At 43.1% G+C, this 121896-nt stretch overlaps 7 long non-coding RNA genes across 7 annotated transcripts; 5 read left to right on the top strand and 2 right to left on the bottom strand.

Moving 5' to 3' along the window:
• The first annotated feature begins 1056 nt into the window (after positions 1–1056).
• Positions 1057–6014, top strand: LOC147651376 (uncharacterized). The gene is made up of 3 exons (XR_015274405.1): positions 1057–1509; positions 1586–5407; positions 5497–6014. It is a non-coding gene; the product is annotated as an uncharacterized LOC147651376 (long non-coding RNA).
• Positions 6015–7354: 1340 nt separating this feature from the next.
• LOC111933202 (uncharacterized) lies at positions 7355–17404 on the top strand. Its single transcript, XR_002866561.2, has 2 exons — positions 7355–7480; positions 16758–17404. It is a non-coding gene; the product is annotated as an uncharacterized LOC111933202 (long non-coding RNA).
• Positions 17405–17564: 160 nt separating this feature from the next.
• Positions 17565–18651, top strand: LOC147651375 (uncharacterized). The gene is made up of 2 exons (XR_015274404.1): positions 17565–17771; positions 18038–18651. It is a non-coding gene; the product is annotated as an uncharacterized LOC147651375 (long non-coding RNA).
• Positions 18652–28071: 9420 nt separating this feature from the next.
• LOC147651374 (uncharacterized) lies at positions 28072–45142 on the top strand. The gene is made up of 2 exons (XR_015274403.1): positions 28072–28306; positions 41761–45142. It is a non-coding gene; the product is annotated as an uncharacterized LOC147651374 (long non-coding RNA).
• A 6080-nt stretch (positions 45143–51222) lies between these two features.
• On the top strand, positions 51223–61739 carry LOC147651372 (uncharacterized). The gene is made up of 2 exons (XR_015274442.1): positions 51223–51573; positions 60979–61739. It is a non-coding gene; the product is annotated as an uncharacterized LOC147651372 (long non-coding RNA).
• Positions 53322–58425, bottom strand: LOC147651373 (uncharacterized). Its single transcript, XR_015274443.1, has 2 exons — positions 58091–58425; positions 53322–57944 (listed from the first exon to the last, which is right to left on the bottom strand). It is a non-coding gene; the product is annotated as an uncharacterized LOC147651373 (long non-coding RNA).
• A 35973-nt stretch (positions 61740–97712) lies between the features above and the next one.
• On the bottom strand, positions 97713–98903 carry LOC147651371 (uncharacterized). The gene is made up of 3 exons (XR_015274569.1): positions 98859–98903; positions 98613–98659; positions 97713–98359 (listed from the first exon to the last, which is right to left on the bottom strand). It is a non-coding gene; the product is annotated as an uncharacterized LOC147651371 (long non-coding RNA).
• Between the last annotated feature and the right edge of the window lie 22993 nt (positions 98904–121896).

Below are 121896 nucleotides of genomic sequence, written 5' to 3'. Positions count from 1 at the left end.
GCACTCAGCTCCCAAGTGCTCCCTGCTATTGCTGAGATTACACAATCCTTCAAGGAATTTTAAAGACAGCTGTTTTGTGCATGCTCCAAAGGAACAGGGAGGGGGAGAAGCTGTTTTTTGCACTGATAGGCAGCATTGCTGTACAGAACTAAAGTGTAGGTGATGGAGAAAAGACCTACAAGGTCTCCAGTGTATAGCAGGAGAAGGGAGGTGCAGCTCTTCCCAGAAAACCTGTCCTGCAGGACACGGCTGCGACTTTGAGGGAGCTGGAATGAGTTTTCCTTCAGCTCAGTGTCCAGGGTGGAGAGTCCAGAGCCACAGGAACGTGGACAGAAAGGTCTCAAAAGGCCAAGTGGTCCACGGTGGCCCCATCTCACCACAGCCACACATAAAACTTCAGAGAACAAGAGAATCATTAAGGGTGGAAAAGAACAAGATCATCAAATCCAACCATTCCTTGATGAATCATGGCTGGAGGCTGGAAAGGGGATGGAATAGAAAGTGGTGGAGGAAAGGAATTATCTGAGAAATTGTTTTAGCTACAGGATTTGGAGAAGAAGGAATGAAGGACTTTTATATTTGCAAAGCTCCTTTGCATTTTAGAAGTGTGCTGTAACCTGAATTGTGCAACAGGATAGAGCATTGATAGTACTGATAACAGGTTTTAATTGATTTTTATTCCTAGGGATAGGGAGTTTATGACATCTGAATGTTCCCTGTCTGTCTCAAGCAGTATTTCCCTAATTTCTTCCAGTTTTCCTTGAGGTCGAGTCTGGGCTTGGACAGGCTGGGATACTTTCCCTGTATTTTCTTTTGGAAGAAATTTAAAAGAGCAACACCCAAAATTCATGAAGTCTGAAGGTTCAGAGTGATTTTCACAGCTGAGATATTCCAAGAAGAGTTGATGTGAGCAGCAAACAAAGCCCATAATAGAAACAGTCACCTAATGCAATATTGAAATAATTCTGTGAAATATTGAAGAGCTCACTTCACTTTCCCTAATTGGGTGGTTAATTTGCACATGGGGCTAATTACCACAGTACGAGGGGAGTGCCAGGAACTCATTGTGAGTTCAGGTGGGGCTTTCATCAGCCCAGGGTGTGGGGTGGCCCTCAAAGCATCCCTCAAAGCTCCACCTGAAGGGTGGTGGAGGTGGATGAGAAACCTGAGCAGGGAAAATCTGTCTAAATCAAGTTGTGTCTGCTTGGATTTTGGGAATGTGCTCCGGGAGGGGAAGGGAGCTGGGCAGGGGGGGCTGGATGCAGGGAATGAGGGAGGCAGAACGAGCCCAGCCACTCGGGTATGGCCCTTCCAGGGGAGGAAAGCTCCCAGAGCTTTCAGCAGGAAAATCCATCACCAAAAAATGCCAGGCTGAGCACAGGGAAAGGCCCTGGCCGGGAGTGCTGCTCTGGCTGAAACTCCAGTGAGGAGCTGCTCCTGTCCTGTTTTCTGGGAATTCTGAGGGGCTGCTCCTGTCCTGTTTTCTGGGAATTCTGAGGGGCTGCTCCTGTCCTGTTTTCTGGGAATTCTGAGGGGCTGCTGTTGGTGCCATTCCACTGAAGGGATTCCCTTGTCCCATTCTCAGGGAATTCTGAGTGAGTGCTCTTGTCCCATTCTCAGGGAATTCTGAGTGGGTGCTGCTCCTTCCAGCCAGGACAGAGGCTCTGGGTGGGAGAGGGAACTGTGCTCAGGAACCCCGGGATCCCCAAGAGCCTCTGGCTGAGGCATTTCAGGGGAGGATGTTACCAACCACTTGGAATTATCCTTGTTTTTTGCATCCAGCTTTCCCAGAGACTTCAGGGAAAAGCCAGGTGATGTGAATTATTATGGAGAATTAGGGATTTCCCCCAATCCCAAACTTACCTGAGTGTTGCTGCTTTCCTCTTGACCAACCTGATCTTTGGAATTTAGGCCTGAGCACCATTATTTTATATAAAGTTCTGAGCCCACCAGGCTGCAGGGAAGTCCCAGAACCTCGTGGAATTGTGGTGAGGGTGGAGAAAGGATGGACCCAGTGCTGTGACAAGAGGTGACAGCCAGAGGTAAAACACAAAATTGTGACTCACTGTGACAAGAGGTGACAGCCAGCGGTAGAACACAGGAATTTAAATCAGAATAATTCTAAGGATAGTATTTTTAATCATGAGTGTGGTCAGATATGAGATGATGTTGTGGGCTCACTCCATTAGAAAGGGGTTAAGGATATCCAGAGGGGCTGGAACACGTCCTGGTGGAATAAGTTAAATTGTTTTATTGGGCCTGAGGTCTGAAGGCAATCAGAGAGAGAAAGGAACCAAACCCATCGCTCTGGCTGGCTGCCAAACAACCTGAATGCTGCCAGAGCGGGATAATAACACCAATTGGCTCATTGTCTTTCTTCAAAAGCCATTTCCATTCATTCTGTTCCCTAATTGTTCCCCGAGCCAGCTTCCCATGGCTGTGTTTGGGCTGCACAGCTGAGTTCTCTGCTGCTCCTGCTCTCAGCTCCTGGCTGGAATCTCAGCCTGGAGCACCTGGGAGTCAGAGCAGCCCTGGAAAAGCACAGCAGCAGGGGGATGGTTTTGTGAGCAGGGCTTTGCTAAGGAGGGAACCCGCAGCAAATTACGAAAGGGAGGACACAAAGCCATGATTGGAGGTGAGGCTCAAACAGGGATGATCCAAGGAGTGTCCTGGAGCACAGGATGGGGATGAGGAACTGGACAAAACTCCTCCTTCCCCTCCTAAAAGTTGCCTTGGAGCTGCTGCTGTTTCAGAGGATGCTCAGACCCTCAGATCATCACCTTTTGCGGGAATCACAACCAACAGGATCAGCAAAATGTGTGATGAAGGGATTCTGATTAGACCCCTCTCACTTTTGAAGAGAGAGTATTAATTTTTACAGCCTTTCCAGCCTGAGATTCGATTTCACTTCTTGTGCTTTGCAGGAATCGATAGTTATTCTTTAGATGTGGAGCAGAAAATAACTGTCTGGGTGTTGTTTGAAATTGCTGGGTATGAAATGATCAGGAGTGAGCCCTGGAGAGTCGTTCAGGAAGGTTTGAATCACCCACGTTGAATCACCACCCTCTGTGCCACCTACAGAGATGAACAAGGCCAATCTTAAATATTTACAGTAAAGACCAAACCATCTCTAATGTCTTAACCTAACAGGTTTTGACACAGCGAAATTAAACCTGGCTGTGAAATCAGGGTTATGTGGTTGCTTAAACTCCACCAAACCCACTATTAAATGTTACTGGACCCAGAATGGATGTTTGGGTTCCAGAATGGATGTTTTGCTCAAATTTGGCTTCAGGAGTGGTAAATGCTACTAATAACTTATGGATAAATTAATCTGGATCTGCTGCTCTTCACAGAATTTTGTGGTGTTTGATTATTCCTGCATTGCTCTGATGCCTGTGCTCCCCTCCAGTCTGCAAATAGCCATTTATAAATTTGGGATATGGAATGACTCAGTTCATTATTAAAGGATACTGAACCTCAGAGACTGCAGATAATTACTTTTGCATACTATTAAAAGTGTTCGTAAAAATTGACATTATTTTAAGGCTCAACGAGAGGTACACGACTAAAATAGCATTAAAATTTTATTTTTTCCCCCCTCTCTGCAAACCCAATGACATTTAAAATATGACATTTGGAAGGCAGTACCTCTAATATCCAATAATGCCAGCGTGTGTGGCCGTATTTCTTTGCTGGCTGCAGACAAATGGTTGTCAATGTCACCTTCAGCACCTGCCATCACTTATTAGCAGCTCTGAAATCCTGCTTGGGGAAGTTTTGGAGCATTTTATAGCCACCAGCAAAGTCAATTAATTAGGCTGCGCCGCCACACGGGCGCTGCAATTATTTCGCCATTCCCTTTGATTTTTCTGTTGACCAGAAATTTTCAGGCAAATCTTGGAGGCCAATTAAGAAGTTGTAGGATTGCACACGAGCGCAGATCCCATTCCCTGTGTGTAACTTTGATTTGTTTGTCTGCTTTGTTTTGCTCTCATTGCTGCCATCTGCATCGCTCTTCAAGGAAATCCCTTCTTTTGAGAGCTCTTCCTTTCAAATTTAGCACACAAAGTTGGAGATGCAAAGAGTAATTTGGGAAGTGAGTGGGTTCAGACTCAAACCTTGCCGAGTTCTTAGTTTAAAATGACTTCTCCTAAATATCTAGCTGTAAAAATTTAGATTTTACCGTGTCTAGCCTTTTTTACCTCCCTTCATCAGATATCTGCAATCATGGAATGAGTGGATGTGGCACTTTCTGATGTGGCCTAGTGGGCAGGGTCACGTTTGTTCAAAGGTTGGACTTGATGATCTTGGAGTTTTTTTCCCACCTTAACAATTCCAAGATTCTCTAATCACACCCCAGACCAAACTCTGAAATTCTAGTTAGCATTTAGTCAGCATTCAACAAAAATGTGTCCCACGACACAGATCATTCAAACAACATTCATTTTAACCTGTTCCAGAAATGGGACTCCTAAAGGAGACCTAAATAATAATGAATATTTTTTAATACCCACAGCAAAGGCTGTGCAGATATTGCTGTATGGCAGGAAAGCATTCCAACCTCTTGGAGCTTTTGTCTTCACCAATCTGTCTGACAGAGTTAAGTGCATATGGTTCAGAGAGGGAATTCTTGAGAGACAAGTGAAAGATAAAAATTTCTGGGCTTGGATTTCCACTGAATAGCAAATGAATTTGGGGACTGGATTAGAAGGGGCAGGGAACTTTTCTCCATCTGCACTGTCTGACCCAAATTAGATCAGAAATCAGTGGGCTGTCAGGAGTGAATCACACTGGATATACCTAATAATAAACTGAGTCCTGACAGGCAGAGAGGGAGAGGGTTTTGATGCCTTTTTCCGGGGTTACCTAAAACAGAGGTCAGACAAAGTTAAGGGAGTAAAAATCAGTTCTATTTCTATTTATTGAGGGCCCTCCAGGCACATTTAGGGCAGGTGAAGCCCCCCAGGGGCTGCACCCAAAATGTCCCACGGCTCCCGGGTTTCACACTTTGACAAGTTTGGTCCATTTGCACATTGGGGTCAATCCTGCAATTCCAGCTGCAGCTGATGAAGGCATTTAGCCCAAGTTTGCTGCCCCAGCTCCCTTTTGTTGCCATTGCTGGGGCCTGGGGCACTGAGGTGTCCTTGATTGCCAGGCCTGGGGAGGAATTGTTGTGTCTGCCCAGAATGGGAAAGCAGCAGCTGATGCTGGGTGTGGAGTTTGGAGTTCTGGAAAGAACTGCAGGCTTACAAATGTATGGAAAAGATAAAAACTGAATCCCAAGGCATCAGTGGTTTCAGATCTGAAATGCTAAAAGGACATGGGCAGGAAGGGAGATCATGACAGGGAGACTGTTCTGAGGAGCTGGGCTGAAATCATCCTAACGACAGGACTGGCACTCCTGGTAAAGGATTACCCAGATTTTACACCTTGTGTGGCTGAATGCTGATTATTTTTGATTTGATTTGCAGTTGTGTTCATTCTCCAGTCCAGGTTTTAAGGACATTCCAGTGTCTGAGCCGTCTCCAGCTGAGCGCTGCCCCGAGCAGGAGCCACGGACGGCAGTGGGATCCATCCAGCAGCCCCAGGGACAAATCCCATGGAAGAAACACCACTGCTCCTGTGGGATGGCAGCCACTCCTTGGATCTACCACATTCCCCCTCCTCTGTGCCTGCTCCACCCCTCTGGATCCAGCAGCACCACACGCTCTGGCCTGGTTTGCCAAGTGTTCAATTACTGTTAAATCACCTCTCTAAAGGCTTGGATTATTTAAAAATTCCCCTCAGATGGGGTCCTATCCCTCAAATCCTCTGCTATTCCCAGTCCCTCTATCCTCTACCACACAAATCCGGTAGGAACAGCCTGCTGCAAAGCTCCCAGGGAGGAATTCCTACTCACCAGGAGCAAACAGGCTGGATTATTTTAGTGCTGTTGTCAATAGGTGGCAATAATCTCCTTCCCTGCAGCTCCTTAATAAATGTTTACGCTCTTCCACCTCCCCGCTTGGAAATTTTCTCTCAGAGTCTCCAGTTATTTATATCTGCAAAGTTCTGCATTTCCCCCATTATAATTTTTCATGTCACCACAGGCCAGCGACGGGGGAGGCATGGCATGACATTACTTTATTAAAGGCGACACTTCGCCTTGGATCGAGTGAGTTTTCATCTGCTGCATTTGCAGCCAAAAGTCATCAGCATTCCACTTCTGTCCCGCCATCAACTACCACGCTCCCAAATATTTGCGGAAAATCAGATTTATAAAGTGGTCAGAGAGCTCCAAGGAAGGGAATGTGACGCTCCAGGTTCGTTGAGGTATTCAGAGCATGGAGGAGTCGCCACAGACACCCAGGATTTGCTTTCCTGCCACTGCTCCCTTCTCTGCTCCTGATTTATCCAGGATGAATCTCAAGCCCTTAAAAACACATGTTTTTCTCTTGCTTTATCAGCAAGGGGTGATGGCATTCCAGCTCCTTTCAAACTTGTCACCTTGGAAGTTCATGGCGTAGAAAGGCATTTTTTGATTTGTTGAATGTGCTGAAACCCCCTCACACTGAACACGAGTCTGGAAGTCATTCAGGCAAATCTCAGAATGAACCAGGCTGGCCACTGCCAAGTGCTTTTTGCACTGGTTAACCTGCTTTTCCTCAGGCTGGGTATTTTAATCTCTTTAAAGATGAGAACACGATTTTCCTGCCATTTTTGTCCTGTTTCATCTTGACAGCTGTGGCTGTGCAATATTAGCAGTTACTCATGAAACACTTCCCTACGCAGGGTTTGGGAGCATTTTAATGTCACACTGACATCACACTCACAAAGGTTCAGCTGCTAAAGTTGGTGCTCAACACTCACTAATATTTCCCTGAAGTTTTTTTGATGTGAAAAACCAGAATGTTGCTCACACTCCGCAGGAATATATATTTATATTAGAGAATTATGGAGCTATTAAGATTGGAAAGACTCTCTGAGATCATCAGGAGCTGAGACAATATAAATATAAATAGAATAAAGTTACCTTGAGATTTGGGATCCTGAAATTTGGGAAAGGGGACCAAGGCCAAGGTACCATTAAAAAATGCACATCACACTGGCTTTAGTTCTCATGTTTTTATTAATTTACCTTTAATTCCATCCCAGCCCCTCCCCACCCTCACAGGGAGGAATTCCTTCCTCACATCCAACCTAATTACTTCCATTTCAGCTCATTCATCATTATCAGTCATTTTTCTAACATCCAATCTAAACAATTTTAAGAAAGTAAATCCAGGGGCTCCATCCCTGAGCAGCTGGAAATGGTTGGAGGAGGGAAATCACTCAGGGGAAACAGCTGCTGGGGTTTATAAAAGCAGGAAGAGCAGCAGGGCTGGAGGTTTCCTTGTCCCAGAAAGTGATTCCTGTGAGGAATCTGTTTATCTTCTCTTCTTCAGCCCATCCAACTGCTGGAACCAGGGCAAGAAATCTTCTGTCCACTATCCAAGAGGTAAGACTTGTCCCAAGGATGCTCTTTGGTTCTGTATAGCTTCCACTGATTAGAGAATATAAGAAAAGTTTACTTCTTTTCCCTTTCATCTAAAGGGGGTATAAACAACTCACTGAAGTTGGGGGTTTTGTTTTTTGGCTGGGTTTTTTTTCTTTAGCTGTTGCAAATCTTTGACTTCTTAAAACTCTTGCTTTTATGATGCATGTCTGTTGGAGAACTGATGTTAGAAATCTGATTTAACACATAAACTGTCTTCCAAGTGGTTTTTTTCAGGCTTTGAAAAATCTAATCCACCCTCCTTTTTTTTCTATTTTTTTTTGTTGACGTATTTAATCCATCCTCTTCTCTTGTCAGGCCTGCCAATATTTAATTCTCAGAGTCTTAAATAATTTCAGGGTGTAACTTTTGCCTCTAAGTAAACAGGAGCATAACAAGCTCCCAGAATGAGGCAGGCCCAGGTGATGAGTAATTTGCTCCTGAAGAATTTTCTCCAGCAGTAAAATGCTCATTTCTTTCTTGCCAAGGCCCCAAAATGCTGCTGCTTTGAGCTTGCACAGCTCTCAAGGCTCTGGGTTCATCCTTTTCTCTCCTCCTCTTGACTCTGGCTGCAGGAGCAGCAGAAGGATGCTCCAATTATCTCACTCAAATCACTCCTCCTTGGAAAGAGGCTCTAAAAGCTGCTGGGGATGGGGAGAGCTGGGCAGGATAAAGCCCCAAAAGCAGGGAATTCAGAATTCAGAAGCTGGAGCACTCTAAGCAATCCCAAGGATGTTGTTTATCCCAGTGCTTGTTTGGGAAGTGCCTTGTTCTGAGGATAAAATCATGATTATTCAAGTGGGCTGGTTTGTGTTATTGATAACCAAATATTTTCCTAAATTGGTCAGACCTGTTTGCGTGCTGTAGCCAAAAAACCACTTCTGTGGGACAGACATCCCTTGGATAACTTCACTTAAGCCAACCAGATGCTTCATTAATTTATTTACCTTCCTCAGGAGGCATTAATGTAACTTTATCTTTTTTTCTGCTCTTTTTGGTGAAAGACAATTTTAAAACCACACGATTTCACCAACTAATCCAAAATGTTGGGTTTTTCTTTGCTTTGAACTGTTAAAGAAAAATATTGACTAGACAAAACTCTGCCTCTTACCACCTTGTTTGTTAGGGATCTGTGGCCTTCAGCAGAGCAGTGCTGGGTTAAATTAATTCTCCTCAAAACTTCGAGTTGCTCTGTGTGAGGGGGCAGGAACCAGGAGAGAAGGAACTCCCAAGAATTCCTGGGAGTGCAGGGAATGAGCTGCCAGCCCTGGAATCCAAACAAGGAGCAGGAATTCCCCCTTTGCTGGGCACTGCCTTTCCCAGTCTCTGCTCTTCATTCCAAAGTGGCTGGTGATGGACGCTTCAAACTGAAATCTTGGAAGGTTTAATTATTTAAATGCTTCATTTAGGAAGGTTTTTTTTTTTATTTCCCCACCCACTATTACCTGTGTTTTAAAGGCAATGTGTGTTTTGATCAATGGTTACTGCAGGCCTTATACCAACAGATCAAATGTATGAATTTCATGAGCATTAGTAGCTCATTGTTCCATGTAACTTGAATTTAAATATTGATCATGAAGCTGTTGGAGCACCAAAACCCATAGAACCTGGATATAAGGTGAGTGCATCCACCACTGAAGAGTAAGGGGATTGGAAAGCAGAGCTTCTAAAAACCCTATTAAAAAAATCAATTATTACACAAATGTGTAATCCTCATATTTAGCAAAACATTCTGCATCAGGGAGTTTCTGTGCTGAAGTGTTCTGATAAAACAAGTGTGATGCTACCAAGGATGATTTTGGTGCCTAGCTGAGTTTATTTCCCATTTAAAAATGCTTTTCCCTGGATGTGCTGGAGGGCTGGGGCTCGGTGGAGCTGAAACCATGCACACCACGAGTTGCTGCAGTGAGAGAACTGGGGGGAAAAACATCCCACCTTCCCTGGGGCTTTGGGATGTAATTTCTGACTCCTGTGTTTTGGGAAGAAAACCCTGCTGTGTGAAATCAGGAAGGGTCAGCTCTTTCCTTCCAGGCCAGCAGCTCCCAGTGCCTGAACCATCTCTTGGGCAGTGCAAGTTCCCTTGGAGTACCAGTTCCCATTTTGGAGTTTTTTAGTTGTGGATCATGATTGTGATCACAATAACCTTCACAAGTCTAGCTAAACATTTTTACATATATTAAAATCAAGAATAAATGAAAGCAGAGTGTAATCTTAGGGAAAAAAAAAAGGAATTTTTAGCTTGTGAGTTGTGTTTATCCCTTTGGGATTTTCCCCTTCAGGACACTGAAGCAGGCTATAACTCTGTTAATTTGCCTTAATTGGCTTGTTAAATTTAGAGTGGATCCCAGGTCTGAGGCTGTCATCACAGACAGGTCTTGGTGTCTCCATCCTTTAATTATATTTTCCTACCCGGATGAATCCATGAAGATGATCCCCGTGTCTTTACAAGCCTGGATTTTGGAGTCTGCCAAGGCCAGCTGCAATCTTTAGGTCTTTATTATTCCACAGACACATCTGGGTGGACAGAACAGACTCTCTGTACATGTTTCACTTCGTGTTTTACAAGGTGCAGCCAATTATTCACTGCAGGAACCACCGAGACTCGACGGAGAGCAGAAAATGAAATATAGACTTTGCAACCGGCCTGGCATTGCTCGTTCCCTGTGCCTTGGACACGTTTTTGTTGGGAATAGACAGCCCCAATCCCACTGTTTGGATATTTTAAAGCAGGAGTTAAGGTTTTAAATAAATAAATAGGAATGCCTTTGTGCAGGGGTAATCCCCAAGACTTGTCCAGCTTTCCCCTGAATATTTTCAGGGATGGGGCAGCTTCTCTGGAAGCCTCTCCCTGCTCCCAGGGGAGAGGAATGTCTGGGAAGAGAGCAGCTTGGACAATCAAGAGAAGGAGTAGCAGATCCTACAGAGCAATTAATGGTGCAGGGAAGCTTTATCAGCTGCTCCTGCTGATGCCTTGGGATGGGAACATGGAATTTCATGGGAAGGTAGCATGGGATGAGCTGCAAGAGTGACCCCCCACCATGTGCAATTAACACCTGGGAGCTTTGCACCGCCAGAGAACCCTAAAACCAAGGGCTCAGAAGGATAAAAAATGGGATTATATGATATTCATGGTGATAATGATAAGATCAGGATTTGTTACTGAAAGTCACAATGCAGAGGAGAAATCACGCTGGATTTAAACTGCCAGGATCACCAAACACGGACTGACAGCAGCAAAAACTCTCCTGAGGGCAGGGGTTGCACCAGTAATTTAAAAAAGTTTTTTTTACACCCTTTTTAAAAATTCTTAGTGTTACCTCTGCCCCAGGAAGGGTTTGAGATTGAGACACACCAAAATTTTTAAATCCCTGGCAGCTTTTAAGAGCCAAGAGTTGTTCTGGGCACAGGTTTGGAAGTGTTTGCTACACTGGCAAGGTGTTTGAAGTCTTTGAAATGTGCCGTAAAATTGAGGGGCAACCTTTTAAGGGTGGAAAATGCATCTTTTGGGGAAGGTTTGGGGTTTTCTACAAAAGTTATTGGGCTCACTCTTGGCATGGAAATGTGGTAACCTGTCTGAGCACTTTGGCTCCTAAACACCTAAATACAGTTTCACAGCATTTTGGAGGTTTTTAGTTGTGGATCATGATTATTCATCACAATAACCTTCATAATTCTATCTAAATGTTATTACATATATTAAGTGAAAACACAGTGTAATCTTAGGAAAAGAATAAAAGGGGGAATTTTTAGCTTGTGAATCACTTCCAAGACTGGGAAAAGGTGAGAAATATCCCAGAAACCAACAATTTTACAAGGAACTGATAAAAGCAGGACCCTTCAAGTCCAGTTATTTTTTTATACCTCTAATTCTAGGATTCTGAGGTAGAGCAATAACAAAATGCCAGCTTAGATGCAGAGTTAATTAGTGAGCCAAAGCAGTGAATATTTGCTTTTAGTCTTATTTTTGCCAATTGAAACACACAGTCTTAAGTAATGAACAAATAATCATCTCTTCAGTGATTTAGCTCTGTTTATTTCTTTCGATATTACATTGTCTTGGGAGGCAATTGATGAAGTTGGGGAGAAACTGTGCAGCATGGTATGAAATGATATTTGTACCCCAATCACAGCTGATAGATTTCTGCTGGGCACATCATAAATTCCCTGCTCCCTTTAATCCACTCCTTTCATTATTCCTTGCATATATTGCTTCTTGCAAGAAAAACTAATTTCTAAATATCTCAGGAATTTTGCTGCTAGAATGGCAAGATCAGGGTTTGAAGCAGTAAACACTGAATTATGGTTGTCATTCACTTGTTAAGCTTTCTCTGGCCTGATTTAGCTGGCAGCAGATTCCAACAGAGTTAAGAAGGACAATTGGTAGAAAAATAAAATGATAAACCGTGAGAGGCTAAACTGAACACCAGTTTAGCTCAATAAAGCTCTTTATGGATAAATAACAGCAAAGAGCTGCTGATTCCTGCTCTGGGCTATTATTGACTTGGAGAGAAGTCTCCCCTCCATCAATCAATAGGGAGGTTTGGCTGGGAGATCTTACTACAAAGGGAAATGGCCTGAAAAAGTGACCTGAAAAAAAGAGGAGCTGAAGTTAAGTGTCTCAACAAGGAATGTTTGGTAAAGTTGTGTTTCAGTGAGAGAGCACGGATGCAATAAAAATGGAAGTTTTCTTCAGACTTGAGACAAAAATGGGCAGGCAAATATTTGGGTGTTATTTGGATAGTGCAGCTCAGCTGTGCAGGTTGTGCTGCTGCTGTTGCTCCTGGCGTGGGCAGAGAAAATTAAAAGAATCTCATTTAGAGCAAAAATATTTCCCTGGCAGTGCCCAAGGCAGGGTTGGACGGGGCTTGGAGCAGCCTGGGACTGGAGTCCCTACCATGGCAGGGTGGCACTGGGTGGGTTTTAAGATCTCTTCCAAGCCAAACCCTTCTACTGGGGATAAAAAAAGACTTATTGAAATTTCCAGGATGAGAATGAGAACTTCAAGCAGGTAAATTTCAGGATAAATCCAGAGCTGGAGGTGGCCAGGGAGGCAGGAATGATGCTGGATGATTTCCAGCCCTGACTGAGCAGTGTTTGCTGCTCACCCTTTGCTACAGAACATAAACATGGCTTTGTTTCACACCAGGCCTTGCTGAGAATGCCTGAAAATCCATGCAGTGATTCCCACACCTTCCTGGTCCCTCAGTCTCCTGGCCCAGCTGGAATCTGATTGTTTCCAGAGCCTCTGGATTAAACAAATCCCTTGTGCCTCTCACTACGAGCTGGTGGCTCTGCCAAGGTTGGCTTTGTGCTCCTCAGAGCTGCTCATTCCCCAAGGAACAAAAATCCCCCTCTTCCCCTTCCATCAGCGAGGAGCTGGCTCCAATTAAGTCAGTTCTGGTTCTTCTTGAACAAAAGGTTAATTCTGAGCACCTCAGTTTCTAACAGGAGTTCTGGGGTTTGTTTATTTTCACTGTAGCACAGCAAACTCTCCTCTGTGAGAGAGCTCCAAAGGGCCTGGTCAGAAAACACTGCTGGTGTTCAACACCTCAGAGTAAACAGAGCTGAAACAATTAGAAATGTCAGCTGTAAAGTTTCCTACTCAATAGAGGGAGTAAATCAGCCCAGCAGAGGAGAATGTTCCAGAAAAACACCAAAATCCAGGTGCTGCAGAGGGTCAGGGCAGCTGCCACCTTCTGGAAAAGGTATTTGGAGTTCCTGGCATTCTTGGAAATTTTAGGTCATCCAGAAATGCTGAAAAGGAGTTTTTTAAAGCTAAACCAGCAGCATGCAACTGTGTAAAAAATGAGCCTTGAGTGTATTTTAAAAGGTTGATGAGCAATTAAAAGGGAGATGTTAAATTCTGTTTGTTTTCGTGTCATGCAGCGGCTCACACATTGACAATAACATTCAATACAGAAAAAAAATCTGATTTTTTCCTTTCCAAGTGTTCCCTCTGCAAGGGCTTTGTCTCCTCTGTCATCTCTGCTGGTTTTGGGAGCTCAGGTGGAGAAGGCTCAACCTGAGGCGTGAGCTGCTGTGCAAACCAAACCTTTGCAGTGCCCAAAGAATACACCATGAGGGAGAAAACTCTGCTTGAGGGCTCGTGTCAGATCTCTGAGGGTGCTGATAGATGTGGAAATGCTGGAAATGTCTGCTCCTGTCCGTGCATGAGGAGGGCAAGGGCCAGCCAGGAAGGTTTTTCTTCTTGCATTGATCCCACAGCTGGGAGTCAGCAGGAAAATAATAAACATCTCCTCTCCCAGTCTCTCCTGAGCTCTGCTATAGGTCAGGCCATGCTTCAGTCCCAAACAGAGCAGCAGAATATTTATGGACACTCGTGGAAAGAATGGATAATTATTTCTCAGTCCTGCTGTAGTATTTATAAGCCCTTCTCCAGGAAATGTAGTGAAAATGGAGAAAAATGTTACTGCAAAGCAGCTGTGAGATGCCAGTTGCTGTTGGAGCTGCTCAGAATTTTTGCTTGATGATTATGTTCCAGGAGTAGCCTCGTGTGTACCCTGCACAGTGACCTTTCTCTTCAGCATCAACTTTACAGAGCTCATTTCCCTGCCAGGCTGACAGGGAAAGAGGTACCAAAAACCCCTGCTTGTAATTCCTCCTGTATTCCTGTTTTATCCTCTCTCCTCAGAAATGACAGTTTCCACGTTAGGGGAAATATCTTAATTTTGTAACACATTGGAGGATGGAATTGTGCTTTTCTCCAGATGTGTTACAGACATGCTCAAGGCCAGAAAAAAGAAAATAAAAATCTGGTGTTGATTTGTGTTTGTGCCTGGTCTGCTAAGAAGAGTTTTCCATCTAATGGGCACCAGGGTGTTCTATTGACCCCTGGAATTTGCTGCCAAAGCACCATTGAACCATCTGAGAGGGTGGAAATTCCCCACTCAGGGTTTGGGTGCCTGAAGGGTATCTCAGCTTTGGGGGATTCATCTCTGAGCGTGTCCAGATTTCCACACAGAGCCAGGCATTTATTTCCTCCAAGCTCCAAATTCCAATTTGGAACACCAGACTCTTGGGAATCCTCTCCAAGGAGTTCCATCATTATTCCAGTGTGGTGCCTCAGGTTGCCACAGGAGGTTGGTGGTGGCAGCTCTGCTCCCAAATTGAGATTATCAATCCCAATTTATTTATTTTGGGTTTGCAGGAAGATCCTTGGCCTGCAAATATTTGCTGCTTTTCCTGCAAAACACTGAAGATCTCCAGCACTTCAGAGTTGGGAAACATTGAGGTTTTTTTTGAGGATTGCAGGAATGTTTGGATTATTTGCCTCTCCAGGGATTTTTTTAATAGGAGTGTTTCCTTGCTGAGGTCATATAAACTCACAGGACAATATCCTTAATTTTCCAAAGTCTTTTGGAATCAGAGGATTCCAACTGAGGCAGAAGGTGACTTTAAATGGAGACAGGGAATGTTTTAGCAAACTGGAAGCTATTTTCATTGCAAATTGCTGGTTGCTCCCACAGGAAACAGGGACATAACCTGGTCATGTATTAGAGACCTCTGCTGACAGGGAACAATCCCAGGGGCAGGGTGACAGCTCCACGCCCAGGATGGAAAATCCCTGCTTTATTCCTGGGCTGAGTTGGGAATTTGCATCTTGGAGCATTGAGAAAGACAAGAAAATCATCACTGAGCTCAGAGCAACCTCCAGCCCCAAACCCTTCTGTCTCCACCCCAAGGGAGCGGGAGGTGGAAGGAAACAAAGTCTGGATGCTTGGCATCCAAGGGGATCCAGCAGCACTGGTTTTACTGGGATTTTCTCACAGGAATGTCTGAGGATTGTCTTCACATCTGGCCTTCTGCAGCCCTCTGGTTCCACAGGTTTGGAGCCTGCAGAGCTCAGCAAATCCCACTTGAAATGGTGAATTTCCAGTTGGAAATCCCTGGGGACACAGGCTGGTTGCAGTAGGGACTTCACTAATGGCTAATTAATTGTGGAAACACATTAACAGTTGATAGGCAGAGGGTGGCAGGAATAACAATTAAAGGTAAATTATCAGCCACAGCTCTGAGCAAGCCCAAATTGAGAAACACTGATTTAATCTCTGCTGAGAGGCACCTGGGCACAGCCTGCCCTGCAAAACTGCTGGGGAAACTTCTGTGCTGCCAAATTAAGGAACAATTCCACGTTGGGTTTTGTCCTGTTTTTCTTATTTTGCTCTAATCCCTGTTTTAAAACTAAAGCAAACCCCCCAGCACTATCGGTTATCTTGCCACAGGAAGATGCTTTGTGATTATCACACATCCCTCATGTTTATTTAGCTCAATAAACAACACAAAGGCAGCTTGTAGGAAATGAATCCTCCCTGCGTTATCTTGTTATCTGTATTTCCTCTGGAAGAAAGAGTGCTGGAATTATTGTGTTTGCATTTTGAATTATAATATAAATCAGCTTGCAAGAGGAAAATAATTGGCTTCCCCACACACCTTTCCAGGTTCTGTGTTTAGGCTGCAGCACTCAGGACACGGACTGCGTTTCCTTTGGTGTTGAAAGCTGACTTTATGGGCAGATGGGATATTCAGTTAGCTGGGAATTTATCAGCTCTTTCAAGAATAAAATCAGATCATGAAGAATAGAGTAGTAAAGAGGTCCATGTGGAGTTTCCCCTGCTGAAACAAGGTGTTTCATTCATTTCATTCACTTTTGTTTCATTTGGCTCCTTCCTAAGCAAAACACCAAAGCCACCAAGGGTGGAGAGAAAGCTTCACCCCACAGCAGGACGAGCACTTTGTCCCTTTGAAAGTGCCTCTATTTTCTCAAAACTTGAAACTCTTTAGAGAAGAAAGTGATGGGCAAAAATTGGAGTGATCCCATCCCTGGCTGGGGGCTGTGCTGCTTGTCAGGAGTGGAGAGGAGATGGGGGCTGGAGCTTGGATGTTTCCAGCGTTGGTTTGGGAGGATTTGTTTGTTTCTCAGGGAGGTGGGCTATGACAAACATTTTCTGTGGGAAAAATGCTCTGGGAAGTCATTTAAGGTTTTATTTTTGAAGCAGAAGTACTTACTGTGGCTGAGATTTTTTCACTGGAACACCAGCTCTCTTTTTTGTTATTGAACCTGAGGGGATGAAGAATTTTGGGCTCTCTCAAGCCTTTGCCTTGGTAGGGAAGCTGAAAACACATTCCAGGCCCTTTTCCAATGTCCCTCTCCAGCTCTCTTGGAGCCCTTTTAGGCACTGGAAGGGGCTCTAAAGTCTCCTTGGAACCTTCTCTTCTCCAGGTGAACATTCCCAGCTCTCCCATAGCAGAGACTGCACCAGTTCCTCAAGGCTCAGCACTTACTAATTAGAAGATGAAGTAAATAATTGCTGCAGAGTGAAGGTTTGGATGCAGATAAACGTGTAAAGGTGCCAAGAACAAACTAATTGAAACAGAATTACATCAAACATTTGCCTCATCAGTGTTTGCTTTGTGAGCCCTGGCAGAGAGGGGATGTCGAGTATCTTGCAGGGAAACACTGGGACCAAGAAACGATCCGAGCCTCCAAGTGCCTTAGCACTTCAAAATGTCATTAAAAGTCACTCCAGGAGATAAGGATTAAATAAATATATATCCTGGCTCGCTGTGGGATGTGCATGGAGCTGTGCATTTATCATCTCCTACACCTCAATTCAGGGGGACAGTACCATTTTCAACCTGGGGAATTTGGGAATATCCCGAGCTGGAGGGACCCACAAAATTCATGGAGCCTTGCACAAACATCCCAACATCCCCACCCTGTGCCTGAGAGCTTTATCCAAATGTTCCTTCAGCTGTGACATCCTTGGTGCCTGCTTCATTCCTGATTTTTAGGAAAATGTGTGTTTCTTTCAGGCATTTTCCCAAGCTGTGCCAGCTGTTTCCAATAACATTTAATAAAATTATAAGTATTATATTAATATAATATCAAATAATAATATATAAATGATATATTGTTATTTATGTTTTTAATTTATATTATTATTAATAATAAATATTTGTCCATGTTCTAATAAACATATAGTATTTGTTATGTTATAATAAACATATATAATATGTTTCCAAGTGCAGGGAGGTTTCTCGCTGCTGTACCCACTCCAAAATAACCCTGCAGGAGCTGAGCAGCACCTTGGGATTGCCCTTCCTGGCTGAGAAGACTAAAGTTCAACTTTGATCCTTGTCTGAAAGTTGGATTTAATCCTTTCAGCTCTGCCTGGGAAGCGAGGCAGCAGAGGGCTGAAGCTCCAGATGTTTGTGGCAGCAGCTCTAACACTTTGTATGTAAATTCCTGTTTTTGCAGAGCTGATCCTGCTGGATTTGTGCTGATCTGATTTCTCTGAGCACACAGAGGTGGAGTCTGGGGGTAAATTGGGCAGGGTGAAGCAGCCCTGGGTGAGCTCTGTCCTTGGGGCTCTCTCCTGAGTGCCAGGATTGAATTGGCCAAAGATTGGGCAGTGCAAGGGAGAATCCTCCATCCCTCCATCCCTTCCTTTCCCTTCCAATCTCCCAGGGATGATCTCACTGCTTTGTTTCCTCCTTCAGAGCCCACTGAGGATCTCATTGTGAGCAGTGAGAAATGATTCTGGAGCAGATACTTCTATTCAGATACGTGAAAGCATTTTAATATGTAGAAATACAATTAGCTTCATTAAGGACACCAAGAAATCAGAGCATGGAGGAGCTTTGTAAATGGAATGAGATTTTTAAGCAGGGTGCACCCCAGCAAGGCCCAAAGCAGGGATCAGCTCTGGGAAATGTTCAAATGGAATATTTCCTATGGAATCCATCTCTCCTCCAGGCTGTTTTCAGAGCCTGTCTGGAAGTTAACACACCCTGGATGCAATTATCACCTCCCCAAGATCATTTAGTGTGAGCACCAATAACTAATTAGCCACACTTCGCTCTGCCAGGGCCACAGAAACGATTCCAATCACTCCGAGCCAGACCACAAAGAAAATATTCCCAGTACCAGGAAAACCAGGTTCAGGCTGGGTTTGCATTTTTGGGGGATTTCACCAGGAGCTGCTCAGCAGAAAGAGAGGAAAAACTGCTGTTGGAATGTGAAATTGCATTAAGCTGTGATTAAAAATTAATCCGGCTTCTCATTGGAAATATTTGGAAATGAAGGGTGAAATCCTTCCAGGAATACTTTAAAAGGTTTCCACTGTCGATTTTTAATAGATTAAGTTTCATTATCACATAAGGCCACAAAACCAACTGGATTTTAAGAGGTAAATTTCCACCTTCCAGGATTTGTCCCACCTTGTTTCTTCCTCCAGCTTTAAAGTTGCTGGCTTCACCAATATCTGTATTTGCATAAATCCTGGAAACCACATTTTCCCTCTGTCTTTTTTACAATCTTTTTCCTGGATTTTTTTCCCTCATTTCCCTTATTTTGCTCATTTACCTCCCTAAATTTTCAGTTCTGCAGATTCCATTTTTTAGACACTGGTTCTGATTTTTCCAGGCCTTTATTTAAACTGCTTTTAGTCCCTCATTCCCTTTACTGACCCCAAATATTTTGATTTTATATTTTATCTGACTGAACACTAAACCTAAGTAATACTAAAATTGATTTAAATCTCTTCTTTTATCTTTGTCTACTCTTGATGTTTGGAAGATTAGGTAACAGATCTTCCAATTTGATAAAAAAATATACTTTTAAGTATGAATTTTTAATATATATGAAACATTTAATCAGAGGCAGATTTTTATTGCATTATTCTCTTAATCCCTGCTGTTTTATATATATATATAATATATATAGTGTTATGTTATATTATGTTATATTAATTATAGTCTATTTTATATTTTAAGAATACAACATATATAACATAATTTTATATATATATAACATATTGTATTCCTCTATATATTGAAAAATATTCATTTTTACAACTGTTCCTCAATGTCCTTGTGACTCTTTAGGTTCTGTGTTCATGCAGAAACCAAGCCATTGTTCTCTTCTCTTTTTAGTTTTTTTTAAATTTATTTTTTAGCATATTTATAAAACATTTCAGAAGTGTAAGGAGAGCCCTTGAAATAAATAGCTGAGCCTCACCAAAATATTTTTTATTTTTAATGAGGTACACAAAATGCAGAGATTTGCTGTGCTATGAATCTTAAAAAGTGCTTATAATCATAATATTTATCTCTAGATTTCTCCTGAATCAGTGTTTTGTGGTAATTAACAGTGAGGAATGTGATTTGCTGAGTTACCTTTCGAATTTGGAATCACCTAAATTTTATTTATTAATAATCTTTTCTCATGAGCTGTTTCCCAGTGCAATCCCAGTGTTATCCCAAATTCCTGCAGGTGCTTTGAAAAGGGTGTGGCCCCCTCAGCTGGGAGCAGTGCTGTCAAAAATGAAATTAAAGTGGAATTTTTTGACTTTTAAGGTATTTAATGATTTGAATTGAGGGGCTTCCCCCTTGGGCAGTTTGAAAATCTTTCCTTTTTTTTATATATTATAAATTAGTTCTATTAGAATATATTTTAAATATTATATATCATATATAAAATTTTTCTTTAAATTAGTAAATATTTATATTAATAATATTAACATAATTCTAATAACAATAAATATTAATAAATAATTAAATTATTAATTAATTAAATTATTACAAAATATGTTGTAATATATAGTAAATTATTTATAGATTATATACAAATTACATATAAATGATATATAAATATATATATAAAATTATATGTAAGTTATATACAATGCATTATATTATAATATTATATAAGTATATAGCAATATAATAATATAATATTTATAATATAATATTTATAATGTAATATTTTTAATTTAATAATTTTGAAAGTAATTTTAAATTTATTTAAATTCTTTAGTGTGATTGTGTCAGAGCACAGGGACTGCACATCCCAATGAGCTCCCAGCCCTCCCCATCCCCAATCCCAGCCTGGCCCAGGGAAGGATTTCACTGTTTGCTGAGGCTCCTGCCCAGTTTTTGGCCACCTCCAAGGTCCAATCCATTTCCAGTTAAACTCTGCTCTTTGAAGTTGTCATTTTAATGAGTGCTGTGAGTCTCATGTTGTCGCAGTTGGGATCTGTTTATTAAGAAAAAATCCCCACAAAATGTCTGAAATTCAGTCTTGCTCACTGAACCGTGGCTAAAATCATCATCACGCAGCGTTCGGGGTCATGCTGAAGGTTCTTCTGAGCTCTGAGGGAAATTTCTGACCCATAAACCAGAACACATCTGATTTTTCTTCCTTACATTTGCAATAAATGCAATAAAATTGAGTGACAAACGAGGAGAGGACAGATGTGTAAATGAGTAAATGTGGGAGCTCAGAGAGCGCTGGGGCAGAATTTGTCTCGTTTCAGATTTCCATTTCTCCCTTTTGCAATTCCACAGCCCTTCTGGCAGATCCTGATGATTGTCCAGGAGATTTAAAATTTGATTTTCACTCAAATCTAACGAATTTTTATGTTTCTTTAACCCTCTCCCAAAATCTTGATCTTGCTGTTAGTGAAGCAACGACTGACGCTGCCCTTAATTAAAATATTCAATCTCCAACCCTCAGACTGAAAAAATATCGTTCTGTTAGATGACTTTTCTAATGAACATATCTAGTTCTGTGTCAGCAAATATCTATTTTCACTGCTGTGTTGAATAATCACTGCTGCCAGCTTGTTTGGAGAGGAACCCAAGTGATGTCCCTCCAAATAACACAAATCACCGCTGCCTCAAACCCACAACGAGCTGAATTTCAACCAACAAGTTGCTTCTTGTGTCTCCTGAAATATTTCCCATCCCATAAATCAAATATGAGCACAACACCGAGTTGTGGCAGCCCCAGCAACTCCTTGGGATGAAACAAAAAGCGATTTTTTTGCAGAGGCTTCAAAGGGTGTGAGACAAATCTCATGGCTGAGATGGCTCAGAGGAGGCTGAGAGAAACAAGCACTGAGGTGGGAGCAAATTCTAAACGTTAGAGTGCTTTAATATTATTTAATATTAATAATTCTGTTTTATGGAGCTGACTAACAATGTGTAGACACACAAAAAAAAAGTGATTTTCTGTAATTATTTCTACATCTTGCAAATTTGGCTACTCTGTGGTCAGCTGATTTTTATCAAGGAGCAGTCTGCACCCTGAGCAGTGCTTATCTCAAAAGATGCAGTGCACAAATCCCCCCTCCATGCCATCCTTTATTACTCTGTGCTTGTGAAAGGAATCCTGAATTGCTCCGCGTTGCTCTTCGTGTTTTCAAGTCAAATGATGTTTATGTTCATTTTTTACTGCTGCCACAAACTGCAGAACAGATAACAGAGCCCTCGGAATGGCTGGAGATGTGAAAACTTCATTTCTGTGGCCCAAAATTTTGGGTTTTGGCTCATTTAGCTGAGCCCTGGTGCCCTTTTGCTGGCAGAGCCTCGTGTTTGCTGCCCCAGCTCAGGAAAATTCCACTGCTCCAGCACATCCACATTCACATTCCCTTCCTCCCATTAAAGTGCTCCAAATCATTTTTTTTTTCCCAAAGCTGTGTTATTTTGAAGCATTTGAATTCATTCTCATTCACACCTCTAATGTCTCTACTTGCTGTGTTTGATTTCCTAATTTCATTTGGACAAAATTCTCTGATTTTTCCCCCTTTTTTTTCATTTTTGTTTTTTGCCGTATCATTAGTGAAGATAAGAAATAATTTATCTCTCTGGGGGAATATATTACAGTTCTTGTGTGGCTGTGATATTATAGAAGTGATTTTTTTATTTTATTCTCCCTTTTGGGAAGGTAAAACTTTCAGAACAAAAACCCTGGAGATTAATTTGTAATTTGTGGGCTGAAGAATGAGGATTTTAGTCACAGCTGACCACATGTCTTTAGAATCAGAGAATCATTAAGGCTGGAAAAGACTTTCAAGATCATTAAGTCCAACCTTTGTATTTGCAGTTAACAAGGTGAATTCTGGCTAAAATACCCAAGGTGTTAGAGATCCATTAAAAAAATCCAATTTTTGCCATTGTTAGATGTAATTACACTCCTTCTTTACTGTATATAATTGTCTTCTGGGTACATATTTTTATTAGCAATAAAATAGAGAGAAACACCAGTAGCAGCCTAAAATATGAAATATTTCATATAAAATATGAAAACCTCATAGCCTTAGCAGAAGAAACTTAAATGTAGGTGGATATAACACAGAACTTTGGGATTACAATGATAAATATCAATTTTTGTTCTAGAACTCTGTGTTTGGCATAGAAAAGCTAAAAAAGAGGATAAGTGCTGCAAGAGAAATCTGAATTTTGCATAGAAAGGATAAAAAAAAGGTGGAAAATGGTTCCTGTAGTGGAGATTCAGATTGTACAAGCAATGCATTTAAGGAGTTGCTGAATCCAGACTTAAATTGTTAATTTATTCCATGTTATCTTTTAAAACTCGTGAATAGCAAAGATATTTCTCTCTAGTTTACTACAGAGCAGGCACCTGAGTTCATGAATCTCCTCTGCTTTACTTATAAGGCAGGGGAATTCTTGATCAAAACCTACAAAGATGATTTTTTTTACTTTCTCCTTCTCTCTTTCCTTTTTCTCCTGCTAACAGAATTGCTGTTTTCTCAGTATTCTCTCGTCCTCAAATGTCATTGTAAATCAGCTGTCTCCATTCCTCTTTCCCCTGGCTCCTTCCACGATGCACTTATTAAATATAACAATAACAATAAATTATCTCCACTCCTCTAAATCACAAACACTTCTTCTGGTTAGGGTTTGTCAGCAAACCCTGCAGCCTCTTCTGTCCTGCTCTCCAAAATTTCCCTGCTGGCTCCCATCTCCTTCTCCACCATTCCATCCCTGCTCCAGCCTCTCCCTTCCACTCCTTTTCCTTCTTCACAATATTCACCCCTGAGTATTTCACTTTGCCATCTACAGGAAAAAAAAATCCTCCTAAAATTCAGATCTTCCAGCTTAAAATTGCTCTGCTCTCGAAAAATCTTCTGGTGACATCAAGGAAGAATACTTGTGCAGGGAAAAGTTTCTCCCTCGTTAGTTGCTGTTGTTGTAAGTTCTGAGTAACTGTGATTAAATTTTAAGAGCGATAAATTGGATCAGCTCAAGGATTTTTTTGTTATTTCAACAAAGCCAAAAACCTGGAGAAGTGACAGCAACCCAGGCTAACAAATAAAAACAATGGCTTTAATTAGAATAATTCATTAGAAGCAGAAATCCAATGTGCATTTGGTATGGAGACAGGAACAAAGTCCAAAGAGCTGCTGTTTGCATTCCGAGATAAATGCAAAAAAAACCCAACCTCCAAGTAAGGTATAAAATTTAAATCACAACATTCTTACAGAGCTCCATAAACACAAGTTCCTGCCGGGCTCTGTGTGTGTTACAAAGGATGCCTCATTACATCTCCCAGTTTGAGGCAGGTATTTATTTGTTAGCCTGTTTTTGATGCTGATGTTTGGGCTTTCATTTGAATCCAGGCTGCAGCTCTGGAAGCACCACCCTGAGTCTCCCTGTGGCTTCTGCAGAAGGAGCTGGGGCTCCAGCACCAGTGAGCATTGGCTGAGAAAAATCTGCTTTTTCACTTCTTTTACCAGGCCTATTTTTACTTATTTTTGGCTTTTGGATTGAGAACTCCCCACAAACTCTCAGCCCACCCCCAATTCTTGTTTTGTTTGCCTCTTGTCCTTCACATCTGGGCCCATCCATTCTTCCCAGCCAGCATTTGGGAGGATGGAGAGGCAGCATGGGGCGACAGCCCAAGGCTGTGTCCTGTCCATCCTTCCTCTCATTTCATCAGAAATTCCCACCACAGAGAGGTGGAATGCCATGGATAAATCTGCTCCATCACACCCATGGGAATCTTGTCCCAATTTTTATCGGGGCCCAGCTGGTGGCTGTGGTTTCCTTGTGAGGGTTGGAGACATCTGGGGCTCTTCTTCACCTCGTCCTGGGCACTGCCCAGAGGAGTTTCACCTGCTGATGGCCAAAAGATGGGCACTGCTTTTTGGGCTTCCCCAGAGGGGCTGGAGCATGGCCAGGGAAGGGAATGGGGCTGGGAAAGGGGCTCAGCCTGGAGAAAAGGGGGATCAGGGGGAATTTCTGGCTCTGCACAACTCCCTGCCAGGAGGGATTTGGGATCTTATCCCAGGGAATGTGACAGGAGGGGAGGGAACGGCCTCAGGCTGGGCCAGGGGAAGGTCAGACTGGATATCAGGGAAAATTTCTTCCCTTAAAACAATGCTCAGGTGCTGTCACAGCTGCCAGGGCAGAGATGGAGTCACCACCCCTGGAAGGGCCCCAAAGGCTGGATGTGGCACTTGGAAGCGCTTCTGTGGCAGTGCTGGGTTAATGCTTGCACTCAGCCACTTCAGAGATGTTTTCCAACCTTAACAATTCCAGCTGTGACCTCGAGCCAGCAGCCAGGTGTGTACATTCCCCTCGGTTTTCCCTATTTCTGTGCAGGGCAGACTCACCCATCACACCCCTGCCTCTAATTAATGCACTCTTTATTCAGCTGGATCAGCTGATGAACAGACCAAGGAACTGCTGGCTTATCAGGGAAGATGAAGCACCCCAAAAGCCAGGCATGGAGGATTTCCAGCGTGGTCTGCAAGTTAAAAACTCCCTCAGAAAACCCCGAGCTCCCCTGAATGACCCCAGCAGTGAACACAGCCCAGCAATGCTATTGCTATTTACTTTGCGTGTTTTACCAGGTTTTAAAGCTAAAAACAGTGGATTTAAGAAGAAAATGGGCTTTAGAAGTGCTAGGAATTAAGCATTTCTATTGAATTAGTTAAAAGCAAAGGATCTTCCTCCCTGTTGCTCTGCATTTTTGTGGCTTTTTAGACCAACAGCATCTCGAAGCAAGCCGGGTATAAAATGCTTCAGAATGAAGGTACTGATGCTTAATTCCTCCTTGTGCTGATGTGAAATATCCTTCAGAGCTAAAGGTGATGAAGTAGCCAGCTGTGAATTAGAAAGAGAGGGGAATGCAAAGCTGGTTTCAGCTGCTGTGCCTGACACCTTCCTCAGGTTTCTTCCGTGTCTCTGGGGCAGGTTGTGTTTTTCCCACAACACAGATGGGACCTGAGGTACCAGGAGGTTAAATGACTTCCCTGATGTGACACGAGCAAAACCAGGAGCTGAGCTGAGCTAATCTTCCCCTCAGTTTGGTGCCTCAATCCCAAAGTCATCCTGTAAAATATGAGCCAGGAAAATTGGAAGAAGTATTACATCCTTTTTTTTTGTTGTTGTTGTTGTTGAAATGATGCAATTTTTGGGAGCTGGAAGGAGAAACTGGCCAGAGCAATGTGTGAATGTGTGTTTGCATCCTTCCCAGGGCTCCCTGAGGTCCTGGGTGCATAAAATCCCACGCTCACATTCTCAGTCAGATAATTGAAAGTACAAGCAGGTAATTAAGTTCCAACTGATCCCATTAGCAAGTGCATATCCAGGATCAGATCTATATTCCTGCCGGCCCAAGGCTCAAAGGTTGCCCTGTAGGAACATCTGACTGCATCACACACTAAATAAAGCTGCTGCCACAGCTTTTGCCAATATTTAACTTCCCACTCTCTGTTTGAACCACAACTCTATAGGGCAGCAGAAATATTGTACATTAATGCCACGGAAAGCCATTCCAAAGTATTATCTCTATTATATATGTAAATACATGCATTTAAGTGACCCTTTAGAGCAATAGCACTTAAAGGAAATCATGTTTAAAATGCTCCCAAATGGAGACATTAATATTTCTATCCTCCTTGTGCTGCTGATTTCCCCTTCAGCACTGATGCTAATGAAGAATTAACCCATGAAGAGTGAGTAGGATGGAAGCAAGAAACCTCTTTTTGCTGCTTGTATTTTTGCTATTTTAAAGTTAAATTTCTGACTAAAAATAGAAATCACAGATCTATAATTTTTTTTTTGTGCTGAGGGAAGGAGCTGTAGCCAGAAGTAAAAAGCTTGAAGTTCACTGGAACAGGCTCAGTCCATGATGTTATTCTAATGGATGAGCCAACAGGACATTTAAAGTGTCTTAAAGTCATTTTAAGAACTTCTGTTGTATATTTTACAGCAGATACTTATTTCCAAGCCGTTCTTTCCGCTTGCTCCACCTTTCCAGCTGCTGTCCCCAGCCAGGCTGCCTGTCCCATTCCCACAGGATTCCTTCCCCATCCTCCATGGGATGATCCATGGCTGGAGCTCCTTCCAGGCTCAGGGAGCTGGGGATGCTCAGCCTGGAGAAGAGGAGGTTGTGTGGAAACCTCAGAGGAGCATTGGGAGGGACCTCCAGGGAAGCTGCAGAGGGACTGTGGTGATAAAACAGGGAGAGGTGGCTTCAAAATGAGAGGAAATGGGTTTAGATGGGATTTTGGGAAGGAATTGTTCCCTGGGAGGGGCTGGTACAGATTCCCAGAGAAGCTGTGGCTGCCCCTGGATCCCTGGAAGTGTCCAAGGCCAGGCTGGACAGGGCTTGGAGCAGCCTGGGATGGTGGAAGGTGTCCCCTCTGCTATTTAAATTACATGTCTCATTTAATTATTTTTTATTAAAAGAAATATTTATATTTTTTTAGAAGGCGGGCTTGGAATAATGACAAGAAAATTGTCTGTTCTCTTGGGGGTTTATGGAACTATTCTAAAGCCATATTAAGTTTAAAAATGCTGCTCCAGTAGATCACACAGTTCAAATCTGAAAACTCAGCTTTCATTGTAGAAACAAAATGAGGACCAGGAAGAGAAGAAAAGCTCATTCCTGAGACACTGAAAAAGGGATTTGATCTTTCAATGATCTCCTCTGACCTGAGCCAAGCAAAGATGATTTAGAGCCCAATTTTTTACCACTTCTCTGAAAAAAAAAAAAAAAAAAAAAAATAAATTTATATATTTATTCTATTTATGTAGAAAGTGTTACCTGCCCTTGGTCCAGGCTGGTATTTTTATTTAATTTATAAATACCTCTCTCTCTCTTTGGACTTTGTAAAATGAGGTTCTTACCCCAGTTAAACTTTTATTGCTGTAACACTGAGCAAGTAGTACCTGTTGGGAATGAAGGATACTTTGGAATGAGGCAGAATCAGACTTAAAATGGAGACTTACTATGGAGCTTCCAAAAACATGGAAATTAAGAGTAAAAAACAGTTCTGTGCTGGCTCAAAGTCATTTTTTAATGTTGTTTTTGTCAGGTCACAGCTTAAAACATTGAGATGATAATGAGTAATCTTCATTAATAACACAAATCTGTGTGTGGCTTTCCGAAATGTTATTAATTCACAGTTTATGCAACTGTGAGCTAACATGCCATGTTTCTTCCTGTGACATTTGGAAAAAGCAGGAATTGAATCCCAATAACAGCTGTCTCCTGGAAAACAAACAGCTGCTTGGCATGAACTGAGGCTCCAGACCCACAGATTATGGATAATAAATATCCCCATTTGTGCACAACTGGCTGACTCCTGCAATTAGCACTCAGGTGGATAATTGCATTGTCCTCCTTGGGATTGCAACAGGGCTACCAGATGAAAATCCAGCTGCTTCCAATCTTTTTAAGGAGAGAAACACAAACCTTCAGTCTTCCTCCCACTTCTGCGCTTGTGGCCAGGTTTCCAGGAGGGCTTTAACATCCAGAGGGGTAAAAAACTCTTCATTCACTCATTTAACCCAGGGCAGCAAGGCATGCTGAGCAGTTCTTCTGACACTGAACCCAAACCCACAACTCCTGGAAAATCCTTTAGAGCTTCCCAAGGTGCTCCCTGAGGGATTTGGCTTTTCTCACTGAGGAGCTGAACCCAGTTTGAGGTTAAGCCTGGGCACTGAAAAGTGGTAAGAGATTATTTGTTGTTTGTTGGTTGGATATTAGGGAAAAATTCTTTGCTGGAAGGGGTGTAAAACATTGGAAGTGGCTTCCAGAGCAGGGGTGGAATCACCATCCCTGGAAGTGTCCAGAAAATGTGTGGAGGTGGTGCTTGGGGACGTGGTTTGGTGGTGGACTGAGTGATCTTGGAAGGCTTTCCCACCTTTAATAATTCCATGATTCCATGGGACAGGGCAGCTTTAGGTGTGGATGCTGACCCTTCTCCCATATTATCCAGGATCTAACAAGAAGCAGGGATCATTTGATCACACTATTGCATGGAGCTCGCAAGAAAAAAGGGAAATATTCTGTATTTCCTTCCATCTATCCAGCCCTGCTTTTTACAGAATATTCCTGAAGTGTTTCCCAAACAAAATCCAGTGTTCAGTTGCACTTTATTTGAAGCTGGAAGGGAATGAGACAGAGGAAGGTGTCTTGGAACCAGTCCTAAGCCAGCCTAGAGACAAAACAATTTAGGATTTGGGCACCATGAGTTTTCCCTGGGATACCCTCACCCCAACCTGGGCACTGGAAGAAAGATCCCAGGGTGAGTGGTGAGGTCTACAGCTGGCACAGCTGGAGCTGGGAAAGGGCTTTGAACCAGCCTTGAGCAACTGAAAAAAAATGTCAGGAGAACTCCCAGGGGAGAATTTCTTCCCAATATCCCACCTAACCCTGCCTCTGGCAGTGGGAAGCCATTCCCTGTGTCCTGTCACTCCATCCCTTTCCCAAAGTGTCTTTCCAGCTTTTGGGAACTGGAAAGGGCTGTGAGGTCTCCCTGGAGCCTTTTCTTCCTCAGGATGAATAACCCAGATATTCTCAGCCTATTTTCAGCCTCCTGATCATCCTCACAGCCTCTTCTGGCATTGGTCCAGCAGCTCCTTGTCCTTCTGATCTTTGGGCTCCCAGAGCTGGGCACAAGTGGCCTCTCTCTCCTTGGCCATGATGCTGCTGATGGCTGTGTGAAGGGTGGTGCTGGTAGGAGCTGCATTAGCAGAAAGGGTTTAAATCCCTTGGCTAGCCCAGCTAGGCTGGACTAAAACATCTTGGAGAGCTCTGGAAGCATCAGGAGATGCTGGGCTGTTCTGCTGGGGAGGGAGGAGGTGACAGCAGCCCAGCACTGCTGGGGCAGAGCTCGGAGAAGAAGCAAAACAAGCACAAAAGGTCAGAGAGATCATCCCTCCTTCCCTTTAAAACACATCCCAGGCTGAGCCTGATGCCCAGAGCTTCTCTCTCACAGCTCCTGGGAGGTTGGGGCAGGGCTTGGTGTCACTTCACCTCTCCACGAGATTGCCTGGGATTAAAAACCCCTTCCAGAGCCACAGCAGGAGTGTGAGGAGACAGAAACACCACCTCCAAACTGCTTCTGGAACAGGCAGATGATGAAAACCGGAGCAGCAGGCATCTAAATAATGGCCAAGGTCATGGTGCTTGGGAAAAGTCACAGAGCTGATGTGAAGTGCTCCGGGCAGATTACACATCCCAAGGGTTTGGCTTTATGGAATCTGTTTGTGCCCACGGGATCTCTTCTGCTGGCACATTTTATGGATGATGGTATAAAACGGGCCCATGACATTATTTACACAGGCTGGAGCCCATAGCAAGCTACAAATGGGAAAAACATCACGGATGGATTTGCTAATTTTCCGCTAGGAAGAAAATCAGGGAAAATTGGAATTTCAATGGAAATGCATGATATTTTGCTAGAGGAGCTATGATGTAAAATAGATCATGAAGGGATTTGGGGAAATATTAAACTTTTGGTTGCTCCAAGCCCCATCCAACCTGGCCTTGGACACCTTCCAGGGCTGAGACAGCTTCGCTGGGCAACCTCCCCACCCTCCCAGGGAACAATTCCTTCCCAAAATCCCATCTAAACCTAATCTCTGTCACTGTGGGGCCATTCCCCCTTGTCCTGGAACTGCATTCCCGTGGTGAAGACCCCTCAGGACCACAGAAAAGGCGTGGTTAACCTTGGCTCCCGATGGATTTCAAGTGAAACATTGGCAGGAGGAAAGGCTGGCAAGGAGCAGGATGGGCTGGGGGAGAAAGGACAAACGGAATGGGCCGGTCCAGAGCCCAGAGGGGGCTGAGGGAGCCTTTGATGAGCTCCTTGGGGGCCGTTCCCTCCTCAGGTGCTCCATGGGGAGCTGCAGAGTGCTGAGGGACAGAAGGACAACGAGCACATTCCAAGGGAAGCTACGGTGGGAGCTGTGCCCAGGAACCCGGGAAGGCTGAGCCGGGGGTCAGCGGTGGGAAAGGGAAAAGGTGGAAAACTCTCAGAAGCTGTGTGAAAACGGAGCTCAGAACAGAAAAAAAGCAAGAATACAGATATGCAAGGACAGGAAACAAGGCTGTGTTTTGAGCTGTGTAGAGACAGACCTCCGAAAATATAATAAGAAAATAAATGTAAGTTTAATAACGAAGCTTTATCCATTGTTTTTAAGCTGTGACAAGCAGGCATTGTTAGAGGCAAAAGGTGCACGCATCCTTTCAATGATTGGCTTAAACAAACACTTATAAGCTTCTAACATTATGCTACTGGCTAGAAAGTTTTTAAAAAGCATTATAACCAGGAAAGTTTGGCTGTTGCTGTTATGACACAAGCTTTCAGCATCTTTCACGTCTCGCCCTGTGTTAATGAGGCTGATGCTGAATGAAAAGCTCAAGGAGTGTCCCGTTGTGGATTAAAAAAAAATAGATCTGGCAGTCAGGCCTTCTGTTTCGGGGATTGCTGAGGAGCCTGATGGTTTTCAGGGCAGGATTAGTACAAAAAAAAATGCAAAATGCTGAGGATGGGAGAAGGGGGAGCAGCGCCGTGTTCCCATCGCAGCCCTGGCCTCTGCAGGGGTCTCGCTGGCAGAGCGGCGGATAAAAAGAACATTTACTGGTGTGAGAAGGACAGAGGGAGGAAAAGCAGTCTGGGTTCCATGTTCCAGGCATTCTCTGGCTGGCTGGGCTCTCTCCCCCAGGCACACAAAGCACCGAACCCCCCTGGCCGGGAGGGGCTGGCAGTGCCTCGCTGCTCCCGGGCTGGAACTGAGCAGCAGCTTTCGGAAATCCCAATAATCCATTTATTATTTATCCAAATAAATCACTGCAGCGTGCAAATGAACAATCATCATTCACCTGGATTGTTCCTCAAGGATATGCTCATCCCCATGAGTCCTGCTCACTAAACGAGCTGGGAAGAACGAGCCGGTGTTAATGTGGAGCTGCCCAAGAGAGGATAAAGTTATCATTAGTGCTCTGCTTAATTAATTTAGCTACATCATGCGTGAGGGTGTGAGGAGGTGGATTTGGGCTGAGGCTTCTCCTTTCCCTAGAAACTCACAAAAATTGGTATTTCACCTTTTTCGCGGTGTGAGGTTGTTTATTTATGTGTGTGGTTGGGTTTGTGGAGGGTTTTTTTGGGGCAGTTTCCTGCGTTCGAGTGAAAATAATGCCTGGAAGGCCGGTTGGGAAAGTGAATGGGGAAAAAGGCTGGAATTCCTTGGATTTCCTGAGTTCTTGGAGAAATCCGCAGTCTGACATGGTGCTGTGTCCATCTGGTGAGGTGGCAGATGTAGCTGCAGAGGACACCTTCTACTTTTGTGTTTTGCTTGCATCTCCTCCCTCTCAACTTCTGCTTCTTTTCTGCCGTTTTACGGAAAGGGTGGAAATCATGGAACACTTCAAGTTAGACGAGACCTTTCAGAATTTCTCCTGTCCTTGGAAAAACGCTTTGAATTCATTTCTCTCTTATTCTACTCTTCTGAAAAGCAACTTTCCAGACTTTTGAGCGTCGCCCCTCTGACTGACTGAAAAAAAATATCCTGCTTAGACTTTGTTTTTTAGCAATTCCCTGAGGATTTGCAGCGTTTCAAAGGTGGAATCTCTGCTGTTGAGAGCGGTTTAAGCCCCGCTTTAGCAGCTCAGTGACTGGGACTCAGGTGCTAAATGCGCCTGACCCATCACCTCGGCTTTTGCACTGAACGGAGCAGAAAAGCTGGGAAGAAATCCCCTGCACTTGGAGCGGGTTTAGCTGCCTAATGCGGATGTGCAGAGTATTTCTGATGTCCCCCAAATCCTCTTAAGTTCCGCCGAGCTGTCCTTTGCAATGCTGATTTGAACAACAGCAAAGCACGGGAAATAGGATGAAAGCACACCTTAGAATAAAAGTGTGTATTTTAGAGGCTGGGAGGGTCTGGAGGTTACCTTTAATCTTAACCACTGCTGTTAAAACGCTGTCACAGGGGCTGGATTTTGCTGGTTTTTATTTTTTTCTTTATTTCTCCTGTGTGGAGTCAGACTAATGAGCAAGCTGATGACTTCTCCACTGACAACTTGGCTGCTGGCTCCATAAATCTGCTGTGCTTCTACAGCTCCTTTCCTGGGCTTAGGATTTTTTTCCCTGTTCTCCTGCAAGGGACAACCTGTGAATTTGAGTACAATGTTGGAAGAGAAGCTGGAGGCAATCTCACTGATTTATGGCTGTCCCAACATATGCGAGTGTTGGTATTTCTGTCCTGAGCTGTTGAGATTTGTCCTTTTAGGCTGCTTGAGGCACAAGTCTCCATTTATTCCTGAAACCTTCGGTAGATCTGCGTGACAAAGCAGCCAGGTGGGTTTTACAGGAGAGGTTTAGCCCATCTTGAATGGTCCCTAAAATCATTCGGATTTTTGAGCTGAGAGGGTTTCAGGAAGGTTGGGAGGTGGTGATAAAACTCATGTGTATCTGCTGATAGGCGAAATTATTTACTCCACTTTACGATGGTAACTGGGAGGTGATTATAAATCGTAGGTGACTTTAGGATGCTGAGGTTTTTTTCCTTGTAGTTCTGTGCTTCTCTCCCTCTCTCTCGAGTGCTTCTAAAAGCGAGGAGCGAATTGCAAAGCGCTCTTGAGAAACCCGAGTGCTTTACAGCGAAACAGTTGAAATACTCAGTAGTCAACAGTTGGAATAATAGGAATATTTTTGTTTATTTTGAATGGAAGAATGGTTTGGCTTTTCCGTATGTCGGCTGTGGAATTTGCTCCTACTGAGGAATATAATTATGGGATGCTTTGAGCTCAAGGTTATGTTTAGGACACATTAACCACCAGCGTCTCATAACGAGTCACATCACATGTACAGATTGCATCGGTGGTCAGTGAAATGCACTGGCTTATGACAGTGAAATAATTCAAGTGCAAGTATCATTTACTTCGGAGTGATTGTAAAAATGGGCTGGAAATGAAACCTGGCTTTTTCCTGAACGTGTTGGTGCTGCTGTGGGCAGGACTGGGAGCAGAGGGATTGCTGCCATGGTGGGAGCGTTCAGAGGGAACTTCTTACCTCTGCTATGGAAAATCCCGCTGGGAAAAGCCAGTGTCCATGAAGGAGGTGGAGAATCTTGCAGCTTTCTTTGAGTAAAAGGAGCCCCCTGGGTTTTCTCTCTCGGGTTCCGGAGGGCACAGCCTCCTGTTATCCCAAACTTTCATCCTTTTATCCCAAACTCTGCTCGTTCCCCTCTTCCCCCATGGATGTACCAGGGAACTGCCTGCCCCATATCCCTCCTGAACCTGGCATTTCCCCCAGAGTTCAGGAGTTCTTGTGCAGACCCTCGGCTGTGCCAGGGCTCAGAGTGTGGGGCTCTGGGAGGAACCTGCTGCTTGAAGTTAACCCCAAAGTTCAGAAACTCCCCCTTGGCTGTGCCAGGGCTCTGTCACAAACCTGCTGCCCCAAGCCAGTGCAGACATTAAACCCCATTTCAAAGCTGTCAACACCCATCCCCTCACCCATGGAATTGTTTGTGAAGACATCAGCACACATCTTCTCTCTCAGTTTAAAACTTCAGATTTTGTTGTTCCCTGTTTGGCAGATTTGCCAGATCCAGGCATTCCTTGGACATGTCCAGGGATGGGCACTCCAGACCACCCTGCTGCTGCTGCAATGTTTATTCACCCTTTCCATGGGGAAATTCCTGCTGCTGTCCCCCCTGAGCCTCCCCTGGCCCAGCCTGAGGCCGTTCCTTCTCCTCCTGTCCCTGTTCCCTGGCAGCAGAGCCCCCTTGGATGTCCCCTCCTGGCAGGGACTTGTGCAGAGCCAGAAATTCCTTCTGATCCCCCTTTTCTCCAGTCTGAGCCCCTTCCCAGCTCCCTCAGCCCCTCCTGGGGCTCCAGACCCTTCCCTGGATATGCTCCTGTCCCTCAATGTCCTTCTTGCAGTGATGTGCTCAGAGCTGGACACAGCACTGGAGGTGCCTCACCAGTGTCCAGTAACTCTCTCTCAAAAAACAAAGCCCTAAAATGTTCTGTTCAATTGTTTTACTGGTTCATTTCTGACCTGAATTACAGAAAAGATCAGTTTTGTGTTCCTACTGTCCCTACCTGCCCTGTGACCCTTGCTCAGGCCAACATCCCTCTGCTCAAACAACATCCCCACTGATTCTCAGCATTGCAGTACCCAAAAAACTCTTCCCTGCTGTCACAGGCTGTGCCAGCAGCAATAAAAATCTTGTGATCCAGAGTTAGGAAGGAATATTTCAGCTTGTGAGCAGCCATCGAGTGTCTAAGTAGCATTTGGCATATTTACACCAACAGGCAATTTCCTTCATGGCTCAAGGCAGGAGTGTCTTTGTCCAGGAGCTGCAGCCTTTGGGGAAAATGCTTTTTCATCCAGTCCATTATCCCACGGCTTCCTTTGGACAGGAGGAAAATGTACTCGGTATTTTTCCCCCTACTATTCAGAGCCTATTATGAAAAAATGGTTTTAAATCAATATTGAGGAGAAAGAAGTGCACTTTGTGCAAAGATTTAATTTCTGGATGATGATTTGAAAATAGGGGAAGAGCAAAAAGATGGGAGGGCTGGAGTTCCTCCTCCAGACTTCTGTGCTGCCTGTCATATTCTGGGGGAAATCACCCCCCAGATGCTTCTGAAAATTGGATTGCAGGTCTTTTTCTGATTATCCACAGCTCCACAAAGTGGAGCAGAGGAATGGGAAAGCCTTGAGCACCCGTGGTGGGCTCAGCAGTGAGTGCTGACAGCAAAGTGTTCCTGATGCCTGGAAAGCTCTCCCAAGTTCAGTCGAGCTCCATCCTGGAGCACTGACTTGAAACAGAGTCAAGTTTTGGAAATAGGATGAAAGAGCCCTTGAAAAATAAGGAGTATCTGTCTCAGCACACTTTCTTTCGCTCCTTCAGTAATCACTTCAAGTGCAGTTTGCTTTTTTTCCCCCTTCCTCATTGCTCCAGTGACTAAGTTTGAGTTTTACTCCTTAAAATGAAACCAGTGAGTGGTCGGGGGGGGCAGCTGTGGTTCAGAGTTGTTACAGATGAATTTTTTGTAGGTTCTGGTGCTACTGTGGCAACATAAAACCCCTCAGAAATGAGAGATAAAGGCTGAGAGGTAGACAGCTGTCTTAAGTGTTCTTCTTTTTCCCCTGGTAACATAACTCCTAAACTCCATATATTGAGTTCTTGAGAGTTTTCCTGCAGATAGTTTGAATTTATGTCCATGCAATTTGCCACATTATTCTCTGAGAAAAAAATGAAATGCAAATATCCTGTTGTGTGTGTGTATTAAAGAATATTTAGACAGGTAGAAAACATCCCTGAGGACTGTGTGGGTTTTGCTGTTTTTCTCTCACTGTAAATTGCTGTCTTTACTGGAAGAAAAAAGTTTTAATCTGTTTTTGAGACACTAATTAATAACAGAAGTGAAAGGAGATGTTGGATTAACAGGACAACACAGTAATAAAGGGTTACCAGCCTTTATTCCAGTTGTTGGGGAGTTCTGCAGCTCAGAGGAGCTGCCATGATGCTGTATCTTAAAGCAGAAGAATTCTGCAATTTCAGAATGTTTAAACTCAATTTCAAGAGAGAAATACTGGAAATTTGTCCTTTTTGGCTTCTTGATATCCACCAGTCAGTGCTGTGTCTGAGATCCCTTCAAGTTTTCAGGGTTGCAGAGGAAGGACTTTCATTTCAAAGTGCTTTCTGCATTCTGGGCAGCTGGGGAGAACTGGAGCCAGCAGTGTTCCCTGGGATCCTGGGATGCACTGGGAAGAGCACTCCCAGCAGGTCAGGGAGGGATCCCTCCCCTCTGCCCAGCCCCCTCAAGCACATCTGGAGAGATCCTGCACATCTGGAATGCTGTGTGCAGTTCTGGGCTCCTCGGGACAGGAGGGACAGGGAGCTCCTGGAGCAGCTGCAGATTTCAGGAGGGGTCTGGAGCATCTCCGTGCTCAGGAGAGGCTGAGGGAGCTGGGGCTGGCTCAGGAGCCCTGGCTGAGAGGGGCCCTCAGCCCTGGGTGTCCCTGGGTGTCCTGGTCTGTCCCTGGGTGTCCCTGTCTGTCCCTGTTGGTCCCTGGGTATCCATGGGTGTCCTGGTCTGTCCCTGTTGGTCCCTGGGTATGACAGTGTGTTTCTGAATGTCCCTGTGTGTTCCTGTCTGTCCCTGGGTATCCTGATCTGTCCCTGGCTGTCCCAGTGTGTCCCTGGGTGTCCTTGGGTGTCCTATGGTGTCCCTGTCTATCCCTGGGTGTTGCTGGGTATCCTGGTCTGTCCCTGTTGATCCCTGGGTATCCCAGTGTGTCCCTAGGTGTTCCTGGGTGTCCTGGTGTGTCCCTGTCTGTCCCTGTGTGTCCCTGGGTGTCCCTGGGTGCAGCGAGGGCTCCAGGCAGGGCCCAGCAGTGGCAGCAGAGGGAGGGCAGGGACAGATCCTGGGAATTCTCCCTGCTCAGGAGGCAAAGTTTGCTGTGAGCACTGGGACAGATCCCAAAGAGGCAGTGGAGTCTCCTCCCTGGGCATATTCCAGACCCATCTGGCCCCAACCCTGTGCCCTGAGCTCTGGATGACCCTGCTGGGCATTCCTGTGCTGGGAACGTCTCCTGCACACAAATCCACTCTGGGAGTTTCCCACAGCAGTGCCCAGACAGCTTTCCTGCCTTAGAGGATAACTGGTGGTGAAAATACCTCACAAAGCCTCTGTTTTCTTCAATATTTAACGACCTGCTGCTCTCTGATGGGGTTCATCCTCATTAAATACCACCAGGCGTGACCTGGTGAAATGTTCAGACTTCAGGAGCACCAGAGTCACCAAAAAACAACTGAAAATTCACATTTCCTCTCCATCATGGCCAAGTAAGAAAGGAAACAGAAATCTGTGGATCAGCAGGACGCAGGATTTTGTTCCAGGCAGCTCCCACTGTGCCCAGGGACAGAGGGCAGGGGAAGCAGCAGATACCCAGGAGGAAGTTCACCTTTTTCTGTTATTTATTTGTTTTGCTCCAAACGAGTGATAAAAATTCTATAAGGGGAAGAATATGGCACAGTTAGAACTCCCTCTAGAGTCTGCACTGATTTTATCCAGCTCTGCCAGGAAGTTTTCCCTCAGTGGAGCTGCATTTCTTCAGTTCTGCAGCAGTGCAGGAAGTTCTCCCCAGCAGCTCTGATGTGTGAGAAACCACAACCTGCAGCCCATAAATCCTGCAATGAGGCAAAAAAAAATAATTATTTATGAGGCAAAATTTTTTTAGTTATTTTTATATTTAAAATTCCTTTCTGTTTTCCCTGAAAATAGTTAAATGTTAACTATTAACTATTAAAGATTAGATTTTTGGAAGTGTAATTAATCTTCTTGAACTTGTTTAGTAGTGTAAAGAAAAGGGGAAAATATTTCTGTGTTTTTTACATATAAATCATAACTTTTTTGTTTTTTTTTTTACATTACAGAAGTAAATGTGTAATTTTTGAGGGGTCTGACTGAAATCAGCAGGGGACACTTTTCCAAGAGGTGATGTGGTATCATGACTGTTATTTAAAAAGTTTTGAATCAACTTAAATCGTAAAGAAACAGTCCTGTGAGCCTCTAAATATTCAGTACTAATATTTTTATTTTTATTCTTTTTGCTTTTAGTTTCTCCTTTTGCTCTTTCCTAACACCTTCATTATAAGGCCAAGTTGGTTTCTGGCAACATCTACTGGCTTGGGAGAAAAAAGAAAAAGGTCATGAAGTTAAACCAGAAAAATGGTGGATTATTGGTGCAAAGCCAGGAATAGATTCTTCCAAGCCTGGCCTTGCCCTTGTGAACTTGGTTTACACAAGAAAAGTTCATTGCTTGCTGGAAAAGTACCAGGTAGACAAAAGCAAATCCTGATGCCTAAAATTTTCCAGCTTAGTGGAGTGCAGTTTAGCCCTGCATCCAGTAGAAATTCAAACTCTGGAAAGAATTTGTGACTTAAACTTTACAGCTCACTCTGCTCCATCGAACTTGGCTTTATTCTCAGAAGAACTGCAGCTTTTTATGTGTGTGTGACTTTGTAAGAAGTTCCTTTACTCTTTTTTTTTTTATATAAAATAGGATTGGGCAGGTGCAGATCATTTTTCTTACTGTCTTTGACACCTTTATCACCAAACACTGAATGTAGAGAAATGCAAAAATGTCGAGTTCTATATATCAGGGTGCAGAATCCAAACCTCTGATGGCAAAAAACTTGGTTGGAAGTGGATTCTGAAAGGTCTGGAAAGAGAATTGCAGAGTGGGTCAGGTTGGACCCTGGTGGCTCATCTGCTCCAGCAGGGCCAGCCCAGAGCATCACAACAAAAAAGGGGCAAGTGGGTGAAATTATTGAATATTTTTAAACAAGAAACTTGGAATAAATGTGAAAGCTTTTCAGTTTTGAAGCATTTGGAGAAGCTGGATGGCTGAAATGCACAGCCTCTGTTTGCCCTGTGGGGTTTATTTTCACTCCAGGCTGTCTGAGAGCGCGGATGTTCACCACTGCAGCTGTTTGTGATCCTTGGTACCATCTTAGTGCCTTTCCTACCTGGAATCTCTGAATTTCTCATCAGGTTTTGCCCTGAGGCAGCCACTGCAGTTGTGTGGGGTGGCAGGAGTGGCCAGGTACCTGGCAGTGTTCCCATCCTGCATCTCTTGTGCTCTTTTCCCTTTTTTCCTGCTGCTGCTTTGGGAGTTCCTCACCTGCTCAGGTGAAGTGACAGAAGGGACTCGTGGCTGAGCCATCGCTTCTGTCTCCTCCACACCTCAGCTTTGTTTGGCAGCTCAGAATCACAAATTCAGCAGCCTGAAGGAACGGAGCCACAGGTGGGAGCAGTGGTGGCCTTGGCAGTGAGGTGGTTTTGGGGTGCAGTGGGGTTTTTCATCCCCTGATAATCTCTGGGTAGTGTGTTATGTACGAGAAACAGACTTAAAGCAAAGACACTGAAATCTGTAACCTCTTGAGGCATAACTTACTCCATCTAATCAAATCTGAACTGTCAGAAGTGTTATTTATATTTTAATTTCTGTATTTCCTTATCAGAGCAGATCCTCTCAGTCCGGGCTGGGCAATCCAGCCGTTATTTCCTTTTGTTAATTCATCATACTCACAGATAAAATTACTCCTTTAATTGGCTCACAAAGCTCTTTTCCTCTTGCTGTGGCACAGTTTGTGTAGTATTTATTACACTGAGCACCCCAAATGTGCTGCACATGGAATGAAATAACCAGTGGAAGTGGAAGGGAAGGTTTGGGGTTGTTAAAAGCAAGAAGAGATTTCAGGAGAGGTGGAGAGAGAGAGGCTGCAGCTGTATTAAATCAGCAGGAGCTGAGGAGAGAAGGCTGTCAACAGAGATTTGCAGTAGGCAAGCAGAGAGAGTCAAGAGAAAACTGAATTATGGGCTTTTATCTTGGTGTTCTGCTACCAAAATTCATGCAAGCCCATAAAACACAACCTGAATTAGGGAGTGGATGCTCAGTGTTTTAAATAAACCCTCGTTTTACTTACGTGCAACTTGGCTGAAACGGCCTGATCAGTGAGAGAGGAGAAGAAAATCTGAATTACCTTCCGAATTAGGAGGGGTGGTGTGTGAGCTGTGTTATTTTTGGCTCTCTCTTTGTGTTCCTGCCCGCTGTGTTTGTGTGGAACAAACTTCTGCCAGCACTTGAGGAGATGAACTGCGGAGTGTTGGTGACAGGAATGGCTCCAGAACCAGGAAAGGCTCTGCTCCATCACCTTGTGAAGATCTGGAGATCTTGGATTGCCCCTTGCTGGTGCCTCCTTGGGAGAACAGGAGTTTTTTGGGATCAAGTCTCTCCTTCTGGCTGAGTTTGTGTTCCTGGTTGTTCCCTGCCAGGCTCTTTGATGTGCTCCGTGCTCACGGTCGCGTCTCCCAGCTGAATCCTGGTCAAATTAAACCGGCTGGGGCTTTGGGGGAAGCTTCTATTTTTGGTTGGTTGCTTGGTCGGGGTTATTTTTGGCCTGGAATTCTTCTGCACCATTTGAAATCAGGGCTGGGCAGAGTTAGGAGCACAAATCTGATCAATATTTTGGCCTCAGGTCTCAGCGGGGCAGGGTTCAGGTTGGATATGAGGAAGAGTTTCTTCGCTGAAGGAGAGATTGAACACTGGAATGGGCTGGTGGAAGTGGAAACGTTCAAACCATTCCTGGAAGTGTTCAAACAATGTCAATTTGGCTTTTTGGGGTGGGGTTTAGGGGGTTTGGGGGTATTCAGTTGAATGCTGGACTTGGTGAACTTTAAGGTCCCAGGAGAAGCTCAGAGGATTCCACAATTCCTGGCCTGGAAGAACCCAGGAGGATTCCATGATTTGCTGCCACAATCAGCCTCAGTTACATTAAATCCTGTTCTGTGTGCTTTCAGCATTATTACTCTCCTTCTTGTATTTCTGTACTAAAAGCAGAGTTGCACACCCTTTTTTTTTTTTTCTTTTTTCTGCCTCTATTTATAATTCCAGGCTTTCCTCAGGAACAACTTCAGAAGCCTCATACGTTGTCTTCTGAGCTTAATGAAAACTTTCTTTTCTGAGGGCAAGAAGAGGAGCCGAGCTCCTGAATTTGTGGGTGAGAAGTGCAGCTCCAGAGGTGCATCCCCCAGTGCTGCTGTGCCGGTAAATAACCCTAATCAAGATTGATGCTCAGGAACCTCTTGTGAAGCTGCTGCTGTGCAAACATTTTGATCAAAGCACGCTCTGAAGAGCGCTTTGAAAGTTGTTTTTTGAAGCCCTGTGTGATCATGGTGTTTTATCACCATGCTTTACAGATGACAAATCACCTCAGCTGCTCACACCTGACAGAAATCTGATGCCCTTTTTATTTATTTTATTTTATTTTTTTTTTAACAGAAAAGTTGTTGGAGCGTCGTGGTGAGATTTCTGGTTTTTGTTTTAATCACTCATCTGCGAAAGTGCCATAAAAAAGCTTCCTTTGAAGGAAAACACAAATATTTTCTGCTGATAGAAGAAATGTGCATTTATAAAGATCTTTATAGTCTGGGAGTATTCCCAGGGGAATCCAAATCCTTCTGGTCACAACTGACCTGAGCTGTTTGATCAAGAAACTCAACCAAAGCTGCCTCAAACTTGTTGTTTCTCACTGGGACATGCCAGGAATGATGCAATTAATGATTGTTTGGTTTTGTTTTCCCCATCTGCTTCCAGGTAATGCCCAGGTAGGAGGAGAAGGGATTTAGAATAAAAGATTTGCTCAGCTGCAGTGCTGAGCCTCGCCTGTTCCCAGCTGCTGAATGGATTTTGAGTGGATTTCAAAGGATCACTCGGGTCAGAAAAGACCTCCAAGATCCTCAGGTCCAACATTTGATGGACACCAGTTCCACCAGACCAGGGTCCAGTCATTCCTCGGAAAACCCCAGGGATGGGGACTCCAGAGCTCCCTTCCAATGCCCGACCACCCTCGCTGTGAAAAACTCCATCCAGATGTTTTTACTGAAAAGTTGTTTGAAGTCAGGAGGTTTCTGAACACCAGAGCTTTACTTCTTGAGATCCTAAAAACGCTGAAAATCTTGGAGGAAGTGAATTTCTACTGATGATTTCAGACAAGAATTTAAAATGGGTACTGAAGATTTTTTTTTCCTAATGATAGAATTAGAAGATCCATGTTCCTTACAGGACTCGGGAATCTCCGCCAAGGGAGAAAGGAGCATTAAGGAAAAGCAAAAAAAGCAGGACTTGCCCCATTTTTTATGAATAATGGAATCTAAACCAATTATTTTTCTCACTACACATGTGATTATTAATCTTAATTTCAGGAGGTTGATCCATCTGAAGAGGAGCAGAGGTGCCTGCATCTCCTTTGGAAATACCCAGCAACATTCTCCCCGTTCCTCTGCACTCCCAAGTTGCAAAATGGAACAAGGAAACTCTTTTAAATGTGAATAAATAATCAGGGAAAGATTAATGCACTAATTGGAATATAAAATGCAGATGATGTTTCCCTACAAAGGTGGCTCAGTGGGGGATACAGCTGTGAAAAATCAAAAGCAGGGCATTTCATTTCTTGCTTGTTTTGATCTAATTTTGAAAAGCTCAATTAGTTGGGATTTTTGGAATATTTTCTTTCTGTTGAGACTCAGCCTAATTATTTTTTTCTCCCTTTTCAAACCCTCCAGTGGGGTATTATTTTGGTGTTGTGCTTCCTGCATCTATGAATTAACAGGAAGGTGAATATACAGATCTTTTTATTACAATTTTCTCTTTGCTTCATAGACAACAAATCAACTTTCTGGTTTATGTTAGCAGGCACTTTCATTCTATTGTACAAAAATCCATCAACTCCTTTCTTCCCACCGCCCCAGTCCTCAAACCCTTCTAGAAGTTGAAGAAATTTTTTTTTCTGCAACTTTTTAATAATTTGTGGCTTCTGAAGACACATCCCCAAATGTTTTGGGGATGGTATTTAAAGCTGGGTGTTTATAGAAATTTATCCCCACTCTCCTCCCCTTCTCACCAAATTATTTCAGTGAATTTAGAGGGACTTTGCAATTAACTGAAAATTAACTAAAAGTTAAGTCCCTCTCTTATTTTCTGTGCTGTGATAGAACTGGGCTAAGATTGCTTTATCTTTCAAAATTAAATTATTTTTAATGTACTATTATGTAAATTAAAGTACATTATTTTACATAATTACTGTAAATTAATTTGGAAGTGGGGGGTTAACCATATTTTGGAGTTTCTCCTTAGCTTCTGTGGCTGAGAGCTGGAGGAAGAGGACAAACTTCAGAGAATTCCAGTTCCAGGAATGATGGAAATCCAAGTTCTGCTGCAGGATTGATAACACCTAACCTTATTAACATGGTCACTAATTAAACCCAGTAGATCTTAATTTGCTGATGGGCAGGTGGGATGTGAAAGCTGCAGCACAACTTCATTAAACCAGAAATTCCCAATGTTCAGCCAAACAAGCCACTTTATTTTGGGGTGAGTTTGTCAGGAGAGGCAACATTTGTGCTCACATTTGTTAGGCTGAGTCAATCTTGTAATTCTTTTTTTTTATTATTGGTACCCAAGCAGGAATTAAATGCTGATTTTCCAATCATTTGAAGAGGAAATGAACATAATATTAATTTTTGTGTGATGTCACTTTCATGAATATTGAAAATGAAACCCTGAGTGTATTGGCTGTATTGAGACCAAAGGCTTTAGAGTGAATTAAAGCAGAAAGCAGAATTACTTCCTAGAAAATGTGAGCATCATAAATCCAGTTTTCATTTTGTTTTATGTGCTTAAATCAGGTCAGGTTCACCCAGATTGGTTCAGGCAAATGTAATTGTTCTTTCTGTGCTTGCCTAATTATGGAAAAAGGAGCTCCTGTTAAGGGCTGGCTCTGAACTTCTCAGCTCTTGTTATTGTTTGACATTTAATTCTCTTTTCTTTGCTTAAAACACACTCTTGTGCTGTGCTGTCACCACAGCTGTTGGGAGCACTGTCAAACACTGAGACTTTGGGATTACTGCTTTCCATCTTCTCTTCGAGGATCCAGTGAAATCCCGAGGAATTCAGGGAAAATGTTTTTCTGGGGGCTGTGTGTTTGTGGGTGCTGCAATCTTGGGGTGTTTCTTTAAGGCTGATGATGATCAGCTCCTTGGGGTGGAGCAAAACTGGTGAATAATTGCTCATCCAGTGGCTATCACAGAAATACCTTTATGTCCACCAGTAAAAATACCCTGACTTGTGATAGAACCACAGAATCATTGAGGCACAGGTCATTAAATTGGGTTTTTCCTCTGTGATTCCTCATAAATGACAATTTTTGATGTGTGGGGCTGGAAGGGCTCTGTTTCAGAAGATCTACCAGTGAAATATCTTGGTAATACCAGTATGTGCCAGTAAAAATATCCTGACTTGTGACAGAACCACAGAATCATTGAGGCACAGGTCATTAAATTGTGTTTTTCCACAGTGATGCCTCATAAATGACAATTTTTAATGTGTGTGGCTGTTTCAAGGAGTTCACTCCCAAATTTAGGATATTTTAAATATGTTTGGGCCTTTCTTGTTTCCCCAGGAGTTAGGAAATGAACTTTGAGCCTGTTCAACTATTGAGGCTGCTGAACTATCGAGTTTCATTTTCCCAAGAGGAAAATCAATAAATTTAAAGAAAAAATTCAATTAATAATAAATAACAGCAGTGGCAGTACCAAAGCCTGTGAGGTGCAATTATTGTCAATTGAATAAGTAGTAAATAAAATGTAAGAAAGGTAAATAAAACCAATTCTAGAATAATCTTTAAATGACTTTTTAGAGCAGTTTGAGGCTTAAAGGGTGTGTTGAATACATCAGACAAGCGTTACTTTTGCAAATTCATTCTTTGTTAAGATAACAATTAACATGTCTGTAATGGGCCTGGAACAAGTTCACCACTCAGAAGAACAAAGCGAATTAGAGAAGTGTGTGAGCTTGTTTGATATTGCCTCAAGCAGCAGGGAGTGATCCACAATTCCTAGTGAACTGATATTAAATTCCAAAAAAAAAATAAAAAAAAGGCAATCTGTGTGAAGCAGCCAAGGCTGGCTGTTGTTTCCAAGGAAAAGGCGAGAAAAGAATGGAAAAGGATCAAATTTGGTTTTAAAATGTTTGGTTTCTTTTGTTCGGTGTTCAAATGAGCTGTTTAAGTCTATAGTCAAGTTTTAAATGTCTTAAAAAAAATAATCTCTAATATCACTGGGAATGTGGAATTTAATAATAATAATGATAATGATAATAATAAATAAATATAATAATAATAGTGACAATAGTAATGATGATAATGATGATAATGATAATGATGATAATGATAATAATAATAATAATAATAATAATAATAATAATAATAATAATAATAATAATAATAATAATAATAATAATAATTTAAATTTATTCCAGAAGCAGGAATGGGTGGGTCTGTACTGGGAGGCTAAGCTGTTCCTCTCCCATCCCTATGTAAATGGAATTAGGCCTAAAGAAACAAGGGAATCAAAATCAATGATTGCTGTTTGTGGTGTCACACCTTGCAAATGCAGCAGTGCTGCTGGAAGGAGTCTTTAAAAACCACTATGAAATGGCTTTAAGAGAAACATAGTGGGGTTGGTAAAACAAACTGGGAATAAACTGTACAGAAATTTTGTGAAATAATGAAAAATTCAGGTAATTTAATGGAAACATCAGTATTTACTGGGAAGGAGCAGAGTGGCACCGTGACAAACTGGGACCAAGGAATGCTCATTAGGGAGTGTGCTGATTAATTCTCTTAATATGGTGAAGGATTGGTCACTTGGATTTTGGTGCCTTTGAAAAATTCCAGGAATTCAGGCATTAGTATAAACAATAATAAGAGGATGATACTGTAAAAAATAAGATTAAAAAGAAATCCTATGATCTGGGGAGGAAATATTCCAAGCAGGGTTTGGTTTTCTGTATTTGCCTTCTGGTTGCTATTAACTCAAAATTTTAACATCTTAGAGCTTGAGGTGACACAAGCTGGGATCGAGGGACTTCATCCAAACTCTGAAAAGGCATTAGTGATTGAAACTTGGAATAAATGTGACTTCTCAGATCAGCCACGTTAGGACACTGCGAGGCAAAATTCTGGACATTGCAAAGCAAAAAACGTTTGGATTCCCGTTTTTGGGCAGAATTCCGAGGAGCTGTTTTTGTGTGTCAGTAAATTCCATGGAAGGGGCTCTGCAGGGACTGCTCCCACTGCTCTTACTGGGCAGCCTTGGTCCAGCAGCTCCATAACTGGAGGTTTCTGGTGGGAGATTCACGGTTCAGATTTAATAAATGTTTTCTTTTTATGAGTTCAGGGCGAAGATTTGGCAGAAGCAAAGCAGACAAATCGTAATGCGCTCCTAATCTGTTTAAGCTGGTAGGCCACGTATGGCCTCCATAGAATTCCTTTTTGTAAATACATTTGTGCTGCAGTCGAGCGCTGCAATTTGCTGACAGCTTTGCTTTCTGCATATTGACTTCAATTATTTCTGTGCCAAATCGCGCTGAAACTCCTCGACAGACGCATTTCTTCCTCTCCCCCTACATCTGTTTCTTATCTTTTATGTCAGGCCCCCAGACTGCAGATATTGAACTATAGATTGGGTTCTGTGTTACAGCTCTGAACGTCCTTTTAAAATATCATCTCTTAAAGAATGGAGGATGCTGTAAATGAACTCAGGAATGTTTGAAATAAAAACAAACAAACAAACAAAACCCGCCCACACTTGCTGGATAAACTCAGTTTTCTTGTCTGCAGTTTTTATACATCTAACACAATATTTAGTGGTAATCCCATACCCCAAACTTCCTAAACACCATATGGGGAATCGACTTAAATACTCATTTTTAAAAATGCTTCTCAGTCAAATGATCTTCTAAAGGAAGTTTATTGGAGTCAAACAAAGAAATCCTGATTTGTGCAGTTTGCCACAGTTTTGCCTGCATTCCCAGCTCTTTGGTATTGAAGTATTAATGCTAAATCCCCTTGATGTAATATAATACAGAATCCATCTTCGGAGCATATTGGAGCTGAACAAAGAAATTATTTGCTCTAATTCACTTTATGGAGCCGTCTTAGCAGCATCTTGTGTTACACAAATTGCAGGAGCTGAGGAGTCTGAGCTCGGAGTTAAAATGCCCAAATTGATTTTTCAAGTCTTTAATAATTTCTCACTGTTCTACATCTCAGTAATAAATGGAGGTGACGTGAAGAAATCTGTTTTTGTGCTGGGAATGGGAGCAGGGATGTGCACACAGAGCAGGATGGGGGCAGACAAGCACCAGCTGGTGTTATATGGCCCAGTGAGGTTAAAATGTCATTTTAAAGTTGTTCTTCTAATGCAGATCAGCTGGGGAAATGCTGCCAGGATCTCCTGGAGCCCTTGGAGAATTTCAGCACCAGGGGGATTTGGAGAAGGCTGGGGAGTGGAATAGAGGTGAGATATTTAACAGGAATTTTGAGTGGTTTTTTTGCCTCTTAGTACCTACTTGACTCTCCATGGCTGCCATGTCATCACCCTTATTTCTTGGGTTTCAGTTCTAAATATGCCTTCAGTAAAGCATTAAATCCTGCAGGGAATGTGAGAGGAAGAGCTCCTTCAACAGGTTTGGCCAAAGTTTGGCCTTCTCCAGGTCCCCCTGCTCTGCCAGATCTCTGTGTTTGGAGCCATTACCTGAGTCCTGTGTCCCCAGGCTGGCAGAAAATGAGCCTGACCTCCCTTCTGGAATTGTGCATGGGATGTTTTCCTCCTGGATGGAGGCCTGGGAAGCTTCAGTTAAAAAATTTCAGTTAAGAAGCTTTGAGTACTAAAATAACAATATTCAGTTGGCAAAATAACTGCATGCAGAACAACCTGGAGCTGTTACTGGTCAGTGCCTCAATTAATCCAACATTTCATTCCCTAAACTCCTCGGTATTTTATGTTCACAGTACAATTTGAAGAATCCAGGTCTCATTTTCCACAGGAGCTAATGAAAACTCCGTGGAACAGGAAAGACAATGTAATAGGAAGAAAAAAATTGCTGTGAAAAATTTGTCTACATTAAGGCTGTAATTGATCTCCTCAGATGTCGTGTCTTGAGGAGCCGGCCAAATTTTCTTGTGCCTTTATTGCTAAATGACTGATTACCAGATAGATGGAACGTAGCAAGCACCATATGTTTGGTTTACCTAAAAGCTCATCAATCCCCTGTCTGTTGGGTCTCTCAAACATGATCTGTGAGCAGATTCCTTCCAGGAAAACAAAGCCCAACCACAAAGTCATCAGGTTTGAAGCATTACCCTTTCAGATGCTTTTTCAACCCAATTCGTTCCTTGGCTGTAAACACGAGGCAGATGCAGTCCTGAGTCCTGATTAATTGTTTGTCAGAATCCCTCTGGCTGAGCATGGAGGGATGGTGGGCATTTTGGGAGGAGAACTGTCTGCTCCCAACAGCCCAGACAAAGCCTGGGAGTGTAAAAACACTCAGGGTTGAGCACAGCCTGATCAGCTGCTCTCATGTGGTCAGCAGTGAACATCTCAGGGGGTCAGGGCAAGCATTCTATAGAATAATGTCCACATGTGAAACTGAGGGTTTATCTGAAGCTGGCTCGTCAAGGGTTAGGAGAGGAGAGCGTGGTTCTTGTGCTGCTCGTGCTTACAGCCGGCCCTGGAACATGGGAAGGACCAAATTCCCATTCCAAGGATGTCTCTGCAGTCTTCCGAGGCCAAGAACTGGAGGCAGATGACCTGGAGAGGATCCAGAGGTCACTGATAGAGGGCCATGAATCAGTCCCTGCGTTTGGACCAGCAATTCCCTCCTTTAACATCCTTTTTCCCAAGGGAATGTCTGTAATTCCTGGCTGGAGCAGTTCCCTCTCCCTCCTCATTGCGTGTGATGAGTTCTGCTGCAAATAAAGCAGGATGTTAGATCTCAATCCCACATTTGGGGACCTGTGGCATTACAGGCTGCCCACCACGCCCTGCTCATTGCAGTGGCTCCGGGAGATTGGTATCCCAGAGAAACAGGGAATGAGCCAGAGGAGCAAATGATGTCTCCTCTGAGTTTAAAACCCTCCAAGTGCAAGGCACTAACACCGACCAGAGGAGACAGTGTGGGGAATTTTCTGTGTGCCAGCTGGAAATCTGATGAAATCTGAACTTGTGGAGTACTGCAGGATATGAGGCTGCAACAGAAATAAATGTAGAGAGAAGTTTCTATCTCTAGCCTTACTTTCACAGTCCTGTTTCATTTTCATTAAATTCAAGAGGGAAAAGAACGTTGCTGCTTTTTTTCCTCATTTCAGTCAATAACTTGGGGAAAATATCCCCCCCCTGCTCCTTTCTCAGTCTCTCTCTAAACCGAGGATTAGGGCACTGCCCCAAACTTTATGAAGGATCCAGTCTTCTCTGAAAAACTCCAGCACAGATTTCAGGCACAGTGTGAGTGCCACAGGTGATGAAATTCACAGACTTCACCCGCTCACGGATCTCTGTAGCCATTCTTCTGACCAGAGAATACGGAAGAGGGAATAAAATCCCAAATACTCCACTTGCTGCCTTGTTTGTTGAGCAAGCTGCCCTCACTTGTGGCAGAGAGAGATTTCTGAGAGGTTTTAAATGTCCTGCAGGGAGGGCTGGCTCTGGCTCTGGTTTACTGAAACTTTTGCAGCTCTCACTCCCAGTTACTCTTCCCACTGTTCCCGAGGTGAACGGGGTGAAATATCTATTCCTCCTCACCCTTTGAAGCTTTTTTATTTTTTAGTGACAATCTTGGATTACTTCTGAGTGAACAACTCACTGCCAGGTCAAGCAGAGTGTGGGGTTTTGTGTGTGTGCACTGATAAATCCCAGCCTTGGATCCCTGCTTTCAGATCAGCTCTTCAGGAGTTTGGTTCAGTCCTTGCTGAGCTCAGTGGGAATTCTGCCTGGGGGAAAAACTGAGAATCTTCACTTTGCCTTTGATTTCATTCAAGCTGGCTTTTGAAATCACCCAGCTGATCCCCCAGAACACTGGGAGTGCTGAGGGCTGCTCCTCCTGTGCCTGATGACCACAGAACAGCTCAGGAAGATCTGAACAGGAGAGGGTTTGATCCCTTCATCCCCCTGGCTGGAATTAGTGCTGGATGTTGAGAGAAGCACAGCTGATCATTAAGTGCTGATCATTAAGTGCTGATCATTAGCTGCTGCTCTCCTTGCTGTGAAGGGGAAATACCTGGACTGCAAAGATTGGAAATAAAGAATTCAACCTTGCAAGTTTCTGTGTCAGTGAGGAGAGAGGAAGGAATGGCTTTATGGAATTCAGGGATCACCACCAGCAGATTCCCTCTTTGGTTGTAACAGAGTTAATTTGGGATTCCTAGAAGAGCCTTTCACCCCAGTTTGCAGCACTGAAGGGACCTCAGTCAGGATTCCTTGTGTGAATATTCAGGAAGGAGCTGAATGGGCTTGTCCAGAACTCATTCTGAAATAAATGACTTGCATCAGCCGCATCCTTTTCACTCCTTCTGGCCCTTTGATATGTTTGACTGTGGATATTGGTGTGGGAGGTGGGTCTCTGCAGGCTCAGACAGTGCTAGAGAGGAGGGGGCTGAGAGGACAGCTCAGCTCAGGTGTTTAATTCAGATGTTCTACAAAACCCTCTGAGAGAGCCTTTTTTTTTGGCAGTGATTGCATAAGAAGTGGGAGTGAGGTGATGAGTCCTCCTTGGGGTATTAGTCATAACACAGACATTGCCTTGAAACATCTCCAGTTGGTACAGCTGTACTTTCAACTTGAAAAAGGAATCATTTGGCTGTGGTGGGACTTGGAGGTCTGGAGATCCTCACTGGCTTTTCTGAATTTTTCTTATATTAAACATTTCACAGTTCCATGTTATGGATTTCTCCTAATTTTTCACTATTGGAAAACTCAGTCAGTGGGGATTTGTTTTTATCTCTCCCAAAATGACAAATACAAACTTAATTGAAAGGGAAATGATTTTCCAGATTTATAGATTTCTAAGGCTGAGAGCCTGCATGAGTAACTTTAATTAAATTCATTTTCCTGCAGAGCTGCTCCTTGTTTCAGTTCCTCAAATCCCTACACATGTTGCTCCTCCCAGCTTTTCAGTTTGCTCATGAGAGATTATTTAAATGCTTGTCAGCTGCCTTTACCTGGAGGAACAGGGATAATTTCAAATGTTTCTAAAGAGATGGGGAAAAAATATATTGTGGCCTTTCCTAATTTTTGTTCTACTTCATATGGACGAGTGTAAGTCAACACCCAAGCGATAAATCTGAGCCCAGAGCAGTCCTGATATTTTTCTTCAATTATTTTCTCATTGGCCTATGTGTGTGTAGCCAGGAGGCCACGTGGTAGTGATGGGACTTTGAATGCTGTTAATTAGATAATGAAGAGCCTTCAGAGGCTTAATTAAGGTTGTATAAGGTTAATGGAGAGTGGCATGGCCAGAACCCATGGAGGGGAAGTGTTGGGCTGCTGGGGAAGTTCAGCTGGAGAGAGAAAGGTGAGTGCAGAGTGTTTTTTACATAGAACTTGGATAAAGTGGAGAAAAAGCTGGCTCAGGAATTGTGTGGATTGATGGTGTCCTGAGGAGATGTGGCAGGAGTTGTCTCCCTGTGATGCGCAGCAGGAAACACTCAGGTGTGCAGGAGGAATTGTCTTATCAAAGGGAGCAGGGTGAAGCTTTTGGAGATGAAAGAAGGACTCGTGGTCTCTGAGCTGTGGATATTAAGAGGTGGGTGCATGAAACCTGTGTGAAGAGAAAAGCAGTTTTGTCCTGGCACAAAAGGTGTGCCCAGGACTTTCATTTCAGTCAGGAGCGACTGCTTTTGGATCCAGGGGAAACACAAGAGTGAGGGAAATTGAAGTTCTTAATGTGTGTTTGTGTTGAGTTGTTCTTAGGAAACCTGTGATGATAAAATGGTGAATTGGGGTTTGAGGGAAGAGTCTGTCTCGAAGGATGGAGACCAGACCCAAAGCCAGGAGAGGGAATGGATTTCCCGAAGCTGAGCCATGGCCAAGCTCAGCAGGTCTGGTGGTGTTCCAGCCATGGCAATGGCCAGGGTCAGTTTTGATGCTCCTCTGCTTTAGTGAGATGGGGTTTTGAGTGTGAGGTTTTTCCTGTTGAGCCCTCACTTTAAAACACAAGACTCGATCCAGGGCTGGTGGGAATGTGCTGTGTAGGAGGGACTACACACGTGGCTTGTCTCAAATGCCAATGGAAAAATTGCCAGAGGAAAAAATGATCCACAGAGTTTAAGAACTGGCTGTGAGTTCAAGTGTGCAAGAGTTTTGGTGAAAATTGCTTCCCTTTTTTAAATTTTTCTTTGCAAGGAGGGAAAGGATTCTTTTCTCTCTGGTTCAATATGTCTAAAATACCTCTGCCAGCTGATATGAAAATTTGAGGAGAGATTAACAGCACTGTGTGGAGAAAACCTTAAAAATAAAGTTAGCTGAGTTGTAGATGAAGTCCCAGGACAGTTATCAGGTGTGTGATACACAGACTATTTATCTAAGGAAGGACAAAGACACCCAGCTGTGCAGATAAGCTCTGAATTATCATAAACTCCATTTCACATCAGAAACTGGTCTTTTAATTCAAAAGGAAATATTCATAAGCCATCTTCGTTTCTAATTTGAATATAATGTGATGAAACCTGTTAATAGGAGAGACTGGTGGGATTTCTCTGTTTTGCTGTCACAACAGGTGGCTGTGGAACACAGACTGAGCAAGGTGGCCCCTCAGAAATGAGAACCTCATGAATTTTAAGAGGAAATTCAAATGCACATCAAGGACAGAGAAACAGGATTTCACTTTGCATGAGGAAAAAGAAAATTCCAAAGTCCAAGGAAGTTTGTGGGGGAAGTACCATTGGATTTGGTCTAAGTGTTAGTTTGGTATTAAGGAAAGCTGCAAAATCTGCATGTTTTTAAGTTATGGGTGGTTGCATTTTGGTCAGGGCTGAATGTTTATTGCATGGAGATGATCTGAACTTTGAAGTTTGCAGCTGGTAGGAAAATTGAGCGTTTATTGCTGGGATGGCAGGAAATTCAGTCCTAAGGAATGTAATAAAACTGGGGTTTCACTCCCAGGAATTTACCTTTTGTTGTACCTAAGCTTTATGATAGACCAAGTGAATGAGTGAACAACTTGGTGCACAATGAGCATAAACTTTGTTTGGATGAGAAATACATATTGTAATTCAATTGTGCTTCAGTATTTAAAATAGAAACCTTGCTGGAGTCAGGACATTCTGATTGCATTTGATTTTAATGATGCTCTTGCAAAACCTGTGGCTGGGGAAAGAACTGTGGGCTTTGCTCTCCAGCTCCTGGTGCATCTTGCTTTGTTTAGTGAGGTGATTTATCCACCAGGTGATGCCCCTGCTGTCCTTGTGGAGCTGCCCATTAAACACATGGCACAGCCATTCCTTCCCCTGCTTCTGGAAATAATGATCCTGTTGGCCGTGCTGCATCAGGTGGGCGAGGTTTATGGAATGGCTTTTTAAGTGAGATGTCCAGGGGAAGGAACACTCTTCAAAACAATTTTTTTTTTATTTTTTTTTTCTTAGCCAATCTGTGCTTTTGACTGCTGGGGAAGAAATATTGGGTTTTGAAGAGGCTTGATGGCTTTGGAGGTGTTTTGGGAATGGTTGATGTGTTGGATGTGAGCACTGGGGAGGAGAGAGCAGCAGAGTTGCAGAGCAAAATAGAATTTGAGTAAATAAACCATAGGAGGGAGCATCTGCCTTCAGCTCTGCTGGGTTCTTGGTTGAGTCCCAGCCCTGCAGAGCTTGTTCTGGTTGGGCTTTACCCAACACCCACCAGAGTCAGATGGGAAGTTCTCCAGGCTTTTTCTGGCCATGTCCAGGAGGGTGTTCCGTGGCTTAGCTGCTGCCTCTGACCAGCCAGCTGCGAGTTGTGCATCCCACAAAAACCCCACCTGCATATTGCAGCTTTGAGAATTGCCAGTTATTCTTAAATGACCTGAACAACCACTCTGTGGAAGGATTTTCCAGTTCTTTTCCTTAATTTCAGCGCTGTGTCCATGGTTTTTGCCCGTTGTTCAGTGGGATGGCTTTGCTGAGGTGTCTCCTCGGTACTAAGCTACTTAATGTATCTTGAAATAGTCTAATTTTTTTGGCATTCCAGAGGACGTGGAATTATATATGTTATTGAGGATGTGCCCTGCTATCCCCTAAAGAATATAAAAATAGAAATTAATAAAAAGTGGTTTAAGTGGATCTGGGGTTATGAAGGGGATTAAGGCTGTGTGTACACACAGGTTTGTCTGCTGCTCGTTGTGACTTTGCTCTCTGATGTAAACAAGTGAGGTGACCTTCCCCTGGCAGAATAAAGACAGAGTGGGGTAGGGAGTGTGGATAATTTATAAGCTTTTCTCTATAGATAAGGATGAATATCCTGTATAAATCACAGTGCTGCAGAAGTCAGGAGGAATTTTCAGTGCTGTGAGGTGATGCAAGCCCCAGACTGTCAGAGTTGAGTCTTCTCAGAAGGTGTGTGTTGGATGAAGAATAAATCTGTCACAACATGAGGATATTGCAACGTATTTTACTGGATCTTGGGCCAGAGCAAAGTTTGTGTGTGGGGAAGGGAAGCAGCTCAACAGGAAGCACAGAAATTCAAATTTCCTTTTCTCTGGGATGGTTTCTAAAGCCTCTCTGTATTTCCTATTGTGCAAATTGATATTTAAGTGCTGCTCAGGTCACAAAGTCTGTCGTATTTTGTTTTTAATGCTCAGAGTTGGCATCCAGCCCCACAGATGTGCAGCTCAGACTGGGTTTATCCTGTTCCTAGAGGAGTTGTGGGCAGTGCTGGACACAGGGAACAGCAAGTGAGGTACAATTTCAGGAAAACCCATCTGAATCACAAAACACAATCATGGGGTTGCTCAGGTTGGGAGAGACCTTTAAGATCATCATGATCACCACTAACCCGTGTTCTCCAGTGCCACCCACATCCAAGTGTTCTTTGAACAGATCCAGGGATGGCGATTCCACCACTTCCCTGGGCAGCCTGATCCTGGCCTTGGCAGCCCTTTGGGTGAAGAAATTTTTCCAGATTGCCCATGGAAACCTCCCCTGGTGCAGCTTGAGACCATTTCCTTTTATCCCTGGGGAAGAGACTGGGACTCACCTCACTCCAGCCTCCTCCCAGGTCTCCCTGGAGCCTCCTTTTCTCCAGGTTAAACACCCCAAAACCCCCGAGCTGTGTGGCTGCTGCCAAGGAGAGCGGGCAGAGTGTGAACTGGGCAGCAAAAGCAGCCCTGGAAAGGATGGAGCAGCACTCCAGGGATGTCTGGATCAATCTGTTGGAGCCTCACCCGTGTTGTTCAGAGGTGGGGAAAAAGAAATGCAAATTGAAGACAGGCTTAGGAGCAGAGCTTTGGGAAGCTGCTGCTGGGCTGTCCCCTGCAGTTTTCCAGAGGTGCAAATTGTTTTATTGCTGTTAGCAGGGAGCCTCTGGGCTGGAGTCCAGAATGGCTTTCCAAGATGCCCCAGCTGCTTTGCTGGAACCCACTGGTTCTTTGCTTCTTTATTCCGACAGAAAATGCCTGGGGCTGCCTCTTGCTCTGTGGAAGGCAGCTATAGGAGTTAATTGAATTAAATCCTGGGTCTGCAAGGCAGAAACCTGGAAATCATGAAATCTGGAGCCTGAGCTGTGTTTGAGGTTGAAGAGAGAGCTAAGGAAGCCTTGGAGAGCAAATTCACTGCTTGGAGACCAAAAAATGCAAAGCTCCTAAAGTGGTGAGGGTTTCACCAGAATGTGACCAAAACACTTGAGAAATGCTCCAGGGCTTTTCAGATGTTCTCACCACTGGTAACTTAAAAACCCTCTTGTTCCCAGTGGTGTGTGATGGATTGTGCTCCAGCAAAAATCTTCCAAGGCACAATTCCTACATTCCAATTCTGCTGTTCCATGGTTTCGTTTGCAGAGATGTTTTTTGGTAACAATAAAACATTTTGGTTGTGTGAGGAGATCTTTGTGGAGGAGCTCAGCATCTCAAATGGAGCGTGAGGATCTGTTGCTCCTAATGAATTGGCTTAATTCTGAACAAATTAATTAACTGGGCAAAACAGAGTTGGGCTTTGATGTTATTTTGTAAGCACTAAATGTTTTGGGGTTTTTTTTGTGTGTTCTGCCACACATTTTTAAACAGAGTATGTTTCTATAAGAGGTAAGAAAAAAAAATAGCCTGGCAAGCCAGCTTGGTACAGAACTTATAAATTATGACCATTGAAAACAGTGAAATATATTAATACAGCATAAAAATTAGGTCCTGGAGAAATGGTGTTTGGCAAAGCAAATATTAGAGGGATCATATCCTAGAAGAAAAAAACTGTGTTGATGGTATTTCTGATTTTCAGTAGCCAAATATAAACATTTATTTTTTCCCCAATAATATTTTATACACACTTTTTATATACTCTTATTCCTCTTGTTTATCCCCAGCAGGGTGAGAATTTAGGGGAAGAATGTGAGGAGAGAAAAAATTGAGGCTTGTCAGTAAATTCCTCATGAATTGCTAAGGAGAAGCCTGTTGATAGTGAGTAGGACTCCTGTTAATACCGTGGTTTCGGTATTTCTTTACTTAAACATTCAAGATCAATTTTAGTTCAACCAAAATATAAGAAATTCATTAAAATTTTGGCTTCCTGGCTGAGAAGAAGAAAAATCTGTGCAGAGGTCTTCATCCCAAGAGCTAAGAGACTGAAGAATTGGCTCGTTTGTGTGCAAGTTATTTGATATTTCTTATGGTTCCTTCCCAAATCTGATATTAAATATGGTGTATTGGTTTTATGGCAGCTCTGACCTGAGCTCAGATTTTATTGCTACTTTGGAAACAAATCCTTCTTTCCAAGGGTTCAGTTCTGTGCTGGATGTTACAAAAAAGCACAATAGATGTCAACTCTGCCTTAAAAGTTGTAGGTTCAGTTTGGGTAGGCACTAACTAGATAATTGCTACCTGCTGTGGAATAGAATGTGTTGTTATTTAATGTATGCAGATTTGCAGGGGAAAAAAAAGAAAAAAAAAAGCCTGATGAATAACCTCATTTTCAGGCATAAAATGCACTTTAATTTGAGACTGAGATTTAAAAAAATATGCATTTCCCCTCCCCTGTGTATCAGTAGTGGGAAGCTCTGGTTTCTCATTCCTGTGGAGAAAACAGGAGCTTGGCTTGTGGTTATGAAAAATGTTGGTGTTTCTTCTTTTGGTTATATTTTTTTCCCCCTTTTGGTTACGTTTTTAATCAGTTGAGCAACAATTTGCTGAAGTTTTGCGCTCCAACTTCAGGCCTTCAGGAGGATTCCTCATCCTCACATTCCCTGTTTTCCTTCCTTTCTCCCAGTGGATGTCGCACATTTTCTCTCTCCCTCTGCACAAATTTGGCAGCAGAAAGGAGAAGGACCACAGGGATCTTTCTGATTCTCCTCATTCTTATCACTTTATCACTCTTTGGAAAGCATCTTTTCCTTGTGCTGTGTGGATTTTGAGCCTTAGCCAGCGTTGTTCCCAGGCAGGATGGGGCAGGGTGTGTTTTATTTACCCAGTGGAGCATTTGAGATGGTGGATAAGGGTTCCTCCTCCTCCCTGTCCTCTCCCCCTGTGCTTGAGATGTTGTCTGGAAGAAAAATGATGGTAACTTTTGATACTGGTATCATCTAGTGCCTCTGTGAGTGTGAAAGTTTTATATCCTTTTACCCTTGTTTCTTCATCTCTGCCAGCTTTTCCTAAGTGCAGCCAATCTGACAAAAGTTTCCTTTATCTTGTGCTGATTCCTGTGTGTAGGTGAAGCGCTGCAGATGTTTGAGATCATGATCTGCTGCAGAGGTTATTATTTTTCCTAGACACTGGGAATGGGGAATACAAAGGATAAAAAGACAGATTAAGTTCCCCAGAACCAGAGGAGGTTTTAATCTTCATGCTGGCAAGAATCTCCCTCAGCAAAGAGTTGGTGGTACAACCTGGTGAATAATTTTAAATACCGTTTTCTTACCTTGTGATATCGTAGAAGTGTTTCCTGTGTGATTTGGCAACTGAAATGCTGTGGGAAAAGAATACTGGCACTCCTGGCTATTGTCTTCCTCACAGGACAGAAATCTTTTGTGGGCTGCTGCTGGCAAAGTCACAGGCCAAAGAAAGGTGTGGAAATGCAGGGTTTGAATCCAGGTTCAGGGAAGGTTTGTGCCAGGTGAGGAGCTGGGCTCTGCTTCATCCTTGACTAAATTGGTGCTGGTACAAGTTCTTTAATACAGCCTCAATTTCCAGCTGTCCTTGTCAAGCTGTGGTTTGGCTCCTTCCTCCTCTCACTGACAGTGTGATGGGGAATCTGAGAATTTCCAAGGATTCCAGAGTTTCCCTAATCTGTGGCTGAGAGAAGTTGGCTCCTGCAGTAAGGCAACCTTATTTACATTTAGAATCTGCCCTGTGCGCAGGGTGGAGGAGCTGAGAGCTGTTCCAGCTGGGTTTGTGGCAGCATCCTGGCACTAAAACACCAGCATTATTTAAGGATGGGATTGATGGAGCTGGGATGTGCACAGGGACATCCCAAAGCTATTCTGGTACCAGCAAACCAGAGCTGCCAGTGGGCCAGGACAGTGCCATCCCCCCAGAGCTCTGTGCTGGAGCTCCTCGTGTCCCTGCCTGCTCTGGCCTTCCCAGATAAAACAGGAGCACTGCCTGGGAACAGCTGAAAATGGCAAGCTGCTGTTTGGGTTGATTAATTTATGAAGCTTGGAAGTCATTTTCTGTAATAATTACCCAGGTTGAAAATGATTAAAATTCAGCGTCAGCTGCTTCTTATAGTCAAGCTTGTGCTGCTTTATGTGGTAGGTGGAATAATTTCTTGTAAGAGCCCATTTAAAAGCTTTCTTGAAGAGATCAGCAACTGTCATCTTTATTTCCAGTATTCTCCTTTTCTAATATTTGTGTTTCTACTCCCACTTTGACGTATTTGAACTATGATGCCTTGTTGGGAGTGAAATGGGAGATAAAGACTGAGCACATCTGGTTTGTTCCAGGAACTCCAGACCTCCTTGAAGTGATTCCAGTAGCTGTAAATCATTAGCACAGCTTACATCTCAATCCGCTGCACATCATTCCGTGTGCTTTTAATCCTGGATTTTTTTAAAATAAAGGACTTCTGGCAAATTCAGAATCATCTTGTCACAAAGCAAGAAATACATGGATGCTATCAGTCAGCAGCCTGAGAATAATCACAAAGGAGTTTTTTCATTACAATTGTGTGAAGCTGTTTTTTGTGGGAAGATGTAGAGGCTTTTGATGAGGGCTTGTGGACTGACCCTTCTCTGGCAGTTCTTGTGTTCTGAAGTCAGACTTGACTGCAGCAGATCACACCTGGCTTGGGAAAAAGGAAAATATCCCAGACTTTCCTGATGCATTTGTTTCCAACCTCATGGGGAAAAAAAAAAAATAAAAAGGGAAGATGAGGCTAGGCCTTGTATTTTGTTCTTGTTTTCTCGAAGTATAAGCAGTGTGTTGAAATGGGTGTTTTGTACTTTGTGTTTATTTCTGTCCTGAGTTTCCCTTTCCTGCCCCAGTCTTTTGGGATAAATCAGCCTCCTGACCGAGGAGAGCTGCTGGGATGTGGATGCCCAGCTGATCTCTGGTTCAGCTTTTGCACAGTCAGGAGCTGGGGCTGTATTTTTCATTTGGCTCCTGATGACAGCTCTCACTCTCAAGGAACCAGAGCTCAGCCTCCACTTGCTGCTGTTGCATTTTCTGCTCAGCACAGGTGTTCCCTTTCCATTTCCTGCTGGATGAGTGAGAGCCCAATTCAAAATCCAGTCCTATTCTGCCAGTCAGGTGTCTGGGGATGTGGGAACTTCCATTAAAATAATTTCCCAGTCTGTTTTCTGGGAAAGGCCGCTTCAAACTTCACTTGGAGCAAATTTTGCCACTCAGCAGAGCACACAACATCTATTATTACCAGAGAAGCTTCACTCTGCCGAGCTTTAATTAGAAAGCCTCTGTTGTAGGCTGTCAGGAGAATGCCAAAATAGCCATAATGAGAGTTGCTGCAATTCATCACCCCTCTGACTCCTCTGAGCAGGCGTGGAGCACAAAATTCTGGGTGGCCAAGTGCTGAGATGATTCACAAGAGCTGGAGATGAATTGAGTGGAAGCTTCTCTGGGTGTGTTTAACTCTGTGAGTGAAATAAGTACGAGCAGTTGTTCCAGCATCACACACACATCCTGCCTGCCTTCCAGGGAGGGGCAGGAGATTTTGGGGTGCCACAGTTGGGTCCCTGCTGCTCGGGGCTCTCGGTGCCCCTGGGTGAGGCAGATCACACGGATTTAGCGAATTTGGGCTTTTTATAATTATTAAGAGTATTGAATAACCAGTGTCAGATGGTATCTGGTTGTTGTGATTTCCCTCTGAAATGGGTAACTGTGAGCAAAACCATTTTCCTTGCCCCGCTGCTGAATCTCAAACTGAAATTCACATCTTTAACAATGGCAGGGAAGCACACTTAACACCTTGAGGCTTTGAGACTTGTGCTGTTTCCCGTTTTTATTGTGGCCAGAAGTTTCATTGGAACAGCTGTTCTCGTGCCTGGCTGTTAATCCTTTTTTTATTATTATTTTTATTTTTAATAAGGACGAAAGGAGTGCAGCAGAAGTGTTAGGGAAGCTCCAGCAGCACAACACACAGTTGGCTTCAGGCATGGGTGAATGGGCAGCGAGGATTCTGTTTTATCCAAACAGCTTTGGTTGTATTTCTAGGGGTATTTTCAGCTACTAAAAAAAAAATAAAATTAAACACTATCCAGTGTTTTAAACCTCTCCTCTGAGCTTCAAGGTGAGGAATATTGCCTCTGTGTGTTTTCTTTAAATTGAAAAAAAAGTCTTGAATCTCCACAGATTCACAGAATGATGAAGGCTGGAAAAGATCTGAGGTTATCAAGTCCAACCATCAGCCCAGCACCAGCGTGGTCAGTGTTCAGCTGTGTCCTCAAGTGCCTCATCCTCTCATTCCTGAACTTCCAGGGGTGGTGATGATTCCACCACTTCCCTGGGCAGCCTGTGAGGCTTCCTAGCTGGGAACCTCTCCTTGTCTGAATGTGCCTTCTGTGGCTTTTAGAGTCCGAGGAAAAAGACATTTTCTGGGATCTTTTGGGCCTTCTTATTGCACCTGCTCAACTCTTCTTGCCCTTCTGGCTTCTTGTTGCTGTTGAATAATGGGCTGAATAGATCTGGGGGAATGATTTATTAATTTTCAATGTGTCAGGGTGCCCCAGACTCTTGTAATTACTTCACAAAGCAATAAAGGAATCGAAAATGGAGAGGATTCAGCGCAGGTTTTGTTGATCAGTGGGCTCATGAGGAGCTGTGGGGATGGAGCTGCTGTGCAGTGAGTTTTTGGGGTCATCTTCCATCAGGACCACCCTGAGTTGCTCAGCTTTGCACCTCGGAATAGCCTGGTTTATTAGGGGGAATAGAAATTGTGGTTATGGCCTGTTCTGTTCTTACAGCATCCATCACTATCTGTGGTAACCATTAAAAATGTTTGATTTTTTAAACAAAACCCCCCAAACCCACGAGCGCTGTTTATTGGCCTGCAGTCCTTTCATGCTGTGGCAGAGGTGTCTGCACTGCCTAAACCTTTTCTGGATTCCATCTGGTGACAAACTGGAGCCTTTTTAGGACTCTTTTTTTCTATTTTCCTTTCTCAAAGCTGGGCTTTCCTTTCCCCATTTCCATGAAAAGCTGACATTTCCCTCAGAGGAGTGTGCTAGGCTTCCCTTAGCACTCCTGATAAAGGAGCTTTCTTCAAAGCCTCTCACAAAACAAAAAAGCCATTTTCACAATGCTGGGAGGAGGAGGAGAGTGAAAGAATGGACAAAAAAAACCCCCCAGATCCCTTTCCAATCCGTTGGTTCCGTGGCACAGCTGAAGTTTACACTAATTAGAAATCATCTGGAGGCTGTGCAGCAGATTGAGTCTTGGGCTGGAAGTGCTGGGTGACAGGTGGTTCAGCACAAAGCAACACCACAATTACCTAACCTGTGTTTGATTTGTGGAAACCCTCGCTGCTGCTCGCGTTATTTAATGAACTGTGAGCTTCCCCTGGCCTCCCTGCAGCACACAGTGCTCCTTTCCAAACCTGTGCTCCGGGGTTAACCCTTCTGTTCCGCGCCGGGGGAGCATCCCTGCTCCTGACAGGTGAAAACACCAATTTAAATGCTGCAAATTCTTCATCTGGGAAGATCAGAGGATCGCTGATTTGTTTGGGTTGGGAAGGACCTTAAACTGATGCCATTCCAACCCCTGCCATGGGCAGGGACACCTTTCACAGCCCCAGCTTGCTCCAAGCCCTGTCCAACCTTGGGCACTTCCAGGGATGGGGAAGAGGAGGGATGCTTGGAAATTTTAATTGAGTGGTCAGGGGCTTTGTTTACCCTCTGGATTGGAGGGGTTTTCTTTAGCTCTGTTATATCTCATTGCAAACTCTCTTGTTGTGGACTGGAGGAATTAAATTCTTAATGGGTGAGGCAGAACTGGAGATGGTCGCTCTGAGATTTTTTTCCTAATGTTTTTAACAAGTCCAACACAGATTCCATGATTGCTATAACCATTCCCAGTCAGAAAGAGAAAGATAAGGGTTCTGCTGGCCATGAAGGATTTCCTGAGCTTATCAGAGCTTGCTGGATGTCTGCAGGTTTGTATCAAGCCCCCTCAGGGTTATGGACTCTCCGTGTCCTCGGAGTCCTGGTCAGAGTCTGGCTGCTTCAGCCCCACGGGGAGTGTTTTATAAACTGAATTTATGTGGAGTAACACAGCAGCAGAATGGTCTGTGACCCACAGAAGTGTTCCCTCTCATGTAGTTCAGCCTCTGATGTGATTACACTCTTCAGCAAACACATATATTGCAATTCTCCTTCCAAGTGAACTCGGCTGTTTATTACGAGAGAGCCTCTCAGTGAAGCAAATGAAGTCAAAATTTTAATCCACAGGCATGGAGAGAGAGAGCTATCTTGTGCTGTTTTCTTCTCTCCCAGACCTGTGTTAATCAGTCATTATTTCTATTTGATTCCCTTCACAAATAACTTGAATTTCAAATCTTTCAGAAAAAAATTAGAGTAGCCTCTACAATTCCAGAATTGCAATTATAACTACAAATGATGGAGATGAAATTATAATAATAAAAATACAGAAAGGTGTTTCTTTAGAAGCAGTTATTAGCATTGGGTGGGTTATTTAAATGTTCATGTCATGTTTGATTTGGGTGGTGTTACATGAACTCAGGAGGTAAAAGTTGTTTTTTTTTTTATGGAATGTGTTTAATGTATCAGCTCCTTGTGGAAAAGCAGGTTCAAAGAGATTAAGTAAAAGAAGATACTCTCCCAAATAATGTTGATTAGATAGTTTTATTTTCTGTGTTGTAGGTGGAATTAACAGGTGTCCAGGGCATGCTTGGGTCCACAGAGTGGTTTGGGTAGGGAGGGACATTAAACCTGATCCAGTGTCACCCCTGCCATGGCAGGGACACCTCCCACTGTCCCAGGGTGATCCAAACCCCATCCAGCCTGGCCTTGGGCACTGCCAGGGATCCAGGGACAGCCACAGCTGCTCTGGCAAACTGTGCCAGAAGAGTTTCTTCTCAAAATATAATCTAAACCTTCCCTCCTGCACCTTAAGGCCAGTTGGGCCCAGGGTTTACACTGGTGTGGATTGTCTTGGACGTTTTTATCAGGAGGGAAGAATGAAGTGGAAGTGAGCAGGAGGAGCACTCATTCCAGGTGTGGAAATGAGGTCTGTGAGAATAAGAGGCGGCACCCAGGCACAACTCTGCTGCTCCCTCTGAAAACCCATCCCTGACCTGGCCCCACCAGGAAGATGGAGGCAGAACATTGGTTATTTCTGGGGATTTTTATCAAATCCTGGTGATTTTGGTCAGGGCAGGGGTGGGAGTGTCTGGGTTCCAGGTGAGTCCCTGGCACCCCTTACCCAGCTGGATCCCAGGTGTGTGTCCTCCTCAGGAATTCCATTTTGGCAAAGCTTCCCCTGCGTGTCTGAAGGCCAGGCTGGAACCATTCAAGCTGTGAGATGTGAACAGGCTCAGGGTGTTTCTGAGCTGTCAGAGGGACACGTGTATTTGGAGGCCCCAAATCTGTGCATCTGCTCAGCAATATTGTCTGAGCCACCCCTGTGAGGCAGGGAAATTACTCATCCTGCACACTGGGCCATTTATAGACCTCTGCCAGATTGGAACCTGACAGTGTGGTGGGATGAGCAGCTCCTCAGATGCTGGCTGCAACACTGATTGTTGAGAAAAAAATAAAATAAAATAAAATTGGCATCTTAAATTATTTGCCAAATCTAAGCCAAGTTGTATGCCTAAGGTGCAAAAGTGTTTTTTTGCATTAACTTATTTATAATTTATTTATAAATTTATAATTTATTACATTAAATTAATGAAACTGCATTTTAAATGTAGAGTCCTCCCAATCAGAGATGCCAATATCCATATTTTCCATGAAACTGTAGGAGTTTTAGGGAAACAAATGTTCATAGGTGTGTGGACACAGAGCTTAAATCCTCAGTCACCTCTCCTGTGCCTGTTGCAGTGAAGGCTGAATGAACTCATAGAAAGCTGATCTCTTCCAGGGTTGTTTTTCTTTTTCTGATGAGTTGTATTGTGGAGGAAATTGCTCTTTGATTTTTGCCCTCTTGAGCAGCTGCTCTTCTCGCTGAGGAAGTGCCCTCTGAAGTGCCAACACCAGCTCAAGATCAGTATGAGAGCAGCTCTGAGTTAATCAGGCTCAGCTCATTTGGAGCCTAATCCACTGCCTATTGAAGGCATTGCAGAAATTCTCTTTGACCTGGGCACGCTCCAGAACAGCTCCAGCCTGGGATTCATGACTAAATCAACTTAAAAAAAAATCCCCCATGGACACGAGAGCTCTGTGGAATTGCACAGCTGGCAAATCTGCTTGCATTTGCTTCCACCAAACAAATGGGTGATTTTCCAGAATAGTGAGGTTTAAGTGCTGCCAGTGTTTGCTGTGGCTTTGAAATTCACACTGTCAGCTCCTCGCACTGGGCTTTATTTCACAAATCGTGAAAAGGTGAGGCCTTCTTCTGCCAGCTGGAAGAGGATCTTAACTTGTCTGAGCAGGGGAAAAAATGGCACTTTGAAAATGGGAGGTGTTTTTATTCTGTGCAAATGGAACAGCAGAAAGTGGGGATTTTTTTTTTTTTAATTTTGTAAGAAATTTTATTTTATTTTTTCCTCCATGCCTTGTTCCTTCCTCTTGCTGGTGTGAGCTTTGTTGGGGGGCAGGGGAGCAGCTGAGGGGCTGGGAATGCAGTGCACAGGGGGAATTTGCTGAGCACAGGAGCTGGGCTGGAGCAGTGACCTGCAGGAACATCAGCAGAGAGTCAGTGACCATACCCTACCCTCTGCGGGGCTGAGAATTCCAAGGAATTCCTGTTGGAATAGTACCGTGAAAAAAAATAATGTTAATTAAGCTTAGCTTCATAACCTTAAATGCTGCAGCTTTCAAGCTCATTCCTGCAGTTTTTTTCCATACACAGAACCCAAGGATTCTCCAATAAATAGATTTTGTTTTCACTAAACACTGGTGGGTGAGCTCATGCTCCTTGCCAAGGTTATGTGTTTAAATTACTCAGTATTTTAAATAAAAACAAGTTTTTATTCAATGTGCTTGGTGAGCATCATGGGAGGATGTCTGAGATATTGTAGCACCTGCTAAACTTTAAATTTTGATTTTTTTCCAATTTACCTACATGGCTCCATTTGCTTCTCCCAGGAGAGCGTGATCCAGCTGCAAAGAGTGAATCTCTCTCTATTTATGGAAGTGATCTCTGACAGGAATTAATATTTATCAATGAAAGACAAATTTAGAGAGTTCAGTGTCTTTATCCCTGGTGCAGCCCAGGGTGAGGAGAGTTCTGCCTGCTTGACTTGCTCTGAAATCGTTGGAGATCTGTAAATTCAGCTCTAATCTTCCTATAGGGAAACGTTACTGTTAATATCCAAAGCCTCTTAAAAAGGGATTTCACATCTTTGGAATTTATTATCGAATCTCAAAGATGTGGAACCCATTTTTAATAGGTTTTGAACTTTACAGGCTCTCTGTAAGGGTATAATATTGTGATGTGGTATAAAGCTTGTGGAGTATATTTTCTTCCCCTTTTAGAACAGTTGTTTTAAAGTGGTGATTTCCCAGTTGTTTGAGGAGGTTTTTGTGTTCTCCCCCTCTGCCCCCCTGACTTTTTTTTACCCCCTCAGCAAACAGATTTTTATATAACAACAATTTCATTAACACTTCAGATCATGGAAATCACCTAATTCATTGGAGAGATCCATAAAAATCCCTTTTTTCTCCCCCTTCCCTGCCAGTCCCATGAGAATTCAATGACATTGGCGTTTTCCTTACTGTGCCTTCATCAGAAATTCTGTAATATCAGTAATGTACTTCGAGATACAGTAAATATACTTATTATAGCAACTGCAACCATGCTTCATCCAGCTCCAGTAATTAGCCATGCTAATTACAGTTGGGATGTGGGCTGGGAGATGGTGTGCTACATTAAAACCAGAGAAATTAAACCAGAGCCGGCTGATGGAACTATTATGTTCTTTTGGGGCCTGCAGATCTTAGTGAGGCATTAGCTAATTAAAAACACCGGGATAGTTCCTGAATAAACTATTAAAGCTAAAGGTTACTTTCACACTTGAGTGGTAGATGTCAAAATGAGGGGTTTTTTTCCCCTTATTTTTGGCCCTTGTGGAATAGAGATTGAAAAATATCGAGCACAAAAAAACCCCTTGGTTTTGTAATGGCAGAAATTTGTGATGGTGAAAGGATTTGGAAAAGGCTTTTCCTGCGTGGTCGTTTTCAGCTTTGCTTGCCTGAAGAGGCTGGAGAGGGACTTGGGACAAGGCTTGGAGTGACAGGACACAGGGAATGGCTTCAAACTGGCAGAGAGCAGGTTTAGATGGATATTGGGAAGGAATTCCTCCCTGTGAGGGTGGGGAAGGACTGGATTAGAATTCCCAGAGCAGATGTGGCTGTCCTTGGATCCCTGGCAGTGCCCAAGGCCAGGCTGGACACTGGGGCTGGGAGCAGCCTGGGACAGTGGGAGGTGTCCCTGCCATGGCAGGGGTGGCACTGGATGATTTTTGAAGTCTCTTCCAGCCCAAACCATTCTATAATTCTCTGACACTTGAAGGCATCGTCCCTGTGGTCCTGCTCTGCAGCCAGGCCGGGGGCTGGACCCTGATCTGAGAAACGTCTCTGAGGTATTTCTGGGGTTGTGCTGCTCTGCAGAGCTCTCTCCTTAGCCCTCCTGAATTCTGAATCACTTATCCTCTATTACTGAGTAAATCCTTTCCTCAGCAACAGGAGCAAGTAGAGAAATCCAGGTCTTTGCTGAGGATTTTGAAAGCCACCGTGCCATTGACTCTTAGGAGAGGGTGGGGATGTGGGAGCTGCGGCGTTTGACGACTCATTCCAGGAGAGAATTCTTGTAAGAATGTTCTTTACAAGAAAAGGCATCACTGCTGGGACTGTAACTCTCATATCCAGCTCAAAAGCATCAGATTTAGAAGACAAAGTGTACATGCAACAGAGGTTTCTTTCCCACTGTCATTGTGAAGGTGTTTAGAGAAGAAAGTCTGTGCTTCTGGAGCTCCATGGCACTGGAAAAGAGCTCAGGCTCCCACCCCTGGTGGTGTCCAGGGCCAGGCTGGACAGGGTTTGGAGCCACCTGGGATGGTGGAAGGGGTCTCTGCCATGGCAGGGGGTGGAATGAGATGGGATTTAACATCCCTCCCAACCCACACCATTCTGGGTGCTGGGATTGCTGCTTTATGGACCGATGAGAGGTGTGTTTCCCTGTGCAATGAGTGGGCAGCAATCAAACCCCACCTTGAAAGCTTTGAGCTGTTGGAGCAAAGGATCATCAGTTCAAGGCTTGGGGAATCTCAGGGCTCTGCCACTCAGGCAGGTTTTGGGCCTCTCTCAAATGAACATCACTCTCGTGCTGATTTATCTGCACGAGTTCCACGACTTTATTGTTCACACTGGAGAAAAATCTGCTCCTACAATCTGGATGCTAAAATACTCCTGCTTATTTCCAATGCTAATGTTCCAGTTCCTGCTTGAGATTTTCCTGGGGAATCAGTTTCCAAGGGAGCACAATGAGGCTGAGTAGGAGGGGCAGAGCAGGTGGGGGAGTCATTTAGTTGCCAAACTGTCTTTCATGTATCGAAGATTCTTCCACCTTTCTTCAAAAGGACAAGGATATCTTCAAGAAAACTAAGAAGAGATTTTGCTTTTGGAAGGGGAAATTAAACAATTCCAAGTATTAGGGTGAGGTGTTGTGCAGGAGAATAGATGAGAGCAGAAGTGTCAGGGTATATTTTACCAAAAAGACTTTTCAAAAACTTCCTCTTGGATCATTCCAGTGAATATTCTCCTTAGATAATGCACGCTGCAGATTATTTACATTTAAAATAGCAAAATTACCAGTCAGAGAGATGGAGCATCGCCATTGCCAAGAAGTATTTTGTTTAATTAACACTTTCTAATGGCCTCTCCAGCACTGTTGATGTTGTTGGAGGTCACACTGCTAATTCTGAGAACGAGTCGCCTCACAGGCAGAAGTTGCCTCTCCCCATTAATCAGCTTTGAAACTTTCCAAGGTTTTACCATGGAAGGTTTAATTTTCTCTGACAATAATTATTTTCTGATAGAATTGGGAAACTGGCAGGAGACCAAACTTGTTTTTTGAGTGCTTTGCAGGGAGGTTGGGAGTGAATAGAGAGCAGCTCCAGCCGTCTCACAAGGTGCTTTTGCCTGCTCAGCAGTGGACACAGCAGGACACGATTTTCCATCCTTCCCAAAAATGCATGGAAAAAGCTTTTTGCATGCCTGCTATAATATTCAGAAAGCTGACAACTTTTGCCTGGAGAAAAAGCATTTCCACGATGAGATATTACACAAAGAACATGAATTTCAGTTGTCTTAATGATGACTTCTGTCGTTAGATGTTTTGAATTTTTTAAATCATATTTATAGCAAGAACACTCCAAGGGAGAATATTAATGGTTGGTGAGATTAATACACCAGTTCTGCTAAAACAAGGGGTGAAATTCCTGTGGGAAATGATCTGAAGGGCTTGCATGGAGTGGTGTGGTTTGGAAAAGTTTTAATCAGGAGGAATTGCTGGAGAAGCAGAAATTCAGGGTGGATTTGGGTTCTTCCAGTCAAATCCTGAACACAAAAATCTCCCCTTTGTGGAGGCTTCTGTCTGCAGGTCAGCCAGGATCTCATGAGAAGGTGGAGACAGGAACAAAAATCATTAAAAAAGGAAAAAATAAATTAAAAAATGGTAATAAATGAGAAGAGAGCTGCTGAAATGGGTCAGTGTTATTGCTGAGCTCCGAGCTGGCTGCTTTATTTTCCTTTCCCTCCCACACAGTTTGTTTGTTTGAGGAGATAAGAAAGCAAAAACTGCTTGAGGAGGAGAAGAACTTTGTTGTTTGAAGAAGAGGAATAGTGTAAGAATACAGATCTGAAGTACAGCTCTCCTCCCACTGTGTCTGAACTGGAGTTTTTTGTGGATTTCTCGGTAATTCCCCATTATCGTCATTCTCATGTTTAGCAAAGGGATGTTAAGCAGAAAGCTGAAATAAACAGTAAATTTCAATTTAGGGTTTGAGCCACAAAGCTTCAATTAGCCTGTGACTCTGAGGCAAGCTCATTGTCTTGTTTTAAGTTAGTTTTTTGTAAAATAAAAAAAGCTAAAATTAGCAAAAAAATTAAAATGCGTTGGTGGCTGACTCAACATTATGAAGCAGAAATTTCTTTGGTGTCATCTGAGGGATTCTCTTAAAAGTTTTACTAAAACTTTTAAATTCCTTTAGTAAAATGAATGAATTCTGTTCCAGGCCTGCTGCTGCCCATCCTTCATTGGGATGTGGTGGATATTGGCTGGCAAACACAGAATTCTGGAATTGGTCACTTTATTTTAATTATGAGATGCTCAAGGAGAAGACACTGCTGCTCTCAAAGCCTTAAAAAACAAAATTCCACCAAACAAAAGGAAACCCCAGCCCACAGCACAGAGGGTTTTGTTTGAGGTGGTGAAGGAATATTTTGTTTGCTATTTAGGAGTTTAAGGATCTTTAGGATCAAAGTCAACTTGCAGCAAATGCAGGTGATAATTTAGAATAAAGTAACAAACAAACAGAGCCACTCAAAAAATCCTTCCAGGGCTTTTCTCCCCTCCTTGCTTCTGTTTGTTTTTGTGCAGCTGGGAGGTTTTATGGCAGTTTTAATTCAAAACCATCATCCAGGTACAGAAAAGGAGTCAAAATCTGCCAGGGGTGGAGAAGGACTGGGAGGCCAGATGGCAGGAACCATAAAACTACAGAAAACAGGCAAAGAGAGAGCCTAAAAGAGATGATGTCTTGTGCCCATAAACAAATTGGCAGAGGAAAGAGTCAGACCTATAAAAGCAGAGTGGTGTTTCTTCAGAGAAGGTGGACATTGCTTAAAACTCCCACTTTTTCTGTCTTTTCGAAGGCAGGCATCAAAAGGCATCACTAAATCTGTATTTCTGCAGGTGAATGGATGGCAGTAGTTGAAAGAGAAATGAGATGATGGTGGGAAAGGAGATGCAGAATAAAAACAGCACAAAATCATGGAAGAACTGGTGAAATTTGATAATATTGTGGTGGAGGCAGCGGGTTTAAGGAAAGATGAGGGGTCTGCAGTCAGCAGGTGAGGGAGGAGCTCCTTAAGGATGTTCCAAGGACTCTGAACTTCCCATCTTGAGGTCTGGGAAACACCAGGAGGCTGAGGAAGAGGATTCTCTCCAAAGCTGTGAATCCCTAAACATCCAGCAATAGATTCAGAACTGGGCACACCTAGTGCAGCCAAACCTTTTTAAAATAACCCCCAGCAGCTGCCAGGCGCTGAGTTCTTTACCTGGATGCTACAGAATTATCCCAGGATTGTGGAATTTCCACGTGGCTGATGATTAGGGGAAGGAGTGGAACTTCTTGATTAAATAAATAATTAGTTTAGGATGAAAGATGGGGGGGGTTTGAGTGGAAGTGGATCATGATGGAGGAAATTAAGTAGCTCTAGATTTGTCTGATAGAACGGTGGCTGGAATGTGGGAGGGAAGTTTATTGCTTCTAAAAGAGTGTTGGACTGAGGGAAAAGGAGGAAGAAGTGGACAAGAGACTGGATTTTAAATGTCAGGGAACAAGGGAAGGGAATGAACAGTAATTTCAGTGCTTACTTTAATTTTACTGTTATGAAATGTTCAAAAGGCACTTGGAGCTCTGGGGACTCAGGTGAAAATAAGTCCTCTGGAATTATGCTGAAGTGGGGAGCAAGGAGAGAGGAGGGAAAACCCAAAAGCTTTTTCTTATTATTTATTTCTTATTACTTCCAGGCTGTAGTTGCCATGGGTTTAGACCATGTGCAAAGCTCCTTTACTGTGGATGTGCACCATAATTTGCAGTGTTCAGCATATCTCACCTTGTTACACCAAAATCATTTGGATTTCTGGGTGCTGAGGGTTTATAAAGGGAAACCAGCCCTTTACAGACACTCTGGATTTTACTTCTAAAAAGTTTCCTTGTGGAGGTGGCCTTGTCCTTCTGCAGAAGAATTTTATGGTGCTGAGTCCCATTCTTAACTCCTGACAAAGGAAATGGATTTTGGGGGAAATGAGCCGGGAATGGGCCACTGGATGCAAAGTTTGGTTTTGTTTTTGAGGAAAGCTGAGAGAGTAATTGGCACCACAGCAGGTTTTGATTTCATTAACACAAAGACACCTTGCTCTTCTTGGTGTTCCTGATTTTTCTGCTGTATTCCCTGGAGCACAGGAGAAGGAGGAGGCTGCAGGAGGAATTCCGTGGGGATTTGTTCTGCTGATGCAGGGGGAGTGGTTGGGAAATGCTGGATCAGGAGCTGCAGAGCCCCACTGTAGGCTCAGCACAGTTTGAAAGGATTTGTTCAGACCTGGGAATTTGTCATAAGAGGAGAGAAGAGGAAATGTTAAGCTGTGAACAATTCAGAGGATAAAAAAAAAGAGCAGAGGAAAGTGATGCTGCTTTAAAAGCCAAACCAAACATCCAGGTGGGATTTGTTCTTCAGGTTTTGCAGCCAGGTGGAATATGATGGCTCTGCCAAAAAAATCCCCCAGGCTGCTGATATGGAAAAATCAGTCCTAATAAAACATTCAATTGACAGGTGGGGGAGAAAAAAAAGTGTCAGCACCTGGTTAAAATGGGAATATTCCTGTAGAATGCAAGGAAGCTGGTGTTAAATACAAGTGCTGGGCTGATCATGAAGTGCAGAATATAACACTGGCTGTGATTTACTCATCAGAGTCGGGATCTGACACATTCAGATGGAGTGATAAGAAGATTGTGTTTTTTTTTTTCCCAAGGCAACATCTCTGCTTCCCATAAAAAGCTTGAAACCGCCCTGATTTGCCAGGTGGAATTGCTGGTGTAGAATTTGTCAGGTGGGATTCCTGGTGTGGAATTTGTCAGGTGGGATTCCTGCTGTAGAATCTGTCAGGTGGAATTCTTGATGTAGAATTTGTCAGGTGGGATTCCTGGTGTGGAATTTGTCAGGTGTGATTCCTGGTGTGGAATTTGTCAGGTGGGATTCCTGGTGTAGAACTTGGGGGTCGATAATGCAGTGGGAAGGAGGTGCAGGATTCAATATTGTAAAAATTAAGCAGGATTTTAAAATGATAGAAGGATTATGTAATGTGGAAACTCAAACTTCTTGGGGAGGGATCAGAAGCCAGAGGGTTAAACCCTGATGGATTTTAGGAAGTGAAAAGTGGTCTGAGGAGTGAAACAGTCGAAACTGGCCAAGTGTTTAGTTTGGAGTTTGGATCAATGTATTAATGGAACGAGGAAAGTTGTGTGTGTACGTGAATTGGCTCGCTGAGGTCCCACAAAATATAATTTTTGGGAGGCAGCAGACTGTAAAATTGGAAAATTGATGTTGCAACTTTGTTCAGACAAGGCGAACTTGTGCGAGGAAATTCAGTGTTTCTGTGGGGCTGGTTGGGAACGGAGAACTCACGACCTGCACTTCTTTTATTGGGAGAAAAATCAGAGTTTCTTGGGCCAGATCAAGGGGAAAGGACATGCTTGTCCTTGCTGCGCTCCCACTCAAACCAGGAGAAATTTCACTCCACTGTGAGCTGAATAAAGGCAGGGGTGAAAATATTTGAATTGCCTTAAATTGCCACTAGGAATTATGGCACTGGGTAGGTTCTCTTAATAGCTTTGTCTTAATAAGATTTAACTTAATAAGGAACAATTATTGCACGGAGAATATAATTAGGGATGTTAGGGGAAACAATCTTCCCTGTTAGGGTGAGGAGGGGCTGGAATGGAATTCCCAGAGAAGCCCTGGCAGTGTCCAAGGCCAGGTTGGAAGGGACTGGGAACAGTCTGGGGGTTTGAAATTAAATCATCTTTAAGTTCCCTTCCACCCCAGGCCATTCTATCAATTCATTTTGATAATTAAATTAAAAGGTGACCCTTAAATATGTGGATTTTTGTCCCTCTGATGCTGCATTTTGAATTTGTCTCTGCCCAACGCTCCCAAAGCTGTAGGGAGGGTCTGTGAATGCATTCCTGGGCTGGAAAATTGAGGCAATTTCCCTCAATGAGAAAAATAATGTAGATATGGAATTTTCCCGGGGAGTGTTAAACTCCAGGTATTCCAGAATGAGAGCTTTACCTCTTAGATTAATAGAGTAAATCCACAAACAAGGTTTAACCCAGCAAAAGAAAACAAACAAAAGCCTTTTAAGGAAATTTCTTGGAATTTCATCTGCTAGCACTGGATATTTAGGAATTACTGGACCAGTTATTAAAACTTGTGATACATACACAAGGAAAAAAGTAAGAGTAAAAAAAAAAAAGAACAACCCCAAGTTGGATCATGTTTTGTTAACCTAATGCTTTATTAGAGACACATTACAGGAAGTTCATTTGTTTAAAATGCAGTTATTAAGCTTGACTCCGTGTCATGAAAAATAGATTATTAGCTCTGCCTTAAAGCAGCTTGAAATAAATGGATTAATCTTGTCACTTCCTCCTCCCCATCTCGTTGTAATGTTTTAATGTGGCTGTGAATATCTTCTGTTTATTTTAAGTAATTTGATGTGATGTAGCAGTCAGCTGCTCTTTCTGTATTTCCTTTTAATTTCCAAGGTGCATCCCTGCTTTTTCTCTCTCTCCAATTTCAGAGTCTGATGGTCACTGGGAAATGTTTGTGCTCACTGGAACTCCTGGGGAGGTCACTTTGTGATAGGAAAATGTGCTTTAATTGATGCCTTAGGATTTTATTTTTCTCTTTTCCATACATTTGTAAGCCTGCAGTTCTTTCCAGAACTCCAAACTCCACACCCAGCGTCAGCTGCTGCTTTCCCATTCTGGGCAGACACAACAATTCCTCCCCAGGCCTGGCAATCAAGGACACCTCAGTGCCCCAGGCCCCAGCAATGGCAACAAAAGGGAGCTGGGGCAGCAAACTTGGGCTAAATGCCTTCATCAGCTGCAGCTGGAATTGCAGGATTGACCCCAATGTGCAAATGGACCAAACTTGTCAAAGTGTGAAACCCGTGGGACATTTTGGGTGCAGCCCCTGGGGGGCTTCACCTGCCCTAAATGTGCCTGGAGGGCCCTCAATAAATAGAAATAGAACTGATTTGTATTCCCTTCATTCTGTCTGGCCTCTGTTTTTGGTAGCCCCAAAATTCCCACATGAACCACTGGAGGCTTCATCTAGGAGGAGGATGCTGCAAACTTGTTTTTCCCTTCAGGATGATCTCCATGGGGTGGATTCAGCCCTGTTTTGGGACCTGAAAAAGGGGGATAAGGCATTATTTTAATGCAGGCTCCCCTGAGGTGTCTGAGAACGCCTCATGAGCTTTAATGTGGCTCTGAGAGCTCCCAGCAGTTCCTGACGTGATAAATGAGAAGAACACATCAAAGCAGGCAGGTGGGAATGTTTTATTCCCACAAGTTTTCCCTCCCTGGGCAGTCCCACATCCCAAATGCCAGCTGGGTGCAAAATCTCAGTCAATCACACGAGGTTTGCCTTAGCAGACTTGTAAATCTGTTTTACATTTGGACATTTCCCATTAGCATTTTGCTCACATCACTGTCAGGCCGTACCCATCTGGAACTAATTTGAAAATCAGAGGTTAATGGTCACAAAAGATGACTTGGACCAATTAACTGGAATATTTATAAGTTCTGTCTCTGTGTGAGCTTCGATTATAAATATTATTTTTACTTATCTGGCACTGGCAATAATAGCAATGTTTTAGCTATTAAGTTATTAGCATAATTTGCATTACAGATACACACACAATCCAAATTTTGGGGAGATTGCTGTTTGTCAAAGGATGCCTATTCTCTAAAGCAGATTCTTTTCAACTTGTAAAAAAAAAAAAACAGATTATTTGAGGCACATCAAAGCTGTTGTAATCTCTGTGCATGGGGATTTATTCTCCTTTAAAGTTCCTGCACTGGAACTCCCTGACTTTGTTGGGATCTCTGACTATTTGGATGTTTATAACAACAAAACCATAAATCACTTGCCTTCCATTTGCTCTTTTTTCAAGTTTCATTTGCAAGATCTGAAGCAGTGAATTAATTGGATGCAGGGATTGGTTTAAAAGTCAATGTCATGGTGACAACTGTAAAACTTTCCCAAGCTCCCTCTTGCTGAAAGTTGGGAAGTTTTTCCTCCTCTGTCACGAGAAAGGGAGGAACTGAGAAGGATGGAAAAAGAAATCCTCTCAATCCTGTTTTCAGCACCTGCTCTGCTTGACCTGAGTTTGTTTTTCTGCTGCCATGGTGTGGAATTTTGTATTTTTCCCTGTTCAGGGGGAAGGAGGGGTTTGCTTCATCACTGAGCATTTTGGGATGTTGTTCTCCAGGAGACAGGAATTTGGACTCTCCCACGTTTTGTAGCTGCTAAAATGTAGAAAACAAAATGTCTCAGCACTGGGCTGATTCCTGTGATTAATAAAAATGAAGATTTCAGGGTGTTTACTGAAGCAGTGAATTAAAGAAAGCTAAATAAATGGGTTATTATGACACTTTGAGGGGAACTCTTAAGCCCAGGAAAAATCCTTCAAGTAGGTGTTGATATTTTCACTTCACCTGGTTGGTAAAACGGTGCAGAAATATTTTTATATTCCTACTACAAATGGAACATTTAATTGTGTTGAAGGAGGAAAATGTCCTATGGATTTGTTGCTTTTCATTCTCTTAGAGTGGAAACAAGGTGTACCCAACTGGCAGAAAGGGAATCTGCGTTTTTAAACCCAATCTTAGGGCTGTGAAGAGGCTGTTCAGTGCTTTGGGAAATGCAGGAGGTGTATTTTATTCCAAATTATCCCAGTTTAAGGCCCTTCTGCTGCCTTTTCTTTGCACTGGTGACTGCCAAGATGCATTAATGTAATTTTCACAGATTCATGGGATCATTTAGGTTGGAAAAGACCCTTAAGATCGAGTCCAACCAAAACCAAACCTTGCCAAGTCCAGCACTAAACCACGTCCCTCGGTGCCACATCTAAGTGAGCATTTAATAATTAATAATTTAATTTAATAATTAAATATTCTCATAACTTCTGACAAAGAGTTGCAAAAGTTTTGCATTTCTAACCAAATTAGGGACATCTGGGGTTTGTTTGGTTATGGGTTTTTTGTTTCTTTGTTTTGTTTTTTTTGTAATATCAGTGTTTAAAAGGGATTTTTGGGTCTCACTTTAATGTTCTGATGCATTATCAGAATTGACTTGAATGGGTTATTACACTGTTGAGATCCACAGAGCAGGATGTGTTTCACCAGTAGCAAGGACAAGCTGAAAATTTTGTGTGAGACACAAGCACCATGGCCAGGATGGATTTTTACACTCCCTGTCATGTAAAGCACTGGCTGGGTCAACTCTGGAAAACTTCCAGTGATTGTGAGGGAAATACAATCAAGAATGAAGAATTCTGAACATCTATTTAATTTCTAGATGGTCTGAGATATTTTGAATGTCTGTATGGTGATGATGGTTTGGTTTTGGTTTTTTGTGGTGTTTTTTTGTTGTTTGTTTGTTTGTTTTTCCCTTCTTTTTTTAAATTTTATTTTTATTTAGGCTTTTCCAAGCTTATAAGTCAATCATAGCACGTGGCAGGAATGATTTGCTCTGATTCCTTGGCTGGGTCTCGATCCTCTGAGGATGATTATTGCTGTTAACAATCATTCCAAGAGTCACAGCTCTTGAAACACTTGTTTTTGTTGACAAACACTTAGTACAGCATCATGTTTGTGTACAGGTGCCTCTTCACAGACCTGACTTGAAGGTGTTGTGACAGTGCTGGTAGAAAATCATCATTTACAAGGAGGGAGTGGGAGTATTTTGGAAGTTCAAAGCACATCAGTTGTCCCTGAGTGTCACCTCCTGCCTGTGTCACACCGGTGACAAAAACAAGGACAGCTCCTCCTGATTCTCCTGTTGCTGTAATTGTGCCTCTCTTGGCTGTTCCTTGTCTTTAGGTGGTGACTTCCACTTCCAGCAGGGAGAAAGCAAAATCAGAGCAGAATTCCTTCATTTTCCATGGGCTGTTCTTGCTCCTCAGGGCAGGGAAGCTTGGTGTAATTGCTAAAATAGCAGCTCAGGCTGCAGTAGCTATTTTTTAACTCAGAGAAATACATTTAATTCATAAAAAAAATGAAAAAAAAACCAAAAAACAACCCAACCCACCCCCCTTTCTTTTTTCTAATTTTTTTAATTTTTTGAGCTGTCCCAGGTAGGATTTCAGCCAAGCTCTGGGGGTTGGAGGTATTTATCCATTGGAAATGGCAGCTGGAATGCAGTGACCTCAAGGAACCTTCTCTTCTCTCTTCCTGTAAAAAGCATTTGCAACAAACCCAAAAAAGCCACCTCAGCACTTTCCCCTCTCTATCTAAATGGCTCCATCAGCCCCAGGAGGAGTGATTTTTATTTTTATTTTTTAATTCCATGCAGCTGCTGTGGTGTTACAAGGAGATATCCATGGAACGAGCCATCAGCATTTGTGTGAGAGTGGCCATTGACTTCAGCAAGAGTTGTAGGGCAGGCTCGTGGTGCTTTCTGAGCTAATCAGGAGGTTTTGGAGGACATAAACGTGCACAGAAATGCAGAGAATATTCGGGTTTATGGCAGAGGGAGCAGATAAGTACTGAGGAATTATTTTCCTCAGAAAAAATCAGAGGTGCTGTAGGATGACCCCATTCCGGGCCTTTTGAAACAACAGGGAGGGGTTAAAGTAGAAAATTGATCTTAAAAAGGTTTTTTGCCTGAGTGATCAGCTTGTGCAGGGAGTTGTCCCCACAGATATAATTTTATCTTTCTGGTGGAGCTTGCAGATACATTTTGGGGGCCTGTTCCTGGGTGATGGCCCAGTGTCACAAGCTGAGGTCTCGATGCTGATGCTGTTAGTGTTCAGGAACACACAAAATCACTGATGATTATGTGGAGGTGCTTTACTGAAGAGCTCTGGGTGTCGGGGGTACACAGACCCAAATCTGACCCCATTTGGTTTTGAGCTGAACATGTTTTAATACTCTATAGTTATACAACTTACATATTAATTATTAAACTTACACTGTTCTATTGTAAACATTGTTTTTACCCAAGCATGGATTTCTCGTGATCCCCCCCAGCCCCCTAACATTGTTCCTCATGTTCTTTAAACAATAATTATATCTAATCACATCTAACAATTGTATCATTTATTATATATTGATTATAAAGGTGCAGTTTCACATGATCTTTAGCGAGCACAAGGCCTCACATTTCCCAGGGCCTACTTTTCCCAGGGCTTTCCAAACCCAACTTTCTTCGTAACTCCCTGAATTTTCTAAGATTAAGACCTTTTACTCTCAATGCTGGCTGGGGTTTGTCAGGCCTGGCAGTGCCAGGTGTCCCCTGGGCTGGGCAGCTCCTGCTCAGGGGGAACATGTGTTCCTTGTCCTGCTCCTGCAGCAGATGGGGAGGATGGATGGGATGAGTCACTCCCAACAAAGAGCGCTGATGAGCAGAGTGGTTTTATCTGCACAGCCTGAATGCCACCAGTTGTAGAACTGCGAGTGCTGTCAGCTCAGGAAGAACAAACTGAGGCTGTAATTTTGCTGGAGAGATCAGTGAAAAGAAACATTGATTAAAGTAAAGACTCTGGGGATCCTGGCGTTCCTGCTGCAGGTCAGAGAGAGACAGAGCCCTCTGAGTCAGGATCAGAGAATCCCACAGTGGTTTGGGTGGGAAGAGAGCTTAAAAATCACCCCTGCCATGGCCAGGGACACCTTCTGCTGTCCCAGGTTACTCCAGCCCCATCCAGCCTGGCCTTGGACACCTCCAGGGATCCAGGGGCAGCCACAGCTTCTCTGGGAATTCTATTCCAGGGCCTCCCCACCCTCCCAGGGATCAGTTCCTTGCCAATATCCCATCCAAGCCTGTCAGTTCAAAGCCATTCCCCTTTGTTTTGTCACTGCAAGCCCTTGTCACGATGTTCCATCATCCCCTAACGAGGATGTTGAACAGTGCCAGGCTGCACCAGGGAGATTTCCTAAGTGCCAGCCAGCCCTGGAGTGTGGCAGCCCAGCCCCAGAGTCCCCAGCACCCTCCCTTTGTGCACTGGGGCTCTGTCCTGCTCTCACAACCTCTCTGTAGTGTCTCAGGAGCAGTGCAGAGCTGTTCTAAGCAGAGGGATTTTTCTCTTGCTATTGAATTTTGTTGCTGCTTTTAACATTTGGGAATTAGTTTGAAACCTGTGGTTTGGGTTTTGTTGTGTTTTGTGGTTTTTTTTCTCCTTTTTTTTAACGCCTCTAAAGTTGGAGGGCGTTTCCCCAAGCCTGGTGAAAGTTAGTTAAAAATAGGAAAAAAATGTATCTGGAATAGGACTTGGTCCTCCAGTGTGTTCTATCTCAAAGCTGTAAAAACTGTTCTGCCTTTGCCTGTTGCAGTTTTTATAAGAGTGGATAAAAGGTGATTCTCACTGTGGGGCACCAGCAGAGGTTTCCCAGAGCAGCTGTGGCTGTCCCTGGGTCCCTGGCAGTGCCCAAGGCCAGGCTGGATGGGGCTGGCAGCAGCCTGGGACAGGGGAAGGTGTCCCTGCCCATAAAATGATCTTTAATGCCACTTCCAACCCAACCATTGTGTGATTCTGTGCATCTTTTAAATATAAATTGGGATAAATATGCTGAGTGGGAAGTCTGGGCTAAATTAATTATTTCAAAATCACCATGTTCTGATTTTTTTTCCCTGGTTTTTTTTTCCTTTCCTTCCCAGAAAGAAAATTTCCTCATGTCAGCAGGCCCTTACCCACCTTGTCCCTGGGTAACCTGCACCCCTCTGTGTGCCATCAGGCTGTCTGGCCTCTAATTAGGTACCTCCAATAATGAAGTTAGTGAGCATGACAGAGGGCTGGGTGCCACTTGTGAAGTGCCAATCAATGCACAGACTGACATGTTGTGACATTTCTTTCAAGGCTGGAGACAGATGATCTGAGAAGTTGGTTGCAGAATGATTTTCCCCTCCTCCTACCCTGTAAAGCTAAAGCCCAGAAATTTCTAAATTAGGCTGTGGCTGTTTGATGTGAGGTGTCAGTGAGTTTTCTCCCAGGTTATTCCGTATTCTTTAATACAGCCATTATTTTCATGGAATCACAGAATGTTTTATGTTGGAAGGGGACCCACAGGGGTGGATCATGGCCCTGCACAGACACCCCAACACTCCCACCCTGGGCATCCCTGGGAGTGTTGGCCAAACTCTTCTGGAGCTCTGGCAGCCTTGGGGCTGTGCCCATTCCCTGGGGATCATCCTGTTCCATTCCCTGGGGATCATCCTGTTCCATTCCCTGGGGATCCAATTCCATTCCCTGGGGATCATCCAGTCCCATTCCCTGGGGATCATCCTGTTCCATTCCCTGGGGATCATCCAGTGCCATTCCTTGGGGATCATCCAGTCCCATTCCCCAGGGATCATCCAGGTCCATTCCCTGAGGATCATCCAGGTCCATTCCCCAGGGATCATCCAGTCCCATTCCCTGGGGATCATCCAGTCCCATTCCCCAGGGATCATCCTGTTCCATTCCCTGGGGATCATCCAGGTCCATTCCCTGAGGATCATCCAGTCCCATTCCCCAGGGATCCCATTCCATTCCCCAGGGATCCAATTCCATTCCCTGGGGATCATCCAGGTCCATTCCCTGGGGATCATCCATTCCCAGTGGACCATCCTGTTCCATTCCCCAGGGATCATCCTGTTCCATTCCCTGGGGATCATCCAGGTCCATTCCCTGAGGATCATCCAGTCCCATCCCCAGGGATCCCATTCCATTCCCCAGGAGTCAGTTTTAGAAGACAGCTTTAACACCACTCAGCTCAAATGTCTCCTGGTTGCTCCTCGTGCCTTGCCTTTGTTTTCCCAGCCCTGAGGTGAGGGCACTGTTTGTTAATATCAAGTTTTAACCTCCTGTGTCACTCCAGCTTTGTTAAACCAGTGTATTTCTATTTCTCCCAGTCCCCACGTGATTTATGTGTCCAGGGAATGGGCTGGTGTGTCGTGGTTCTGCTCTGATTAGATCATGAATTCCTCCAGGCTGGCACTGATCTTGGACAGGATGCTCAGAAAATAAAGCAGAAGAGCCCTATCAATCAAGGGAATCAGAAATATGAGTTCTCCTCGTCTCCAGCACAGGAGCTGCTGTAATTTAAAGCTCCATGGGGCACAGAGTTGTAGCTGGGGAAGTGTGATCCTCAGCCAGCAGAAATCATCCAAATCCTGGGGAAAATCCATGCCCAGGGCTGGAAGCTGGGCAGTGAGGACGGTGCTCCAGGGGGAATTTGCTCCCTTTCACTTCAGCACGGTTCCTGTGGGTTTAGGATTAATCTGCTGGTAATGCTGCAGAAACAAGGGGATTATTGCACCAACTGAAGGAATTAGAATGAAAGACTCTTTTCTATTGCGGGCCCCAGTTAAACAAAAGGGAAAGGGAATCCTGGAATATTAGTGAGAAGTTCTATTTAATTGTGTTTTAAATGAGATGTGCTCTTCAGTCTCTTCAGGACTCATTTGGAATATCTTTATAAATAGCAACAGTTTGGAAATCCTGGAATATTAGTGAGATGTTCTATTTAATTGTGTGTTAAATGAGCTGCACTCTTCAGTCACTTCAGGGCTTGTTCAGAATATCTTTATATATATATATGTATATATAGTACCGATTTTGAAATAAGCACAGTATTTTCTCTCATAATATTAAATGTAAATGTGCTGTTTGGCTCAGTTGGAACATTGATGCAGTTCATTCGGTCTCAAAATGTGATTTAGAATGTTGATGCCAATAACCTTTCTGATTTATAAAGTTTTTTTCATTTGTTTTTTGTTAAGAGGCTTAACTACTGGCAAGTTTAAGGTATGAACTTCTGGCATCAAAGAACATAAAAATCCTCTCTTGCTAAAGGATGATTTTAAAGGCCAGAAGGGATTTAAAAAGTTGGTTTTCTCCAGAATTATGGTAGCCCATTGTCTGAAATAATTTCCCATGAGCTTGCTTAGAAAGGAATAGAAACTTAATTTTCATGACACCAAATGATAAATGCACAATAATCCCCTGACATCTCCATGGAACTGCAGCCAAGGAAAAGGTGGGGTGCTGAAATTTGGGGTCGGTGGGCAGCAGGTCCTGAAGCTCTCCCACATCTCATTATTTGCTCCAGATCTTCTCCCAGGCACGAGCAGGGGGTTTCAGAGGCAGGCAGGAATTGTCAGCACGCCCCAAACCTGAGCCAGAATCCCTGGCTGAGCTGGAGATCCCTCGGATTTCCCCTGCTCCACCTGCAGTCCTGCTCACACAGGCACCACACAAAATCCTCTGCTCCATCCCAGGAGGGGAATGGGGGGCTGGAGGAGGAAAAGGAGTTTTTTGCACCGCCTGGTCTGTGGCACTTGGCTGTGTGTGGCTCCAGCAGCTGGGGCTGGCAGCACAAACCCAGTTTGTTGTGTGGTTTTTGACTCGTGGCTGACTCAATTTGTGATTCTGAGCACGACGGGGGCTCTCCTGCCTGCAGCCTTTGAGCACAGATGAAGTTCAAGGTGGGGATTCAGCTGCAGAGGAAAGATTTCACTTTCTCAAATCCAATCAGCTGTACCCACTCACCTGGATTATTGCACACATCACAAGTGCTGAGGCTTCTGCTGCTCCCAGAGCAGGATAAAGGTGTTTTCCATGAACACTTTATCCTCCCTGGTGCTCCCTGAGAGGCTCTCAGCTGAGAGGAATTGATGCTAAAGCTTGTACTTCTCCTAAAAGTCATGGAGGCCTTTTGCTCCAGGCCAGAGATCAGAGAAAACCAACAGTGAATCAAAGCTGACAGGTGAGAAGAAATAATTTTCCATTCTCCACATCTGTAAGAATTCTCTGTAGAAGTGAACTCACTGAATGCCATCAGCCCAACTTTGTTTCTTCAAAAGCCTCGTTCAGAGCCTGCACAATGCTGTTCAAAATCTTCTTCTTGCTTGCCCAACAGCTATGGTAATTTATTATTATTTACCATAATGTAATTCTAACTCCAATTAACTTGTAATTAATAAGCACTTGACATTTTCGGACTACTTCAGAATTAATCCTCTCAACGCGCCTCTAAGAAGTTGTTGTTGTTGGTAAAGATGAGAGAACCAATTTTCAGATTATTCCTATTTATTGAAATGAAATCTATCCACAAGGGGGAGAAAAAAAGAAAATGCAGTGAGTGAAATCTGATCTCAGGCCTTGGAGCAGTGGGGATTGAAGGGTTTGGGGGTGTTGATGGGCCTGGAGCAGGGAGAGGTGGTGCAGGGTGAGTTTGGGATGGGCTCCAGGGGGATGCCTGTGATGTGCAGGGATTGGGATCTCCAAACCCTGGGTTTTCCCTGTGCCTGGGAGAGGCCAGCACTGGCACTTTCTCTTGGACTCTGTTGGAGGGACTGCAGTGGGAGCCTGGGTCCAGAGGGGCCTGGCTTTGCAGGAAAGCAGCACTGAAATGTCCTGTGTGCATCCCCACACAGTCCCAGAGCATCCCCCATGGATATTCTGTGCTCTGGAGTGCCAGGGGTGCTGGCACAGGGCTCTGTGGCTGCCATCTCCCATGCCCTGTGCCAGGACTGCTCTGCAGTAACCCAAATTTTCAGTGTTAGGATCCCAGCTCTGTCGCTCTGTGTGGGTTTGGGCTGAATACTTGATAGGTTTGGCAGCCAATGCTCTCAGATTTCTCTTTTTTTATTATTATTATTTAAAAATAATTCTGATTTTTTCCTTTTGGAATTTTTTCCTTTTGGAATTTTTTCCTTTTGGAATTTTCCCCTTTTGGAATTTTCCCTTTTTTTTGAAGTTTCCCTTTTTTTGGAATTTTTACTTTTTTTGAATTTTTCCTTTTTTAGAAGTTTTTCCTTTTGGAATTTTTTCCTTTTGGAATTTTTCCTTTTTTAGAATTTTTTCCTTTTTTTAGAATTTTTCCTTTTTTTAGAATTTTCCATTTTTTTTAGATATTTTTCCTTTTTTAAGAATTTTTCCTTTTTTAAGAATTTTTCCTTTTTTAAGAATTTTTCCTTTTTTAAGAATTTTTTTCCTTTTGGAATTTTTTTCCTTTTGGAATTTTTTCCTTTTGGAATTTTTTCCTTCTGGAGTTTATTATCATTACTGGTATTTTGGGGGGATGTCTGTCCTGTTTGCTGCTGTCCCTGCTCTCGGGTGCCCAGACTCCCACAGGAGATGATGCCCAGGTGTTTTCTCCACCTGGGAGTGGTGCTGCCACCACTCACTCTCCTGCTGAGAAAAACATCTTCCTCCATCCCAAACATGGATAAATGATGTATATCCTTACCCAGTTCCCATCCCTGGACTCCCCAGTGATGTTTTTTCTGTCCCAGCCACTCACCTCATGATTAGGCACAAATGTGATTTTACAGAGATGTGAGAGTTGGGGGAAGGAGCTGACAAGAACTGGATTTTACTTTTTTTTTCATATTTATTTGATATTTTTTTCCCATATTTATTTCCATATTTATTTGAGCCACTTCTGGGCTTTTGCTGTCTCCCCTTCCTAATTCCTGGTGTCTTTTGGGTCCCTCCAAGGCAGAAAGGGTGCCCAGCTCTCCTGTCATACCCCAATCCTTATATTCTTGTTTCCCACCATGACACATCCAGGGAACACATATTTTTCTCATGTCTGTGAAGCAAAGACCAAACCACACAAATCACTGCATATTTTAACCAAAGTGGGTAATTTTCCAATTTTTTTGGCCAGCCTGCAATTGACAAATCAGTTTTTCACAGAGCCTTAACTTGAGAGACCAATTCATCACTTGGACATAACAGGAGGGGAAAAAAAAATCCCTCTAATAAATCAATTTTAACGGGTCAAAACTGTAATCCTTTCACTTTTTCATTCCCTGGAGACACCCAATGCAGCTGCTGTTTAAAAAACAAACACAGCAGCTGGCTATTGACTCCAGTCAGGACTAGATAAGACACGATCTATGCACGAGCAAGAAAATTCCTGCAGGAGATGTAGGATATAAGACAAGTAGATTATCGGCCATGCAGAGTTATTTCTCCCTTTAAATAAAAACAGATTAGCATGCCAGCTTCCAAATCAATAACTGGAGTTTAACTTCCTCCCAAAGTTCACTCAGAAAACCTTTCAAAGGTTCTTTTGCTGTCGTGCCAAGATAAAATGTGAAAGCCACCAGCATTTGGTTTCTAGAAAAAACAATGCTTTTATCTTTATTTTGGAGGACTTAAATTATTTGTATCTTTCAGAATAACAGGTGGTTAATTTTATGAATTTTACCTGAAATCCATAGATTTCATAGGGGTTTTGATGTAATTATTTCGCATGAAGAACCCCAAAATATCTGTGACATATTAAATCAACTTCAGAAAATCACCCTCTCAATTAATACTCAATTAAATTGTTCTAAGCTTTAATAACAAACCCACTCAATTTGGAATGTTTATAGCAGCACCTAAAGGTGAATTTAATGCCTGGTCACTTATTGCTTTGGCTACTTTAGATGTGGAGAGCTTCAATTAACACAGTTTAGGATCTTTTTTATTTTTTAACAAAAGAAAGTTAAAAAAACCTTTTTGCTGGAGCCCTAAAATAGGAGTTCTTTTATTGTGACTGAGTCTCTCATTGCTGATTTATCTTCTTGTTACCTTAAGTGACTTAAAAACAACAGCAAGAACAACATCAGCAAAAAAAAAAACAACACCCAGCCAATAAAAAGACCCAAACAAAAAACCAAAAAGAAAGTTAAAGATTTATTTGCAAAATTTCCTTTTCTCTACAGTAAGGCTAAATCTGCACTTTTTAAAAACTCCAGATGAGTAACGAGCTGAAAGTCTAAGTGGAAGCTGCTGGAAAAGTAAATAAATTCAACGAGGCCGAGTTCTTTAATTGTTGAATCTTCTCTTTTTTTTTCTTCCCTTGGTTCACTAAATCACTTTTTATGGCTGGTAAAGATGCAGAAATTCACATCCTGTCCCAAAAATGAACAAGCAGGAGTAAAAGCAGAAATGAAATTTCCTTTGGTCCTTTCCCCCTTTTCCTTCCCTTTAGAGTCAGTTGATCTGATGAAATAATTTGAAATACTGATTTGTGAGAACCCCTCAGCCTGTCCTAGGAAAAAATAAATTCAAAGTGGGATGGCAAGAAGCGAAATAATGGGGATGGCATTGATTTCTTGAGTAATTTAATCCTTGCACTGCTCTATTTTGGTCACAAAAAGCTTCTTTAAAAGAGGAGAGTCTGCAAAAATCCCACCCTTGGAGTGGGACACACAAAGAATTCCATGGAAGGGCCTCAATCCTGTGGATCCCTTGGAATGGGGGAGGAATTAGCTCAGATTTATCAGGGCTGCTCCTGAATTTCCTCAGAAGGTCACACTGGGAACCTGCATAAAAATTTCAAGCCCATGTGTAACTTTTCCATGTTTAATTCATCTTTGGTCTCTTGCATTTCTTTTCTTTATGCCGGGTCCTAAACCTTTCAACTGATATTATAAAATCTGGGCTGAAATGAATGTCCTGAGGTGGGAGCCAATGAGAGCTTGTGGCTGAGATTTGGAAAGATCAGCATTTAATAGTTGTGCCCATTATCAGCTTTGATGTGGGCACCACAAAAATAAAGCTGTCTGTCTCAGTGGACATTGAGTTCAGCCTAATGCAATGCAGCAGGAGTCTTAAAATGGCAATGTTTGGCACAAGAGGTCGGGGAAAAACTTTCAAAAAAACCATAAATTCTGAGCTCATTCGCTGTAAAACACCAGAGAATTCCAGGGTATTTACAGCTGCCAATTCCTGCTCACCTGAAGCCAGAGGAATGTCTCCAGCACACTGGAATGAACCTGTATTTTCCTGACATTAGATGTATAAAATAAGCCAGTGACTCAGAGAAATACTGATTTTTGCTTACCCAGCTGTGCTTGCTTGATTTCCTACTTTCCCATATGATGTGTTCCCAAAAGTTGTGCTTTAGAGGCTTTCAGATCTGCAGATATCTGTGGTTTTCTGGACGTGCCTGTAGCTGCTTACTCACAAACCAGTCCAAGGCTAATTGTCTTTTCTAAAAATAAGGGAATCTACACCAGAAGGGGAAGCTCAAAGGGCTTGTTAAAACACTTCCTTGCAAGCTGAAGCAAAAGTTTCCCTAAAAGGAGCCCTATTCAGCACTTATTTGATGGGTGCCTGGGTAAACAGCATTTTTGTGCTACCCAGGCATTCTGAATCTCGGTTATTTCTGCATTTGCTCCTTTCAGGCAGATCTGCAGAGCTGTGTAGTCCTTGCCAGGGATGGGCTGAGTGACAGCTCTGGTGACAGGGTGACAGCAGAGCTGAGCAGTGTTTTGTTGTCTCCAGGCTCAGGTGATGCTCAAACACAGCTCTCAAATGGTGTCAGCCCCACCTCCAGCTCTTTGCTGATAATTAAAATTGTGGTGCTTTGAGAAACAGCAGCAGAGGGGAACTTCCATTTCAAAATGAGCTTGGAGCGTTTCTGAAAGCATCAAACAAAATTAGGGGCAGCAGGCTCTTAGGAAGGGAAGAAAGAATCAGCTTAAATTGGGGAAAGACAGCAAAAGTTGCTTAGCAAAATGTAGTAAAAGGTTTTGTGAGTGGCTGAGAGAGATGTGGAAACATCAGTCTTGTCCCTGCAGAAACCAGAGAGGAAAAGTGACATCACTTGATTTACTGGGGCTGTTTGGGCCACATAAACCACCAAAAACAAGAGCTCTCAATCCCAAAGGTGCTCCCTGAGCCAGGGGGGGAGAGAGTTCTGTTTGATTTGTTCTGGAGAAAGAATTGCTGTTAAAAGTAGCGTGATTTGAACTGGAATAGTGTAGGGTTAGGTGGGATATTGGGAAGGAATTCCTGGCTGGGAGGGTGGGGAAGGACTGGAAGAGAATTCCCAGAGCAGCTGGGGCTGCCCCTGGATCCCTGGCAGTGCCCAAGGCCAGGCTGGATGGGGCTGGGAGCTCCTGGGACAGTGGGAGGTGTTGGAATTGGGGGTTGGAATTAGAACTTCCCTGTCCTGTCCCAAACCATTCCATGACTTAGGGCAGTGAACAGTAATGGACACAACATAAACCAGAAAGCCCAAGGTCAGGCTGGTCACCAGAGTGAATTTCTCACTGGTGTGGTGAGCCCACGGTGTCTGGTGACACCTGGGTCACTGCAGAGTCCCAGTGACTGGTTTGGGTGGGTGTGGATGCACACCCCCACCTGCATGGAAATGAATCCTCTTGGAAATGAATCCTCAAATGGAATATTTCAGCTCTGGGAGGTTTTTAATGTGCCCCTGAGTGAGCAGCTGGACTCCAGGTGGAGGTGAGCTCCTTGGGGACACACAAAGCTGCTTTCTCAGGACAGCTGTTTCCATGAAGAACTGGCTAAAGCAGGAAGATTCATCTTCATTTTCCCACTCCAGAGGTTTCCTGTTGCCTGTTCCCAGGTCAGCATTTTCCTCGCACTCTATCAGTGCCTGTGGCTGCAGCAGCTGCTGGTGACTGTGGGCTGTGTTTAGCTCAAAAAGAGCTTTTTCCTGGGCCTCTTCCACAGAGAAGGGAATCCTCCACAAGGATTGTGTGCTGTGGATTATAAGGAAAACATCTGGGAGGTTGTTCAGGAAAGTCTTTGTTCATAAAATCATGGAATGGTTTGGTTTGGAGGGGATATCCAGGACCACCTCTTTCCCCTCTCCCCCTTCCTCTGCTCCTGGTCCCATCCAGCCTGGCCTCAAACACTTCCAGGGGAGCTTTTCTCAAACAATTTTATATCCTTTTAAATTTGGCCTTGTGGATTTTACCTTGGCTGTGTTGAAACTGCACCTTCAGTGGGGTGAGGTGCAAAGGTTTGGGATTTCCAGTTGGTTTTCACGAACAGATGGAAAAAACCGACCCCGTTTTGGTGTCTCTTCCTCAAATTCCTGTTGCCCCCCTTTGTGGAACGTGGGAATGTTCGGGTTGCTCTGGAGCTGGGCTGGAATTTGCAGCTGGAATTTCCAGCAGGTGATGAACTGAGCAATCCTTGGAGCAAAATATGCTGAGCATGTTCAAAGATTGAGGGGATCTCAGAGAATTCCCTTGCCCCTGGAAGATTCTTTATATCATGGAGAAAGAGCTGGCAATTAAAACTAAAATATGTCCACGAAGGAAATAGTTGAAAATATTATTTGTTTATGCTAATCCATTGAACAGGAGCATGGGTGTAAGTTCTACTCGGCTCATAATTATTAGGTATTGTGCAGAAATGAGCAGAATTATCTAATTAGTAGAAATACAAGCTCAGATGACTTGCTAGGGAATGTCTTGTGGTATTTCAGTGTTGCAAAGTGTCTGGGATTTGAAAATTCATTTGATTAGTGCAGGGGGAGGTGATACAGACATATGGATTCATGACAACTGGCAGTAAATAATGCAAAGTAAGGCTTGAAATGTAAAATAATTTCATTTTTGTTATAATGCAATTAAGCAGCCTTTAGTGCCAGGCTTAACTCCTCCAAACTCCTTCTCTTTAATCCTCCCAGAAGCTGTAAAAGGGTTTTGCTAAAACCAGAGCCTTGCTCGTGTCAGAGTTTTGCAGGGAAGGCAGTAAATGTTGCTGTGAGCTAAAGGAGACAAAGAGGCTTTGGTTGGTGCAATTAAAGATCAGCTTTGTCATAATCATAAACCAGGATTTCAAGGTCCTGGCCATAGGCTGCTCTGTCTTCATTAATAAATGATGGTCCTGACTGCAACGTTTAATTATTTGCAATATTTTATTTTTCCCCTCTTGAGAGCGATGCTCCCCACTCTGCTTGCTACTGGTGGGGGGAAAGAAAAAAAAAAATAATCCCATTTTCAGCTTGTCCAGTGGTTGAAATATATCAAAGCACGTCCTAATGAGTTTTGTGTTTAAAATTTTATGTTACCCAACTGTAACATTTCAGGATTGTGCCCTTTGGCTCCTGCTCCTAAGGAAAGTGCTGGGCTGGAGGTTGGGAGCACAGGCAGGGTCAGCTGCTCTACTCACATTCTGTCTGATTGGCACAGAAAAGTCATTAAAGGAGAGCTTCCAGAACTCTGAGTTAAAAGTTCATCCCCAAAGTTGTTCATCAGGAGCAAGAAATGGTTCCTGAGCTCTCTTAGTGAGAGTTATGGGGCAGGGAATCATAAAGGTGTCGCAGAGGGGAGTTTTAGTGCCCAGAGTGGCTGAGAGCCCCTGGTTAACAGGAATTTTAAGGCATCCAGCCTCGAAAAGCTTTCTCACACCACAGGATATTTTCATCCAATATTTGGGGATATAAATTGTTAATTGGAGCAAACTGCTCCAATTAGTTTGGTACTGTTCTAGTGAGAAGAGAAACCCAGATATTTGGGAATGGGATGAACAGATGAGAAGTCAGTCTGAGGATCTTTCCTGAATTATTTAGGATATTGACAGGAGGAAGGAATTGCTCAGTAGTTTCCCCCATGTTCATAATGCAAGGTGAAATACAATTTCTTAACTCAGTCCCCTGATTTATGGCTTCATTAATGAAATGGATGGAATTTCTTTCATTCATTACTTATTCAAATAGTTTGGAGAAAATATATGTTTTAAATCAAATGCAGTGGAATTTCTAATGAAGCCTCTAGAGACACATGGAGTGAATATTCAAATAAATGTCTATATATACTGATTCTGGAATAGTTAATATATTGGTTAGGAAAAAAAAAAAAATCACCTCAGCTCAGTCATACCGTGCAAGATTTCTAATTCCCTGATGTGATGGATAGAACTAGTGTTCAATTGCTGAAATAAAAAAATAATATACAATAAAATATGACGTATTAAATATATGGATATTTATGTTATATGTTTAATATATATAATGTAATATATAATATATATAATATAATATATAATGTAATATATGTTTTCTGTGGGTGGTACAGCCACCATGAGAACTCCTGGGATCATGGGAAGTGTCTGGATGAACAAATCCTGAAGAGGAGAGATCCAGGGAGCACACACAGGGTTTGTGGTTTGGTTTAGTTTGGGTGCTTTAATTTTAATTATTAATTAAATAAAATTTAATTATAATTTTTATTTATTGGCTGGAGTTTGGTGCAGGAGGAGCAAGCAGCACCTCTGGGATCCACCCACTGCTCCTGGGTGCTCTTCCTCTAAAAGCTCTCCTGCAACTGGAATAGAGCCGGAGCAGAAAATAACTTTGCATAACTCCAAAATGAGGAATTTAAAGTTTGAGGTTGTGGTTGTGCCCTCAGGGAAGGAGCTGAGGGGGGAAAGACGAGCTCCAGGTGTCCCTGGATCGGGTTGGACAGGGCTTGGAGCAGCCTGGTCCAGTGGAAGGGTGGGGACACAGAACTTGGAAGGTCCCTTCCGACACAAACCAGTCCAGGAGAAATCATCCATCCAGCATTTTCCAATAGATCTGTGGTGGGACTAGGAGAGGGAGCCCAAAACAGGTGGAGAATTCATCTTCTCTGCTGGGGAAGGTTTCTGTGGCTCCTGAGTGGGGGATTGTGCCTGGAATCCTTGTGCAGCATCCAGTGGGAAGAAGAGGGAGAGGCAGGATGGTGAGGCTGAGTTTTTCTGGGGGTAGATCCAGTTCCTGGGCAGCTCCTGAAGCAGCTTAAGCTGTCTTTCCCTGTTTCCAGTGTTTCAATCACAAACACCTCCAGTGCTGTCCTCTGCTCACGTGGCAAAATGTGAAAGGAATCTTGATACTGTTGGCATTTTCCTTGGGCTTCCTCTTTGCAGCAGAGCTGAGCTCAGGCTGTCCATGGAACACAATCCCTGGTTTCTGCTGGAAACCTTGCTAGGCTGAGCTCAGGAATGAATTTTCCTCTGCTGAGAGATGAGCTGGGATTCTGCTCTCCTTCATTGATCAGTTCTCCCTAAACTGTCCTTGGAGCTGTGTTTGTGTGTGTAACCACCTGTTTCCACTAATTAGCAAAAAGTTAGGAATTAAATTCCCAAGGGAAATTAGTATCAGAACCAGGTCATAGAAATAATTTCACCTTCTGCTTGATCCCATTTCTGTACTATTAAAATCCCATTTCTGTACTATTAAAAATCTATACAGTTCAATTTTAAAACTTTCTGGCATTGGTTATTTTCATGCTGGCTGGAGCTCTCTTCTGACACACTGACAATGAAAATATTTTTCAGTGGAGCAGCTAAACTGACTTTTCACCTGGAGAGGAAACTTCAAACAGGCCGAAATTCTATTTTTTAATTACATTTTAACTACAGAAGGTGGACTTTCTTTGGTCAGACATTAAAGGAGGAGCTTTATGGCACTGTCAGCTGTGCTTGAACATAAAATGGAGCCCCTGTATTTTCCTGCTGAGGAAGGAATTCACAGTTTTGCACTGCAGCTCTTAATAAAGGAATGGAGCAAAATTTTGGACTTTATTATCCCCATTTTTGACTTTAATGCAGAGGGCTTTGGTGTTTGGAGTTCTAGCTGGAGCTTGATACGTTTATGGATGTTCTCTTTGTTGATTTACACCACTCTGGGTGTAAATCTTGGTGCAGCTCAGCCAAGGCATGGAAAAATGCAGAGGGGATGAAATTCCACGCACATGGAGACAAATTTGGGAATTTTCTGGGGATGCAGTCAGGGTGAGAGGCAGTGGGGGGCTGGGAAGGTTGGAATTGCAATCCTGAGTGTGTTCTGGCAGTGCAGTCTGCATTTCTGCCTCAGTGTAAGTCCAATTGTTTAACCCTTCCCCCTTCAGGAGGAGGCTGTGTTGAGCTGGGAGAAGGGAGCATCATGGATATGAAATATTACAAAGAAATTACTGTTGGTTTTTTATTTATTACTAGTTAAAATGAAAGCCTAAATTAATATCCAGATGATGAACATTAAGTTTGGAGAAGCCATTGAGTCCAAGCCCATCACTGAACCACATCCTTGAGTGCCACATCCACAGGATTTTTGTTGGGATCCACACATTTTCCATGGAGCAAACGTTTTTAATTCAGTGCAAATCACACTGATTCCTTCATTTCATAGAATTCCAGAGTCAGATTCCTTTTGGTTTTCTGAGGCTTTTAATAAATGAACAAATAAGAATTGCATTAAGACAACAAGAGCTTCCAGAAGGGAACACCATGACCCATTTTAAAAATCTTTGTTGATTTTTGAAGCATTTTAATTTGTGAGATACAATACAGTAGGATAGTTTTGATGTTTTGTTTTGATTTTTTTCTTCATATTATTTCCTTTTAAATGGCAAAGCTTTTTAAGGATGATTATTTTATTCATCTTCAGTCTGGGAGGGCCAGGCACTGATTGAGAAATTAGAATTGAGGTGGGGTTTGTAGATGAGGCTGGTCCCAGTCCTCCTGCACATGCCAGCAGCAGCCAAATCAATTTCCAAACTTTGATTTGTTTGTAAAAATTATTTTGACAGATGGCATGTGCAGGGGCAATTTAAAACCTGACTTTTATGATGTGTTTATGACTCTTTGTAAATAATTGCATAGTTTCTTCTGAAGAAATAACATCTTAAAAGATGATTACATCTGAGGCTGCTCTGCTTAGCTCAGTCTAGCACAAATCACAGAGGCTCTCTAGTAAAGCAAGTCCTGCTCATTGTGTTTTATTGTGCAGCAGCATTGCTTGGAATGATTGTTTCCCTTTGTGCTGTGGCAAAGTGGGGCTGGAATCTGTGTTCTTAGCACCTGCCAGACTTCAGGCACCATCTTCCTTCTCCTTCCTTCTCCTTCCTTCTCCTTCCTTCTCCTTCCTTCTCCTTCCTTCTCCTTCCTTCTCCTTCCTTCTCCTTCCTTCTCCTTCCTTCTCCTTCCTTCTCCTTCCTTCTCCTTCCTTCTCCTTCCTTCTCCTTCCTTCTTTCTCCTCCTCCTTCTCCTCTTTCTTTCTCCTTCTCCTCCTTCTCCTCCTTCCTGTCCTTCTCCTTCTCCATCCTTTTCCTTTCCCTGTCCTTTCCCTTCCTCCCTCTGAAGGGATTTCCCGTTTGCTTTCCCATCAACCCCACCTGGAGGAATTCAGGAAGGCATCAAACACCTGGAGGGTTTTGATGTTTGTGGAGGAGGGACCTCCCAAAGCTTTGGCATCGCTCGGTGCCAGCTGGACCCCACTGCCAGCAGTTTGTCCTAGGAATGCTTTTTCTTTTATGGCTCCACACAGAATTCCATTAAATATCGGTTTCATCTGTTGGTTATTGTGTGAGCAAGATAAATCTGTTGGGTTGGAGCTCCTGTCCCCAAGCCTTTGCTCCCTGTTCCTTCTCTCTTCATCAGGCAGAGCCGTTCTGAGTGCTGGCAGGAATTTTCTGGAATCACGTGTTGATCCTGCAGGGTCTGTGCCCTCTCAGGCACCCACTGAACCCAGGCTGGGAAAGCTTTTAATTGGGAAAATATTTCTGTCTTGGTTCCTGCCCTGCTCAGCCTGTTCCAGTGCCTGACCGCTCCTCCCATGAAGGAATTTGCTGTCCAAACCTGCCCTGGCACAACTCGGGGCTGTTTCCTCTCCTCCTGTCACCTGGGAGATCAGACAATGCAGACCTTAAATGATGGCACAAACATTGAATAAATTCCTGAAAACTGAAGCACATCAGCTGCCCTGGGCTCAGAGCTGCTGCCAGGGACTTTGGGGAGATGGGAGGAAGCTCCAGTTAAGGGAAGGGTGGGCACAAATTAGGGAATGAGACAGCTTTTAATCACAGGGCTGTACAGTCCAGCAGTTCCTTGGATTCCTGTTTTATGATCTGCATCTTGTTAAATCCTCTCTCACTGAGGAAGCCCTCAAAGCATCACTTCAGGTGATGAGCTGACAATCCCCAGAGGAGAATATTATTTATTAGGAGGTGATTAATTTGCATCCACTGATGGATGGCTTTGGAATTTGTCCCTGCACCGACGAAAACAAACTCTTCTTAATTTGTTTCTCCTAGCACAACTTTACTTTTCTCCTTAAAATCTGATGCTGGCCTTGATCACTGATCTGTGAAATCCATGATAATCCCTTTATGACAGCGTTGTCTCTCCAGCTGACCATTTAAAGGGCTAAAGAACTGCAGAGTGCTTCTAACTAACTCGTCCCAGACATTGTTTATTCCATTTGTCTTTTTTCATTCTTAATTTTCAGTGTCACCACGGCATCTGTTTGTTCCAGCCTTTCTTCTCCCCCTGCTAATTACAGATAGGAGAAGTAAAAACCTAACCTTGCTGGAAATTTGTTAATGTTAAAATATTCCCCAGACGAGCCTGTGCTGAGGTTTGTTGGTGCTTTACTCAAGAATCCCCCTTTGGTGAGATGTGCAGGACAAATCAGTGACTGTTTCTTGCATTTTTAAATTTAATTTTCGACTCACAAACCTGAACAAAATTTCTGCTTTCATGCTGAGAATTGGCAGGGATGAACTGCTCCAGACTTAAGGTGAAATGAACAAAGAAGTTTTTAAGAAATTCTACTGTGATTACGTCCTTTTAAGAAAAGCTCAAAGTTGTTTTTTACTTCTATTATAGGCATTATTAAATATACATCTAACACTGTACAAATACGGGGCTCTGGGTTCTAAAAACCAGGAATTAGACAGAAATATCCTCACTTGGGGGACATTTCAAGATGATTTCCTTGGGACTTTTTGAGTAATACGAGATGAAATCTTGACCCTTTGTTACAGGTGTGTCAGCTTTTCTTCTGATTAAAAAATACAACTTTAATCAGAAAAGATACAAACAAAATAACCCAACTGAAATTACATTCTGAATTATTTAAGAGGGCACAGGAGATGAAAGCTGCTTAGGAGTTTCCAGGTTGGAGATAATGCATCATGATCGATAAATGAACACTGTCCTTCCTAACCCCAAATATATTCGGCATCCATTATTAAAGAGGCATAAAATTGTCTGATTCCATTATTAATGCAGGGCTCTGCTGGAGCTGAGGAGGTCACACAGGAAGAACTTACACTTGGATTCTGAGTTTTTATTTTTAATTATTTTAAAGGGTTGGAGAAGGCCGGGTTTCAGTCTTCACCCTCCCCTTCAATCTTTCTGTCTCGGTTAAGTCCTTTTTACTCTTTGGGGAGAAATGTGAATTGGAGGGGTACAGCTCTTAAATTTGGGTACAGCTCTTAAATTTGGGTACAGCTCTTAAATTTGGGAGTGCCTGGGGTCTGTGCCTTCATCTGATTATCCCTAAAAGCACAAAGCCAAAGGACAAGGACGGAACAGAAGTGTTGACAGTGCATTTAAATTGTGCCTTGTACGTTACAATTCCTGTATTTCCAAGCTTTCCCATAGCAGCTCTGCCTTAATTTCTGTTGGATTTTTCCCTCTGAACCACTTTCCCTTCCATATCTGCCCTCCTCTCCTCTTCCCAGACACTGCAGATGTCAGCAGGTCCTGCTGATAATTGACATTTTGAGGTTTCCTGACTCTGGAACAAAACCCTAATGCTTGTTATGGCATGGTTGTGTTCTCACAGTGCCTTTGTTCCTGTCATCATCTAACTGAATTTAATTCAAATATATTAGAAAGTTTGGGATATATTTTCACCTATTTTGTACTGGGAATCCCTCCATGCCAGGAATTCTGAACACCTGCCAGACACCAGCATTTCCCCTCTCCTTTCCTCCCTTCCCTTTCCCCCCTTTCCTTTCCCCTTTGCCTTGTGAGTATAAATAAGTTGTGATGTGCTAGATTCAGGCAGAGAATTTTGATTTATTTCCCAAAAAATCACAGGTCCTGTGAGTAAAGCTACAGGTGAAACTCTGACTGGGGCTCTGGGCATCATTTAAGGGTTTCCATCTTCACAGTTTGCTGTTACTCTACAGTAAATCTGGAATTTTCACTTGAATTTTACTTTCTGTTGTGAATCCACGTGTTCGTGGCTCTGGAATATGGGGAGTTCTCTGCTCAAACTGAGGATCTCTCTGGAGTGAGAGTGGAGAAATCCTGTACATGTCTAAAATCAGAAATTAATCTTACAGGGAGGAAAATACGAAGTTAATTTTATATTTTCCCACTTCAAAAATAGTTAGTAGGTTACTTAACTTTTTTATCTACCTTATCTAAGTTGTTTTAATTTCTGACATCAAGTTTTTAAGTTGCATTTTAATCTTCAGTGATGTGTTGCCTCCTGCCACCTGGATTTCAGAGCTGTCCCATGGATTTCATATCCATCATCTCCTAGTGGAGATCACAGAATTTACCCTCTTTTCCTACACTCCAGAGAAGTGAATTCAATTGATTCTTTTTCTTGTGGAAATCTTTGTCATTCCAGAGCCTCTCTTTAGATTCCTGTACTTTATCATCAAGCAAGAAATAGTGAGAACTGTTTTTCTTACATGATCTTTTTATAAACTTTTAACTTTTATGGCAACTCTGGTGTCTTCTGAAGCCTTTTGGCCAATTTTACTCCCTCATTCTTTTTTCTTGTTTTTTTTTTAAGCTTGCAGAGCAAAAATCTTGTGAACTTCTCTCAAAGGTTCAATTTCCAGTTCGCTCTTAGTGACATTTTACAGAGCTGTAAATCTTATTCCAGGATCATTCACAGATAAACTTCATTCTTTACTAGGAAATAAAAAGGTCTCACTTTGACTGTCTTCTCTTTTATTGCTTCTTGGATCTTTCTTGTTTCCCAGACAGCTGAGGTCAAAATTGCTTCTTTACACTGGTAAAAGTCAAATTTATTGAAAATCAGTCCAAATGCTGCAATTTATTAAAGTATAATAGCAAGATTATATCTTGTTATTTTTTATTTTATTCCACTGCACAGATTTAAACCCAATTATTTATCATAGCACAGTGTTGATTGTTCTAAATGCTTTAGGTGGCATTTGTGTGCTTTAACAGGGATAAAATTATTAATAGAAGTACAAACACTCCAGAAATAAAGAAAAAAAAAGCTGCATTTTTCTTTTCACCTCTCTCCTTTAAAGCTCTTTCAGCTGTTCCATCTTCTCTGGAGTCACTGCATAAATAACAAACAGAAATACAAAAGGAAAAATAAGCAGCACTCATTTTTTTTCTTCTCACCTAATTGATGTTGTGGCTCTCTTCTGGAGCTATGCATCCTACTTTTTATTTTAGATGTGCTATCAGAAAGGTGAAGACATCTCTAAGCAGGCTGATTTCAAAAGTGATGGATAAAACTGATAAAGTGTTTTTACCAGGCAGAATCAGCTCCAAGGTCTGTGCCTGTTCCAAGGCCACAGCCCTTGCTGGAAATAGAAAGCAGCAATAAATGGATAGAAACCCATGATTCAACCTTAAAATTCCAGAAAACATGAGCAGAAACCCACTCCCAGCTCACAGCGGTGTTTTGTGCACATAAATTCCTTTTTATTTTACATTAAAGTTTAAGAAGATTTGGAGCAGCTCTTGTATAAAATAGATCCTGTCCAGGATGCAGACGGTGTAATCCTTAGCTCTGTCAAAATCCCAGTCCTGTATTAATCTGTGTAAAGCAGAGAATGAGATTTCCACAGGCTGCATTATTCCACCTCTGCCTACTCTGGGCCAGGCAGGAAGAATTTAGTTGGGAGGGGGACCCTGGCACAACTTTTAATTCTCCACACCAGGAGGAATTTGCAGCTGAGGATTTTCCTATCCATTATGAGCTGATTTTTAGAAATAAAATGGAATCAGCTTGGGTTCAGTCCCTGGAGCTGTCTCTGGTCATCCATCTCTCCCCATGCCAATCTCTCTGGATAATCCCATGTGCTTTTGGGTATGGAATGCTGTTGGGAATGTTTTCTAGGAGCTGAGGTAAAAGGTGGAGAAGATGTCCATGCAGGATTAGGCCCAGCTTTTGCGTCAGCACCACTTTTACTTTCTGTGAAATTCTCTTTTCTGCTCCTGTCCTTCACCTCTCGAGACACTCAGGTTTCACTGCTTGCTTTTAAACATTCCTGCTGGCATCAAAACCTCATAAATGTTGGCAAAAAATCCCACTTAGGCTCCATTGTCCCAAGACTGAGAGACCAAATCTGGCAAATCTGTGCAGGGCTCTGGAATCTGGGGGAATTAATAGCTCTGACCTGCACCTGCTTCATTCCTGCAGCGCCTCGATGTGAGAATCATTTTCCAGATGAGCTTCCAGTAGCATCTCTGCCAGTGCCAGGCTGCCTGTGTGATTTATTCCTCATTCCCTGTGTGCCCAGAGAGTGCCTCCTCCTCCTGGACAGATGGTTGGATGATTTGCAGTCCCCACCAGATCTCCCCGATGATTTCTGCCTCCAGCAGCCATTGCCATGTTTATTTTTGGTCCCGGATTATTGCCTTGCTTCTTTTCTGCCAGCACTGGGCCTGCTGTATCCACCCAGAAACCAAATCTGCTCAATCACTGAGGAGCTGCTGGCTCTGTGCTTATTTTATTCCTTTTGTTTAATTGTTAAAAGAATTGTTTCCTTTTTAGAAAGTGAGCGCTCCGTGCCTTGTTTTTATCCCGGATAATTCCAATGTGCTGACCCACTAGCTTTCCTTTAGATGCTCGTTTTCTCTCTGCCATCCTCCTCTTTGCCAGTACCCCTGGCCTTGCCTAAATCCAATAATATTTTAATGCATCCATGGGAATTCATATTTTTCTGCTTTCTGCAGCTTTCTTTAAAGTACAAACAGGGCTCAGCTGATGGCCCAACACCTTTTCTCCTTTTGAATAATGAACTAGCTCCCTGGACTAGAGAAAATATTCCCTTTTAATTCCCTCGATATTTGTGTTCACACAAACATCTTCTCTTTGAATACTGATTTCTCTCTTAATATTTGGGGTTCTTGTGTAGTAGAAAATCCTGTTAGAGCACAGCCCTCACTTGAAGCAGATAATGGGATTTATTTTATTCGTGTCGATTGGGGCCGTGTTCCAACACTGCCCCTGAGTCAAGTTGCATTTTAGACACAGAAATAGGCCTGATTAGGCACCGTGGTTAAAATGTGATTTAGTTACACCTCAGCTGCAGAGCGTTTTCAGCCTGGGCACAATCCCATCTTTGTGGAGCTCAGGTAAGAGAGGGTTTATTGTGAGCACTGCTGACCCCGGGGCTGAGGCTGCCACAGCTGCTGGGCTTTATCAGATAAACACCTATAAACTGCTTGTTTGCTCCTGCAAATCCTCTGGAAATTTTCTATTAGCGCCCTTTACAAGTTCTCCTAGGCTCAGAAATAAATCTGCTGAACGCTGCTGCCTCCTTCCATCTCCGTGGGGTTCTGCTGGGAGTGACTTTGGCTTGGAGCACAGGAATCCACCACGGGCCTTGTCGTGTAGGAGAGGCCTCTGTAAATCAGACATGGGGTTTGTAGATAGCCTAGAAATTACTGCTAATTAAGAAGGATGTAGGATTAAAATCCAAACTGGAAAAGATCAAAGACACGAAGCAGATCTGCTGTTTGATTTCTCTACTTTCTGTGCTTCGTTTTGGTGCCAAGAACCTCCATTTCCTCATTCTGTCAGCCTGCAAAGTCTTTATTTAATGTCTGCAAGGACTTGAAGAAATTGATTTCCCCCAGATTATTGTTGTTCTTCAGCAGGGAAACACCCCAGTATTAAGTGCCAATCCACATTTCTTGAACTGGGATCCTGAAGTGTTTGCTGTCATCTTGGAATATTTCACAAGTGCACCATTCCAGTCAATAACTTAGATAACTATTTTTAAAAAAAAATTGAAAAAAAAGAATTAAAAAATGGAAAGAACTCTCATCACTCTAAACTCCAGGAGATGGGATGTTTGCCCTGAGCCTTTCTGGGAGTGTTAGCAGTGACCAGCAGCCGTGGGAGTGCTGGAAGTGGGAAGGAAAGACCCAAAGGCACTGCAGGGATTGGTGAGGGAAGAGTAGGATTTATTTGATAGTGAGATTGTAGGATTTATTGTTGGAGTTCCTGTCCTGCTCTGCCCATGTTTGGCAATAGGGGATGGAACAGGGGAGCAGAAATATGAAGAGTGTTCACTGATGACATCAACCCTCTGTGCTGGAGCTCTTTCCCTGTCTGGGATACCCCTGCAATCCCTCAGGTTGTGCCCTCATCATTTTGGATGGTTTGGCATCCCACAGAAAAGTATCACCTGATGTCTTCATGGTGTGGCTTGAGGTGTCTCACCTGACTTCAGGTGTTTTCCTTTGGTTTCCTGTGAGGGGAGGATGTTCTGGGAAGTGTTTCTGGCCTGCTCCAGGTTTTTATTTCCAACTGAGACATCCCAGTTAATTCATGTTAATCACTGCATGGGCCTGGTTTGTGGTGGTTTTGCCTTTTCATCCGAGCCCCAAGATTGGATTGCTTTTTGAATGAAATCCAGGTCTGCTGTGCTGCACTCGACACTCCCCAATAAACCTCCATTTCTGATTCAGGGACACCACAGCCAGAAAATGTGGCACAGGATAATCTTCCATAGCAGTAAAAGACATGAAAATGCAACAATCAAAAAGACTCCTGTAGTCAAAGGTTTTTCCCTTCCCTTTGTGCTCTTTTATGTCTTTTCCTGTTTCGAAGACATTTGCAGTTTTGTTGGAGTACAGGAAACACCTTTTCACCCCCTGAACCATGCTGCAAATGGATTTTTCTGGTGGCCAGGTGTGGAGGAGTACAGCAGAACTGTCTCATTGAAAAGAGCTGCTGGGATGCTCCTCACCTCCTGTTCCTCGTGTACCACCAGAAGCTCTTCTGCCTCTCGAGTGTCTCCATAAGAAGCCCCTCTAAATCCTGAAATCTTGTGTATCTTTAACTCCTGAAATCTTGTGTATCTTTAACTCCTTGCATCTTCAGCTGCCTCCTGAAGTGTTTTACCCAGATGAGCACTGCTTCTGCTCCCAGGGTTTCACTGGAGTTTCCACAATCTGCCCACACTGTTCATCATCCCCACTCCTTTCACTGAAAGCTTCAGCCTTTTCCACGAGCATGCTGGATTTCTCCTTGGAAAAATCTCAATATCCTTTCACAACTCCTCAACCACAGCCCCATTTTTGATTTATGACCCTTTTTGTTCCTTTACTTCTCTCTGTCTTCTTCATGACCAATGTAACCAATTTACCTTTTCTGAGATAAACTGCAATCCAGGAGAGATCCAATCTTAACCGTGGAAGTGCCTTATTTTCCCCAGTGGCAAAATGTGCTGTGACACCCAGACAGAGCTGCTTTGCTTTGAGATTAAGCACTAATCCCAGTTATTTAAACTTTATTTCACAACTACCAGGCAGAGTGATGAGGATGGAGAGTTTTCAGTTTATATTTTATTTCCTGACTCTTCATGGTGTTAAATAATGTCACGGTACTAAATGGAGACAGGGAACATGGGAACAGCCCCAAAGAGTTAATAACCCATTAAAAGGAAAAGGCAGAGGAAGTAGAGATGGATGGGATGGATAAATAGCAGCAAGTCCTTCTTGCAAGGGAAAATTCATGTCTGGAAAATCCTGAGAAGTTTTTGTTGTTGAAACTTCCCTTTGTTTAGTTCAGGATGCTCTGCAGGGGAAGGGAACGTGGGGATGGACGTGGTGGTGCTGCTTGGGCTCGATCATCTTCGAGGATTTTTCCAAACTAAAAGATTTGGTGCCATTTTGGGAGAGTTTGGGTGAAGTTTTCCAGGATCAGAGATGTGATTCTAGGGATGGTAAAGCCACATATTCCCTGGAATCCCTGGGCAAGGGGACCTCTGGAATGAGAGCTGTGGGCTTCGCTTATCACCTGCAGCTCTGATACAGGTGCTGAACTGCCCTGGGAGTGCAAAAATACATCAGAAAGAAGAATGACGCGGAATTAAGATCCAGATTTATTTAAAACTGTTGGAAATCGAAAAAGCAACATCTGTCTTTCCAAATTAAGATACCACAGCCTTCAATTTCTATTAGGACAACTAAAACCTTCTGGTGTGTGAACTTGCTCTCAAGCCATGAACAGCTCATCCTGCTTATTCTGAACTATGCAAACTAAAGAAGAGCAACAACAAGGAAACCAAATCAGAATAAAACCTGGATCACATGATTCCCTGGAAGTTCTTGCCAGCTGCTCCCACGTTATTGAGCAATCTATCATCGGGCTGGTGCTGCGTTTGCAGTGATGCATTGCACTGATGCATCGTTAGGGGAACTGTATCCTCTGATAGATTAGTCAATAACAGTCCTGAGGAGGGAAATATTTGGAGAAATCCGACTCCAGAATCAGATTTCTGAAACGATCCTTAAGTGCAGTGTAAATGGAAGGTATTGACAGCTGATGTTCCTGTGAATTTCTGTACACCTGGGACTCCTGGAACCAGCAGCATCTGATTTTCCTTACCACGGGCTCTGGGATAAATAGGAATATAAGGAAATAGGAGAAGGAATGGAAGGAAATAAGGAGAGGAAAGCATCTAATAAAGGAAATAAGGAGAGGGAAACATCTGCCTTTCCTCAGCTGGAAAAAGAGCACAGAGGTCCCTTAAAAATTTGGTTATGCCAGCCAAATTCAGGTGTCTGGTGGGCTGGAAAATCCTTGCAGGATTGAGCTTTGAAATCTGTACCTGAGAGTGCAACAATCCTTTAAATTTTCTATTGAAGTGATTTTTTGGAGGAGAAATAAACTTGTCACGCTGCCATCAGCTGTCCCTTTCTCTGCAGTTAGTGCTGGTGACAATTCCAGGCTGTGGCACAGCCTTGGCCCTTAGCAAGGCAGTGTCTGGAGCTGGGGCTGCAGCTTTTAGGAGAATCACGTTGATAAATTTAATTTTAATGGTTTAATTTTCGGCAGTGTTCCCTCGCTTCGAGTGGGTGTGAATGGGAACTCCGGGTGAACAATTGCAGGTGCCAAAAAGCACAAAACCCCCTTTTGTTTATCACTCACAACACCCTCCTTCCTGCTTTTTCCAACCCCAAGGTTAGACAAAAATACTTTTTATCGTCTACAGATAAGGATTTAACCTTCAATATGCAAATTATTTAATAAGCAGCATGACCTTATTAAAACAAAGTGCTTTGCTTCCATTCTTGGCTCTTTAAAGAAACACCATTTAAAAAAAAAAAAAAAACAAACCCATAAAATGATTGTTCCTCTGTGGTTGTGCAGGGAAATAAATAACTTAGGACATGACTAATCTCATCTTGGGCTAAAATCTCTTCTAGGGGAGCTATTCTTCAAATAAGTTTCATAATGGGCAAAGATGTTTATATGTTTGTTTGTTGGGGTTTTTTTTTCCCTAAATTGGGTGATAGCTGTAAATGGCAAAAAAAATGAAATACCAAAGGTAAATATATGTGAAGTGCCAAAAGGTTAAATCAGCATTTATTTGGGATTTTTTAAGGCAGCATTTTTACAGTGGTTTGGGAACTCTGAGTGAAGATTGGGAAAACAAATCTTGTTAAACTTTTTGTGGAGCTGAGCCCCTTCTGTGGGTTGGGTCAATTCCCACAGCAGTGGCAGAGTGCAGGATTTGGAGATTGTGGTGCAGAGTGACATTATTTGGTCTCAGTCTGAAGGGAGTGAAAATTCTGCTTTACATTTTGACTCTCATCATCTTAATAAGGGAAAAAAAATGAGTTCTAACTATATCTGCATATTTATTTTTCACTTTTAAGACCTTTGAGTTGTGTAGAACGGGTATTTAAGTTGGAGAAGTGGAATTTTATTTTATTTTTTTGTTTTATTTTTAATATTTCTTATGTTCATTCTTTGCTAAATGAACCTCAGCCTCATCCCAGGATCCATCCTTGTCACAGGCAGGAAAGGGAAAATCCAGAGCTAAATTTAAACCTTTAAAACCATTTGGAAGTTGATAATTATGCAGCTTTTCTATTTCAGAGGATTGCTATTTAATATTATAACCAGAAAAGGAACATTTACAATAAATTTTGTTCTGCTGCTGACTGAAAACACAAAAAAGTCTTTTGTTGGGTCGCTTTGAATTTTCAGTGAAATGATGCAGTCAAGAAAAAACAGAAAAAGAATAAATTTTTGTGGTTTAAGTGAACCGTAGAAAGAGAAGAATAAATCTCTGTGGTTAAACTGAACCTTAAATTGCTGACAGCAATATTTATTTGTCGTTTGGCCACAGGAAATTTCATGATCTTGAACCAGTTTTGGGTGTATTCAGCTGACACTTGGTCCTTTCCATTCCATGGGAATAAAGAAAACCAGGACTGAGCCCCTGAAAAAACAGGAGCGAGAAAAATATTGAGCTGCATAATCTGATAAATTCTGACATAATGAAAAAAGTTTCACTTGGCAAATTTTTCCCAGAAGATCTGTTTAGTCTGGCATTCCAAATATTCCTCTACATTTGGTCTCTGCGTTTTGAGAACCCAACACAAACGTCTCAGCAAACTTCCCTTTCTCGTTCAGTGATTTTCCCAAAATTCCCTTCAGTTATCATTTCCTGGACACAGAAATCCATGACAAACCTCCAACAATTCCTCACATCAAAAGCCAAGACTGAAATCACCAAAAAAACCCGAGACAGAAAACAAAATAAATCCCCACAAGTCCTCCAGGTGTGTCCCTGCAGTTACCCAGGAGCTGTCGCCGTTCCCTTTTGCCACTTGTGGTTGCTGTGTTTACTCCAATAATATATAATTATTATTTTATATAATTAATGATTGTTATATATAAAATATTATATAATTACTGCAATTCCTGCAATGTTCTTTTAGGGGTGTGAGGAATTTGTCAGAGCTGTCATTCCTGCGGGAAGTTTCGGCCCGGCCGCGGCAGCGTCCGCGGTTTGGGGAAACGCCAAACTCTGGGTGTTTTCCCCAGGAGGGAAATTCTGATCCAGGGGGATGTGTTGCAGATGTTCTGCTGATATCCCTGAGGATAAAAGAGCTCTGCACCAGCTCAGGACTTTGCAAAAATCAGCTTCACCCCAGTGCCTCGCGTTGTTCTCCCGCCTGAACCGCTCCAGCTCTACCCAAGAATAATGAAATTAATTCTGCTAAAACTTAATTTGCCCTCTATTAATTACCCACCCGAGAGCCTAAATCATTTTTGAGCCGAATTAAATTCATTTCATCTCCTTTTCCCTGCTTTGTTTCCCATTTAGCAGACGAGATGCAAAACACAATTTCATCAGGTTAAGAGAGAAAGCTGTGTCCCTGCTCAGTGTTTATCTTGCTGTTTAATTTTGCGATTATCTTTAGTGTCTTGGCTCTCCAAAGCAGATGGGCTGTAGGCTTGCTGTAAATCACCCTCCAAGGAGCTGTCTCTTAATGCCTCGGGCTGGAAAATGTAGGTGCTGCTGGAGCCCACACTGCACCTTGCCCATTTTTGCTGGTGTTTCTTTATTTTTCCACATTGCTGTAATTCCAGCGTGGCTTCACCTGCTTTTCCTAAGAACTGAAATCGTGTTTTTACCTTGTTGGATAAATATTTCCTATCCCTGAGCATCCCTTCACCGTTGTGGTGTGTAAAACAAAATCATTTGGGGGTAAAAGTCACAGCTTTGGGGTGGCTCTAAAGGAGAAAGTTTGCCAGATCTCCAGAAAATTAATAGGAATCAATCCTTAGCAGAGAATGTGGAAACTAGGGGGGAAAGAAAGGAAAATGTGCTCAGCCACTCTAAAAATGGGGTTTAACAGCTGTAGTTTGGTTTAATTTTTGCATTGTAATTATCCAGCCATATTTAAGAGAAGTCTTTGGATTTTTGGAACTTCTAAAATCTTTCTTTGCAGAAAACATAGTTCTGTTTTCTCCTGATAAAAAGCTTGAATGTGACATTCCTCTCCTTTTCCAGAGGTTTACCTGTTTTCACTTGCTCATGCATTGAGCCAATCTGCAGGGAGAATTAATACCTGAGATATACCGAGCCAGCTCATTTTGCTCCTGCAGCTCAGTTCTTACCTCTCATTTTGCCTTTACCTGAAGCTTTTCTGTTTCTCCCCCGTTCCCACCAAGCAGTTGCTCCCATTCCAGGTAGGAAACAGCTGCTTTCCCAAATAAATCAGGAAATTCTCTGCTGTTTCACAGTGCTAGATGACAGCTCAGGACCCACAAATCTCAGGGTGCAGCTACGACTGCTCCTTAAGTTATTTATAATGTGGCTGCTTGAAATGTTTTTATTGTTTGTGGCTTTCCAAGGCCCCTTTTTTTTTTGTCACCCCGTTTTTAGAGCTTTCTCTGCAGCAGAAAATCCCTTCCCTGACCTTCAGGCTGAAAAAAAAAATATATAAAATAGTCTGGGAAAGGAAGATGTGAGCTGCAGATGGATGACATGAATAACTTGGGACAGAACAGTCTGTGAGTTGTACAGAGTTATCCATCTCCTCCTTTTGCCAGGAGCTCATCATTCCATGATCTGTTCCAGGGAAAGAAAACTTTCCTCACGGATTAAAACTCTCCTCAAACGACTGGGAACTCTGTTCCCAGCAGATCCTGAGATTGAATTTGACTTCCCCACTTTGCTTTTGGTTCTGGTGTGCCTTGGGGTCAGCTTTGAGCTGCGTGGTGGGGATTTTAATTGGCTGTTTCTGGGTTTCTGGCAGTGTTTCTCCATGGTGCCACCAAAGTCACCAGCTCTGCAAGTTGGGCTGTGCTGGGTATTTTTAGGAAGGGCTCCATATGTGCCAGAGAGCTGCAAGAACATCTCAGGAATTCGGGAGGAAGCTGAAGTTCACAGCTGAAATTACCAGCTTGGAATTCCAGCAGAATTCAGGGAAAATTTCCTTCCCCTCTCATTCCCTCAGCTCACCCCTGTGTGTGCTTCAGCAGGGACATCTCAATAGCTGAACTTTTACCCAAACTGGGGGAAAAAAATGACAAATAAGGTTTGGTTTTGTAATTAGACAACTTAGAAGCAGGAATAAAACGAAATAATCTGGGGGTAAAAGAGGCTTTGAGGTGGCTCTAAAGGAGAAAGTTTGCCAGATCTCCAGAAAATTAATAGGAATCAGTCCTTAGCAGGGAGTGTGGGAACTGGGGGAAATAGAAAGGAAAATGTGCTCAGCCACTATAAAAATGGGGTTTAACAGCTGTAATTTAGTTATTATTTCATTGTAATTATTCAGCCACATTTAAGAAAATTCTTTCCTTTTTGTAAACTTTTAAAATATTTTTTTTGGTTTTTTTTTGAGGAAAAGATAATTCTGTTTCTTCCTAATAAAAAGCCTGAGTGTGACATTCCTCTCCTTTTCCAGAGGTTTACCTGTTTTTATTTGCTCATGCATTGAGCCAATCTGCAGGGAGAATTAATACATGAGATATACCGAGCCAGCTCATTTTTCTTCTGTCACTTTTGCCATGATTAATGATAGTGAAAGTGTGTTTAACTCTGCTCCAAATGACACTTCTGCTATTGCTCAGTGCTTGGATACTTTTTGAGTCTGTTATCATTAACTAAAAATAAATTCCAGTTAAACTGCAAAAGCAGATAAAACCATTTATTTTCCTATTTCCTTCCCTTTCTTGTTTATTCTTGCTTTGTCCTGTGTAAATTACTGGTTTTATGCATTTAAATATTGTGAACATTTCCAGCAGCTGTAGAGATTATGCAATTCAGTGGCATTTTAAGCTTCCTGTATTTTATAAATATAGAGTGATATATTGATATCTCCTTTAAATGGACAGTTTCAAACTCATAATTGTCCAGACACTAAAAGCTCTGGGCCCTGAGGTGGCAGGGAGATAAAAATCTCTCTCTGATAAATCTGATAAAGCAGCTTTAAAGGAAATCAATACTTGAACCTATCACCTGCTTTTATAACAATATCCTACACAAAACATAGCCAGGAAACCATTAAGGGCAGGAAATTCTTCCAAACTGCTTTCTCCTAAACCAGAAGAAGGGGTCAGAGGGGATGAAGGGGATAGAAAGGGATTGTTGCTTGAATTGCAAAGAAATATTTTAAGGCTAGGAGGGATTTTTAGGAATTTTAAGGCCAGAAGAGCCCCCCGAGTGTCCCCAGGACTTTCCCAACCTCAGTGATTCTGCGATTATCTTGATTTTTCCTCCCTTTTCCCTTCCATGAAAAGGTGAAACGGTTTTAAATTTTATTCCTGCCTGCAGGTGGGAGTAGAAATTCCCAGTGCTGGTCACGAGGAGGGGGAAGAATTTCCAGTATTTATTTAAACTCTGCTGCAGAGGCTTGGAGGAAGTGGTTGGTGGGTGAATCCTCCCAGTGCTCCAGGAAAAGCAGAGGGGATTGATGGGTTTTGTCTTTAGTGAATATTTGCAACACAACGTGAACCTCTCCAAGTTTTGAGTCAAAAAAAAGCAATTATCAATTATTCCTATTATCAAAGCTGATTATTTCATAAGCAACTTAGAAAGAGGTGGGGGGAAAAAAAATTGCATTATTAATGCTGTGTGAAAACTGCTCAGCCACTGTGAAAACTGCTCATCCACCAGCAGGCAAAAAGAAAAAATTGAATTATTAATGTGTATTATTAATTCTACCCAAAATCCCTTAAAGGGATAGGAAAGGTTTCAGCCTTTCTTTTGAGGAGATTTTTGAGTGGTGGAGCCGGGGTGTGCAGAGCAGCCGTCTCCAGCTTATTAAAAGAACATAAATAATGAATGAGTTATGGAGAATCATCCCCCAAGAAAAGCAAAATATGCATTGTTAATACATATTATTTGTATTAAATGAAACCCCCAGGAAGGGAATTGCAGGCAGTGCAGAGTGTCTGCTGCAGAATCGATGGACAGAAGGAAATGAGGGATCAGGAATGTGCTTCACCTGTCCTGCCAGCCTGGATCAGGGAATTCCCTGCTGGGAATGGGGTGGGGCTCAGTGGAAGTTTCTGTTTGTGCCAGAGTGAGGAAGGGGAGGAAGGCACCGAGGGGAATCCTTGGGGTCTGGGATGGATTTTCTGGAAGAGGAAGAAAGTGGGACACAAACTGTGCATCGACACTTTGGCGGCTGCTGGGATCAACACGTCTTCCCCTCTCTTTGTGACAGGATGCAGGAAAACAGGTGTGGGAGGTGATGGAAAAGGTCAGGGATAGAGTGATGTCCCAGCTGCACCTCATCCTTCTTCAGTTCTCACTTTCCCTCTTCCCTTTCCTCTGAGGTTTAGGGAGCACAAACAAACATTCCCAAATGTCCAGTTCATCTTTGGGGGTGTAGAGAGCTCAACCCCAGAGCTCCAGCAAAGCCATCCAAACTCTGATCTGTGCCAGAGCTGTGGGATCAGGAGCACAGCTGAGATGCATTTCAGGGGACAGAATCTCCTGCTTTCAGGCCACTGAGCCAATTTTGCAAAACATGATCTGCATTTAAGCCCCTTTTAAAGGATTTGAAGACATTTATCAGATGAACTCTGTAGATCAAGCCTAACTCGTTCTGATGGTCTAACAAGCTGTAGGGTTTTGATCCAACATCCAGGCTGCCAGTCTAGTTATTTTATTGAATAATAAAATAAATACTGCTTGTTTTATTAATCTTTAGTCAGGGAGGTCCTTCCAGCCCAGATTTGGTGGGGCATTTGGAGCCGAAAAGCGGCAGCAGGTGCGTAAAGCGATTTTCTGGAGTGGTTTTGTTAGCAGGGAAATGCCTGGGGCTGGGCTGTGAGCTGGTCTGGGAGAGCCCTGCCTGCCTGAAGGGATCCCTGGGGTTATTCCCATTCAGGTCAAACATTCTGGAGCAGCAGGATGTGCTGAGCTGGGGCTCCAGCTCCCCCAGGCCTGCAGAGCGGTGCCTAAAAGGATGCTAAAGGATTGCTAAAAGGATGATCTGGAGGGTGAAGGTGATGTTAGCTGACCTTGTGACCTCTCTCCTCATGGTCCCAGAGGAGATCATCCATCCCTCTGGATCCTTTCCATGCCTTTATCCCCCTCGCCTGGGGACACTGAGGCACGGCAGGAGCTAATGGCTTTTGGGAGGTTGTGGAGAAGTTTTTATGGGGGAATGGCAAAACCAAAGGTGTAAAAGAAGTGCTGCAGTCACTGAGGAATTCCTGTGGATAAGGGAGGACCCACTGATGGGGTAGGGCAGGATCTGTCCCTCCAGGAGCTGGAGAACATCAGATTTGGTCTGCCAGGGAACCATGAAGGGCAAGAAATTCTTCCAAACTGGTTTCTCCTAAACCAGAAGAAAGGGTCAAGGGGAGTGAAGGAGAGAAAGGGATTTGTTGCTAGAATTGCAAAGAAATATTTTAAGGCTAGGTGGGATTTTTAGGAATTCAGCCATCAGATCTTTTATTTTCATCTTAAACTTGTTCTGTGGATTTATTTTGGTTGCAGCAAACCAATAATAATAATAATAATAATAACAACAAAAATAACTGATGATGAAACTTCATTACCCAGCAGATTGTCAAAGCTTTAAACAACACAACATTTGAGTTTTTACACCCTTCTTCCTGCAGACCTGAACAACTGCAGAACAGATGGTTCAGCTGGTAGTGGAGGTAAAAGGCTCTGCAGATTAAAAAATTGTTGGCTATTTTTATGACATTTCTGCTTTGGCATTTTGCCTGACTTTTGCATCTTTTCCTAGCACATAAAATGAGACATTGCCGAATGTTTTCAACTTTTTAAAACCTCTAACGATGCACAGTTTATTCTGTGTAGGAGCTCAGAAGTGAGAGCTGACCCAAAGGAGAGTTAAAAGTAATGGAATATCTTTGGAATTCCTGATGCAGTTAATATTTTGGTTTAGGATTTTTTGCTCCTTTCATTAAAGTCACTTTCCCTAAACAGGCCATGATAAGACTTTTCTGCTTTAAAATAATTCTGTCTTAACCCATTTTCACCAGTGTTATATGGACATTATGGCCTTCAAAAAGGCAAAATTTGATAACAAAATTAACTTTTGCTACCAAATTAGGATTTAGGGAGTTTAAAAAGCCCCATAGATGATCTTTGTCAGAAAAATCTCAGAAAAACATCTTGCTCCTTTCAGGCCTCTCAGGTGGTTTTGGCACTGCCTGTAAGTACTCTTAGTTTGACCTGTAAATAGTCAAAAATGGGGATATTTGCATGTGGATGTCCCCAGATGTCCGTGCAGAGAGTGAAACTCTCCCTGTGTGTGATGTTTGGGGCACAGTCTCCATCCTGGCATTCCTGAGGACAGGGGTTTTCTTTCCCCCGTGGTTTAAAACCCACACGTGGAAAGGACAGGCGTCACTGCAGGTCACCCCCAGCTCTGCCATTCATCAAATGCTGTTTTCCTGTGTTGTCCTGAGTGCTGGATTTGCTTGGTGTGGCACTGACCCCACAGCCAGGGGTGGATTTGGGAGCAGTAATTGCTTCCACCGAGGCTCTGAGGCTCTGTAGGGATGAAGCTGAGCTCCCAACTCCCTTTTTCCAGGGAGGAATCCTCACTCCTCGGGCTCCATCTCAGTGCAGAGCAGACAGGAAAGGTCTCCAGAGTGCCTGGAGCTGCTGGCTGGGGTCTGGGGTTGGGGCAGAATGGTATCTTATATTATATCCAAAAAAAATCCTGATTTTCTTCTTGGGTCTGCCGGGAAATCCTGGCCTGACCCCAGTGCCCCACCACACATTTTTCATCCACATCTCCCCCACCACCACCTGCACTTAGCTGTTCCTCTCCTTTCCACAGGTACAAGTTCTTAATGATCAGTGTGATCTCCACAGGGACAATATTTAAGGAACCGTAATACTTAACAACCTCCTTACCTTAATTGAGTGTTTATCTCAGCTATTAAATATTCTTCAGAGTTCTTTTAGGGGAAAACCTTGAGGTGCTCATTAAAATTAATGTGTGTGGCTGGTTTGTTTAGCTGCCAGAAAAAGAAAACACGCACACACGAGTGTTTCAATAAATGAATGTGCAAAGGTGAGGACCAGGATGTGAAGGAATTGGGAACAGCAGATATTTTTTTTTCCTAATTCCCTGTTTTCTTAATGTTTCAGACCTACACGTGCTCTGATGGTGCAGCACAGGGTGATACTGCCTCAAGTAAAGGTGTTTTTTATTAGAGATAGGCTGCAAAATTAAAGGAAAAAAGGGATAATGAAGGTAAATCCTCACTATTGATGCTGCAAATTTATCAAGACTTGGGAGTCACACGAAGCAGGCACAGGCAGCTGCTCAGCTGGTGCTGGAGCCCCAGGTCACAGAAGATTTGAAGCAGCATTAAATTACCCTTCTGCCATGGTAGGCACTGGAAAGGCCAAGAAAAAAATAGATTCTGTGGGTAGGGATGAAATATTTTAGACAAGCTGATTAGCTCATGCGAGAAAATGAGTTAATACTAGCAGCAGCTCTATAAATTGTTTCTTCTTTTGGGAGTCGTAGTCAGCTATTGTGATATTTGGAATTAAGGAGTTTTTCTTTGTGGGCTCTGAGTGGTGCCAGTGTGAGAAATCCCATTTGTGGAGCTGAGCCCACACTTCTGTCTTGGCAGTGGACAAAGTGAAAATGGAGAACTTTGACCTTAACTACAAGATTTGGCTTAAGAACCACAAAAATGTGAATGTGAGCACTCTGGTGATGGGAATGCTGTGCTTCTCTCCCTGTGTGTGAAACAGGCTCAAGATGCACCAGGAGAGGCAGAAATTAGGAAAAGTTTCCTCGTGGAAAAGGTGTGAAGCATTGGAACAGGCTGCTCAGGGAAGTGGTGGAGTTCCCATCCTTGAAATGTTTAAAAAACGTGTGGATGTGGCACTTGAGGACAAGTTTGGTGCTGGACACTTGGGCTTGATGAGCTCAAAGGTCCTTGCCAACATTAATGATTCCATGATTCTTCCTGAGATTGCAGTGTTTAGTGAGGAAAAGCTCAGAATCAGTTAATTAAATTCTGAAGTGAGGAAAGATTTCCATACCACAGGGGCTGGACCATGAAAATCACTAACAAAGAACATAAAACCCATCTCTTCTTACTGTGGGTCACTTTTAGGCAAAATTATATCACTTTTCTGTGCTAAACTTTTGTCATGATATTTTTATATCCAGCTGATTTCAGTTTGTTCAAGCCCTGAACAAAGGTGATCAGTGGAGAAACGGGACAGGGAAAAAAAGGATATTAAAACTGTTTTACAGGGGTTTCTAATGTATTGGTTTATCTGGGTTCAGGGGTGTTTTTGGAAGGAATAATGGAATTATTCCTGGCACTGACAGTGCTGTGAGCAAGGCTGATTCTAGAATGATAATGGGAGATAAAGAGAATTTGGCCTACATTTGAATAATTGGTTGACAAATGTAAAAAAGGGGCAAGCCAACAATTTAAAAAAAACCTCAGATTATAAGTAGTGAGTTTGGGGATTTACAGTAGTCAGTACAAAAGAAAGAAAAAAAGGGTTAACTTGTTATTATTTAAAAAACAAACAAAAAAGAAAAATAAATGGCCTAAGTGAAAAATGGGATGAATGAAAAAATTACAAAATATTAACATAGCAAAATGATTTCACAGGGAGTAGTTTGAGCTCTATTTTAAGCAGGGTGTATTTTGTATTTCTTTTGGATTCCAATCAGAAAATCAGCTTTGCTGTTTCAGGGTGACTCTGTTGAATTGTCTGCAAGAATGTGAGAATTCAAGGAGCAGGGTAAAGGTTTATCAAAGATAAATTAAATGGAGAAATTCACAGGTTGCAATGTCTAGACCTCAGTGGTTTGTCCAGAGCAGCAGTGAGATTTCAGGGCTCAGAGTTACATGTGGGATAAATAAATTTGTGGGATTTCATTAATTTCCCTTAAGAACTCAAAGAAAAGGTGTTGGGAGGGAATGGCAGATGTTCAGAAGATTTTGCAGCTACAATTTCCAGAAAATCCAGTGTAATATGTTTAAAGCACCAACTTCCAAGGAAAACCAGACAAGTTCCTCCTGTGACTGGGAACTCTCAAATTCTGGAGCTCCTTGTTGACCTTCTCCCTGGTTTTTGGTCTCCTTTAAGTGCAGCTGGGATCCAGCTGTAAAGGAGTGTGGAGCAATTATAAAAACAAGGATAAAATCGCTTTCTGTGCTGGGTGTGTGGTGTCGGAGGTGGCTGCAGATCCGTGCTCGGAATTGGAGCAGAGCAGAGGGCCCCTGGAAAAGGTGAGCTGAATCACAAACAGCAGTGCTCACTTTGCTCTTCTTCTTCTGGCAGCAGAACTGAGCCAGCAGTTGTTCACTTGCTCTTAATAAACAGCACCTGGAGGAACAGGGGTGAGGAGGGAGAATTGGCATTAGAAACAGAGCTTTTTTTGTCTTTTATCCTCTGTCCCTCCTTCTGTGCTGCAGTAAATATTGATTTGTGGGCAGGAGCAACAAGGGCTTTGCCTGTGCCCATTCTGATCTCATCAGAGGTGAGTAGGAAAGGGCAATACTTAATGACATTTTCCCCAGACCAGAAATCACTCTGGTATTTAATAAAAACCCCAGCATTATGCTGAAAAACTAAAATAGCTGTCATTGGGAATCAGCATTAGAGTCATGCTGCAAAAAATTCTGGAAAGGGAAATCTCAAAGAAGCTCTGCAAGTATCACATCAGCTGTTCAGGGCTACTGAGAACACTTTCATTTTGTGTTTAAAACATAAGACAGGTGCATATGAGAGTGGAAGAGAGAGGAAGGAGGTAGGAATTTAACTGGCAGTGTAAAATTGATGGATTTCTAGCAGGATTCTGTTGTCCTGCCTATGGAGAGCTCCAAGGCAGAGTTCTGAAAAATCATGTCAGTGGCCTGACCCCGGTCCCAGTGAGGGCAGAAATGACACGAATTTAATGTTTGTTGTAGGGCTCTTGTGTTGTTTTACACACCCCAGGCCTCCTGGGTTCTCATCCTGGTAAAGTTGATGACAAACAGAGCATTCCAAGCCCGTGGGCTGGGCAGGGAATTGCTCATCTGTCAGCAGCTGGAGAAGGGTCCATGTCAGGCTGTGACACTTGGCAATTGTGACAGCACAGGCTGGATACTTGGAAAAGGCTTGTTTGGAGCAGGGGATGTTTCATCTGTGTAAATGTCACGGAATTTGGGGCTTTGGGAAGGTCAGGCTGTCACCTGCTCGCTGTGTGACCTCACACAGATCCAGGGAGCAGTTCAGTCTCGCACCTCGGCTGCTCAGCACCGCTCAAAGAGCCAAAAACCTTCCTGCTGAAGGATGTCATCTGCTCTGGGATTTCCTTCCAAACACACTGAAATCTGTCCCTGGGAGGGTGGGGAGGCCCTGGCACAGATTCCCAGAGCTGCTGGGGCTGCCCCTGGATCCCTGGCAGTGCCCAAGGCTGGACAGGGACAGTGGGAGGTGTCCCTGGCAGGGCAGGGGTGGCTCTGGATCCTTTAACATCCTTCCAACCCACACTTCCACAGTTATGTGCTCCTTAGAAATCTGAGTTTTATATCTTAACCAGGTTCCTTACCTTTCTCAGGAATGTCAGACTGAGGGAGCTTTCAGCTGTCTGCAGGCCTCACTTTGGTGTCAACACCAGACGTGCAAAATGCATCCACAAAGATGGATTTGCTTTAACAAAGGCTTCAGAGCCACATTCCTGACTGCAATTGGGCCAATACTGTATGCTGGTACTCAGTTTTTAAGGAGAAAGAGAGATTTGATGTAAAAAGATACTTAATTGTATTTGTGAGCCGAGGTAGGCTGATGTGAAGTTTGGGCTGTGTCCAACTCCTGTGCAGCAGAGTTGTTGCACTTCACTGGCTTTAATTTTCCAGGGGAGCACATCCCTGTCTACCAGCAGATCTTTACTCCAGTTCAGCTGAAACTTGGTGCCCATTTTGTGTGTGAACCATCTCAAACTTTTAATAATCATCATAAAAAAACAACACAATCAGGAGGAAACCGAGAGAGCTTTAACTGCTGCCTGGATCAGGAGGTGCAGCCCTCAAAGCCAGCAGTCAGGTGGTGACTTCTCACCCAGGGGCAGGATCTGCATTGCTACAACCTTGAGAAATTAGTGAAGAAGGAAAAAATAAAGCCACAGTTAAGGAAAAAAATTCATTAGGTAACACTTTTGTTTCTGATGCATCGTTGGATGCAATTAAATTTTTGGCAGGAGCAATGGTATGAAATGTTTTGTCCAGAAGGTTATTGTAGCTGGAACTGAGGCTGGATGGCCAAACAACCATTGCCATCAAAACAGGAGGGGGAGAAAAATTGGCTGCTTATAAAAATGGAAGGCAAAGTGCTGATCCTGTGGGAATCCAGGCTGGATTCCTGTTGGAGATGGAGTTCCTGATCCTGTGAGGGTGGAAGAACCTGTAGGTACAAAGTGCAGATGTGGTTTTATTCCGTGAGGAATAAACATTATTCCTCTATCGTGTGAAACATTTAATTCAACCATCCTTTTTTTTTTCTACAAAATAAAACCCAACTAAACAAGCCAGACCACCCCAAAATCCCCAAAACAAACCAGCCAAAAAAACCAGGAAAACAACACATTATTTCTGCAGGCACTTAAATCACAGCCTTTTCATAAAACATAAAATCTGCATTTCTTACCTTGACTACAGCAACAGACACATTAGATGATAAATTATGCACATTTGCTTTTGGAGACTATTTTTTTCCCCCCTTCTTTTCCTACCACAGTTGTGTCTTTTGGAGGAAGCTGGTTAAAATGACACTGCTTTGAAGGGAAAATGGGGTTCTGACTGCTTCCCACCCTCTTTCAGCAGCCTGGGGAGTTTGTGGCCACCCAAAGCTCTGCAGGGATGGCTCAGAGCCGCTGCTCCTTGTGCAGCCGGGTGTGAAGGAAGTGAATTATGGAGCACAGCTTCTTGTTCTATGTTAAACATTTCAAAAGGAGGCTTGGCTGAGCAGGGTGGGCTTTCCTTGCCCTTGGAAGGAGAAAGTGTCTCTTGTCTTAGATTCACGTGGAGTAATTAGTTTTCTTCAGACCAAAGAATAACTAATCCACTGTAGTTTATCTCAGTAAAGGGTCAAACAAGGGCTTTGCTGTTTTGTGAGAAGAAGTTACAAAGCAAGACAAATAAATACATCCTCCAGCTGAAACACAGCTTTCTTCAGAAGCTTCAGGACCTCTCGTGGATTTGATTTAAGGGTCCATCCAAGCCCTCTGCAGAGCTCTGGTGAGGAGCTGAGCTTAATAAAGGAAATCACCAGGGCCCTGCACAGTGGTGGGAGGCTCTGAGGCTGATAAACAAGTTTTCTTGTCCTTTAGATGTGGTTTGTGAATAACATCTTGCTTTCCTTTCAGGGCAATAGAGGGAAGGTATCAAAGCGTTCTGGGCATTTCCCCTGGCTGCCAGGCTAATTAACCAGAGTGGAGCTCTTTGTGTCGTGCCTTGAGACTTCACTGATTACATTTATCAAGGCAGATCAGCAGAGGGTTTTTTGGTTGTTTTATTTTCTTGTCTTTTTACTGGACGCAGTCGGACGGAAATGAGACTTTTGTCCTGGTTTGGGTGGTCTGTCCCCTTCCCTGTGCAGGGATGGATGTTCTCTCACCTCTCTGCTCCCCCTGCCCATCCACTCTTTATTTTCACTGATCTTCCAAATGTGATGCCAAACAGCTTCAAACCAAATAGTTACACAATGTTTCTTCATTAAAGGAGTTTGTTGTTAGAGCCCAGGGGGATTAAGGGGGGCAGAGTTGCAGCAGGAAAGGAGCTGAAGGTTGAGCAGCCAGGAGTGTTTAGCTCAGAGGTGGCACCATGTCACCTTGTCACATGTCACACGTCTTGTGTCACAAACTTGCCTTTCCAAAATTTTTGTGGAGAAGAAGAGGATGAACTGGCTGTCATTTAACTGATGTCCAGGCTCCGTTATTTTCAAACTAGTAAGGAACCAATCCCAAAAAACCACAAAGTTTAAAAAATGTTCCTTTGCAGCTCAGTCTCTCCTAAAGGACATGTCATCCCTACCATCTTCTAAGCCAAAAAAAATTTATATGGACATACCTATTTCTTGGAGAGGTCATCTCTGCTGAAATATTAATTAGATGTTGGTGCTGTTAAATATTAATAGACTAAAGTTCAGCTACATGAAGTCTTTATCTTGGTTTTGTTGTAAATACATTTCCAATGCTGTGTCTCAGAGATCCTTCTGGATAAAGAAAATTTCCTTTTAGTTTTCTTCCTCTCAAGTTGCTGCTCCTGGGAAAAGCAGGCCCATAAAAAAAGAAAAAAAAAAAGAAAAAAACCCAAAAGCAGGCCCAGCATTGCCTGCTGTAGCAATAAATTTAAATTCTTGTAAGCAGGAATTCAAACCCAGCAGTGCTGCTGCAGAAACTCTTAATAAATTAAACACATTCATTGCACTTTACCAGATTATTAAAACACTTAAATATTATTAGCTGGGTTGCCTGAGAGCAGTGGGCTTCTCTGCATGGAAATGTGTGCAGGGAAAAGCTTCCAAAAAGTCCCAGTAGGTGGAGGACGCTCAGTGATTCTCTCAGCTTACTCCTCTCTCCTTTCTGAATTCTCTGTGTAGCAGCCTGGATTTTTCCTGAAATTAATTGTTTTAATTATGGCAAACGGCTTGAATGGCTTCTGTGTGAGGGAAGAATTAAAACTTTGGGACGGTTTAGTGCGGGGAGGGGACATAAAGAGGGCACACGATGGAGATATCCCAATAATGAATTGCACACACAGAAAGTGAATCTGGCACTTCCACTTAGCCTCTCTTATAGTACAAGAACCAGGGGACTTGTAATGAAAGCGAAAGGCAGCAGAATGAAAGCCATTAAAGGAAATAAATATTTACACAAATGCATAATTAACCTGTGGAGTGAACTCCCAGAGGAGCGGAGTGAAGCCAAGAGCTCAGTGGGGTTCAGGAGAGGATTAGATGTTTTCTGTGGATAATGGGAACATCTGGAGTTGTGTTGGATGCTGTGGGGAGTGTGAAGGGACAGGGAGTGTGCAAACCCTCAGGAAAATGGTACTGGCAGCACAAGCCTGGCTCAGGCAGGGAGGGAGGAACTCCCCTAATTGATCATTTCACTCAGGTAAACACCACAGTGTCTCTGATTTCAGACTGTGCAGGGACTGTGACAGTCCTGTGCTCATTTAACCCCAACCAAGCCAAGAAAAGAGGTTTGAACATCAGGGGAAAACATTTCCAGAGTGAACCCACTGTTCCTGTCCTGTGCAGTTGGTGTTCCAGCATTCCTAAAGAAAGGCATAATAAACAAACAGAATCCATCTTTGGGAAGCAGATGAGTTTTCCAACTCATTCCTTGTCCCTGCAGGTTCGTCCATCCAGTTTATTTCAGTGTCCATCCAGCAATTCCACTGTATTCACTCTTTCTTAATGGGATTAATGCTTGAAATCCTGCAATAACACAATTTCTGCAGGCATAATGTCTGCACTTCACTGACTTCCCCAAATAAAGCACATTTGCTTTCCTTCTCTGCCAGTGTTCTGGAGACCAAGGATATTGATGACCCATGTGACATTATTGTTGAGCCTGTTTCCCCCTTTGCTAATAATGATAATGATCATAATGATGATGAGGATAATAATAATAATAATAATAATAATAATAATAATAATAATAATGATAATAATAATAATAATAATAATAATAATAATAATAATAATAATAATAATAACAGTATCCAAACCAGCTTCCCAAAAGCTCTCCACCCAACAAATGCAGAGAATTGTTCCCTCCAGGCACAGATGTTGTGGGAATGCAGCAGATGTGGCAGGTTGGAGGTGGATTTCCATTTCCATTTCATCCATTAACCTTTCCAGCATCTCTGCCCAAAGGTGCCCAAGGTATTTTGACCTCCTTATTGATGGTCTTCATTAACCCCACTTGTCAAGAAGGATTTTTTTAAGATCAGAGCAGGAATTCCACCTCAGCACGGATGTCCCAAAAGGCTTCTCATTCACACTCAATTGATTCTGTGGCAATCTTAAATGTTTCCCAGCCCATTTCTTTGTGACCTGCTTCATTCCAGGTGATGTTTGAAAGCTCTGAGACGTGACAGAGCTGATCTGAAGCAGGTCAGGAGCTGCCCCACAGCTGGATGTGTTTTACTCCTCAGGTAACACCATGCCTGAACAATAGCAGTGTCTGCAAAGCAAATATCTCAACTTGCAGAAACAAGTTACTTCTTTGGTGGAAATTAAGAATAAATCTGACTCATAAGTTTAAAATAGTCTTGATTTTATTCTGCAGGGCTTGTCTTTATGGTTCAGAGTGTTAGGGTAGTTAGAAACAAGGGGTTTTTTGGAGCTAAAAGCTTTCCCTGAGCTTGAAATGTCTTGATTTTAGACATGATAAGAAAAACTGAGTGAAAACTCCTTCCATACTACTTTTTTCTGGCCTGTGTACCTGAGACATTGGAATAAACCCCGTGAGGACCTTCCCAGCACAGAGCTCCCTCCTGTTCTTGCTGTGCTGAGTCTCCCATCCTCTCTCCAGGGAAGTGCCCACCCTCAT

Source organism: Cyanistes caeruleus, chromosome 10 (assembly GCF_971803275.1).
Source record: "Cyanistes caeruleus chromosome 10, bCyaCae1.hap1.1, whole genome shotgun sequence".
Taxonomy (NCBI): domain Eukaryota; kingdom Metazoa; phylum Chordata; class Aves; order Passeriformes; family Paridae; genus Cyanistes; species Cyanistes caeruleus.
The sequence above is the reverse complement of the archived record's forward strand: the minus strand, read 5'-3'. Positions and strand labels throughout refer to the sequence as shown.